General features: G+C 36.4%; 7 protein-coding genes across 12 annotated transcripts; 5 read left to right on the top strand and 2 right to left on the bottom strand.

Moving 5' to 3' along the window:
- Window positions 1-28,956: 28,956 nt before the first annotated feature.
- Window positions 28,957-30,779, bottom strand: LOC110779290 (uncharacterized). 2 transcript variants are annotated; one of them, XM_021983820.2, is made up of 2 exons: window positions 30,244-30,779; window positions 28,957-29,441 (listed from the first exon to the last, which is right to left on the bottom strand). In XM_021983820.2, the coding sequence occupies exons 1-2, from the start codon at window positions 30,589-30,591 to the stop codon at window positions 29,109-29,111; spliced, it is 681 nt and encodes a 226-aa protein (XP_021839512.1). In that variant the 5' UTR covers window positions 30,592-30,779; the 3' UTR covers window positions 28,957-29,108. The 2 variants fall into 2 exon arrangements, with proteins under 2 accessions (XP_021839512.1, XP_021839511.1); XM_021983819.2 differs by having other exon boundaries at window positions 28,957-29,573; window positions 30,244-30,776.
- A 37,830-nt stretch (window positions 30,780-68,609) lies between these two features.
- On the top strand, window positions 68,610-71,602 carry LOC110778810 (protein FAR1-RELATED SEQUENCE 5-like). The gene is made up of 4 exons (XM_056829602.1): window positions 68,610-68,682; window positions 68,762-68,857; window positions 70,100-71,136; window positions 71,441-71,602. The coding sequence occupies exons 1-4, from the start codon at window positions 68,610-68,612 to the stop codon at window positions 71,600-71,602; spliced, it is 1,368 nt and encodes a 455-aa protein (XP_056685580.1).
- LOC130461485 (protein FAR1-RELATED SEQUENCE 9-like) lies at window positions 71,599-72,898 on the top strand. Its single transcript, XM_056829601.1, has 4 exons — window positions 71,599-72,037; window positions 72,257-72,383; window positions 72,470-72,729; window positions 72,885-72,898. The coding sequence occupies exons 1-4, from the start codon at window positions 71,599-71,601 to the stop codon at window positions 72,896-72,898; spliced, it is 840 nt and encodes a 279-aa protein (XP_056685579.1).
- Window positions 72,899-87,292: 14,394 nt separating this feature from the next.
- On the top strand, window positions 87,293-91,578 carry LOC130461484 (uncharacterized). Its single transcript, XM_056829600.1, has 5 exons — window positions 87,293-87,410; window positions 87,998-89,398; window positions 89,491-90,397; window positions 90,505-90,796; window positions 91,057-91,578. Exons 1-5 carry the CDS (start codon window positions 87,293-87,295, stop codon window positions 91,576-91,578), a joined length of 3,240 nt encoding a protein of 1,079 aa, XP_056685578.1.
- A 10,206-nt stretch (window positions 91,579-101,784) lies between these two features.
- LOC130461483 (uncharacterized) lies at window positions 101,785-102,993 on the top strand. Its single transcript, XM_056829599.1, has one exon. It carries the CDS (start codon window positions 101,785-101,787, stop codon window positions 102,991-102,993), a length of 1,209 nt encoding a protein of 402 aa, XP_056685577.1.
- Window positions 102,994-103,159: 166 nt separating this feature from the next.
- Window positions 103,160-117,605, top strand: LOC110778613 (pentatricopeptide repeat-containing protein At3g29290). Of its 5 annotated transcripts, none has more exons than XM_056827970.1 (6): window positions 103,160-104,978; window positions 105,334-105,518; window positions 105,797-105,971; window positions 106,444-106,657; window positions 107,859-107,972; window positions 117,245-117,605. In XM_056827970.1, exons 1-3 carry the CDS (start codon window positions 103,386-103,388, stop codon window positions 105,840-105,842), a joined length of 1,824 nt encoding a protein of 607 aa, XP_056683948.1. In that variant the 5' UTR covers window positions 103,160-103,385; the 3' UTR covers window positions 105,843-105,971; window positions 106,444-106,657; window positions 107,859-107,972; window positions 117,245-117,605. The 5 variants fall into 5 exon arrangements, with proteins under 5 accessions (XP_056683948.1, XP_056683949.1, XP_056683947.1 ...); XM_056827971.1 differs by having other exon boundaries at window positions 103,161-104,978; window positions 105,331-105,518; window positions 105,748-105,971; XM_056827969.1 differs by having other exon boundaries at window positions 103,169-104,978; window positions 105,331-105,518.
- Window positions 117,606-121,759: 4,154 nt separating this feature from the next.
- Window positions 121,760-131,051, bottom strand: LOC110778615 (chaperone protein ClpB3, chloroplastic). Its single transcript, XM_021983162.2, has 10 exons — window positions 130,540-131,051; window positions 128,199-128,417; window positions 127,522-127,759; window positions 126,912-127,107; window positions 126,380-126,434; window positions 126,006-126,156; window positions 125,408-125,716; window positions 123,426-123,691; window positions 122,319-123,251; window positions 121,760-122,223 (listed from the first exon to the last, which is right to left on the bottom strand). The coding sequence occupies exons 1-10, from the start codon at window positions 130,789-130,791 to the stop codon at window positions 121,897-121,899; spliced, it is 2,946 nt and encodes a 981-aa protein (XP_021838854.1). The 5' UTR covers window positions 130,792-131,051; the 3' UTR covers window positions 121,760-121,896.
- Between the last annotated feature and the right edge of the window lie 13,128 nt (window positions 131,052-144,179).

Genomic DNA, 144,179 nt, shown 5'->3' with positions numbered 1-144,179 from the left:
GGATCGAGGAGGTGAATATCATAGCCACGAGTTTGATGACCATCTAAAAGAATGCGGTATTCTTTCTGAATTGACTGCTCCGGGGACACCTCAATGGAATGGAGTGTCAGAACGGAGAAACAGGACCTTACTCGATATGGTCAGGTCAATGATGAGTCAAGCCGAACTTCCTTTACAATTCTGGGGACATGCGTTGCAAACTGCAGCACTCACACTGAATCGTGCTCCGTCAAAAGCTGTTGAAAAGACTCCATACGAATTATGGACTGGGAAACTTCCAAAGTTGTCTTTTCTGAAGATTTGGGGTTGCGAAGCATATGTCAAGCGATTAATTTCGGAAAAGCTACAACCTAAATCTGAAAAATGTTTCTTCGTTGGATATCCAAAAGAAACTAAGGGGTATTACTTCTACAACAAGTCAGACAACAAGGTATTCGTTGCTCGTGACGGTGTCTTTTTGGAAAGAAATCATATTTCCAAATTGACAAGTGGGAGAATAATAGACCTCGAAGAGATTCGAGACGAACAACGAACTCAGAACTCTTTAGAAGCAGTTCAAGTTGATGAACCTCCAAGGTCTTTAGAAGAGCCAGTGGGAGTAGTTCCTCAAAACGTTGTTGCCCCTCGTAGGTCAAATAGAACTATTTTTCAGCCGGACAGATGGACAGGCGTCCTCTTGACTGAAAACTTAGACGTTCTCATATTGGATAGTGATGAACCTTTGACTTACAAGCAAGCTATGACGAGCCCAAGCTCCATTAAATGGTTAGAGGCCATGCAATCTGAAATAGACTCCATGTCTGAAAATCAAGTCTGGGATTTGGTTGATTTGCCGGATGGGTTCACACCTATCGGATGCAAATGGGTCTTCAAATTGAAGAAAGACAAAGATGGAATTGTATACATATACAAGGCTAGATTGGTAGCAAAAGGTTACAGGCAAGTTCACGGCGTTGACTACGATGAAACCTTTTCTCCAGTCGCGATGCTTAAGTCTATTCGGATAATCCTTGCGATTGCCGCTTTTCATGACTATGAAATATGGCAAATGAATGTCAAAACTGCCTTCTTGAACGGTGTTATTGAAGAGACTGTGTTCATGACACAGCCGGAGGGTTTTGTCGATCAAAAGAACCAAGGAAAGGTATGCAAGCTTAAGAAGTCCATCTACGGACTAAAGCAGGCATCAAGGAGTTGGAATAAACGATTTGATGAAGCAGTCAATAAGTTTGGCTTCATCAAGAATCAGGACGAATCTTGTGTATACAAGAAGGTCAGTGGGAGTAAAATTGCATTCCTAGTCTTGTATGTTGACGACATACTGCTTATTGGAAACGACATTCCTATGATGGAGTCTGTAAAGACTTGGCTCGGGAAGTGTTTCTCAATGAAGGACTTAGGTGTTAGGTTATGATACATATGACAATTCATAAATCATGCGGAAAAACCATAAAGCCAGGAAAGCATATTATTTACACATAATCATTTAGCATAGAATAGATGCATACATGTTGTAGCGTGCCTTCCCTAGCTGCGCCCGAACCGAACAAGAACAAGTCTTTAGGACTCCAAATATTGTCCCTTCGTAGACACTAGTAGAAAAAACCCCTGTTGCAGCCCCCTTGTTGCAGCGTACAGGTATTAATACGCTTCAACAACCAGTCGGTCAACGCGGGTCAAACCCTTTAAAGGGTTATTGCAGCGTACAATTTAATTGTTCCTTGCAAAAACGTTTGTTGCAGCGTACATTTTAAAAGCCCCCTGCAATAGCCTGTTCTTATTGCAGCGTACAATTTAAAAGCCCCCTGCAATAGCCCGGGTAAAAAAAATTCGCTGCAGTATTAGTTGAATAATTCAAAACAAATCAAAGCATCTCAAAATTTGGGTTCTCGCACTTAACTCTCTTCTTCTTCCCTTAGATTCCCTGCGATACCATTCCCTACATCGCCCAAAAAGCTTCCTCGTCGATCGTACTAGCCTCCTTGCCAGTCGCTGGTGGGTCTCTTTTTCGCCTCCTCTCCAGTCACAACCTGTTAGCTTGCTCGGCCGGTGGTTTCAAGGAAAAACCTAGCTGGCTCGCGCCGGTGGTTCCAAGAAAGAAAGTTGCTCACGTCCTACTTTCCGTCAACCTCTTCCATGTCCCTTCTTTTAGGTTTGTTCAAGTCGCTTACCTGATTTTCGTTTTAAGAATTAGGGTTTGTTCATTTCATTTTTAGGGTTGTGTGAGTTTGTTCAATTCGTTTTTAGAGTTCAATTCGTTTTTAGGGTTTGGTCATACATAAAGATGTGGTGGTATTGGAATTAGAGAATGGTGGTGGGGTGGTGGTGGTGGGGTGGAGCAAGGGAGGTGGAGTTGACGGTTGTATTTTCACTACGCACTTGAATCATGTATGACAGTGTACCCGAAATCTCTGACAAAACCCACCAAACTCCATAATTCTATATTTATTTTATTGTATTTATGCTGTCTTAAGTTGAGTACATCTTGCCTCTTTTTAGCTTGTAATTTCTGCTACAGATCTCCAGTGGTGCTTGTTCTTGTTCTTAATCTTCTGTATTAATATTCAAACTTCTGTATGCAAGATGCTGATTGATTTTCTATTCATTACTTGTCAGGTTCCAGAGCAAGATTGATTCTGCTGAAGGATCATAGCTGCCAGGACATTCATACCCGTCATGTTGCACAAGGTTGTAGTTGCCTGCTTGGTGATGGTGGTGGTAACATTGCCTTGTAAGATTCCCTGTGTATTGGTAACTCCCTTAAGAACTATGTAGTAGATTTCATCATTCCATGTGTCTTATGCAGTTGATTTCTAACTTGAGAATTATTGCCTCTAAAGTGTGTGTATTTCTAGTAGTTATCCTTTCATTGATATGTATATGAACTAAAAATCGGTTAGGAGCGGGTCACATGAAAATGGTGTCGAACATTGGTAGAAAGGGATTCAATATGTTCTGGACTCCTAGGAGATTCAATATATTTTGCCAACCATCAATTGTTCAACCGAGCTTAAACTTCAGATTGGATTGTGTTGCAGATGAAGAAGAATGGAACCTGAAATTTGCTTTCAGTTATCTTCGCTTAATATTTACAGAACGTAAAATGATGTTGCTGAACTTATGTTATTTTTAGGAACTAAAATGTTGTTATGAGCTATAAGTATGTTTGAGGGAAATGCCAATTTATATTATAATATAAGTTCCATTTCAGTGTTATTGCTTTTGGGACTCTTTGCAGTCATCTAGTAAGTTAGTTTTTAGATTAATTCAAGACTAATTTTGCTGTTCTTGTCAGTAAACTAAGAGTTAATTAATTGATGATGATTGTTTTCAACAGGGAACAACTTTGCTTTGGTTGACATCCATGATCCCTTCACTGAAACCATCACCTTATGCTTAGTCTAGTGGTGAGAGTTGTGCCTCAGCTACTCCAATTCACTATTATTTCTGTTTGGTTCTTTTTGCCTAATCTCGATAAAGAGAATCCCAACAATAAAAGGGTTATAGATAGTTTCTTCAACTGGTATTATGCCTCAACAAGATTAGCAACTATAATTACTTTGACAGTTATTGTGTTCATTCAAGATAAAGGTTGGCCAATTGGGTACGGTGTGCCTGCATGTCTTATGGTACTTTCAATCGCAGCCTTTCTATTCGGTTCACCATTGTATGTTCATGTCAAGGTTAAGGATAACTTGTTTGTTGATATGTTTCAAGTTCCAATAGCCGCTTTTCGGAAAAGGAAAATTTAGTCGTCCTCCTATTGAGGATGAAGATCAGTACTTTCGCGGAAATGGCTCTGAGAAAACAACCCTCAGTGACATCTTAAGGTAATATTTTAATACTCTAACATTCTACAGCACTTTGAGGTTTTTGGTGTGCTTATTCTGTTGATCATGAATCATTCCACTACTCCAATATTATACTCTGGTCAATATGGACAAAATCACTACCATGATACTATGCTCAATAAGTTCTAAAGGTAGTATACATCATTCATCGTATGTTAGATGATGACATTTATTTATGGTTCGTTTTAGTGTTTTTTGTTTAATTATTATTTTTATGGTGTATGAAGGACATATCCCTGGAGAATGTGTCAAGCATGTATGAGCTTTTTGAGGCATTTCATGTTGTGCCATTGAGACAGGCTAGCATCCTTTTCATTTTAGTGAAGCATGATAAATTGAGTGCTAGACCAAGGTATGCAGTTTATCTAATATGTTTTGTTTACTAGCTTTTGTTTTAGCATTACGAACTGGGTGTTTCAGGAATTCGGGTTCATATCCAAAATGATTATTTAGGGAAATAGGGTGGAAATTGTAACTAGTTGTTTATGTTATTGTTTCATTTGAAGGTTTATGCTTTAGATGCAAACCGCAGCAAGTTCTGAAAATTAAAATAGCATTGATATTCTGCTTCTGACAGGTTCTAACATTGGTGTTACTGGATCTTCCTGGACTTCTGTTTTTCTCCACATATACTCTCCTTGTCCTCTTTTGGGCAGAGATCGATCATCAGGTAGAGTGTAATTAATCTGATGTTGCCTTGCTTACATTTGAAAATGACAACATTCATTTCATCTTAGCTCCTTTTCCGCCTAACAAGTGCCTACTTTTCCAGGCTAGATATCTACCAACTGATAAGCTGAGGCTTGTTTACATATTGCTAAACGCAGGAATTTACTTCATACAGGTTTATTACATCTCATGTTTACTTTATCTTTCATGTTAGTGATTTGTTACTAGTTTATTTTCAAAGGGTTTGAACCCATGATAGTTATATTTTATGCTTTAGGTTTGTATCTGGATTTTTCTCTGGTTGTATAACAATGAAGCATTGGAAACCGTAGGACGGATCTTTATTGCAGGTTTGTTTCTGTTATTGATGATGATTTTTTTTGTTATGGGACCACTATTTTCAGACTGTCTAAACTTCTTTATATTCTGTCAGCTGTCTCATTTGTTGCTGCGATCAGTTTCTTGTTGTACGGACGAAGGTCAGTTTTTGAATGTTTGAGTAGTTTGATCGTCTATAACCGAACAACAATGCAAATTTGGTATACCAGTATACTTCGTATCTGTATTTACTTGTCATGTTTTCTATGAACTACTCCAAATTGTTTGTAATGCTGAGACAGTTCCCAATTGAATCTAAAGGAAGAAGTAAGAAGTTATACGAGGTTTGTCTTCTTTCCTGAAACATTTTTAGTCCAGTTTCCCGCGTAATTTCTAAGTTCTAACCTGCTAACAAAGCAGCCTTCTCCTGGAAAAAACCAGTTAATAGACAACGCCTAAATGAGTTTAAAGCCAATAAAACCTAGGGTCATGTTAGCTCTCCTCAAAGCTGGTCTCATTTATCAGGCCATTATCCTGAGATAAACCAGTTTAAAGCTAGTAAAACCCTTTAAACAGGAGTCAAAGTGTACTGCCGTTATATACAACACCCATGAACAACCTAAATATGACCTATAGAAACAAATAAGAGCACGGGAGAAAACAACACTGTTATTTCAGAATAGAGTCTGGACTCAGTCGACGAGCTAATACCCCTCTTCTCTCTCTTTCTTCCCCTCAACCCTGCTTGTAATAGATTTCCTGTGTGACCTGGCTACTGCTCACAAATTCATCAGATAAGATCTGATAACTTCTCAATATTTGAAGATAGGTCTTTAAAATTTTAGTTTGGCCTAATAACTCTATATTTTACATCGTGTTTTATCCTATTTACAAGAGTTTTAGGGATATTTCTTTCTTAGTTGCTTGAATGTTAAAATGTGACATTTCATTTGCATTTAATCTAATGCTCCCTACAAATTTTTGTTTTTGTAAAGGTCTATACTCCGAGGAATGCGCCTTATGCTAATGAGGAAATTGATGTGGTTCGTGAGCAATGGTCTATACTCCGAGGAATGCGCCTTATTATTGGCCTGAGCGCGCTTGATCGAGTTGGTTTAGATGTTATAGAACAAACTTTTATATTAAAATGTATGCGTATGTTGAAATTGGGACGTACATATATTTAAATGTAGTACGTGTATTTTGGTTTTATGATATATACAGAACACCAGTTATTGTTTTTATATTTTTTATACAATTTGAGATATTATTATTGTTGTTACAGGTTTATATATTTGGTGCAAGGCACTCTAGCTATCCCTAAATAAAATTAAATTTTTTCCGCCAAAAGTGATTTGTTGCAGCGTACATATGTATATGTACGCTGCAACAAGGCTGTAAAATTTGGCAAAAATTATGACCTTTTGCAGCGTACAAATAGATGTTCGCTGCAACAGGATGGGTTTTTTGCAGCATACACCAATTTGTACGCTGAAACAAGTCATGATTTTGGCAAATTTTTCACACTTGTTGCAGCGTACAAATATATGTACGCTGCAAAAAAAACACTTTTTGCAGCGAACAATGTACGCTGCAACAAGTTTAGACTTGTTACAGGCCCCCCAGTTGCAGCATACGATGTACGCTGCAACAGGGGTCTAAAAGCCCGCTGCAATAAGGGTTTTTTCTACTAGTGAGATAGTCCACAGTACGTCCGGATCCGCCTCAAGTTAGACCAACTAGAATCGCCCTTAAGGTGCTTAGGATTTTCGGCTCTTATTGCAAGTGTATGGCTGATTTATATTTCAAAAACTTACCCTTTGAATACTTCAATCGTGTCCATAAATTGTGACCCTAGGCACTTATGTATAGGAGTATGGAAAAGGAATTGTAATCCTACTAGGATGTGGATTTGCTAATTAGAACTTTATTAGGATTCTAAATAACAACGCAAATCTAATAGGATTAGGATTTTAATCTTTGCACAAATCCTAATAGGATTAGGATTTCCCGCACACGCATCGTACAAGCCGTGCACCCGCGCAGGCCTTGCGGCCCACGACAGGCGCACAGCCCATGTGTAGTGTTGCGCGCGCGCGCGCCCTTGGCTGGGCCTGGCCTTGCGCTGGGCCTGGTCGAGGCGTGCGTTGCTGCGTGCGGCTCGTTGGGCGATGGCCTGGCTTCGTGCTGGGCCTTCGTCTAGCGGGACTCGTCCGATGCTAATTCGTACGATACGCTTCCGATTAAATTCCCGATTCCGGAATTCAATTCCGATACGAACAATATTTAATATTTCCGATTCCGGAATTAATTTCCGTTTCGAACAAATATTTAATATTTCCATTTCCGGAATTATTTTTCGATTCCGATAATATTTCCGATTCTGACAATATTTCCGTTTCCGGCAATATTTCCGATTCCGGCAATATTTCCATTTCCGATAATATTTTCCGATACGTACCATGTTTCCGTTTCCGGCAACATCTACGACTTGGATAATATTTATTTTTCCGATACGATCCATATTTCCGTTTCCGGCAATATCATCGTTTCTGGAGTATTCATTTCTTGCTTGTGACGATCTCAGCTCCCACTGAAACCAAGATCCGTCGATTCCAAATATCCATAGATAGAGTATTTAATGCCATTAAATACTTGATCCGTTTACGTACTATTTGTGTGACCCTACGGGTTCAGTCAAGAGTAAGCTATGGATTAATATCATTAATTCCACTTGAACTGAAGCGGCCTCTAGCTAGGCATTCAGCTCACTTGATCTCACTGAATTATTAACTTGTGAATTAATACTGAACCGCATTTATTAGACTTAACATAGAATGCATACTTGGACCAAGGGCATTATTTCCTTCAGTCTCACACTTGTCCTTAGGGACAAGTGTGCGTTTCCTAATTCCTTTGTCGCTCGATGCTTGCTCTTGAACATAAGGTAAGAGTTATCATCCTTATTATGTCCAGAGGTGTTTCTCGGTTTCAGAGTTCAACTGATCAAATAAACAGATAATCATAGCCTATGATTCATCCGAGCACGGCCATGCATTTCACAGTTTCTAGCTCTTCGAGTGGCCTTGTACAACTTTCAGCATCTCATCCCGATTTATGGGAGGACAATACCAATCTTGCAATCTTGAGATTAGACTTCGTTTGATAGGTGATTACATGAGCGTTGCCTTTATAGCCTCCTTTTACGGTGCGACGGTTGACAACGTCAAAGTAAGCAGTTTTCAAACAAGTAATCTCAAATCACTCAGGTATTGAGGATTAGTGTCTAATAATTTTAATAAAATTTACTTATGACAGATTTTTATCTATTACAGTAAAGTTTCATAGGTCTGTCCGATACTAGTATTTCCAAAGTAAGTATCTATGCAAATGATTGCGACATTTCCATGTCCACATAGTTCAAGAAACAGAACTACTAGTCATCTTGCATTCTAGTCGTCTAACGTTTTCTATGCGTCCATCTTTATAGAAAACTCCGACCAGGGACCATTTTCAACTTTTGACATTCAAGTTCACTTGATAGACATTTCTTAGTCACAGGACTGGTCCTGACAGTCTATCTTGAATATATCGTCAAATTGAAGGCACTCATCATTTAATAAACCACAAATTAAATGGAAAAATGAATTCTATTCATTAATGTGAATGGTTAACCAATAATGTTTTACAAAGTATTAAATTATAAAACTTTGAAACATTAAATAAGGACATCAAAGCCATTCTCCAACATGCTTAATTCCCATAGCTGCAGTGTGCGAGTTGTGCTTCGCCTGCGGCAGAGGTTTAGTCAATGGATCTGAGATGTTGTCATCAGTTCTAATCTTGCTTATCTCGACTTCTTTTCTTTCAGCGAACTCTCGTAGAAGGTGAAATCTACGAAGTACATGCTTGACTCTCTGGTGGTGTCTAGGCTCCTTTTCCTGTGCAATAGCTCCATTATTATCACAATACAGAGCTACTGGTCCTTTAATGGAGGGGACTACACCAAGTTCACCTATGAACTTCCTTAGCCATATAGCTTCCTTTGCTGCTTCATGTGCAGTAATGGTGCTTTGCTTAGCACTTTTCCAGCTTACTGCACCTCCGTTGAGGCAGAAGACAAACCCAGACTGTGATCTGAAATCATCTTTGTCGGTTTGAAAACTTGCGTCCGTATAGCCTTTAACAATTAATTCATCATCTCCACCATAGACCAGGAAATCATCTTTGTGCCTTTTCAGGTACTTCATAATATTCTTGGTAGCAGTCCAATGTGCCTCTCCTGGGTATGACTGGTATCTGCTTGTAGCACTGAGTGCATAGGCAACATCCGGGCGTGTACATATCATAGCATACATTATTGAACCAATCAATGATGAATATGGAATCCCATTCATTCGTCTACGCCCATGTAGTGTTTTTGGGCACTGAGTCTTGCTTAGAGTCATTCCATGAGACATGGGTAGGTAGCCTCGCTTGGAGTCTGCCATATTGAACCTTTCAAGCACCTTATTGATATAAGTTCTTTGACTAAGTCCAAACATCTTCTTAGATCTATCTCTGTAAATCTTGAAGCCCAGTATGTACTGTGCTTCTCCTAGATCCTTCATCGAAAAACATTTCCCAAGCCAAATCTTAACAGAGTTCAACATAGGAATGTCATTTCCGATAAGTAATATGTCGTCGACATATAATACTAGGAAAGCAATTTTGCTCCAACTAACCTTCTTGTATACACATGATTCGTATGCGTTCTTGATGAAACCAAAGTCACTGACTGCTCCATCAAAACGTATATTCCAGCTCCTTGATGCTTGCTTCAATCCGTAGATTGATTTCTTAAGCTTGCATACCTTTTTAGCATTCTTTGGATCCTCAAAGCCCTCAGGCTATGTCATAAACACAGTTTATGTTAAAACGCCGTTTAAGAAAGCGGTTTTGACATCCATCTGCCATATTTCGTAATCGTAATATGCAGTGATTGCTAACATTATCCGAATAGACTTTAACATTGCAACTGGTGAAAAGGTTTCATCGTAATCCACACCGTGGACTTTCCTGTAACCTTTTGTAACCAATCTAGCGTTGAAAACTTCAAGTTTCCCATCCTTGTCCTTTTTCAGTTTGAAAACCCATTTGCTTCCTATGGCTTGGTAGCCATCTGGCAAATCGACCAAATCCCAAACTTGGTTTTCAGACATGGAGTCTAATTCAGATTGCATGGCTTCTTGCCATTGCTTGGAGCTAGGGCTCGTCATAGCTTGTTTGTAAGTCGCAGGTTCATCACTTTCAAGTAATAGAACTTCATAGCTCCCGTTCGTCGAAATACCTAAGTACCTTTCCGGTTGAGATCTATATCTCTGCGATCTACGCGGGGTTACATTTCTAGATGGTCCTTGATTCTCACCAGATACATCTAAAGATCTCTGAGTTTCATCTTGAATGTCATCTTGAGCATTCTCTAGAGTTTGTTGTTCGACTCGAATTTCTTCGAGGTCTACTTTTCTCCCACTTGTCATTTTGGAAATGTGATCTTTCTCCAAAAAGACACCATCTCGAGCAACAAACACCTTGTTCTCAGATGTATTGTAGAAGTAATACCCCTTTGTTTCCTTTGGATAGCCCACAAGGATACATTTGTCAGATTTCGGATGAAGTTTGTCTGAAATTAATCGTTTGACGTATACTTCACATCCCCAAATCTTAAGAAAAGACACATTTAGAGGCTTTCCAAACCATAACTCATATGGAGTCTTTTCGACAGCTTTAGACGGAGCTCTATTTATAGTGAGTGCAGCTGTATTTAGTGCATGTCCCCAAAATTCTAATGGAAGTTTGGCCTGACCCATCATTGACCTGACCATGTCTAGCAAGGTTCTGTTCCTCCGTTCCGACACACCGTTCCATTGTGGTGTTCCAGGAGGAGTCAATTCTGATAGAATTCCACATTCTTTCAGATGGTCATCAAATTCATAGCTCAGATATTCACCGCCTCTATCAGACCGCAGTGCCTTAATCTTCTTGCCTAATTGATTCTCTACTTCACTCTGAAATTCCTTGAATTTGTCAAAGGATTCAGACTTATGCTTCATTAGGTAGACATAACCATATCTACTGAAGTCATCAGTGAAAGTGATAAAGTAGCTGAAACCACCTCTAGCATTTGTACTCATTGGTCCACATACATCTGTATGGATTAAACCCAATAGTTCATTTTCTCTTTCTCCAACTTTAGAGAAAGGTTGCTTTGTCATTTTGCCAAGTAAACATGATTCGCATTTACCATAATCCTCTAAGTCAAATGGTTCTAGAATTCCTTCCTTTTGAAGTCTTTCTAAGCGTTTCAAGTTTATATGGCCTAATTGACAATGCCACAGATAGGTGAGATCTGAATCATCCTTTTTGGCCTTTTTGGTATTTATGTTATAAACTTGTTTGTCGTGATCTAATAAATAAAGTCCATTGACTAATCTAGCAGATCCATAAAACATCTCTTTAAAATAAAACGAACAACTATTGTCTTTTATTAAAAAGGAAAATCCCTTAGCATCTAAGCAAGAAACTGAAATGATGTTTTTAGTAAGACTTGGAACATGGAAACATTCTTCTAGTTCCAAAACTAGCCCGGAGGGCAACGACAAATTATAAGTTCCTACAGCTAATGCAGCAATCCGTGCTCCATTTCCCACTCGTAGGTCGACTTCACCCTTGCTTAACTTTCTACTTCTTCTTAGTCCCTGTGGATTGGAACATAAGTGTGAGCCACAACCTGTATCTAATACCCAAGAAGTTGAATTAGCAAGTATACAGTCTATAACGAAAATACCTGAAGATGGAACGACTGTTCCGTTCTTCTGATCTTCCTTTAGCTTCAAGCAATCTCTCTTCCAATGCCCCTTCTTCTTGCAGTAGAAGCATTCTGATTCAGAAGTGGGTTGACTGACCTTCCTCTTTTTAGACTTGGCGCCAGTTTGCTTAGTTGAGCTGGCCTTGTTGCCACCTTTCTTAGCATTCCTCTTCTTTCCAGTTTCTTGAACTTGCCCCCACGCACCATAAGCACATCTTGCTTATCACTTTTGAGCGTCTTTTCAGCGGTTTTCAGCATACCGTGAAGCTCAGTGAGCGTTTTGTCCAGACTATTCATACTGTAGTTCAGTTTAAACTGATCATACCCGTTATGAAGAGAATGGAGGATGGTGTCTACAGCCATTTCTTGAGAGAATTGTTGATCCAGCCGACTCATATTCTCAATGAGTCCAATCATTTTGAGAACATGTGGACTTACGGGCTCGCCTTTCTTAAGCTTGGTCTCAAGAATTTGCCAATGAGTCTCGAATCTTTCGACTCGAGCCAGATCTTGGAACATGTTCTTCAACTCACTGATGATTGTGAAAGCATCTAAGTTGATGAACGTTTTCTCCAGATCTGCACTCATGGTGGCGAGCATTAGACATTTCACATCCTTGTTGGCATCAATCCAACGATTGAGGGCTGCCTGAGTGACCCTGTCGCCTGCGGCTTCGGGCATCGCCTCTTCCAGGACATACTCCTTTTCTTCCTGCATAAGAACTATTTGCAAGTTCCTTTGCCAGTCAAGGAAGTTTTTCCCGCTCAATTTCTCCTTTTCGAGAATTGATCGAATGTTGAATGAATTGTTGTTTGCCATAGTTAAAACTACAATTGAAAAGAATAAACAAATAAATAACCATTCACAGTTTCTCTTAATAAACTTTAAATTCTAGCATACATGCATAATTCAATGTTCATTAAGCATTTTATTCAAGTTATGTGTTCCGGCAGGTGTGAATAAAATGATTCCAAGATCCTAAAATCATTGAAGAATTAAGCACAGTTTGTCAACTTAATCCTAAAACATCTTAGGTAAGCAAAAGCCTTTTGCTAATAGTCTAGAAACTATTCTTGGTTGATAGGTACGTCTAAGAACTTATTAGGTAAACCTATCGATTTTGCCACGACATAAAAGGACTCCTTACTTATATCGTTGAGTTTCACCAAAACTAACATGTACTCACAATTATTTGTGTACCTTGCCCCTTTAGGACCAATAAGTAACACTTCGCTGAGCGAAAACTATTACTAGATTGATGTAAAGGATATCCAAGCAAGTGTATATTTTGGCATGGCACCTTTTAACTCAATTTTTAAGTTTGGAACTTAAGGCTCTTACTATGTTGGTTAGATTTTAAGTGAACTAAAATCCTTAATCATGCAACATAATCAAGCTTTGATCTCATGCATTTTAAGACATATTTAAAAGCAATAAATAACTTAAAACATGCATAAGATAAATGTGATCTAGTATGGCCCGACTTCATCTTGAGGCTTCAACTTCAAAGTCCGTCTTGAAAATCTCCGTGGGAGGCACCATTTTCTTCAAATAGGATAAGCTATAATTAAAACTAATTACAACTATTTGATGGTACGCAGACCATATTTGAATTAAAAAAAAAAACAACTTTGGTACTTTAGACCAATTACATTCAAATTAATGGTACGCAGACCATATTTTCTATCCTATTTGGGCCATACTAGTCACTTCATAACCTGCAAAACAGTACATATACAATATATACCATTCACCCATTCATTATCATGAATGGCCCACATAGCTGGTTAGTAAAACACATTATGCATCACATAAACATTTGCAGCAATTAATCAAGGGCACCAATAATCTACAAATTATTCAGTCCTTATTAATTCTAATCAAGTTGTTTTAACCTTAAGGATTTGTAGACTTAATCAAGAGTTTATGACTAAAAAGGGCTCCCACTTAAACCAATAAATTCATATGCTTTACTAATTTTAAACATAAAAATGTATTTCTAGTCTAACCGGAAACATACAAATTTAATTAAAATTTAAAGCTCATATAAATTTATAATTGAATCCAAAAATTTAATTTAATTTCATTCGTATTTAAATTAATTCATGATTTTAATTTTAGTAAAATAATTAGAATAAATAAAATTTATTATAATTACAATATTCAAAATTAAAATCCAAGAAAATAATTTAACTTTTTTTTAATTTTAAAATTAATTAAAATTACGTAAACTGAAAATTTCAAATTAAAATTTCAAAACGATCTAATCGCAACGCAACAACCCCACGCAACGCACGCCCATGGGCCACACGCACACAGCCATCGCTGGCCATGTGCGCGCAGCCCATGCGCTGCGTCGCATCGCTGCTGCTCCCCATCGCAAGGCGCGCGCCAGCGCTGGTCGCAACAAGCACGCTGCTCACCATCGCTGGGCGCAGCGCTCGTCGCATGTCGCAACAAGCACGCTTCTCGCCATCGCTGGGCGCAGCGCTCGTCGCACGTCGCAACAAGCACGATGCACGCCATCGCTGGGCGCAGCGCTCGTCGCACGCACACTTGCGCTCGCTGCGCGCGAGGCTCCGCACGCTTCCGCAAGGCAGTGCACGCTGTGACGCAGCTCGCTTGCTGCCCACACGCGACTGCTCGTGCCTTGCTCTCGCCCTTGCCCATGCGCCCATTGCACACAGCCCACGACACAAGGCAGGGCTGCTGCCTTGTGCTCGTGCACCATGGCCTTGCTCGCTGCATTCGTACCGCATGGGCGACGAGCTCCCTTGCTCGTCGTCGCATGCCCGCACTATACAACACCCCTTAAGGGTAACACGTAGCGTCCATTGCTTTGTGCGTGCAAGTTATATGAGCGAATCGCATAAAAAATTAAGAATTTATTTTCAAAATTAATGACAAATTAATAAATAATATTAATTTCATAATTTTAGGGCGAAAAATCGAAAATTTATTATTTAATTGATTTCCGATTAACATGGATTCAAGTCTAGGTCATAAAAATTTAAAATTTAACATAAATTTACAATTTTTATGGTGGTTTTTAATCATAGGTATCTAATTAAATTATAACTAATTATGAAAATCAAATTAATTCTAAATTATTCCAATTTTCAACAAATTAATCATAATTACAAATTAGATTGCATAATTAACAAGGCTAGGCATTCAAACTTGTTAAACATATACTGTAGGTCAATCAAAAATTCAAGATTTATCAACAAGAATCGCAAATATTTAATTTAACATCTTAAATTTACGAAATTTTGCATTCGAAAAACTAAAACCTCCGAAAAGTCATAGTTAGGCTTCGAATTTGAGAATTCTGGGTTCGGCCGAAAAATAACTATTTTTGTCAAAATTTTAGAATGCCTTTTACATGCGGAATTGGCACAAAAATCACTCGATTTGGATGAGTAACGAAGAAACTGCCGAAAAACTGCGTACGTATAATTAAATAAACGCAATTTGCAATTAATTAACAATTACGAAAATTAATCACCCCTTTTAATTCTTGCGAATTTGTAATATTTAACCATGTTCATGCAATTTAGATTATGAAAATAATAAGAGGCTCGTGATACCACTGTTAGGTTATGATACATATGACAATTCATAAATCATGCGGAAAAACCATAAAGCCAGGAAAGCATATTATTTACACACAATCATTTAGCATAGAATAGATGCATACATGTTGTAGCGTGCCTTCCCTAGCTGCGCCCGAACCGAACAAGAACAAGTCTTTAGAACTCCAAATGTCGTCCCTCCGTAGATAGTCCACAGTACGTCCGGATCCGCCTCAAGTTAGACCAACTAGAATCGCCCTTAAGGTGCTTAGGATTTTCGGCTCTTATTGCAAGTGTATGGCTGATTTATATTTCAAAAACTTACCCTTTGAATACTTCAATCGTGTCCATAAATTGTGACCGTAGGCACTTATTTATAGGAGTATGGAAAAGGAATTGTAATCCTACTAGGATGTGGATTTGCTAATTAGAACTTTATTAGGATTCTAAATAACAAAGCAAATCTAATAGGATTAGGATTTTAATCTTTGCACAAATCCTAATAGGATTAGGATTTCCCGCACACGCATCGTACAAGCCGTGCACCCGCGCAGGCCTTGCGGCCCACGACAGGCGCACAGCCCATGTGCAGTGCTGCGCGCGCGCGCGCCCTTGGCTGGGCCTGGCCTTACGATGGGCCTGGTCAAGGCGTGCCTTGCTGCGTGCGGCTCGCTGGGCGATGGCCTGGCTTCGTGCTGGGCCTTCGTCTAGCGGGCCTCGTCCGATGCTAATTCGTACGATACGCTTCCGATTAAATTCCCGATTCCGGAATTCATTTCCGATACGAACAATATTTAATATTTCCGATTCCGGAATTAATTTCCGTTTCGAACAAATATTTAATATTTCCATTTCCGGAATTATTTTCCGATTCCGATAATATTTCCGATTCTGACAATATTTCCGTTTCCGGCAATATTTCCGATTCCGGCAATATTTCCATTTCCGATAATATTTTCCGATACGTACCATGTTTCCGTTTCCGGCAACATCTACGACTTGGATAATATTTATTTTTCCGATACGATCCATATTTCCGTTTCCGGCAATATCATCGTTTCCGGAGTATTCATTTCTTGCTTGTGACGATCTCAGCTCCCACTGAAACCAAGATCCGTCGATTCTGAAATCCATAGATAGAGTATTTAATGCCATTAAATACTTGATCCGTTTACGTACTATTTGTGTGACCCTACGGGTTCAGTCAAGAGTAAGCTATGGATTAATATCATTAATTCCACTTGAACTGAAGCGGCCTCTAGCTAGGCATTCAGCTCACTTGATCTCACTGAATTATTAACTTGTTAATTAATACTGAACCGCATTTATTAGACTTAACATAGAATGCATACTTGGACCAGGGGCATTATTTCCTTCATTAGGAGAGGCACAGTACATATTGGGCATCAAGATCTATAGGGATAGATCTAAAAGGATGATTGGACTAAGCCAAAGCACTTACATTGACAAAGTGCTAGCTAGGTTCAATATGATGGAAGCCAAGAGAGGCCATCTACCCATGTCACATGGCGTATATCTAAGCAAGAATCAGTGTCCCAAAACATCTGATGAGCGTAGAAAGATGAGTGGAATTCCATACGCTTCGGCTATTGGATCCATCATGTATGCTATGATTTGTACAAGGCCGGATGTTTCGTTCGCACTCAGTGCCACGAGCAGGTACCAGTCGGAACCAGGTGAGGCGCATTGGACTGCTGCCAAGAACATCCTAAAGTACCTGAAAAGGACTAAGGATCAGTTTCTGGTTTATGGTGGTACAGATGAGTTGATTGTTAAGGGCTATACGGACGCAAGCTTTCAAACCGACAGAGATGATTTCAGATCACAGTCTGGGTTTGTGTTCTGCCTCAACGGCGGAGCAGTAAGCTGGAAAAGTGCTAAGCAAAGCACTATTGCGGATTCTACAACTGAAGCCGAGTACATTGCTACCTCAGAAGCAGCAAAGGAAGCTGTTTGGATTCGGAAGTTCATCGAAGAACTTGGTGTTGTCCCCTCCATTAAAGGACCAGTGGCTTTGTATTGTGACAATAGCGGAGCCATTGCCCAGGCAAAGGAGCCTAGGAGCCACCAGAAGTCCAAGCACGTACTGCGGCGATTTCATATACTTCGAGAGATCGTTGAAAGAAAGGAAATCGAGATTTGCAAGGTTGGAACTGACGACAACGTCGCGGATCCATTGACTAAACCGTTGCCACAAGTGAAACACAACGCACATGTAGCAACCATGGGAATCAAGCATGTTGGAGAATGGCTTTGATTTTCTAAGTATTGTTTTAGAACATCTGTTAGATCTATGTTTAAAACAAATTGGTTTAACCATTTCATATTTATGAAATTTATTATTTCATATTCATTTAATTGTGGTTTAGAATTAAATGATAAGTCCATGTGATTCAAATCATTCAAATGGGATGTCAAGATGGATTCTTTGGCAAAGAAACACCCATAAGTGAACTTGAATATTGAAGTCACAAAGGATCCCTAATCCGGGTCATTGAAAGGTGGACGACCAATGACTAATGAAGATTAGATTACAAGTAGATTACTTAGTTCTGTTTCTTGAACTAGAGTGACTGGATGTCAGAATCTTTTACATAGATACTTATTGGATCTTGTATCGGATTGACCATGAGAACGCTTTAAGAGATTAAAGTCATGTCATAGGTAGTTCTCATTAATGGTGATTAGAAACCGTTCCTCAGAACATGAGCGATTATGTCTGCTCGTTTGAGAATTAGTTCGCTTTGATACTAGCTAAACGTCGCACCGTAAAAGGAGGCTATAAAAGCAGTTATTGGGCGTACTATGAATCAAAGTGAGTGTTCATAGATTGCAAGAATGGATTGTCCTCCTATCTTTGATAGGATATGGTGTTGTTGTGTAACAAGGCCTCTCGGAGAGTTAGATACTGTAAAATGCATGGCCGTGCACAGAATGGTTAGGCTTAACCTTCTGCAAAAGTTTGACAGTTGAACTCTGTAATCCGAGAAACACTTCTGGACCTAATAAGGATGGCTTGGATCTTACCTTATGTTCAGTAAGTAACACTAAGCGACAAAGGAATGTGGATGCACACTTGTCTGAATGACAAGTGGGAGATTGAAGGAAATATGTCCTTCACCCAAGGTGCATTAAGTCTAATACCAAGGTTCAGATTAATTGCGAACAATTAATTCAGTGAGATCAAGTGATCGGAACAGCTAGCTAGAGCAATGCTTACGATCAGTGAGTTCTAATGGATATTGAACTCACAACTTACTCTTGACTGAACCTACAAGGTCACACCAATGACACGTAACAGATCACCGGATTAAATGAATCGGAAATTCATTTAATAGCTTTTCGGGATTTAAGTTGGAAACGCATTATGCGATACGACCTTGCATCGGAATCGTATATTGTATCGCGAATATTCGTAAGCTAGGCGAAACGAATAAATCGTATCGTACGACGGTGATTCGTCGTATACGAAACGATAAATAATATATCGGAAGTATATTAAACGCGGATACGAGGAGCGGCCCACGAGCCGAGTGCACGAAGCACTCAAGGCCCATGGGCGCGCGCGCTATGCAAGCAAGCAAGGCGACACAACAGCGCTGGCCCATGGCCGAGCAGCTATGTGCGCGCGCGGGTCAAGACCACGACACAGCAGCAGCAGCGCGGCCCACGGCCCAGCTCGTTGTGCGTGTCCGTGTGATGCTGCGCGGGCTTGCTAGCCGGCCTTGCCTTATGGCTTGGTCGGTTAGTAAGTTTATGTAAATAACCTTATGACCTAATTTCCAACTACTGCAATCACAATTCAGATTACACACAACCCTAGGAGAAAACAGAGAACCCTAATTCTCTCTGTGCCTCCATAGTGTGTTCATCCCAAAAAGCAAATCTCTTGATCGATTGTCTAAGCTACGATAATCAAGACGGATCTGATCGTGTCGGTGAACCAAGTAGAGGAACGACAATTGGAGTTCTTTGTTCGTGTTCGTTGACGGATTATTGTGGAAAACACGCTTCGAATGTAAGTTTGCTTAATCTGTGCTTTATACATGTTTCCTGGCTTTGGGGATTGTTCCGCACATGTTATTATGTTTAACTGTATTCCCTTACAACTCCAGAGGCAGGTTATCCTTACTAGCTCAGCATAAATAATTGAAGGGACATGCGTTAAACTATTAAACTATTCTGAATTGATTTTGGCAATATGCAACACATAATACTAAATCGATCGTTATTATCTTATTTAGATTGATTTAAGGTACCTAGCATGATAATTCAATTGTCCAAGGTATTATCTTATTAGGCGTGATAGATCAATCAAGTTAATAGTTTGACAATTTTATAAAAGGGTGATGAAAGAGATTAAATCATATGAGGGACACATTACAACGCACCCTTGAGAGGTGCGTTGTGGTTCTCAGAAAACTAACCACTTGGCTTTGCTATTTCTCCTTTTATTTAACGAATCTCGGGTTTCTAAGCAATGTTCCAGTATTTAGGCTTAATTCATCAAGCTACAAGGGGCAGGATGCGTTCTGTTCGACTTTTGGGTCAATTGCGACAGAACGCCGGATCAATTTCGCAGCGTGAGGCTTAGGCTTAAGGCTAGAGTCAATACTCAGGTTATGAATTGTGTGTTTTCACGTCGGTTTTGAGGCTGTATTTATAGGAAAAGGGAGTGTGGAAAGATAGATTTTAAGATACGAATCCAAAAAGAATTCGGACATAAAACGGCCCCAGGCATTTTCAGCGCCCAGATCCAGGCGTTGAAAATGGGATCTGGGCCGAGTTCTTTGTCAGATTTGGACTCTTAGAACACTGAGCTTTTGAGATTTATCCGAGTCTTTTATTGCGTATTAACTTTATGACGGAATGCGTCTGGGCCCGTTACGAACTCTAGGTTCGTTAGGAATTTAATTAATACGTAACTCTTATTTTCGAATTATACCAGGAATGCAAATTTTATCTCTTTTAGGATTTATGTTGGAGTGCAAAACCTAATTCTGACAGGTTTCTGTATTTTATGACTTTGCCACTTTTAACAACTACCTTTTATGGCAGTTACTATTCTTAGCAGGTTTCTATAAATAGTAGCTTTGGCTGAAAATGAAAGGGTGATTGAGATTCGTTATTTTATAGGAGATGCGTTGCCAAGTGGAGATTTATGTTCTCATCATCGAACCTTCCCTTTCGGGAATGGGGACAAAAGTAGGTGTCTACAACGCCCAGCTCCCTTGCTTCGCGCGCGCGCCTCTTGCTTGTTGCTCGTTGCATTCGTACCGCATGGGCGACGAGCTCCTTTGCTCGTCGTCGCATGCCCGCACTATACAACACCCCTTAAGGGTAACACGTAGCGTCCTTTGCTTTGTGCGTGCAACAATCACGAGCGAATTTCATAAAAATTAAAACTTTTTAATTCAAATTTATTGACAAATTAATAAAACATATTAATTTCATAAATTTAGGGCGAAAAATCGAAAATTTATTAATCAATTAATTTCCGATTATCATGGATTCAAATCTAGGTCATAAAAATTTAAAATTTATCATAAATTAACAATTTTTATGGTGGTTTTTAATCATGGATACCTAATTAAATCGTTAATTAATTATGAAAATCAAATAAATTATAAATTATTCGAATTTCAACAAATTAATTACAATTACAAATTAGGTTGTATAATTAACAAGTTTATGCATTCAAATTTGTTAAACATGTACAGTAGGTCAATAAAAAAATTCAAGATTTAACAACAAGAAGCGCAAATATTTATTTTAACATCTTAAAATTATAAACTTTTGCGTTCGAAAAACTAGAATCGCCTTAGGTTTGACTAACTAGAATCGCCCCAAAGGTACTATGTATTTTCGGTGTGGGGCAAATAGATGACTGAACTTTATGCCTAAAACTCTCTTGAATGCTTGGAAAACTCGTTATAAATTGTGAGCATTAATCACCTATTTATAGGGTATGGAAAAGGTATTGAAATCCTACTAGGAAACGAATTAATTAATTTGAATTTAATTTAAACTCTATTAATTAATTTATCTAGTAGATATAGGAATTTAATCTTAAACGAATCCTACATGGTTTAGGTTTTGTACGTAAGCACAAACACACACGAGCATGACCCGCATGCGCGCAAGCCATGCCCGCGCATCCGCAAAGCCCACGAAGCTGCCATTGTGCTCGTAGCCTAGGCGCGCGCTGGGCCTGGCCTTGCGCTGGGCCTGGCGTGGCCTTGGGTTGTTTGTGCGGTGCGCTATGCTTGCTGGACGTGGGCCTGACTTCGTGCTGGGCCTTCGTCTGGCAAGCTCGTCCGACGCTAATTCGTACGACGCGCTTCCGATTAATTTCCCGATTCCGGAATTCATTTCCGATATGAACAATATTTAACATTTTCGATTCCGGAATTAATTTCCGTTTCGGACGAATATTTAATATTTCCGTTTCCGGAATTATTTTCCGATTCCGGTAATATTTCCAATTCCGGCAATATTTCCGTTTCCGGCAATATTTCAGATTCCGGCAATATTTCCATTTCTGATAATGTTTTCCGATACGTACCATGTTTCCGTTTCCGGCAACATCTACGACTTGGATAATATTTATATTTCTGATACGATCCGTATTTCCGTTTCCGGCAATATCATCGTTTCCGGAGTATTCATTATTTGCCTTTGACGATCTCAGCTCCCACTGAAACCAAGATCCGTCGATTCCGAATATCCATAGATGGAGTATTTAATGCCATTAAATACTTGATCCGTTTACGTACTATTTGTGTGACCCTACGGGTTCAGTCAAGAGTAAGTTGTGGATTAATATCATTAATCCACTTGAACTGAAGCGGCCTCTAGCTAGGCATACAGTTCACTTGATCTCACTTAATTATTAACTTGTATAATTTATACTGAACCGCATTTATTAGACTTACCATTAAATGCATACTTGGACCAAGGGCATTATTTCCTTCAGGTAAGTCATTTTATTAAGTCAAATCATCTTACCTGGGATGCGGGACTTGTTAGAAACACCTTTGATCACATGGATGCTAAGGAAACCATGTCTCTGGAGTTACCAACAGGAACATTAATGGATCAGTTATATTGGAAAAAACATAAAACTAAATACTTTACAACGAAATCTGGTTATGCCTTCTTACGAGAAGCTGAAATCAGACAAGATTTTCACACTGGTCTGGGTCAAAACAAGTTTGTTCCTTTTTTCAAGTTACTTTGGGCTTTAAAAATCCTTCCAAAGTGGAAGTTGTTTATTTGGAAAATTATGGTAGATGGCCTTCCAGTTAAAAAAGGCTTGGGACGAAGAGGTATAAGGTTGAATACATCTTGTGATTTATGCATTGATGTCTGTGAGGATGCGCAACATATTTTTCGCCTTTGTAACTTGGCTCAGGATGTGTGGAGGAGTAGTATGCTAGGCATATTCTCAAATTTCAACGAGAACCTTTCAATTCAGGATTAGATTCTCAACTATATCCAGCTTTTTAATAGCATGGATGGAAAGGGTAGTGATCGAGTAGTTACCTTCATTGCGATTTTGTGGGGATTATGGATTACTCGAAACGCGAGAGTTTTTCGATCAGAGAATGGAGATATTCAGGCATGTCATATGCATGTTAAGTTAGCTAGGGAGCAACATCTGGCTTTTGCTGGGAAATCTAATGTAGACTTGGGTTTTCTTCATCCACCAAAACTGTTGCCAGTGTACCCACCAGGTTTTGATTTTGCAAATATAGGTTTGGAAATTCCGGCTACGTATGATTCGGTGATATATGTTGATGGATCATGGAACAAAATTACGTTGAGAGCGGGAATGGGTTGGATTCTTCAACATTTAGGGAATGCAGAATCAAGAACCATTGGGGGATGTGACTATGGTTTAGGGCAATCAGCATTACATGTGGAAGCAATGGCTTGCTTGCGTGCACTTCAGTGGGCAAAAGATTGTTCCCTGCCTCATATAGTATTGTATACTGACTCAGCTACCTTGGTCTCGTATTTGCAGAGGCATATCATTCCTGAGATCAGTGTCAGGTGAACTGTTCAAGCCATTTTTGAAATAGGTAAGAATTTTATGAGTTGTGTGATCAACAAGGTCCATCGATATCAATTTCATTTGGCATATGTTTTGGCAACAAGAGCAGCGAAAGATGGACTTCACTTCATTACGTCGTTGATGTTAGATTCATGATTAATTAGGTTTTATTTTCATGTACTTTTATCCAATGTAAAAAAAGGAAAAAAAAGAATACCATTACTCTATTTATTCCCCTCATAAGATAGTTCAAAGTAATAAAACATCGTCATTGTCGCCGTCACCACCTACGTCAACACATATATCCACCACCTTTTTTGTCAAGCCTAAACCAGAAAAGGGCACCAATATGAATACATATTCTTTATTTTCTGCTCCCTTGTTGTCGCATTAGAGTGAAGTATCAATGCTCTTTGGTTCTTTTACACTCATACAAACCCTTGTTTTTGGAAGTACTTATACAATTTAACTTCTATCTTTGAAAATAGATGCTAACGCCCACAGTTAGTTCCTATTTACTTAATATGCTTGCCACATCCAGAGGAGAAAAGTCGTGTGGGTCGTATACCCTCCTAAAGGCGCCCATCGTGTTTTTTCGACCCCCTCACAACCGTTGTGAAACACCACACTTCCCTTTTTTAAACAAGCTTACTTATAAGCAGTGGTGGAGCCAAGATTTTTGAATCGGGGTGTCGAAATATTTGAATCAGAGTGTCCACATGTTAATAAAATAATAATTATTATTTTACTTTATCTAATAAGTACAAGGTATAAACGTATTTTTTTTACAAAATGGGCGGACAACCCTTGTCTCACTATGGCTTCGCCACTGCAAATGAGTTTATACTCGAAATATTACTTGGTATTTATTTTAGGGTAGGACATCATTTGTTATGAGTTTATAACTGCTCCTACTTGCAGTGATTTAGCATTGACTCATACTTGGCTAGGACACCACAACTTTGTAACAGCCATATCCGGTCCAAAAAAGTTGTTCAAAGGACGACAGCCCGTAGAATCAAAACAACCTAGCTACCACCATTTCTCATCTTTATGTAGCTTTTGCAGTGAGCTACTGAGTTGTCGCTGGTCTATAAATGACTGACCTCGATGTTCACCCACTAATAAATGCATTTGAGAGATTTATTAAACCCTCTTCGTTGAAGGGAATCAACAAATAGTATGAGTAAGGAAAATTCTACGCGGTAACCTCGTGTTTTTTGTTTTTCTGTTTGGTGGAAAAAAAATTCTCAATTTTCTTAAATGGCCCTCTCTTATTGTAAAAACATTTCTTTTGACCTTATTTTGCAAAAATATAATCAAACAACCAATAATTAACTTAAAAACAAAAGCAGGAAACATTTTTTTCCAAAAATATAACTAAACCAACCCTCCTCCTCCTTCATAAAAAACACATCCAAACGATAGCGATAAAACTTGAAATTATCATAACCAAAGGCGGCCACATACTCTATAATCACTACTCGATCTCTCAAATGCGAAAACCCAAAAACAACACGTGGAGTATTATACTCCACATTGCTGGAGAAGGTAAAAAATTACTAAAGATTTTCTAACAGAAGGTTCCACATATTTACAATTATCTCATACGAAATACAAGAATTTAATCAGGGAAGTTCTTGTATGCTATAGAAAATAATTAGAGATAACAATGAACCATGTGAATGAGGTATTGAGGTTTGTGAGAATTGTTTTGGGAATTTTTGTATGCTATAGAATAAATCAGGGATCTCCCATAAATTCCTGTGGTAGATACTAGCTTGTTTTCCGTCAGCTTTGTTGGTTCCCCGGGGTTGGGCAGGGGCGGGTTTGGGGTGATGGGCCGGTTGTTTACTCCAAATTAAATTATTTTAACCTCATATTTTATTCATTTCTTTTTTTATTTCACCTTTTTTTTCCTACCAATTTATTTACAAAAATGTGTTTTTATTTATACTATTCACAAATAGTAGTTATTGATATATATTTTTCGGTTGTGTGATTACTTTTTTGGTTAGATAAGGTCACATCATATGTTTTACAATAAAAAATGGTCATTTTAGATAATCAAAATAAAAAGTGTTCACCAAATAGAAAACTCCAAAACAGGAGGTTACCATGGAAACACACATATATGTGTGGCAATACACATATAAGCTAAAAGACAAATAGCTAAAAGACAAAATAGGAAGTACCATTCTGTAAAAAAAAGTACCATTTTGTAAAAAAAAGTACCATTCTGTAAAAAAAGTACCATTTTTGTTATAAAAAGTACCATTTAATTTCTTTTTTGTCCTTTTTCCTATTTTGTCTTTTGCTATGATATGTATTTGCAAGCACATATCTGATATCCGAAAATACTGTTCACCAAATAAAAAGTGTTTTTTGGCATATCAGATACATTTACACTAATATAAACCTGGTCCATGCTTACTTAGCGTGGACCAGGGCTAAAGAGTAATTTGTATGGGCAATATGTGTAACTGTCACGTGACAGCTATTTTGTGATTTAAATAGTAACTATATGCGTATTATAGTAACTATGTGTTTTAAAGAGTTACTATGTGTTCTTTAGAGTTTCAATGCGATTTGTGTCTAGCCCACTTTATATACGTTTTAAACTTTTTTATTTTTCAAAATTTCAGATCTACATTCTGTTCATTTCTCTTTTATTTCTCTCTCTTCATTTTCTCTATATGCTTTTCAAATTTATCCCAAATTTCTAGGTTTTGTTCGATTTTCTTCGTAATTATCTTATAATTCTTATAATTGGATCTAGTAGATGAGGAAAAATTGGAGGAAGTAGTAGATCAAGAAGGAGGTTCGTCGTTGCCGAAACCGAATCGAAGAATTTGCGCTCGTCTACAAATCTTCGCAAGAATTTTTAGAGATCACATATCGGTTTGTTGTTTTTTAAAGAATTTTAAGTCTATTTTTATTTAAAATTGAAAATATTTGTTGTTTTGGAGAAATTAATGTTTGTGTTTTGCCGAAATATCGTTTTCACTTCGCGAATTCGATCAGTGACTTCATGATTTCAAATAGTAACTATATGAGTAATACAGTAACTATATCGTTTAAAGATGTATTATATAATTTTAATGGTTACTATATGTGTACAATAGTTACTATATTATTTCAATGGTTACTATATGTGTACAATAGTTATTATTTTGTTGAGTGATTTGAAATGCTTGTTGTTTTGTTGAAATTAGGGTTAGTGTTTCACATAGTTAGTGTATAAATGATATAGTTACCTTTAATTTATGTTGCGAAATAGTGTTTTTAATAGTCACTGGAATGTTCGTTGTGTTTATATTAGTAGTAGTTTTTAGAGTAACTATGTTTTTTAAAAAGTTACTATAACTTTAAAACAGTAATTATTATGTGTTTAAAATAGTTACTATATTTTTTAGAAAGTTATTATTAGTTTAAAACAGTAACAATGTGTTTAAGATAGTTATTATGTTATGAACAGTTTATAGTGACTTTTTGATAAATAATAGTTACTATACAATTACATTATGGGTACTATGTTATTTAGAGTATGTTTTTGTTTGCTTCTTAGATAGTGGCTATATGATTATAATGGTCACTATATGTGTACAATAGTTACTATATTGTAATAATAGTTCCTATGTTATATATAGTTACTATTTGTTTTATATAGTTACTATATTTTTGAAATAGTTACTATGTTTATTTTATCATGATTTGTTACCATATGTTTATTTTCTTCAATAGTTACTATAGTATTTATATATTTACTATATGTTTGAAATATGTAATATGTTTATTTTATCATGATTAGTTATCATATGTTTATTTTCCTCAATAGTATTTGTATGTTTTATATAGTTACTATATGTTTCAATAGTTACTATTTTAATTTATTATGTTATGTGCATGTTTTTTATGTTATTCTATATTTTTAGTGATAGAGTTACTATATTATTATCACACCAACTATGTCTGCAACTATGTGACTACATGACCATGAATAATATTTATAGATATTATATCTTTAATAGTAACTATATGTTTGATATAGTTATTATGTATATAATAATGTTCTTTTTATGTTCTTTGTTTTCCTCTATGTTATTATTAATAAGAGTAACTATGTTATGATCACATTAACTATATGATCATAACAATAACTATATATGCAACTCTGTTAATATATGACTATCATTAATATTAAAATATAATATACTATATCATGTATAATAGTAACTATATGTTTTTAATAGTTACTATGTTATCATTTTGTTCTTTTTATGTTCTTTTTTTTTCGTCTCTGTGTTATTAGTAATATAAGTGACTATATTATTATGACAGTAACTATATGACTATAACAATAACTATATCCGCTATTATGCGAATATCTTACCATCATTAATTCTAAGAGTTACTTTATGATGCATAATAGAAACTATATGTTTTACATAGTTACTATGTCATTTTTTCACACTTAAATGTTAAATTATTAACTTATAGTTTATATATTATTAATTCAGAAATACAAAGACGATTCATCTAGAATTGAAGTCGTGCGAAAAATAACTTCTGCAAGGAAAACAAAAGCAGAAGAAGAAGAAGAAGAAGAAGAAGAAGAAGAAGAAGAAGAAGAAGTTGACAACAATGAAAACCAAGGACGTGGTAGAGAAAAGAGAGGACCAGACGTCGAAGGAGAGGACGTGTTGGTGTAAAGAAGGGACGTGGACGTGGCGATTAGTACTTTTTAGTTTAAAAACATTTGAGTTTAATGTGTCTTATTGAATAGATGTAAATAATTAGAATGTCGTAGCTAAAAAAACTAATCATGTAATTAATGTTTTCTTAATTATTGTTCAAGAGTTATAATTACTCTTACTTTTGATATAGTTACTCTTTTTTTATTTCAGTAATTAAATGAAATAATAGTAACTATAATCGAAAATGTTACTATATGACCTCTAAAGCATCTATATTATATTGTTTATTTTAAAATATACTTCGTAGTAATTGTTCTACAGTTAAAATTCCTTTTCTATATGATTTAGTTACTCTTTAGATAGAATCCTTATTCTTATCGAAATGGCTATATTATTGTTTTTTCATAGTTACTATTATGAAGATATAGTTACTTTACAGAACATATAGTTACTTTTTGTATAAAATAGTTATTCTTATCGAAATGACTATATTTTTTCATAGTTACTATTATGCATATATAGTTAATTTACAAAAATACCCTGGTCCACGGTAATTATAGCGTGGACCGGGTCCATACAAGTGGGATTGTATCAGATATGTGTGGAAATCAACTAAAAGACAAATAGCTAAAAGACAAAATAGGAAGTACCATTCTGTAAAAAAAAATTACCATTCTGTAAAAAAAAAAGTACCATTCTGTAAAAAAAAATATCATTCTGTAAAAAAAAAAAGTACCATTTTTGTTTTAAAAGTACCATTTAATTTATTTTTTGTTATTTTTCCTATTTTGTCTTTTGCTATGATATGTATTTGCAAACACATATCTGATATCCGAAAATACTTCCTCGGTTACCATGTAGAATTTAGTTATGCATAACCCTTTCTTCACAGTGATTGTACTTTGTTGCAGTGTGCGTCATATTAAAACAAGACAGAGATTGTATTCCAAGCATCAATGAATACAATATAAACTTGATTCCTAGTTATGTTTACAACAACAATAGTTGGTGTAACTATTAGCTGAATGGCTACTTTGATTCATTCAATCTGTGTTATCTGAAATTCCAAAATGGTTACATCAACTTAGTCCATGATGCCAAAGGAGGGAAAACTGCGATCAATAATCTCAACAGCATTGGCAAATCTCTGTCCTTAACTGACCTACTCAGCCTCTGTTTCTCCATCAATGTCTCCAGTCTGCCAATTTCTCGAGAATCTCCAACCAAATCATCCCAGCCACCAAAGTTGTTCACATTGACTCTATTGTCAGAGTCACTGTAATCTCTTTTCTTGGTCCTTTTACCCTCCACACTTTGATCTTGATCATCCACCGTTTTTCGGGTATATTTTGACCTTCTTTTACGCCTTTGATGAGGTTTAGAGATGCGTACTAGCCATTCCTGAAGCTTTTGGAACACAAAGATGAGCAGTGACAGTCCACAGGGGAGTGAGAAAGCCATGAGGAAGGCTTTTGGTCCTGTTGCTATAACAAGTGACGAAAGGATGATAGGTGTAAACCAACCATAAGATTTGAATACCTAGCTAGTTCAAAACATTTGACACTTTAGTCGGTTTTTGTTCTCACAATTCTATCACATTTAATGCACTTTTCAACACCAAACTAACAAATTAATAAATAATAACCATTTTAAAACTCAAATTACAGACTTAATTCACCAATTGCTAAGTTGCCATAGCACTTGCCCTAGCTTTAAGGTCTTTTCTTAGCCCAACTAACATTTTCAATTACAGGTTCTTTTCCACCCACAATTGCTAAATTGCTAATGCAGATACAATTACCCAAACCCCAGATCATACTGGTTGATATTAACCCACAGCTGCATAATTCTTATAACCGGTAAGCCACCCATGAGTTTTTGGCCTAGTAGTCAACACGAGAGTATGTGTACGATAAGTCTCAATAGGTTCGAATTACCCTGCCCCTTTTTGTAATTTATATTGCTTTTGTCTGAACTTATTTATCACAATATTGCGAACTGTTTGAAATGACTAAATTAACCTGAATATAATTCAGGTTAAAAGGACCAATACTAAACTTTACGCAAATAAACACCAACCACCCAACTCAAATTTCAATTAATTAAAGCAGAAATCACACCCTAATTATTTTCATTGAAACATGTTAAACCTACTAGACTCTGGACTGATCCACAAAATCAGAACGATGTAAAACTCATGAATACATACCCGAAGAATCCAAAGACTATCAACAGCTTGCTCCAAAATCCCACCCCAAACTTCAGTATCAACACCTTCTTCTTCTTCTACTTCTAATTCATCATCATCAGACCACCATCGTTGCTGCTTCAATTGTCGATCACTTTTCCTTCGATAATTTCTGCCGCCATTATCGTCTTCGTCAAATTTTAGAGGCTTAACATCAATTTTAGGGCTCCGGATTGCGTGGGGAACGATGTACCCTGTACGCTGTCGTCCGAGGAGAGAGAAAAATCCGACTCGAAAGCATCGAGGTTTAGTGTGTGAATGATAATAAGAATGGAGAGGAAGGAAACTAGTGGTGGTGAGAGTCGCCATTCAACTCTGTATTTTTGAGCTTTTTTCCGCCATTTTCATGGTGTTAGAAAAACTTAGCAGTTGAAGGCTTGAAGCTGATGCTGCCACGTTTATGTGCGCGTTATCCTAGAGTGATACGAAATTACGAAGTACGCAATTCCTCTTAATGTATTATTTAAATTACTTATTTACCCCCAGTTTAGCTTTCTTCATTTTAAATATTCGTAGGTGGGTAACTGCACGTTTGGATTAGGCGCACAACAAATCTAATATAGAACAAATTGTTTTTAATCATTCAAAAAATCAAAATTTTATTTTTTACCACCTAAATAAATTAAACTTGTATTTTACCACATAAAAAATTAATAAAAGTAATTTTTTACCATCTGAAAATGGAGAAATTGAAGAAATCGTTATGTGGGGCAACTACTCATTGCATAATACGATCAATGTTAAGTTTAGTTTCATTTCTGCTTCTTCTAACACGTTCACTGGGAGAACCAAAAGATATTGGTAGCGAATTCATTGTATTTCTCTCATGAAACAAGTGAGATATCTCCTGAGGTGATTGTATCCCAATATTTTTAGGCATTTTACTGCTATGAACATGGGAAAAGCTAATAGGAGAAGGTATATCCCGAGTAGGTGATGCAGAAAAGATTCCATATGCGCCTCATGTGAGTTTTTTAGGTGGTAAAAAACAACTTTTGTCAAAGTTGGTTGATAAATAGTGCACAAATGAGAAACGATGCAAGTATTGCGAAGCGGATGTAGTATTATTTTTTTAGGTGGTAAAAAATACTCCCTCCGAATCTAAATGTTATTCCCGTTTCCTTTTTTAGTGTCCCAAAATAATCTTCCCATTTCTTTTATTTCCTTTTTAATCTCTTCCTTGTAATTTTAACTTTGTAATTCTATTGGTTTATCAATAAAAAAAACCTTGTAGTCTCATTGGTTGGTTTAAGTTTGGATGGATTAATGAGTTGGCATTTTTATTCCTTAAATTCTATTGGTTCAACTATTTTGTTTTCTTGTGAAAATGGAATCAAAAAGCAACAGTTCCCCATAAAACTACATTAATAATAGTTAATCTTATATATATATATATATATATATATATATATATATATATATATATATATATATATATATATATATATATATATATATATATATATGTGACAAAATAATTTTTTTAGGTGGTAAAAAATAATTTGTCTATATATATATAGGTAGTATTATGCTATATATATAGGTGACAACATCCCTTAAGATAAGAACCTCTCCTAAAATGAGAACTTCTAGGAATCGTAGGATTTAGATGTAATGGACGGTTGAGATTTAATCTCACAAAATCTGATTCACCCAAACACGTCTTTCTCTCTAGTCTCTACTTTCCAAAGTATCTCAGAGTTTCTCTATCTTCCTAAGAAAAGTGAAGCGCAATTTCTTGCTCTTCGAAAGCATTTGTTTTTCAAATTCTAGAAAATTACTTTGATTTGGAACTCAGGTATTACTCGATTCAATTTCACTCGATTTTGCGCAAAGTCTAATTTGACGACGCTAAATTTTTCACTTGGATCTGCATAATTGATATCAAACTCATGTATTACTTGTAGTTTCTTTAGTCTTTAGCTAAATCTTTTTAAATTATTCGAAAATTCGCTGCGAAGGATAGTTTTCTCTGATTTATTGAGTTATTTTAGCTGACTATTTTAGTGAATTTTCGATTTTGTGCTAATATTGAAAGATGATGCTGAACGATTTTTTAGTCATTTGATATTTTTCACGCTTGATTTTAGCTTGATTTTACTGAATTTTGGAGCAAATTCGGTCGAAATCAATTTCTAGGTATAAGGCTTGATCGAGTTTTATGTGTTTTATGATTCATTGAGTTTTAGGTAATTTTATTCATCTTTAAATTGATTATTCAAAACTGTTGCTTATAAATTCTGCTGAAATTGAACAATTACAGTTCTATCATTGTTTAAAGGTAGATAGAAATCTAGTAGAAGTTGTGAGGGGGTCGGAAAAAGACGGGTTTAGGGTCTCTTTGTTCTCTTCCCTCGCGAATGTGTGGCAAGCAATATTAAGTAAAACGTGACTAACTGTGGGTGTAGCCTTTTTTTTTACTAGACCTAGGAGTCGCCATTCATTTTTCAAGGACAATGAGGAAAAATGACAAAACCCGGTTATTGTGATACGAAATAGCAGCTTTCGGGCTCAAGCTCACGTATTTGACCACAATGGCCTTAGTATCCCTTGTGATTCCTGATGTAAAGATCGTTCAACATACATCTAGCGGAGTAGAGATTAAGGGTTCGGGGGACATTTACTAATACGGGGAGTGCCCATCATTAGCCAATTTGACGGTCCTTACTAATTCAATGTAACGATGACGGGACATGCGTTAAACTACATTACTAATTTGGATTACTTTTAATGACAAATATTAACAAGCAAATGTCAAGAATATGATTTAGAATAATTTAAGGGACCTAACAAGAATCCAGATTGTCTAAATAATATCTTTTTAGGCGTTATAAATAATAAAGTTAATGTTGGCAGATTTATAATAGTGATTAAAGAAATAAAATAGATTATGGCACGTTACAATATAATTTTAGGCTATATTGCGGTTCTCATAAAACCAACCACTTGTCTTTACTCGTTTTTTCTTTTACTCGACGTACTTTCCTTGACTTGACTAGACTCTTGGGCATGATCCAGGCTTAGTTTAAGTGTTTATACGGGCAGAGTTCCTCTTAACAAGAGTCAATGCGGCGGAACTACAAAGTATACTGAACGATTATAGGGCCGTATAAAGGCTTAGCCTTAGGCTTAACTTGGGTATAGTATAGAGATTCGTTTTTTTGTGCCCTTTACTCGGCTGGTTTAAGGCCTTGTTTATAGGAAAAGAGTGTGTGAAAGATAGAGATGTTCGCAGTTTTAAAACTGCTGAACACTTTTTTGTCGCAAGAAATTTCTCGCGCACAACACCTGGGCGTGAGAAACTTTTTATCCCCATTCCTGCCCCATCATCCTTGGCAGTAGGGATGGAAATGGGTGGGATTTGGATCGGGTGGAGCATCACCCGCATCCATCACCCGTTTTCATCTGCTCCACCAGGTCCATCCGTGTAATCCCCCGTAATTTTATACATTTTATTATTATATTTTAACGTATAGTTAATTATATTGAAATAGATACGAATTTTAGAAATAAATATGTAATTAACGAATATTTATTTTATTAAATTTCTAAATATTTTAACGATTTATGCAATCAAAATTAATTTTAGAATTTTATTTTGAAATGAATTTGAATTACGAAAACACGTTTGGATTTGGAAAACAATCATAATCAGTTTTGGATTCAAACTCTAAATCTCAGTTCTAATCCTAGCCCAAATTGGCAAAGCCCAAAACAAATAAACCCATAACCCCATACCCATGTTTCAACTTCACTTGAAATCTCAACCACCACCTTGCTCTTCACGTGAAACAGAAAAGGAAAAAAAAACTCTCAGAAACTCTCAAACCTGCTCATCCTCCCTTTCACGCGAAGCAGTAACTAAATCTCCTCCTTGCTGCGCCGCCACCTCCGTCGGCCAACCATCACCCGACCGCTGACGCTGGCCTCTTCAGCCGTCCGGTCAGTTCCTTCCGGCACTCCTCCTCCCTTTCGTTCTCCTTTCTCTGTAATCCCCCGTAATTTTATTATATTTTATTTATATATTTTAACGTATATTTAATATATTTAAATGTAATTTACGAATTTTAGAAATGAATATGTAATTAAAATATAATTATTTTATTACATTTTGAATATTTCAATGATTTATGAAATCAAAATTTATTTTTGAATTTTACGTTAAAACGAATTCGGATTTTGAAATCACGTTCGATTGAAATTAGAAAACAATCCCAACCATTTTGGAATCAACAACCCAAATCCTACTCCTAGCCCAATTGGATAAAGCCCAAACCAATAAAACCCAAAACAAATACTCCCTCCCCTTTTCCAAATCACGTAAAACCAAAGAAAGAGACCTAAGCTTTTCACTATTCACGTAACGTGAACCCTCTAACACAAAATCTGCACTCCTCCCTTTGCTCAACCGTCAGCCAGCCGCCACACTGGACCACCGTCGTCGCCGCCGACCTCCTTCCTCCGTCGTCGGTACTCGTCGTCCTCCCCCTTCTCCTCTTTCGTTTTTCTTTTTTTTTTTCTTTATTTAATTTGTTTTTCTCTCCTCCTTAATGTTTGTGTCTGTTTGCTCAACCAGACACCTCCGCCCACCTTCCTTCGCATCACCATCCCGCGCCGCACCACCGACCACCTGCGCGTCACCCATCGCTGCTGCCTCCGGCCAACGTTCTTCTTGCTTCCCCTCTTCTTTGCTTTCTTCTTTCGCACGCTAAACCACCAGTCGCGCCACCACCGTCGGCTGTAACCGCTACTCGTGCCTCCCAGCCCGCGACCACCTTTCCTGCCGCCGTGCCTTGCCTGCCGGCAGCCTTGCTCCGTCCCTCTTTTTGGTTAATTCTCGAACCCTAAACTAAATTATGTGCTAATTATGTTTTATTAATTATGTTCCAATTATGTTTTACTAATTTAATTCATGTTTCTTGAATTTAATTATGGTTTTATTATTAAGTTATGAATTTCAAATTATATACTTTGCATAATTAATAATTTAATTTTCAGATTTATATAATTGAATTAAAATAAGAGTTTTAAGTATTAAAACATGAATTTTTAAGGTTTTAAGTATTAAAACATGAATTTTTAAGGTTTTAATAGTTTTGAAATCATGGTAGGATGATTATAAATTATTAAAGCTATTGTTTTTATGATTTCAAACATGTTATTTATGTGTTGGAATAGATTGAAATGAGTTTGTATTGCTGAAAATTAAAGTATGACGATTGCGAAGAGTTTTCAACGAATTTCAAACATTGATTCAATAATTATGATGCTAGGAAATCAAATGTTTAAGTTTTGATATTGGGGAAAGTTCTAAATATGTTTAGGATGCATTTAGAATGCTTTGTTATGGTTGCCAATGATTAGAAATTGATTGGGATTACTTGTTGGTTGTTTTAGGCGGAGAATTCTCTTTAGGCGTCTTTTGAAAGTGTTAAAGTGACCTATCAGTTTGTTTACACAAGGTACGTACATACCTGTGTGCTTGGAATGTGTGCTAATTGTTGAAACTGAAGGAAATAATGCCCTTGGTCCAAGTATGCATTCTATGCTAAGTCTAATAAATGCGGTTCAGTATTAATTAACAAGTTAATAATTCAGTGAGATCAAGTGAGCTGAATGCCTAGCTAGAGGCCGCTTCAGTTCAAGTGGAATTAATGATATTAATCCACAGCTTACTCTTGACTGAACCCGTAGGGTCACACAAATAGTACGTAAACGGATCAAGTATTTAATGGCATTAAATACTCCATCTATGGATATTCGGAATCGACGGATCTTGGTTTCAGTGGGAGCTGAGATCGTCACAGGCAAGAAATGAATACTCCGGAAACGATGATATTGTCGGAAACGGAAATATGGATCGTATCGGAAATATAAATATTATCCAAGTCGTAGATGTTGCCGGAAACGGAAACATGGTACGTATCGGGAAATATTATCGGAAATGGAAATATTGCCGGAATCGGAAATATTGCCGGAAACGGAAATATTGTCAGAATCGGAAATATTATCGGAATCGGAAAATAATTCCGGAATCGGAAATATTAAATATTTGTTCGAAACGGAAATTAATTCCGGAATCGAAAATATTAAATATTGTTCGTATCGGAAATATATTCCGGAATCGGGAATTTAATCGGAAGCGTATCGTACGAATAAGCATCGGACGAGGCCTGCCGGACGAGGGCCCAGCACGAAGCCAGGCCATCGCCCAGCAAGCCAAGCGCGCCACACGAACAGCCAAGGCCACGCCAGGCCCAGCGCAAGGCCAGGCCCAGCAGGCCGTGGCAGCGCGCGCAGCTGCGAGCAGTGGGCTGCGAGCATTGCTGCAGCTCGCGTGGGCTTGTAGCTCGCGTGGGCCGTGCGGCCGTGTGGGCTGTGCGCGGGCATGGCCTGCACGCTTGCGGGTCATGCTCGCGTAAGTGTTTGTGTTCGCATACGAAACCTAAAACGTGCAGAATTCGGTTAATGATTAAATTCCTAATTCTATTTGATAAATTAATTAAATAAGAGTTTTATTATAATTCTAATTTAATTAATTCATATCCTAATAGGATTCCAATTCTCTTTCCATACCCCTATAGTACCTTAGGGGCGATTCTAGTTGGTCAATCTTAAGGCGGATCCGGACGTGCTGTGGACTATCTACGGAGGGACGACACTTGGAGTCCTAAAGACTTGTTCTTGTTCGGTTCGGGCGCAGCTAGGGAAGACACGCAACAAAGAGTATGCATCTAAATTATGCTATATGATTATGTGTAAATAATATGTATTCCTGGCTAAATGGTTTTTCCGCATGATTTATGAATTGTCATATGTATCATAACCTAACAGTGGTATCACGAGCCTCTTATTATTTTCATAATCTAAATTGCATGAACATGGTTAAATATTACAAATTTGCAAGAATTAAAAGGGGTGATTAATTTTCGTAATTGTTAATTAATTGCAAATTGCGTTTATTTAATTATACGTACGCAGTTTTTCGGCAGTTTCTTCGTTACTCATCCAAATCGAGTGATTTTTGTGTCAATTCCGCATATAAAAGGCATTCTAAAATTTTGACAAAAGTAGTATTTTTCTGCCGAACCCAGAATTCTCAAATTCGAAGCCTAACTATGACTTTTCGAAGGTTTTAGTTTTTCGAATGCAAAATTTCGTAAATTTAAGATGTTAAATTAAATATTTGCGATTCTTGTTGATAAATCTTGAATTTTTGATTGACCTACTGTATATGTTTAACAAGTTTGAATTCCTAGCCTTGTTAATTATGCAATCTAATTTGTAATTATGATTAATTAGTTGAAAATTAGAATAATTTAGAATTAATTTGATTTTCATAATTAATTATAATTTAATTAGAAACCTATGATTAAAAACCACCATAAAAAATTGTAAATTTATGATAAATTTTAAATTTTTATGACCTAGGCTTGAATCCATGACAATCGGAAATCAATTGAATAATAAATTTTCGATTTTTCGCCCTAAAATTATGAAATTAATATTAATTTATTAATTTGTCATTAATTTTAAATATAAATTTTAAATTTTTATGCGATTCGTTCATATAACTTGCACGCACAAAGCAATGGACGCTTCGTGTTACCCTTAAGGGGTGTTGTATAGTGCGGGCATGCGACGACGAGCAAGGGAGCTCGTCGCCTGTGCGGCACGAATGCAATGAGCAAGGGCATGGTGCACGAGCACAAGGCAGCACCCCTGCCTTGTGTCGTGGGCCACGAGCTATGGACGAATGGGCATGGGCGAAAGCAAGGCACGGCAGTCGCGTGTGGGTAGCAAGCGAGCTGCGCCACAACGCGCACTGCCTCGCGCAAGCGCGCGCAGCCTCGCGTGCCACGAGCGCTGTGCCAAGCGTCGATCGCGCGCAGCGAGCAATTGCTCGCGCACAGCGAGCGATGGCTCGCGTGCATCGAGCGCTGGAGCGCGCGCAGCAAGCGCTGGCGAGCGCGCACAGCGAGCGATGGCTCGCGTGCATAGAGCGCTGGCGCGCGCGCAGCGAGCACCACTTGTGCGATGGCTTGCGATGGGAAGATGCAGCAGCTATGCGACGAGCGCATGGGCTGCGCGCACATGGCCAGCAATGGCTGTGTGCGTGTGGCCCATGGGCGTGCGATGCGTAGGGTGTTTGCGTTGCGATTAGATCGTTTTGAATGTTTAATTTGAAATTTTCAGTTTACATAATTTTAATTAATTTTAAAATTAATAATTTAAATTATTTTCTTGGATTTTAATTTTGAATATTGTAATTATAATAAATTTTATTTATTCTAATTATTTTACTAAAATTAAAATCATGAATTAATTTAAATACGACTGAAATTAAATTAAACTTTTTGGATTCAATTATAAATTTATATGAGCTTTAAATTTTAATTAAATTTGTATGTTTCCGGTTAGACTTGAAATACATTTTTATGTTTAAAATTAGTAAAGCATATGAATTTATTGGTTTAAGTGGGAGCGCTTTTTAGTCATAAACTCTTGATTAGGTCTACGAATCCTTAAGGTTAAAACAACTTGATTAGAATTAATAAGGACTGAATAATTGGTAGATTATTGGTGCCCTTGATTAATTGCTGCAAATGTTTACGTGATGCATAATGTATTTTACTAACCAGCTATGTGGGCCATTCATGATAATGAATGGGTGAATGGTATATATTGTATATGTACTGTTTTGCAGGTTATGAAGTGACTAGTATGGCCCAAATAGGATAGAAAATATGGTCTGCGTACCATTAATTTGAATGTAATTGGTCTAAAGTACCAAAGTTGTTTTTCAATTCAAATATGGTCTGCGTACCATCAAATAGTTGTAATTAGTTTTAATTATAGCTTATCCTATTTGAAGAAAATGGTGCCTCCCACGGAGATTTTCAAGACGGACTTTGAAGTCAAAGCTTCAAGATGAAGTCGGGCCATACTAGATCACAATTATCTTATGCATGCTTTAAGTTATTTATTGCTTTAAATATGTCTTAATTATGCATAAGATTGTGGCTTGATTATGTTGCATGATTAAGGATTTTAGTTCACTTAAAATCTAACCAACATAGTAAGAGCCTTAAGTTCCAAACTTAAAAATTGAGTTAAAAGGTGCCATGCCAAAATATACACTTGCTTGGATATCCTTTACATCAATCTAGTAATAGTTTTCGCTCAGCGAGGTGTTACTTATTGGTCCTAAAGGGGCAAGGTACACAAATAATTTGAGTACATGTTAGTTTTGGTGAAACTCAACGATATAAGTAAGGAGTCCTTTTATGTCGTGGCAAAATCGATAGGTTTACCTAATAAGTTCTTAGACGTACCTATCAACCAAGAATAGTTTCTAGACTATTAGCAAAAGGCTTTTGCTTACCTAAGATATTTTAGGATTAAGTCGACAAACTGTGCTAAGTTCTTCAATGATTTTAGGATCTTGGAATCATTTTATTCACACCCGCCGGAACAATAAATTCGAATAAAATGCTAATAACTTGTTGAAATTGCATGATTGCTTTGATTTTCAAGTTATTATTCATGATAAATGTTTAGACTTTGCATGCTTCAATGTATGTTTTAATTATTGTTTATAATTAAATATCTTGCACTGCAATAAATCCTTTTAGAAAGGTAACCGTAAATTTCCTCGATTGGTAATGAATCCAAGAACGATTCACGGAAATGAGAGAAAGTGAGCAATTTAAAATGTACGTTTCTTATAGCGACTTTTATGGTTGTTTTCGAATATCAAAATCGAATGGCAAACCAATTGGTGCTTGTGAATTCAAAATACACTGTAGTTTTGAGATCATAAAGCATTGAGTTTAATACGCTCAGCTTTACCATTGGTTATCAACCTAATATCTTTGTCCATTTAATTCTCGAATGAGTCTAGTCCCTAGACATTCGAATAGATCGATGCTTAGAGAACTTTAGAAGCTTCTGGTAAAGATCATCTAGTTGAAACAGAATATTCAACATAAATGGTAAGAACTTTGATAAAATGACATTGGACATGTCTAACAAAGTATGAAAATCAACACTAGAGAATTCAATTCTTAAGACTATAAGAAAGGGTACAAGAAATAGGAAAACAAAGGAATTTACGATTCCGTTTCTACCTATAAGTTTATGTTTAAAGAGAAGTGACCTAGGAATCAAACTTACTTGGTATCATATACCGCTTGAGGTTATTACTTCGGTAATAACTCAAACAATGGAAGCTAGGATACACTAATGACCTACAAGTGGGAAATGAAGCATGGCAATGCTACATTAGTTGTAGGGTCATCTAGTTTGTTTTAAGTCCTTTCAAAGGCTCGAACTTAATGGCTATTTTGTTCCATAATCAACATACCTAAATTTGTGTTTTCAAACACAGAAAGACTCACATTCAAGAAAAACAAAAACAATGTTTGTTTGTTTATTTGAAAGAAATGGTCAATTACAGGTTGAGTCAATATGCTTGATTAAAACAAACAACTCTTTAAAGAACTTTACTAGGTTCAAATCAACCCCTTGATTTGAGTTCCACTAATCTTTGGCATTGTTGCTTAGACCATATCAATAAGTTAAACTTCAAAAGCTCTATTTTGATGGACTTTTGAAAGTTCATTGATTTCTAGATCAATTTAAGACGACTAGTCTTACTTGTTGAAAGTAACAAAAGATATGAACTATTGTTAGAACGCCTAGACAATAGAGTTCAAAGCTAAAGAAAGATTTTATGACTTTATTATTTCACATGGACATGAGTGAATATAGGTTTATTTACTCAAATGTGATATAAGTTGAATCTGTTTGGCTAGTTCAAAGATTCAGAAGTATAAAATCTACTTGGCAAGAAATCATAAAGATCTAGGTTAGATCATGTTGATGATTACTTGAGACCAAATATGATCATCAATGATTGTGTGTTGCAATTTCACAATCTAGGTCCATAAGATATGGCATATCTTAGTTGGAATAATCGAAGTCAATTAGTACTTGATTCGATCAATGATGGATCATAAAGACTTTTCCTATAATTTCTAAAACAAAATGCTCAACTACCACCAAACTAAACCAAATTCGTCAAAGCTATTGAAAAGTAATTTCAGAATATCTTTTCATAATATATCTAAAGAGTTCCTAAACTCAGTGGGAGCTTAGTGTTTGTTATTCAACAAACTAAGGCCCAAGTATAGATATATGTTTCATTGTGATTTATTCAAATGAGACATAAGGGTATTGTTTCTACCACGAATTTTTGAGAACATAATGTTTGTTTGCTCGAAATAATGTCCTTTTGGAGATTCGTTTCCAAAATGACAAGTGGGAGAAAATAGACCTCGAAAGTTTTCGAGGCGAACAACAAACATAAACGGACATTCCGGAGACTTTTCGAAGTGCTTCAGAAAATCCGAACTTATTCTTTAAGGACTTTAGAAGTGGCTTTAAAGAATAGACATCTCTTAGAAGACTTTACAAGTGCTTCAAGGAGAACAGAATATTCAAAGGACTTTCAAGTGGCTATTGATATTCTATTGTTTGATGTTCTATACCCAAGTAGGCATAGAATTCAAGTCACTGAAACTATGAGACTCTTCTATTAGATAGTGAAGAAACATAGAGATCAGGTCAATGAAACTATGAGATTCTTCTATTAAATAGTGAAGAAACCTACAACTTGCAGTCAAACTATTATCATGTAGATTAATGAGTTTGTGACTTGTAAGAAAGCTATGACGAAACCCAGATTCCCTAAAATGGTTAGAGGCCATATATAGACTCAAATGTTTTAAATGGTTAGAGGCCATAAAACATACTCAATGTTTTGATGACAAAATTGAAATTTTGTTGATTTGCAAGAATAGTTTCACACCTATTGGTTGCAAGTTTGTTTCAAGGATAAAAACCGTCAAACATGAGATTGTGTTCACACACAAAGCTAGATTAGTTGCTAAAGGTTACAAGCAAATTCATGACATGGATTGTGTTGAAACCTCATGCATAATCGTAATGCTCAAGTCTATATTCAAGCAATGATTGCATATTGGTACATATAGCAATTGGATGACAAAACGTATTGCTCAATCAAATGTTGGAAGAAAACTATGTACATGGCATGTCATATGATTTGTGGATCCAAATAAATGCTTGAAAAGAAATGCTAACTTATAAAATCTAAGTACAGATTTAAGCAAGCAATTGGGAATTGGAACTGTATTTTAAGTGAAGCTAATAAGCATTTTAGTTTCATAAAATATACATGATTCTTATAGATGTATAAGAAGTTTAGTGGGAGTACATAAAAACTTATTTGGTCCTATGTGTATCACACACATATCTCTCTATTGTGAAATAACATTCAAATGCTAATGACTTAGATTTGAAATTATTCATCAATAATGGACCATGGCGAAACTTAGTACATATTGGGTATTAAGATCTATTTACAAAGATCTTATAATATTGTTTTAGATTAAGTAATGGCATTTACTAAATCAAACACGAAAGTCTCCATTGGAGATATTCGACCCATGTGAATAAATCTAAGTAAAGGATGTTTGAACTATGTATAAGCATTTACTAAGTTAAACATCAAAGAATCTAAATGAGATTCTTAACCTATATTATATGTCAAAGAATTTAGCTGAATTTAGTATCTACTGAAACTAGATAAGCTAAAGTTACATGAATAGAATTCAATTGGGAAATATTCTGCAAAAGAATTTATCATGTATGATATAATATGAGGATCGCCAAAAACGTATCGTATGACTTTAGCCATGACGAACATATACCAATCTCTATTGATCTAAGTAAAGATCAACTAGATTGAGATCAAGAATACTTATGGTACTTGAAATGGTACATAGGAATAGTTCTTGATTCAAGGAAATAAAGATATGCTAAATATTGATGCTACACGCATAAACACTGGCAAAGGATCAAGCAAGACCCTTTGGAGTTAACCATTGATAAGGACGAGCTATAGAGCATCGTGTTTTGAAATGGCAACATGGATTGGAGACCATGAGTTGTTGCGTGGGAAATTAAAATATTAATTTCTATGTTCTAAGATACAGCTGGAAAGTATTCCACATATCTGTGAACTGCTTGGATAAGTAATTCCAAACAAAGCATCACTAGCAACCTATAAAGTTGAAGTAAAAGTAATTATTGCCTACAAAGCAATAAAACAGAGTTGTTTAAAGTTCTTCACTGAACTTGGGTAGATCACCTATCTGCTGGCTTGATGGTTCTTCATTGAAAAATGCGCAGAACCACTCTTGAAAGCAAGAAAAACGTCTGCTAACTTGATGGTCCTTCATTGCAAAATGCGTAGAACCACTAATGTAGCAAGAAAGACTAGATCACAAAATAAACATACTCAAAAGATCTTCTCATCATATCTCGAAGAACATTCGATGAAAAAGGATATTAAGATTGGCAAAGCATGATAACTAAACCTATGCAACAAGTGAGAAGCAACACTCACATTGTCGCACTGGAAATCAAGAATAGCTTTGAATTCCATGAATTGTTTTAGAAGATGGGTTTGAGGCCCATGGTTATAAAACATTGGGGTTGAACATTTATCATATATGAAATGTATTTTCATATTCCATTTAATCTTGGTTTAGTATTAAATGATGAGTCCCTTCAAATTTGACGATATATTCAAGATAGACTGTCAGGACCAGTCCTGTGACTAAGAAATGTCTATCAAGTGAACTTGAATGTCAAAGGTTGAAAATGGTCCCTAGTCGGAGTTTTCTATAAAATTGGACGCATAGAAAACGTTAGACGATTAGAATGCAAGATGACTAGTAGTTCTGTTTCTTGAACTATGTGGACATGGCAATGTCATAATCATTTGCATAGATACTTACTTTGGGAAGACTAGTATCGGACAAGACCTATGAAACTTTACTGTAAGAGATGAAAATCTGTCATAAGTAAATTTCATTAAAATTATTAGACACTAAATCCTCAATACCTGAGTGATTTGATATTACTTGTTTGAGAACTGGTTGCTTTGACGTTGACCAACCGTCGCACCGTAAAAGGAGGCTATAAAGGCAATGCTCAGGTAATCACCTATCAAACGAAGTCTAATCTCAAGATCGCAAGATTGGGATTGTCCTCCCATAAATCGGGATGAGATGCTTAAAAGTTGTACAAGGCCACTCGGAGAGCTAGAAACTGTGAAATGCATGGCCGTGCTCGGATGAATCATAGGCTTGCTGGGCGATGGCCCGACTTCGTGCTGGGCCTTCGTCCGGCAGGCCTCGTCCGATGCTAATTCGTACGATACGCTTCTGATTAAATTCCCGGTTCCGGAATTCATTTCCGATACGAACAATATTTAATATTTCCGATTCCGGAATCAATTTCCGTTTCGAACAAATATTTAATATTTCCGTTTCCGGAATTATTTTCCGATTCCGATAATATTTCCGATTCTGACAATATTTCCGTTTCCGGCAATATTTCCGATTCTGGCAATATTTCCATTTCCGATAATATTTTCCGATACGTACCATGTTTCCGTTTCCGGCAACATCTACGTCTTGGATAATATTTATATTTCCGATACGATCCATATTTCCGTTTCCGGCAATATCATCGTTTCCGGAGTATTCATTTCTTACCTGTGACGATCTCAGCTCCCACTGAAACCAAGATCCGTCGATTCCGAATATCCATAGATGGAGTATCTAATGCCATTAAATACTTGATCCGTTTACGTACTATTTGTGTGACCCTACGGGTTCAGTCAAGAGTAAGCTGTGGATTAATATTATTAATTCCACTTGAACTGAAGCGGCCTCTAGCTAGGCATTCAGCTCACTTGATCTCACTGAATTATTAACTTGTTAATTAATAATGTACCGCATTTATTAGACTTAACATAGAATGCATACTTGGACCAAGGGCATTATTTCCTTCAATTATTTGATCAGTTGAACTCTGAAACCGAGGAACACCTCTGGACATAATAAGGATGACAACTCTTACCTTATGTTCAAGAGCAAGCATCGAGCGACAAAGGAATTAGGAAATGCACACTTGTCCCTAAGGACAAGTGGGAGACTGAAGGAAATAATGCCCTTGGTCCAAGTATGCATTCTATGCTAAGTCTAATAAATGCGGTTCAGTATTAATTAACAAGTTAATAATTCAGTGAGATCAAGTGAGCTGAATGCCTAGCTAGAGGCCGCTTCAGTTCAAGTGGAATTAATGATATTAATCCACAGCTTACTCTTGACTGAACCCGTAGGGTCACACAAATAGTACGTAAACGGATCAAGTATTTAATGGCATTAAATACTCCATCTATGGATATTCGGAATCGACGGATCTTGGTTTCAGTGGGAGCTGAGATCGTCACAGGCAAGAAATGAATACTCCGGAAACGATGATATTGCCGGAAACGGAAATATGGATCGTATCGGAAATATAAATATTATCCAAGTCGTAAATGTTGTCGGAAACGGAAACATGGTACGTATCGGGAAATATTATCGGAAATGGAAATATTGCCGGAATCGGAAATATTGCCGGAAACGGAAATATTGTCAGAATCGGAAATATTATCGGAATCGGAAAATAATTCCGGAAACGGAAATATTAAATATTTGTTCGAAACGGAAATTAATTCCGGAATCGAAAATATTAAATATTGTTTGTATCGGAAATATATTCCGGAATCGGGAATTTAATCGGAAGCGTATCGTACGAATAAGCATCGGACGAGGCCTGCCGGACAAGGGCCCAGCACGAAGCCAGGCCATCGCCCAGCAAGCCAAGCGCGCCACACGAACAGCCAAGGCCACGCCAGGCCCAGCGCAAGGCCAGGCCCAGCAGGCCGTGGGAGCGCGCACAGCGCGCGCAGCGCGCGCAGCTGCGAGCATTGCTGCAGCTCGCGTGGGCTTGTAGCTCGCGTGGGCCGTGCGGCCGTGTGGGCTGTGCGCGGGCATGGCCTGCACGCTTGCGGGTCATGCTCGCGTAAGTGTTTGTGTTCGCATACGAAACCTAAAACGTGCAGAATTCGGTTAATGATTAAATTCCTAATTCTATTTGATTAATTAATTAAATAAGAGTTTTATTATAATTCTAATTTAATTAATTCATATCCTAATAGGATTCCAATTCTCTTTCCATACCCCTATAAATATGTGGCCTGGGTTCACAATTTATAACGAGTTTTCAAGTATTCAAAGTGAGTTTTTGAGAGAAAAATTCAGTCACACATCTTGCTCAAAAGTGCCGAAAATTTATAGTACCTTAGGGGCGATTCTAGTTGGTCAATCATAAGGCGGATTCGGACGTGCTGTGGACTATCTACGGAGGGACGACACTTGGAGTCCTAAAGACTTGTTCTTGTTCGGTTCGGGCGCAGCTAGGGAAGGCACGCAACAAAGAGTATGCATCTAAATTATGCTATATGATTATGTGTAAATAATATGTATTCCTGGCTAAATGGTTTTTCCGCATGATTTATGAATTGTCATATGTATCATAACCTAACAGAAACCATGTTGAATTTGTTGTTGAACTTGGCTATGTTGATAGTATTGTTGAACTTGGTGATGTTGATATTATTGACGAACTTAGTCAGGTTGAAATTGCATGTTTAATACTGTTGCATGGACATATTGAACCTATATTGCATTATGAGAATTATAACATGTTAGTATGGATGATTGATGCAAACATGTTTGATTGGGAACACTAGATTACTCTGTATATATTGATTCAGATCAGTTGATTGTTGTTCCCTTTTAGCTTTTCACTACTTTATGAGGGCCGAGGACCTTGTTTAGTAAGTTGAAACCTCATACCCATATAGAGGGGTTAATCAATATTAAAGGAAAGGTTGGATTTAATTGGAATGAGTCTTGTTTGATACCTTTATGATCACTTACTTAATTCCAAGATAAAAACAGTTGTGAATACATGTGGTTTGTATGCCTTACGTGATTGTCGAGTCATAACAGGGTTTCAATTTGTAAATCATGTAAAGTGAAACTGAGTAGCAATAGCTTTAGACTGTGCACGTCTAAAGTGACGGACAAACAGGAGTTGGGGTTCATGGTGGTAGCCCATGGCCTTTAATTCGGACCGGATTGATCACCGTGTCCTATTTTTATTCAAACGTTCCTCGATATCGTAGGTCACTGAGGTTACGGAGTCACGCCCGTAACCTCGTCTTCCTTAGTGAAGCCTCTAGCTAGAAAACTCGGTCCATTGTCTATTTAAACTAAAATAATATTATTGTTATAAGTCTAGCCTAGTCTAGTCAAGTATGGTCGTCAAATTATCATGTTTGTCTGCCCTTATCTATGTTCATTAATATCATGTTAGGATGATTCGTTTGGTAGTATCATGTTAGGATTATTATTGCTTTTAGTATGTAGTACTCAGCTTTGCTGATTACGTGCTTTGTTTGTGTGTGTTGATCATGGTTATGCCTTATTAATCCTGTGATGACCCAACTTTGGTGAGCAGTCTCTAAGGATCAATAAGCGTTGCCCATCTACAGGTTTGAAGATGATGCATCATTGGGATCGGGATTAGAGAGCTTGTAGTTATATTTGTTTTATTAAGTGATTTGGTTTGTTAACTTAGATTTGAAAGTTGTCGTACTATTCGTATTTCCTTATTTCCGTTAATTGGTTTTGGACTTAATATGTAATCGATTATTTATGAACCTAAAAGATAGTTTTATGTTTTCCGCTGCAAAATTCTGAATAAGCCGTACGTTTTCACACGGGCGATAATGCCTTGATAATTCTCTATAGTTATATTTATAAAAGGGTTGTTTTAGAAAAAGGGAATTGTCGGGGTGTTACATTCTCTCCTCTCTCTTTGCTTCGTCCTTTCTCCTTAAATTAAGCACTTCCATCTATTTGCAGCAACCACCGCCAGCTTGTCGCCGCCACCACCAGCCGGCACGTCACCGGTTTCTCGCACTCACCGCCGCCGGTAAATCCCTTCTCTTCCCTCGTGTCTCTCCCTTTTTCTGTTCGGTTTTCGATGCCCTTCTCCTCACTCTCTTGCTTTGATTGTCGCACAGCAGCCATCGCCCAACCGCCTCCCTCGTTGCCACCGCACACCCGCCGGCCTCCGCGACCACCGTGCTTGCTGCCGCGTATTCCGACGCCGGCCAGCCTCCCTTGTCTCCACTTTTGGTTATTTCCTTCCCTTCGATTTATTTAAATTACTATTTATGTTTTAATAAATTAATTAAGTTTTCATGATTTAAATTACTAGTTTTGAGTATATTTAGAATTCAGATTATATGCTGATATTATAAATTAGTTTATTTTCGGATTTGTTAATCATGTATGAGTTAAGGTTTTAATTATGTTTTATTAATTTAATTTATGTTTTCTTGAACTAAATTTATAGTTTTATGATTTAATTATGAATTTCATATTTATATGTTTTGCATAATTAAATTATTAATTTTCAGATTATATAATTTGATTGAAATAAAAGATTGAATTATTTAAAGTATGAATTTTAAGGTTTTTAATGATTTTAAATCATAGTAGGATGTTTATGAATTATTAAGGGCCTGTTCGGTATCATTATCAGTTTTTAGTTTTCTGTTTTTAGAAAAAAAAACTGATTTCAATCATTAATTCAATAATTATGATGCTAGGAAATCAAATATTCAAGTTTTGATGTTGGGGAATGTTCTAAACATGTTTAGGATACATTTAGAGTACTTTGTTATTGTTGTGAATCATTAGAAGTTGATTGGGAATCTTTGTGGGTTGTTTTAGGCGGAGAATTCTATGTAGACAACTTTTGAGATTGTTAAAGTGGCATATCAATTTGTTTACACAAGGTACGTACATACCTGTGTGTTTGTGGATGTGTGCTGTATTGAGATTATGTTGAATATATATTTATGAACTTGTTTATGTTGGAATTTCATGTTCAATGTCGTTGAATTAATGCGTTGAGCATAGAACTTTGTTTTAAGAATTATAACATGTTAGCATGGATAATTGTTGCATGCATGTCAGTTGGGAACTTTAGATTATTTTATATATATTGATTCAGATCGATTGATCGTTGTTCCCTTTTAGCTTTTCACTACTTTATAAGGGCCGAGGACCTTGTTTAGTAAGTTGAAACCTTATACCCATATAGAGGGGTTGATCAGTATTAAAGGAAAGATTGGATTAATTGGAATAAGTCTTGATTGACATCTCTGTGATCACTTACTTAATTCCAAGATAAAAACAATGGAGAATAATTGTTAATTGTATGACTTATGTGATTGTTGAGTTATAACAGAGTTTAATTTGTAAATCATGTAAAGTGAAACTGAGTAGCAATAGCTTTAGACTGTGCACGTCTAAAGTGACAGACAATCAAGAGTTGGGGTCTGAAGGAAATAATGCCCTTGGTCCAAGTATGCATTCTATGTTAAGTCTAATAAATGCGGTTCAGTATTAATTAACAAGTTAATAATTCAGTGAGATCAAGTGAGTTGAATGCCTAGCTAGAGGCCGCTTCAGTTCAAGTGGAATTAATGATATTAATCCACAGCTTACTCTTGACTGAACCCGTAGGGTCACACAAATAGTACGTAAACGGATCAAGTATTTAATGGCATTAAATACTCTATCTATGGATATTCGGAATCGACGGATCTTGGTTTCAGTGGGAGCTGAGATCGTCACAAGCAAGAAATGAATACTCCGGAAACGATGATATTGCCGGAAACGGAAATATGGATCGTATCGGAAATATAAATATTATCCAAGTCGTAGATATTGCCAGAAACGGAAACATGGTACGTATCGGAAAATATTATCGGAAATGGAAATATTGCCGGAATCGGAAATATTGCCGGAAACGGAAATATTGTCAGAATCGGAAATATTATCGGAATCGGAAAATAATTCCGGAAACGGAAATATTGAATATTTGTTCGAAACGGAAATTGATTCCGGAATCGGAAATATTAAATATTGTTCGTATCGGAAATGAATTCCGGAACCGGGAATTTAATCGGAAGCGTATCGTACGAATAAGCGTCGGACGAGGCCTGCCGGATGAGGGCCCAGCACGAAGCCAGGCCATCGCCCAGCAAGCCAAGCGCGCCACACGAACAGCCAAGGCCACGCCAGGCCCAGCGCAAGGCCAGGCCCAGCAGGCCATGGCAGCGCGCGCAGCGCGCGCGGCGATGGGCTGCGAGCTGTGTTGCTGCTCGCGTGGGCTTGCGGCTCGCGTGGGCCGAGCGGCCGTGTGGGCTGTGCGCGGGCATGGCCTGCACGCTCGTGGGTCATGCTCGTGTAGAGTTTGTGTTCACATACGAAACCTAAATTGTGTAGGATTTGTTTGATGATTAAATTCCTAATCCTAAAAGGATAAAATTAATTAATTAGAGTCCTACTAGGTTTCTAGTTTAACTAATTAGGATCCTAATAAGATTCCAGTTCCTTTTCCATACCTCTATAAATAAGGGCCTAGGGTCATTATTTGCAGGGACGATTGAAGTATTCAAAGGGTAAGTTTTTGAAATAAAATTAACCATACACTTGCAAACACTAGCCGAAATTCCTAGCAACCTTAAGGGCGATTCTAGTTGGTCTAACTTGAGGCGGATCCGGACGTACTGTGGACTATCTACGGAGGGACGACATTTGGAGTCCTAAAGACTTGTTCTTGTTCGGTTCGGGCGCAGTTAGGGAAGGCACGCTACAACATGTATGCATCAATTCTATGCTAAATGATTATGTGAATATAATATGCTTTCCTGGCTTTATGGTTTTTCCGCATGATTTATGAATTGTCATATGTATCATAACCTAACAGTGGTATCACGAGCCTCTTATTATTTTCATAATCTAAATTGCATGAACATGGTTAAATATTACAAATTTGCAAGAATTAAAAGGGGTGATTAATTTTCGTAATTGTTAATTAATTGCAAATTGCGTTTATTTAATTATACGTACGCAGTTTTTCGGCAGTTTCTTCGTTACTCATCCAAATCGAGTGATTTTTGTGTCAATTCCGCATGTAAAAGGCATTCTAAAATTTTGACAAAACTAGTATTTTTAGGCCGAACCCAGAATTCTCAAATTCGAAGCCTAACTATGACTTTTCGGAGGTTTTAGTTTTTCGAATGCAAAATTTCGTAAATTTAAGATGTTAAATTAAATATTTGCGATTCATGTTGATAAATCTTGAATTTTTGATTGACCTACTGTATATGTTTAACAAGTTTGAATGCCTAGCCTTGTTAATTATGCAATCTAATTTGTAATTATGATTAATTTGTTGAAAATTGGAATAATTTAGAATTAATTTGATTTTCATAATTAGTTATAATTTAATTAGATACCTATGATTAAAAACCACCATAAAAATTGTAAATTTATGTTAAATTTTAAATTTTTATGACCTATACTTGAATCCATGTTAATCGGAAATCAATTAAATACTAAATTTTCGATTTTTCGCCCTAAAATTATGAAATTAATATTATTTATTAATTTGTCATTAATTTTGAATATAAATTTTTAATTTTTATGCGACTCGCTCATATAACTTGCACGCACAAAGCAATGGACGCTACGTGTTACCCTTAAGGGGTGTTGTATAGTGCGGGCATGCGACTACGAGCAAGGGAGCTCATCGCCCATGCGGTACGAATGCAGCGAGCAAGGGCATGGTGCACGAGCACAAGGCAGCAGCCCTGCCTTGTGTCGTGGGCTGTGAGCAATGGGCGTGTGGGCAGGGGCGAGAGCAAGGCACGAGCAGTCGCGTGTGGGCAGCAAGCGTGCTGCGCCACAGCGCGCACTGCCTCGCGCAAGCATGCGGAGCCTCGCGCGCAGCGAGCGCAAGCTCGCGTGCCACGAGCGCAAGCTCGCGTGCCACGAGCGCTACGCACAGCGTGGATGGCTCGCGCGCAGTGAGCGCCAGCTCGCATACTGCTGCCTCGTGCGATGAGCGCAAGCTCGCGTGCGGGAAAGGCAGGCGCGCAGCGAGCGATGGCTCGCATGGATCGAGCGCTGGCAAGCGAGCGCAGCGAGCGATGGCTCGCGTGCATCGAGCGCTGGCGCGCGCAGCGAGCACCAGCTCGCGTGTTCGATTGATGCCTTGCGATGGTGAGCAGCAGCAATGCGACGCAACGCATGGGCTGCGCGCACATGGCCAGCGATGGCTGTGTGCGTGTGGCCCATGGGCGTGCGTTGCGTGGGATTGTTGCGTTGCGATTAGATCGTTTTGAAATTTTCAGTTTACGTAATTTTAATTAATTTTAAAATTAATAATTTAAATTATTTTCTTGGATTTTAATTTTGAATATTGTAATTATAATAAATTTTATTTATTCTAATTATTTTACTAAAATTAAAATCATGAATTAATTTAAATACGACTGAAATTAAATTAAATTTATGGATTCAATTATAAATTTATATGAGCTTTAAATTTTAATTAAATTTGTATATTTCCGGTTAGACTAGAAATACATTTTTATGTTTAAAATTAGTAAAGCATATGAATTTATTGGTTTAAGTGGGAGCCCTTTTTAGTCATAAACTCTTGATTAGGTCTACAAATCCTTAAGGTTAAAACAACTTGATTAGAATTAATAAGGACTGAATAATTTGTAGATTATTGGTGCCCTTGATTAATTGCTGCAAATGTTTATGTGATGCATAATGTGTTTTACTAACTAGCTATGTGGGCCATTCATGATAATGAATGGGTGAATGGTATATATTGTATATGTACTGTTTTGCAGGTTATGAAGTGACTAGTATGGCCCAAATAGGATAGAAAATATGGTCTGCGTACCATTAATTTGAATGTAATTGGTCTAAAGTACCAAATTTGTTTTTCAATTCAAATATGGTCTGCGTACCATCAAATAGTTGTAATTAGTTTTAATTATAGCTTATCCTATTTGAAGAAAATGGTGCCTCCCACGGAGATTTTCAAGACGGACTTTGAAGTTGAAGCTTCAAGATGAAGTCGGGCCATACTAGATCACATTTATCTTATGCATGTTTTAAGTTATTTATTGCTTTTAAATATGTCTTAAAATGCATGAGATCAAAGCTTGATTATGTTGCATGATTAAGGATTTTAGTTCACTTAAAATCTAACCAACATAGTAAGAGCCTTAAGTTCCAAACTTAAAAATTGAGTTAAAAGGTGCCATGCCAAAATATACACTTGCTTGGATATCCTTTACATCAATCTAGTAATAGTTTTCGCTCAGCGAGGTGTTACTTATTGGTCCTAAAGGGGCAAGGTACACAAATAATTGTGAGTACACGTTAGTTTTGGTGAAACTCAACGATATAAGTAAGGAGTCCTTTTATGTCGTGGCAAAATCGATAGGTTTACCTAATAAGTTCTTGGACGTACCTATCAACCAAGAGTAGTTTCTAGACTATTAGCAAAAGGCTTTTGCTTACCTAAAATGTTTTAGAATTGAGTCGAAAAACTGTGCTTAATTCTTCAATGGTTTTAGGGTCTTGGAATCATTTTATTCACACCTGCCGGAACACATAATTCGAATAAAATGCTAATGACTTGTTTAAATTGCATGATTGCTTTCATTTTCAAGTTATTATTCATGATAAATGTTTAGACTTTGCATGCTTCAATGAATGTTTTAATTATTGTTTATAATTAAATATCTTGCACTGCAATAAATCCTTTTAGAAAGGTAACAGTAAATTTCCTCGATTGGTAGTGAATCCAAGAACGATTCACGGAAATGAGAGAAAATGAGCAATTTAAAATGTACGTTTCTTTTAGTGACTTTTATGGTTGTTTTCGAGTATCAAAGTCGAATGGCGAACCGATTGGTGCTTGTGAATTCAAAATACAATGTAGTTTTGAGATCATAAAGCATTGAGTTTAAACGCTCAGCTTTACCAATGGTTAACAACCTAAAATCTTTTTTCCATTTAATTCTCGAATGAGTCTAGTCCCTAGACATTCGAATAGATCGATACTTAGAGAACTTTAGAAGCTTCTGGTAAGATCATCTAGTTGAAACAAAATATTCAACATAAATTAAAATGGTAAAGAACCTTGTTGGTGACATTGGACATGTCTAACAAAGTATAAAAGTCAACACTAAAGAATTCAATTCTTAAGACTATAAGAAATGGTACAGGAAATAGGAAAACAAGGAACAAATGAAAGGAGTTTACGATTCCGTTTCTACCTATAAGTTTATGTTTAAAGAAAAGTGACCTAGCAATCAAACTTCCTTGGTATCATATACCGCTTGAGGTTCTTACTTCGGTAATAACTCAAACAATGGAAGCTAGGCTACACTAATGACCTACAAGTGGGAAATGAAGCATGGCAATGATACATTAGTTGTAGGGTCATCTAGTTTGTTTTAAGTCCTTTCAAGGCTGGAACTAAATGGCTATTTTGTTCCATAATCAGCATACCTAAATTTCTGCTTCAAACACAGAAAGACTCACATTCAGAAGAACAAAAACAATGTTTGTTTGTTTGTTTGTTTGAATGAAATGGTCATTTACGGGATGAGTCAATATGCTTGATTAAAACAAACAACTCTTTAACAATAAAAACTTTACTAGGTTCAAATCAACCCCTTGATTTGAGTTCCACTAATCTTTGGCATTGTTGCTTAGACCATATCAATAAGTTAACATTCAAAAGCTCTATTTTGATAGACTTTTGAAAGTTCATTGATTTCTAAATCAATTTAAGACAACTAGTCTTACTTGTTGAAAGTAACAAAAGATATGAACTATTGTTAGAACGCCTAGACAATAGAGTTCAAAGCTAAAGAAAGATTTTATGACTTTATTATTTCACATGGATTTGAGTGAATATAGGTTTATTTACTCAAATGTGATATAAGTTGAATCTGTTTGGCTAGTTCAAAGATTCAGAAGTATAAAATCCACTTGGCAAGAAATCATAAAGATCTAGGTTAGATAATGTTGATGATTACTTGAGACCAAATATGATCATCAATGATTGTGTGTTGTAATTTCACAATCTAGGTCCATAAGATATGGCATATCTACGTTGGAATGATCGAAGTCAATTAGTACTTGATTCAATCAATGATGAATCATAAAGACTTTTCCTATAATTTCTAAAACAAAATGCTCAACTACCACCAAACTAAACCAAATTCGTCAAAGCTATTGAAAAGTAATTTCAGAATAACTTTTCATAAAATATATCTAGAAAGTTGCAAAACTCAGTGGGAGCTTAGTGTTTGTCATTCGACAAACTAAGGCCCAAGTATAGATATATGTTTCATTGTGATTTATTCAAATGAGACACAAGGGTATTGTTTCTACCACGAATTTTTGAGAACATAATGTTTGTTTGCTCGAAATAATGTCCTTTTGGAGATTCGTTTCCAAAATGACAAGTGGGAGAAAATAGACCTCGGAAGTCTTCGAGGCGAACAACAAACATATACGGACAATCCGGAGGCTTTTCGAAGATCTTTAGAAAATCCAAACACGTATTCTTTAAGGACTTTAGAAGTGGCTTTTAAAGAATAGACATCTCTTAGAAGACTTTACAAGTGCTTCAAGGAGAACAGAATATTCAAAGGACTTTCAAGTGGCTATTGATATTCTATTGTTTGATGTTCTATACCCAAGTAGGCATAGAGTTCAAGTCACTGAAACTATGAGATTCTTCTATTAGATAGTGAAGAAACATGGAGTTTAGGTCACTGAAGCTATGCAATTCTTCTATTAGATAGTAAAGAAACCTACAACTTGCAGTCAAACTATTAATGAGTTTGTGACCTGTAAGAAAGCTATGACGAAACCCAGATTCCCTAAAATGGTTAGAGGCCATATATAGACTCAAATGTTTTAAATGGTTAGAGGCCATAAAACATACTCAATGTTTTAATGACAAAATTGAAATTTTGTTGATTTGCAAGAATAGTTTCACACCTATTGGTTGCAAGTTTGTTTTAAAGGATAAAAACCATCAAACATTGAATTGTGTTCACACACAAAGCTAGATTAGTTGCTAAAAGTTACAAGCAAATTCACGGTGTGGATTGTGTTGAAACCTCATGCATAATCGTAATGCTCAAGTCTATATTCAAGCAATGATTGCATATTGGTGCATATAGCAATTGGATGACAAAACGTATTCCTCAATCAAATGTTGGAATATAATATGTACATGGTATGTCATAGAATTTGCGGATCCAAATAAATGCTTGAAAAGGAAAGCTAGCTTATAAAATCTAAGTACAGATTTAAGCAAGCAATTGGGAATTGGAACTGTATTTTAAGTGAAGCTAATAAGCATTTTAGTTTCATAAAATATACATGATTCTTATAGATGTATAAGAAGTTTAGTGGGAGTACATAAAAACTTATTTGGTCCTATGTGTATCACACACATATCTCTCTATTGTGAAATAACATTCAAATGCTAATGACTTAGATTTGAAATTATTCATCAATAATGGACCATGGCGAAACTTAGTACATATTGGGTATTAAGATCTATTTACAAAGATCTTATAATATTGTTTTAGATTAAGTAATGGCATTTACTAAATCAAACACGAAAAACTGATCCATTGGAGACATTCGACCCATATGAATAAATCTAAGTAATGAATGTTTGAACTATGTATAAGCATTTACTAAGTTAAACATCAAAGGATCTAAGTGAGATCCTTAACTTATATTATATGTCAAAGAATTTAGTTGGATTCAGTATCTACTGAAACTGAATGAGCTAAAGTTACATGAATAGAATTCAATTAGGAATTATTCTGCAAAAGAATTTATCATGTATGATATAATATGAGGATCGCCAAAAATGTATCGTGTGACTTTGGGCATGACGAACATACACCAATCTCTATTGATCTAAGTAAAGATCAACTAGATTGAGATCAAGAAAAACTTATGGTACTTGAAAAGGTACATAAGATTAGTTCTTGACTCAAGGAAATAAGGATATGCTAAACTTTAATGCTACACGCATAAACACTGGCAAAGGATCAAGCAAGATCCCTTTGGAGTTAACCATTGACAAGGACGAGCTATAGAGCATCGTGTTTTGAAATGGCAACATGAATTGGAGACCATGAGTTGTTGCGTGGGAAATTAAATATTAATTTCTATGTTCTAAGATACAACTGGAAAGTCTTCCACATATCTGTGAACTGCTTGGATAAGTAAATCCAAACAAAGCATCACTAGCAACCTAAACAGTTGAAGTAAAAGTACTTATTACCTAAGAAGCAATAAAACAGAGTTCTTCACTGAACTTGGGTAGATCATATGTCTTCTGACTTGATGGTTCTTCATTGCAAGATGCGTAGAACTACTCTTGTAGCTAGAAGGAATAGATCACAAAATAAACACACTCAAAAGATCTTATCATCATATCTCGAAGAACATTCGATGAAAAGATATTAAGATTGGCAAAGCATGATAACTAAACCTATGCAACAAGTGAGAAACAACACTCACGTCGTGGCACTGGAAATCAAGCATAGCTTTGAATTCCATGAACTGTTTTAAGGATGGGTTCGAGGCCCATGGCTGTAGAACATTAGGGTTGAACATTTATCATATATGAAATGTATTTTCATATTCCATTTAATCTTGGTTTAGTATTAAATGATGAGTCCCTTCAAATTTGACGATATATATTAAAGATAGACTGTCAGGACCAGTCCTGTGACTAAGAAATGTCTATCAAGTGAACTTGAATGTCAAAGGTTGAAAATGGTCCCTAGTCGGAGTTTTCTATAAAATTGGACGAATAGAAAACGTTAGAAGACTAGAATGCAAGATGACTAGTAGTTCTGTTTCTTGAACTATGTGGACATGGCAATGTCATAATCATTTGCATAGATACTTACTTTGGGAAGACTAGTATCGGACAGACCTATGAAACTTTACTGTAAGAGATGAAAATCTGTCATAAGTAAATTTCATTAAAATTATTAGACACTAAATTCTCAATACCTGAGTGATTTGAGATTACTTGTTTGAGAACTGGTTGCTTTGACGTTGACCAACCGTCGCACCGTAAAAGGAGGCTATAAAGGCAACGCTCAGGTAATCACCTATCAAACGAAGTCTAATCTCAAGATCGCAAGATTGGGATTGTCCTCCCACAAATCGGGATGAGATGTTTAAAGTTGTACAAGGCCACTCGGAGAGCTAGAAACTGTGAAATGCATGGCCGTGCTCGGATAAATCATAGGCTATGATTATCTGTTTATTTGATCAGTTGAACTCTGAAACCGAGAAACACCTCTGGACATAATAAGGATGACAACTCTTACCTTATGTTCAAGAGCAAGCATCGAGCGACAAAGGAATTAGGAAATGCACACTTGTCCCTAAGGACAAGTGGGAGACTGAAGGAAATAATGCCCTTGGTCCAAGTATGCATTCTATGTTAAGTCTAATAAATGCGGTTCAGTATTAATTAACAAGTTAATAATTCAGTGAGATCAAGTGAGCTGAATGCCTAGCTAGAGGCCGCTTCAGTTCAAGTGGAATTAATGATATTAATCCACAGCTTACTCTTGACTGAACCCGTAGGGTCACACAAATAGTACGTAAACGGATCAAGTATTTAATGGCATTAAATACTCTATCTATGGATATTCGGAATCGACGGATCTTGGTTTCAGTGGGAGCTGAGATCATCACAAGCAAGAAATGAATACTCCGGAAACGATGATATTGCCGGAAACGGAAATTTGGATCGTATCGGAAATATAAATATTATCCAAGTCGTAGATGTTGCCGGAAACTGAAACATGGTACGTATCGGAAAATATTATCGGAAATGGAAACATTGCCGGAATCGGAAATATTGCCGGAAACGGAAATATTGTCAGAATCGGAAATATTATCGGAATCGGAAAATAATTCCGGAAACGGAAATATTAAATATTTGTTCGAAACGGAAATTGATTCCGGAATCGGAAATATTAAATATTGTTCGTATCGGAAATGAATTCCGGAACCGGGAATTTAATCGGAAGCGTATCGTACGAATAAGCATCGGACGAGGCCTGCCGGATGAGGGCCCAGCACGAAGCCAGGCCATCGCCCAGCAAGCCAAGCGCGCCACACGAACAGCCAAGGCCACGCCAGGCCCAGCGCAAGGCCAGGCCCAGCAGGCCATGGCAGCGCGCGCAGCGATGGGCTGCGAGCTGTGCAGCTGCTCGCGTGGGCTTGCGGCTCGCGTGGGCCGAGCGGCCGTGTGGGCTGTGCGCGGGCATGGCCTGCACGCTCGTGGGTCATGCTCGTGTAGAGTTTGTGTTCACATACAAAACCTAAATTGTGTAGGATTTGTTTGATGATTAAATTCCTAATCCTAAAAGGATAAAATTAACTAATTAGAGTCCTACTAGGATTCTAGTTTAACTAATTAGTATCCTAATAAGATTCCAGTTCCTTTTCCATACCTCTATAAATAAGGGCCTAGGGTCATTATTTGCAGGGACGATTGAAGTATTCAAAGGGTAAGTTTTTGAAATAAAATTAACCATACACTAGCAAACACTAGCCGAAATTCCTAGTAACCTTAAGGGCGATTCTAGTTGGTCTAACTTGAGGCGGATCCGGATGTACTGTGGACTATCTACGGAGGGACGACATTTGGAGTCCTAAAGACTTGTTCTTGTTCGGTTCGGGCGCAGCTAGGGAAGGCACGCTACAACATGTATGCATCAATTCTATGCTAAATGATTATGTGAATATAATATGCTTTCCTGGCTTTATGGTTTTTCCGCATGATTTATGAATTGTCATATGTATCATAACCTAACAGGGTCATGGGTCGCCTATGGCTTTCTCTGGGCCGGATTGATCACCGGTTCTATTTTGTTCAAAAGTCCCTCGATATCGCAGGTCATTGGGGTTTACGGAGTCGCGCCCGTACCTCGTCTTCCTTAGTGAAGAAGAAGAAGTTTCTAGTAGACAACTCAGTCCATTGACTATTTCAATTAAAATAATGTTAATGATACAAAGGTCTAGTTCAGTCAAATATAGTCTTCAAGTCAATATGTTTTGGTTATCCTTGCTTATGTTTTAATAGAATCATGTTAGGATTGTTCCTTTAATAGAATCATGTTAGGATTATAATTGATTTAGTATGTAGTACTCGGCTTTGCTGATTACGTGCTTTTGCTTGTGCATGTTGATCATGGCTATGCCTTATTGATCCTGTAATGACCCAATCTTTGGTGAGCAGTCTCTGTGGATCCATAAGCATTGTCCATTGCAGGTTTGAAGATGATGCATCATTGGGGTTCGGGATCTAGAGAGATTTGTGTAGTCGTTATTTTATTTCATTTGAATTTGGTTTTGTTGAACTTGTTTTAATGGACTAGAATTTGATTTGAACTAATTATGTCGACTTCGGTTTGTTGGTTTTGGGTAGTTGACTTATTTAAATTATTAAAGTTATTTTTTATGTTTTCTGCTGCAAAATTCTGAATAAGCCGTTGCGTTTTCACACGGGTGATAATGCCTTGATAATTCTCTACGTTTTATATTAAAAAGTTATTTTAGAAAAGAGAGAATTGTCGCGGTGTTACAAAGTGGTATCTAGAAGCTAAGGTTTTACTTTAATAAATTTTAGGCGCCTAACTATCTATTATTTAAAATATATTTCTTAAAATCGAGCTCCTGCGTATTATAGTGTTAAAAAAAATTGGTACTTTTTTTGGGGGGCCGAATTCCTTTTATCTCTTTTGAAAGTATATAACATTAACTTATTTATTAGAATTAAAGTGATAGTTTCCAAATTTTTATTTTTCTTATTTATTTATTATTCAAAAAAATTGGTACAATTTTTTTTTAAAGAAGTTTGAAATTTTTAGTTTCTTTAAGAGGTTATAAGTCTTTGTTTTAGGAAATATAAATTCTTTTTTTCGAATTAATAACTTCATTTACGATTTTATTCGCTACGAATTTTCTGAATTTATTTTATTTTATTAGTTTTATATTTTTGTTTATTTATTATTTGATTTTCTTATTTTCTTATCATTATTCTCGTTTTATTGTATTATTTAAATTACTTCAATGTTTTAGTTTACGAGAGATGGGTAGTATAAGAAGGGCATATAAGATAGAATTACATGTGCATTAGTAGCTAGTTAATGCTAGCAGAAGAAATTAATTGTTATGTACGTGCATGTGTTTATTGTTTAAATGTTGCAATTATATGTGCATAAGAGAAACTGTTTGCTTCCACCAAACTTATTGTGTTATCGAATTTTGATTATGATTTGGTTGGGAAGTCATTAGTGAGACCTAAAATTGTTTATTTCAGGAATAAAATATTTCTTTCCAAGTACACCAACATAGGATCTCTCGAGAAAGATCGATCTAGAGACCACTGATATTTTTGTGAAGTGGTGTTTAGATGTGAATATCTTGCTAGGATTCAAGAGCAACCCAATTGTACTAAGTGATCACGAGAATGAAATGGATTATGAGTCCGACATTAATAGTTACACCTGCTTTGAACGCACTATGCGTCATATATTAAGAACATGAGAGCCTGATAGGGATGAGGAAGCCCTTCGTGAGTTTGACCGTGCTAGTTAAAGCATTAATTAATTCATTGGCGACTTATTCTTTTGCTTTGTCATCTTTTGTTAAGAGTCTGAATTTAGTAGATTTTGAGGTGATTGATTTACCTGTTATTATACCTACTGGTGTAGCCATAAGGTGTACCAAGTTGTTTAGAAACTTGTCTTTGAAGATAAAAGATTGTGATTTTTTTTCTTCTGATCTGATAGAATTTAGTTTGGGGACCTAGATGTAAGTCCGGGGATGGATTGCCTAAGTTTGTACAAGGCTAAGATAGACTGTGAAATTCAGAAAGTGAGTTTAAGGAACCTATTGAGAAGTTGACCTCATTAAAACGTTTTGAGAAGTCCAAGAACCTTTAGTTATTTCTGTAATGCAAGTGAGGAAATTGATTAATAAGGAGTGTGAACTATTTATCTGTAGTGTGCTAGATGTGAGTAAAGAAGTTGGAGTGAAAGTCGAGGATGTTTCCATTGTGGGTGAATTCATTGATGTGTTTCCGAGTGAAATTGCAAGTATGTTACCTATTAGAGCCTTTGAGTTCACTATAGACTTAGTTCCTGGAATGACACCTATATCTAAAGCACCATATAGAATGACACCTCTTGAAATGAGCGAATTAAGACACAGTTGCAAGAGTTGTTTCGTTAAAGGGTATATTAGGCCTTGTGCATCACCGTGGGGAGCTCATATGTTGTTGTTAAGGAGAAAGATAAGAATAGGGAATTGTGCATCAATTTTAGGGAGCTAAACAATGTTACCATCAAGTATCCTGTACCTAAGATATATAGATGACCTATTTGACCAATTGAATGGCGAAAGTGTGTTCTCGAAGATTGATTTGTGTTCGAAGTATCACCAATTGAGGATAGCTGATAAGGATATACCTAAGACCTCATTAAGACTCGTTATGGTCATTATGGTCTATAAGCCTTTTGGGTTAACCAATGAACCTGCCATAGTTATGGATTTGACGAATAGGACTTTCCACGAATTCCTAAAATAAGTGTGCTGTTGTATTCATTGATGATATCCTGATCTATTCGAAGAGTAAAAGAGAGCATGATGAACACTTGAGGGTTATTTTGGAGACGCTTAGAAAGAATTTAGTTTTATGTGAATGAAGTATACAAATCTTGAGGTCATGTGTGTTTAAGTGACACCGACGGAAAAGTGAAGGACTAAATTGATTGAAAACTACGTTACGTAAAGGAATAAATTTAAGAGAAGATTTGAGTGGTCCAGGATCGTTAGAAATCATTGTTGTCTTGAAAAGATGGGAGGAATTATATGAATTAGTGAAAAATCTAAGAGTTAAGCCCAAAATTTTTGCATCCATGAAAGGCGTAATGAGGTTCGATAAAAAGGAAAAGTTGAGCAGAAGGAGTTTCTGTAGATCCTGCTAAGATTCAAGTTGTGAGTGAGTGACCTACTCCAAAGAACGTGTCTGATATCTGAAGTTTCCTAGGCCTATTTGATTATCGTAGGAGATTTGTGAAAGATATTTTTTTTCGAAGAGAGCAAAACCAATGACCAACTTGATGAAAAAGAAATCGAAATTCGAGTGGAGTAAGAAATGTGAGGAAGCTTTCCAGATTTTAAAAGAGCGTTTGACCTCTGCACCTGTTGTCGTGTCAATTGAAACCTTATGAGGCTAATTACCCTACCCATGACCTAGAGATAGTTGTAATTGTGATTCGCTTTGAAGATTTGGAGATATTACCTTTACAGGAAAACATTTGAGATCCTTATCGACCATAAAAGTCTGAAATTTTGGCAAAAAGGTCCAGTGAATCTTGGGGACGACATTGAAAATGAGTACTACTTTCCACCTTGAAACCGATGGTCAAACTAAGAGGACTAACTAAACCATGGAAATATTTTGAGAGCCTGTACTATTGACTTTAAAGGACAGTTGGGAACACCATCTAGAGTTGATTTAATTTTCGTGCAACAATAGTTATCATGAGAGCATTAAGATATCACATTTGAGGCATTGTATGGAAAGAAGTGCAGAAACCCCACTTGCTAAAATGATTTTAGCGAGAATATAGTATTGGGAGCAAAATTAGTTGAAAGAGAAATATCCAAAGTTATTCCCTAAGATGAGTTACGAGGGCGTAACTCGTTTTCTTTAAGGGGGTAGAATGCGATAGAAATTCGCGCTTTTTACCTATTTTTATAGCAATTTTATTGCATTTTATGCTCATTTTTAGCAACTTATATATGTTGATGCAAGTAAATAGATTCTCCGCATAAGAAAAAGTTGTTCATGAGTAACACAAGCAACTTTAAGTTGGCAAAAAGTGCACATGAGATGCACAAGTCCTTCTCCAGTAAGAATAAGTTGAAAAATTTCGAAAAATGTGTGAATTTTCGTGTCAAGTTTCGGGACGAAACTTCTTTTAAGAGGGGTAGATTGTAATCCCCCGTAATTTTATACATTTTATTATTATATTTTAACGTATAGTTAATTATATTGAAATAGAATTTACGAATTTTAGAAATAAATATGTAATTAACGAATATTTATTTTATTACATTTCTAAATATTTTAACGATTTATGCAATCAAAATTAATTTTAGAATTTTATTTTGAAATGAATTTGAATTACGAAAACACGTTTGGATTTGGAAAACAATCATAATCAGTTTTGGATTCAAATTCTAAATCTCAATTCTAATCCTAGTCCAAATTGGCAAAGCCCAAAACAAATAAACCCATAACCCCATACCCATGTTTCAACTTCACTTGAAATCTCAACCACCACCTTGCTCTTCACGTGAAACAGAAAAGGAAAAAAAAACTCTCAGAAACTCTCAAACCTGCTCATCCTCCCTTTCATGTGAAGCAGTAACTAAATCTCCTCCTTGCTGCGCCGCCACCTCCGTCGGCCAACCATCACCCGACCGCTGACGCTGGCCTCTTCAGCCGTCCGGTCAGTTCCTTCCGGCACTCCTCCTCCCTTTCGTTCTCCTTTCTCTCCTCTCTCTTTGCTTCGTCCTTTCTCCTTAAATTAAGCACTGCCATCTATTTGCAGCAACCACCGCCAGCTTGTCGCCACCATCACCAGCCGACACGTCACCGGTTTCTCGCACTCACCGTCGCCGGTAACTCCCTTCTCTTCCCTCGTGTCTCTCCCTTTTTTTGTTCGGTTTTCGATGCCCTTCTCCTCACTCTCTTGCTTTGATTGTCGCACAGCAGCCATCGCCCAACCGCCTCCCTCGCTGCCACCGCACACCCACCGGCCTCCGCGACCACCGTGCTTGCTGCCGCGTATTCCGACGCCGGCTAGCCTCCCTTGTCTCCACTTTTGGTTATTTCCTTCCCTTCGATTTATTTCAATTACCATTTATGTTTTAATAAATTAATTAAGTTTTCATGATTTAAATTACTAGTTTTGAGTATATTTAGAATTCAGATTATATGCTGATATTATAAATTAGTTTATTTTCAGATTTGTTAATCATGTATGAGTTAAGGTTTTAATTATGTTTTATTAATTTAATTTATGTTTTCTTGAACTAAATTTATAGTTTTATGATTTAATTATGAATTTCATATTTATATGTTTTGCATAATTAAATTATTAATTTTCAGATTATATAATTTGATTGAAATAAGAGTTTGAATTATTTAAAGTATGAATTTTAAGGTTTTTAATGATTTTAAATCATAGTAGGATGTTTATGAATTATTAAAGTTATTGTTTTTATGATTTCAAACATGTTAATTATGTTTTGGAGTAGTTTGAAATTAGTTTATGTTGCTGAAAATTTAAAGTATGATGCTTTGAAGAGTTTTCAACGAATTTCAATCATTAATTCAATAATTATGATGCTAGGAAATCAAATATTCAAGTTTTGATGTTGGGGAATGTTCTAAACATGTTTAGGATACATTTAGAGTACTTTGTTATTGTTGTGAATCATTAGAAGTTGATTGGGAATCTTTGTGGGTTGTTTTAGGCGGAGAATTCTATGTAGACAACTTTTGAGATTGTTAAAGTGGCATATCAATTTGTTTATACAAGGTACGTACATACCTGTGTGTTTGTGGATGTGTGTTGTATTGAGATTATGTTGAATATATATTTATGAACTTGTTTATGTTGGAATTTCATGTTCAATGTCGTTGAATTAATGCGTTGAGCATAGAACTTTGTTTTAAGAATTATAACATGTTAGCATGGATAATTGTTGCAAGCATGTCAGTTGGGAACTTTAGATTATTTTATATATATTGATTCAGATCGATTGATCGTTGTCCCCTTTTAGCTTTTCACTACTTTATAAGGGCCGAGGACCTTGTTTAGTAAGTTGAAACCTTATACCCATATAGAGGGGTTGATCAGTATTAAAGGAAAGGTTGGATTAATTGGAATAAGTCTTAGCTGACATCTCTGTGATCACTTACTTAATTCCAAGATAAAAACAGTGGAGAATAATTGTTGATTGTATGACTTATGTGATTGTTGAGTTATAACAGAGTTTAATTTGTAAATCATGTAAAGTGAAACTGAGTAGCAATAGCTTTAGACTGTGACGTCTAAAGTGACGGACAATCAGGAGTTGGGGTCATGGGTCGCCTATGGCTTTCTCTGGGCCAGATTGATCACCGGTTCTATTTTGTTCAAAAGTCCCTCGATATCGCAGGTCATTGGGGTTTACGGAGTCGCGCCCGTACCTCGTCTTCCTTAGTGAAGAAGAAGAAGTTTCTAGTAGACAACTCAGTCCATTGACTATTTCAATTAAAATAATGTTAATGATACAAAGGTCTAGTTCAGTCAAATATAGTCTTCAAGTCAATATGTTTTGGTTATCCTTGCTTATGTTTAAATAGAATCATGTTAGGATTGTTCCTTTAATAGAATCATGTTAGGATTATTATTGATTTAGTATGTAGCACTCAGCTTTGCTGATTACGTGCTTTTGCTTGTGCATGTTGATCATGGCTATGCCTTATTGATCCTGTGATGACCCAATCTTTGGTGAGCAGTCTCTAGGGATCCATAAGCATTGTCCATTGCAGGTTTGAAGATGATGCATCATTGGGGTTCGGGATCTAGAGAGATTTGTGTAGTCGTTATTTTATTTCATTTGAATTTGGTTTTGTTGAACTTGTTTTAATGGACTAGAATTTGATTTGAACTAATTATGTCGACTTCGGTTTGTTGGTTTTGGGTAGTTGACTTATTTAAATTATTAAAGTTATTTTTTATGTTTTCCGCTGCAAAATTCTGAATAAGCCGTTACGTTTTCACACGGGCGATAATGCCTTGATAATTCTCTACGTTTTATATTAAAAAGTTATTTTAGAAAAGAGAGAATTGTCGGGGTGTTACAATCCGTCACCCGCTTTACTCATCACCCGCATTCCGTCCATCCATCACCCGTGGGTGAACCGGGTGGTATTCGGGTAAAAATTATTAACTATTAAAAATTCGTCATCTAATAATATGCATAGTAATTAACCAAAAGAAAAAGGTTATATACGTACATTTAATTCCGAAACGTATAATTACTTCTTATCACGCATAACTTATAACCAAAAAAAAAAAGTACTAACTTTAATAAATAATGGATTTATCAATACATTTTATATTTAAACATTAATATAAATAATATATTTAAAATAAATGGGTGATGGATCGGGTGATAAACGGGTGACGGATCGGGTGATGGATAAAAAAACATCACCCGCATCCGACCCGCATCCATCAACCGCTTAACCCATCACCCGCTTTTCATCCATTTAATTCGGGTTTTCACCCGTTTAATTATAGCGGGTGATCGTGTTAATGGATCATCCACTGGATATTTCCATCCCTACTTGGCGGGTACAAAATTTATCCCGATCGCGACCCCAACTGGTACAAACTAAAATTCATCCCCGCCCCACTACCGGCCTGAGTATCCATCTCCATTTCATCTCCACCCATACTGTAACACCCTAAAGTTTCTTGATTTTCTAAAACTATTTTCTTGAATAAATAAAATGAATTACTAAAGGATTATCTCTACCGTAATAACGATTAATGCTTTGTACTAGAATAACGCAGTGGATACCAGCCTAATATTTCTTTTTTGGAAAACACCTAACAACATATATAATGAAAAATTAACTTTAAAAAACACCTTACAATTAAAATAACATATATAATTGGAAAAAAAAATCTAAACACATTGAAAAATATAATATAATTTTAGATGTTCTTTAAAAGTTTTAATTCACGTAGGGAAGGATAATCAGATTGAATTGGTGAGTATGAAACACGGAGGGAGCGGAGATGGGACAGGGCGAGCGGGTATTGGATTGGTCTAACACAAAATCCACACCCGCTCCATCACCTATATATGACCGGTACACTTTTGATACCCATCTCCGCCAATCATCCGCCAATCTTACCCCCACCCCCTCCTACTTAGGGCGAATTTCCTATAAAACCTGCCACACTGACATCCTACCTGGGATGACCTACCCTATACGACTATAAGCCTATAACCAACGCAATTCCGCTTGCATGGACCCGGTCCACCATAAAGTTACCATGGACTAGGGTAATTAAGCAATTTTGCAGCGCTGAACCGTTTGAAATCACGTGTTCCAAAATAACAGAATGCGTGAAACCCTAAAATTGAAATCTCTCTCCTCCAGCAGCAGCTTCTCTCTCCTACAGCAGCTTCTCTCTCCTCCAACATCTTCTCTCTCTTCGAGCTTCAACAATGGAGGACGATTTAATCGATTTGAATATCGATTTAAATCGCGCAATAGAAGATAAATTGTATAATTATGACGGTAATATTCGAATCCTAATAACTAACTACGAAGAATTATAGTAACTTTCATACTCATTGAGTAATTATTATTATTTTAGAAAATTTAGAGAATCATAGAGAAGTATATGGCGTTGAAGATGAAGATGAAGGCACATCTCAGCAAGTTATGGTTGCAAATCAATGTATTGAAGAAGGTATGATATAGTATCTCTTAATATATATATATAATAACTGTTATGTTGATATAGTTAACATATTATAATTGCAGTAGTGTAACTAACATATAAAGAGGAATTATATTTAACGTAGAGTAACTATAACATACAAAGAGAAACTATGTTTAATGTAGAGTAACTATCTCATATAGACAGGACTTATATTAACTGTGAGTAACTATAAACTATAATTGCAGTAACTGTAGAGTAACTATAAACTATAGAGACTAACTATATAAAATGAAGTGTAACTATCACATATAAAGAGGAACTATATACTGTAGAGTAACTATCACATATAAACAGGAGTTATATTAACTGTGAGTAACTATAATATATAAACAGTAACTATATAAAATAAAGAGTAACTATCACATATAATGATAACTATATTTAAAATAAAGTAACTATAATTTATGAAAGGTAACTATATTAATTATAGAGTAACTTCACATAACGAAATAATCTATATAAGAAATAAACTACATTTAACTTATAGTAACTATAACATATAAAGAATAACTACATTAATTGTAGAGTAACTATAACAATCAATAGATCCTAAGTAAGTATGTTAAATATAAAGTAACTATAACATATAAAGAGTAACTATATGAACTGTAGAGTAACTATAACAATCAATAGATCTTAAGTAACAATGTTAAATATAGAGTAACTATAACATATAAAAAGTAACTATATAAAATGAAGAGTAACTATCACATATAAAGAGGAACTATATACTGTAGAGTAACTATCACATATAAACAGGAGTTATATTAACTGTGAGTAACTATAATATATAAACAGTAACTGTATAAAATGAAGAGTAACTATCACATATAATGGTAACTATATTTATAATAAAGTAACTATAATTTATGAAAGGTAACTATATTAATTATAGAGTAACTTCACATAACGAAATAATCTATATAAGAAATAAACTACATTTAACTTATAGTAACTATAACATATAAAGAATAACTATATTAACTGTAGAGTAACTATAACAATCAATAGATCCTAAGTAAGTATGTTAAATATAGAGTAACTATAACAAATAAAGAGTAACTATATGAATTATAGAGTAACTATAACAATCAATAGATCTTAAGTAACTATGTTAAATATATAGTAACTATAACATATAAAGAGTAACTATATAAAAATGAAGAGTAACTATCACATTTAATGATAACTATATTTGTATTTGTATAGGTTCAATAATACATTCAATTGATACAAACCACAGCATCTTTGAAAATCCAAATAATGAGCAGGAAGAAAACATTGATAAAGAATTAGATGGCAGTTTAATTGGAGAAGTAAGGAAAACAACCGATGAGATTTATGATCTATATTGCAAACATGCTGCTATTATTGGTTTTAGTGTACGAAAAGGGAAGAATAGATATAAAGAAGGAACCACAATTGTTAATGGAAAATACTTCTACTGCTCTGCTGCTGGAATAAGAGACCCTCTTAAAAACAAAGAACTCAAAAATGAAGATGATCAATCAGATGCAAAGAAGAAAGAAAGGAGAAAGAGGGTTATGATAACAAGAACAAAATGTGAAGATCAAATATTTGCAAAGAAGAATGAAAATGGAGATTTTGAAATAGAAAAGCATGTAGTGGTACATAATCACCCATTGACAAGAGAAATAAGTAATTATCTCCACCGATCGGAACGACAAATGACAAAACCTAAAAAAGAAGCTATTGAGGCAATGTCAGAATGTGGTCTAAGACCAATGGAGTCTTATAGGTATATGTCAACAGAAACTGGCGGAGACGACTGTGTAGGTCATACGATGATTGATCATCTAAACTACTGCTACAAGTTAAAAATGAAGCAAATTGATGGCAAGGATTCACAAACACTAGTGAACAAACTGTATGACATACAATCAATAGATCCCGAGTTCTTTTTCAGAGTAAGACTCAATGCTGAAGGAAAAGTTGAGTGCCTATTTTGGAGGGATTCTATGATGACAGAAGATTACAAAATATATGGAGATGTTCTAGTTTTTTATACTACATTCAGAACCAATAAGTACAATCTCATATGTGCTCCATTTGTTGGTATCAATAACCATTGGAAAAACACAATGTTTGCTTGTGCTTTCATTGGGGATGAAACCACAGAATCTTTTGTTTGGGTGTTTGAAACTTTTCTGAAGGCTATGGGAGGAAAGCACCCTATATCAATTTTCACTGATCAAGATGCAGCTATTGCTGCTGGAATAGAACAGGTACCTCTTCATATATTATAGTTACTATTTTGACAATATAGTAACTCTTTGTAAAAAAAGGTTACAATTTTGACAATATAGTAACTCTTTATAAAATATAGTTACTATTTTGACAATATAGTATCTCTTTATAAAATATAGTTACTATTTTGACAATATAGTAACTCTTAATACAATATAGTTACTATTCTGAAATTATAGTAACACTTTATAAAGTATAGTTACTATTTTGACAATATAGTAACTCTTTATAAAATATAGTTACTATTTTGTGGAACTATATATATTCATTATTGTTTTTCAGGTTTTTCCTTCTTCAAGACACAGGTTATGCTTGTGGCACTTGAGTAAAAATGCAAACAGTAGGTTTGCTTTATTGAAGTCTGATAAAAACTTCAAAAACGCATTCTACAAGTGTTTAAGTGGGTGTATAACACCGATTTTGAAGAAACTTGGAAATCTATGATCAACACTTTTAAGCTGGAAAAAGATGACTGGTTCAACAGATTGTATGGTCTTAAAGAAAAATGGTGTACAGCTTTAAGTAAAGATTTTTTTTCTGCCGGTATACTTTCTTCACAAAGAAGTGAAAGTACAAACCATGCTGTTGGATTTAAAGCAAATAAAAGTACAACATTAACAGAGTTCTATAGTATTTTTCAAGCTACAATAAATCGATGGAGAAAAACCAAAGAAAAAGACGACTTTGACTGTACAAGGGGAATACCTACTTCAGAGCTAAGTATGAGTGCTATATTAAAACAGGCAGCAAATGTATACACGATAACACTTTTCTGTGATTTTGAAGAAGAGTTCAAGCTTTCTGTGGCAAGTAGTACAATGTTCAAGGGAAGTGTTGGAAGAACAGTGTTTTTTGAAGTGTGGATAGAAGGAATAACAGGTAAAAAAACTATAAATCTTTATTTAATATTTGGAGTAGATGTTCTTTTGAATAATATTATATTATATGTAAATAATCTAACAGGATCAAGGCAAGAAGTTCAATACAAAATGGAAGATTCAACCGTCACTCGCACATGAAAAAACTTTGAAGAATCTGGATGGTTGTGCTTCCATTGTTTGAGAATATTGCATTTACATTCAATCAATACAATTCCAGATCGTTACATAACAACAAGATGGACTAGATATGCAAAGAAACAGATATGTGAAAGGGTTGATACAATAAAAAGGGAGAAAGGTGAAATCAACAATTTTACTGGTTGGAGATTACATATGATCAGAAGGTAATTTTTCAATATACATTAGTTCATTTTCATATAGTTACAATTACAGTTGATATTTGACTTTATGCTTAAACTTTATACCACAGATACTATAACTTAATTTTGAAAGGGCATAAGATAGCAAAGGCCAGAAAATTTATCGAGGAGAAGTTTAAAACGGATAATAAAGCAGTTGATGAAATAATAAAAAAGGAAGAAGAAAGGAAGGCAAAAGAAGAAGCTGCCAAGATAGCAGAACAAGAAAAGGCAAAAGCTGAAGCACAACGACAAACACAAGACGAAGAATCAACTAATTCTGAAATAACAATTGTGCTTGATCCTGATCGTGCTAATACTAAAGGAAAGAGTAAGAAGAGAATAAAGGGTCAATATGACAATTACAAGCAGCCATCAAAGAAAGGAAAAAAGAAACACAAAGAATTTGGATCCAAGACACCAAATATTCAATTATTTACACCTAAAGAACAACTATTTTAGTGATGTTCTTGTTTTATATTATAGTTTTGACAATATAGTAACTCTTTATAAAATATAGTTACTATTTTGACAATATAGTAACTCTTAATACAATATAGTTACTATTCTGAAAATATAGTAACTCTTTATAAAATATAGTTACTATTTTGACAATATAGTAACTCTTAATACAATATAGTTACTATTCTGAAAATATAGTAACTCTTTATAAATTACTATTTTGACAATATAGTAACACTTAATACAATATAGTTTACTATTTTGACAATATAGTAACTCTTAATACAATATAGTTACTATTTTGAATCATATAGTAACTATTACCAACATATAGTAACCTTTGGAATCATATAGTAACTCTTAATACAATATAGTTACTATTCTGAAAATGTAGTAACTCTTTATAAAATATAGTTACTATTTTGATAATATAGTAACTCTTAATACAATATAGTTACTATTTTGACAATATAGTAACTCTTTATATAATATAGTTACTATTTTGACAATATAGTAACTCTTAATACAATATAGTTACTATTCTAAAAAAATACTATGCAATCAAAATGACTTATAGTAACAATCTGTTTATCAAATAATAAAATACCATAAAAAAGAGAGTAATTTATCTTATTAAAGATAACTATATCTGTAAGATAGTAACTATTTGAATTTATACACAAAATTATTCACTATTTATATATACTAACTCTTCACATTTAGTGGTCACCCTTCTTTACATATAGTAACTCTATATAAAATATAGTTACTATTTTGACAATATAGTAACCTTCGTTATGCAATCATATGACTAACAAATTTATAAGAGTAACTATATTTTTAGAAAGGTAACTATATCATTCAAATTGAAACCATATTTATACTGAGTAAATTGAACAATATGACACAAATACTGCAAAAGTTATAATTACTCTCATACATCAAACAATTAAAAAACACTGAGAGTAACTATATCAAAATTAGAATTAATTGTACTTTCTAAACAGTAATTTGACTACATACTAACACAAAAAATTAAATTGTTTTTTCACCAATGATTATTAACCACGTGAAGAACCTCGTCCACGTCCCTTACTGCGTCTGCCTCCTCTGGCGCGTCTCCCGCCTTTGCCACGTCCTTTCTCTTCAACATTGACATCTGTCTCAGCTTCATCTTCTGTTTCAACATGTTTGGATTTCCTTGCTGAATTATTTCTTGCAACAATTTCAATTTTTGAAGCGTCATTCATGTATTTCTGCACCAACTCTTCCCTTTGTTTAATTAGGGCATCCAAAACATCTTGTTTCATGTTTTTCCTGAATGCAACCATTCGTTTCAGAAATTCATCTCTGCAACAATTCAAATCTGACAACACAATGGTGCCACACATACAAGCCCTGAGAAACTTCCTGAAATCCTCCTGCAAATATTTGAACAGTAACTATTATATATAATAAAAACAGTAACTATGATAACAAAACAATAACTATAAAGAATGAAAAGAAAATATGAATAACAATAATTATTTTTAACACAAAAACTTACATCTTCCAAGGGATCAAAGTCAAAAATTCAAACACCATCTTGTACCGTTTCAACACCATGAAAGACCATCATAAACATCATCAAATAGACACAACAGTCTTTGTCATAAGCACCTCGCTTCCAATTACCACCGACCAGGATAAATTTGAAGCTTCTAATATCTTCATGATGAATGTTATCCATATCTTTCAGTAGTTTTTCCAATGAAGAACACTGTACAAAACATATAGTAACTATTACCAACATTAGTAACCTTTGGAATCATATAGTAACTATTACCAACATATAGTAACCGTTAAAATCATATAGTAACTATTAAAATCATATAGTAACTATTACCAGTTGGTTAAAATCATGTAGTAACTATTAAAATCATATAGTAACCATTAAAATCATATAGTAACTATTAAAATCATATAGTGACTATTAGAATCATATAGGAACCATTAAAATCATATAGTAACCATTACCAACATATAGTAACCTTTGGAATCATATAGTAACTATTGTATAAAGAGTTACTATATTTTATAAAGAGTAACTCTTTGTACACATAATTATTTCTAAAACAGTATAGTAACTATTGCATAACATATAGTAACCTTTCAGATAATATAGTAACTATAGTACTAACCTATTAAATCACTCAGTAACTATTTATAAAACATAATTACTGCTTTAAAGTTAAATTACTTTCTAGAAAAGATAGTAACTATTTTAAAAACATAGTTACTGTTTTAAACAAATAGTAACCTTGTCAAAGAAAGACTAATATAAGGGTAACTATACATTTATAGAGTAACTACAAAAAAAAAAGGTAACTATAAAAAAAACTTACCAAGACAGAATAAGATTTCTTCCTTTGTTCCATCTCTTTTGGTTCCAGAAGCATATTATCAACGAAATAGACACTCTTGTCTTTCATACTAAGGACAAACAGGTAATAATGCTTCGTGTCTTCAATCAGAACAGGAGCAAAAATCTATATAAAAAAGAAAAACAACATATTACAACTACAAGAAAGGAGACAGAAAAAAAGAAGATAATATGGTTATATAAAGAAAATATAAATCATACCATATTACAATCTTTCAACGATTGAACTCCATTTATATCTTTCACACCATAATTAAGACAAACACACAATTCAGACAAGACTTTTTCATTGTCTGGTTTCTCAATCAAATCAGCAACATATTTCTGCAAATCAATATTAAAAGAAAAATTAAACAAAGGCCAAAAAAATTTAAAATAATTAACATTCTATATTATTAAAAATATAACTTACACAATATGTGCCACCTAAAAACAGCTTCTGAGGAGAACCGGCAGGATTCCTTTCATTTTCATTCAATAAGAAAGCCCAAGATTCAATATGAATCAAAAGAATATCAAATGTAGAAGGAAGTGTCCACATGTCATTTCTTGCTACCGCAATAAAATGATTGTATTCTACAACTTTATCACTGAAAAACATAAAAAAGAAACAATAAATATGTCAGAAGAATTATAAAGGTTACTATAATAAATAAAAATAACAATAGAATATAAAAGGTAAATATAGTAAACAAAAGGATACTATAGTATACAAATAGTAACTATATTATATGAAAGGTTACTATAAAGTTAAGGCAGCAACTTCACTTTTAAGAAAGGTAACTATATTATATGAAAGGTAACTATATTATATGAAGGGTTACTATAAATTATGAAAGGTAACTATATTATATGAAAGGTAACTATAATATATGAAAGGTAACTATAATATATGAAAGGTAACTATTTTATATGAAAGGTAACTATAATATATGAATGGTAACTATATTATATGAAAGGTAACTATAAATTATTAAATGAAAAAACTTCTACTTACTCATTCAAAATACCCTCTCCATCAGTCAAAGCAGCAAAGTCCACAACTTCTTGAACAAATGCTGGAAGATGCCTCATTAAATCTTCAAATGCTATCATAAATGGAGACATAAACATCACATTTTCCTCTATGCCATAGACACTGACATTCACTCTTGATATAGCATGGTTGTTAATGATGCATTTTTGAAATGCAGCCCACACGCGCTCATATTCTTCCATTTCTTCATCATCATCCTCCGTAGTTTCTTTAGCTTTGCTTTTCAAAGAATCAAGAACTTCATGTATTTGAGTGTCAGGATCAACTTCTCGAATAAATGCTTGGGTAGATGTTGTTGCATCAACAATAGCAGTAGTACACAAACTTGCAGGCTCAGTTGGAACAACGGCAGAAGGTCGAGGGGCAACGGTAACAACTAGATTGTTACTTGAACCAAAAATATCATCCCTACCATTTGGTAGATTCTTCACCAATTGATGAATCTCCACCAACTCATCAACCATCTTTTGATAAGTGGAATTTTCCAAAATATCATCGCCATGGTTCTGCGAAGGCATTGAAGCCTTTAATTTGAACAGCTCTTCAGCATGGATGGCTGAAACTACATCCAGATCTCTCTTCATCAACAACCACTGACCATGAAAATCCTAAAAAACAAAATACATAAATTTAAATATGGAACATAATATGAAAATTTAATTAAAACTACAAAAAATATTATAAGAAAAGGTATCTATAGTATATAAAGATAACTATATAAAAGTTACCTATAGTATATGAAAGGTAACTATAGAATATAAAAGATAACTATAGAAAATAAAAGATAACTATAGTAAATAAAAGGTAACTATAGTATATAAAAGATATCTATAGTATACACAAGATAACTATAGTAATATAAAACATATAGTAACTATTTATACCATATAGTAACTGTTTAAAACATATAGTTACTGTTTATTAAAACAAAGTAATGGTAACTTAGTGTATGAAAGATAACTATAGTACATAAAAGATAACTATAGAATATAAAAGATAACTATATATACCTACATTTACTAAACCAAAGATAATGATAACAATAGTGTATAAAAGATAACTATAGCATATAAAAAATAACTATACTATATATTGACAAATATATCAATAATAAAGTAAACTTACATCAGTGGCTTTAGAGAAAATTTCTTCATCAGTAGGATGAGATTCAAGGATTTCAAACTGAAGAATCCTAGGACGCCGACTTGGAATTCGACAGCCAACATAGGGCCGTTCAGCTCTTCCCCCACTGCTGCCAGCTTCATTTTCTTTCGAAATAGATTTGATTTGTGTCAAATCTATTTGACCATCAACAAAAACAAACTTTTTGGAAATTGGATACTTCTCCTTCTCCAAAATACCAGAACCATATAATGCACTCATATTGGCACTTTCAGCATGAATCCGATCGGTTACCATCTTCGATGTCCAATGCTGAATAAGAGGTAATTGATCAGGTATATCACTGGAATTCCTAAACTTAATCCTCTGAAAATACACAAGTTGCAAAAACACAACACATCCTCCAAATGTCTTTTAATCTTTGCCTTTCAATAAACAATTTTTAAATTTCACTGTTTCCTCACATAATACGTCAAGAACGTATTTACACCAATTGTATTTGGGAATCATTTTAGGATCTTCCAAAGCCTTAGCCAATCTCAAATCTACAGTCCTATTGGCTGTTGGAGTAAAAAATGTAGAGAAAGCAACAAAAATAAATAATTGTTTAAACAGATCACCGCCATCTGTCAACAATTTAATCCTGTCCTCAAGCAACCTTAGAGAAATTTGAGCATTGACCTCTTCAAAATCGAACTCTTTTCTCCACTTGATCTTCAAATCAAAATCAGGATTAGTGGAATTGCGCCCACGTTTAACCCTTTCAACCTCCAGCTCAGAAAGGTGGAGCATAAACAAATCGTACACATCATAATCAGTGATTTCAAATTGCTTGGAATCACTGATTGTAAACAGAGAACTCACACCATCAAAGCACTTGATGCACCAGTACATCATCTGAGTGTTTTTTCGACTTAATTAAAGGCCTAACAATCCTCCAAACCCTATCTCTTGAACAGCTGCCTTTTGATCAGGAGAGAAGTCTTTAATTAATTTACACAATGATCCTCCTGAACATTGTGTATCAAAATTAAACCTGAAAAAAATGAATAATGAAAGTAAGTCAGCTTTATATATCATATAGTAACTATTTAGAACACATAGTAACTGTTTAAAACATACAGTAACTATTAGAAACATATAGTAACTATTTAGAAGATATAGTAACTGTTTAAAACATATAGTAACCTTTCAAATAATATAGTAACTATAGTACACATAGTACACATAGAACCTATTTATAACATATAGTAACTATTTAGAACATATAGTAACTATTTAGAAGATATAGTAACTGTTTAGAACATATAGTAACCTTTCAAATAATATAGTAACTATAGTACACATAGAACATATTTATAACATATAGTAACTATTTAGAAACATATAGTAACTATTTAGAAGATATAGTAACTGTTTAAAACATATAGTAACCTTTCAAATAATATAGTTACTATAGTACACATAGTACACATAGAACCTATTTATAACATATAGTAACTATTTAGAACATATAGTAACTATTTAGAAGATATAGTAACTGTTTAGAACATATAGTGACTACTACAAAACATACCCTTTTTGGACGCTTGGTCTTGGACGCCAAAGGCATTGATTTTGCGGGGGGAAAAATCCCGTGTGGCCACGACGCTAATAACAGTCCACAACGTTGTCGACGCTTTAAAGCGTCGAAGAAACCGTACCTAATCCACGTGAGAAGCACGTGCTGCGAATAATACTCAGAATTTTATGAAAATCAAATCGCGCTAAAACAGAAATTTATTTTTGAAACCGCCTAACATTGCCTAACTCCACGACTCATCCTCCCAGCCCACGACTTTCAAACCCTAAAGCTAGTCATCTTCTTCTTCTCGATCTGATAATCTCCAATCCTCTCGCCATTAATCCTCTCGCCCTTTTCTTCAGGTTCGTCCACCTTTAATCAGAAGGACGCCATTAATCTGCTCTGTTTTTTATTTTTCGTTTTTGTCAATTTAGTGTAATATTTAATTTCTTGCTAATTTATTCATCTTCATCCTCTCACGAGTCACAGTGGTGGAAAATCGCGTTGTTAATAATCAGTTTTTGCGTGTTGTGGGCTTGAATTTCCAAGGTATGTACCCTGTTCTTCATCAAATTTTATCTTTCTTTCAAATTTCTTTGAAAATTTCAATATGATTGTTGTATAATTATGATTGTTGTATTATTTTTCAATTTTCTTTTCAATATGATTGTTGTATAATTATGATTGTTGTATTATTTTTCAATTTTCTTTCAATTTCCAATTTGCTGAGAGTTTCGCAGGGCTTGTTTATATTTAGGTATATTTCAATTTGAGATTGGTTGTTTGGCTTGGGCTGAAATTGTGTTAGTGTGTTATATTTGGTTAGATATGCTGAATTGCAGAGTATTTTTATTTTCTGTGTATAATCGATTTCAAAATGCGGGGAGTGGGAATTATAGCAGTAGCAACAGTTTACATTGCTAAAAGTTGTCCTCGATTTCTTGCCATTGGGATCCACTAATAACAAACACAGCCTAATGTATATTGATGCAAAGTTTGGGAGTTCAAGACTTCAAACTTCAAAGTATAGCCTGTTCGTTTCAATTTGGTTTTATGCAAGTTGGAACTTTTGTCTTGAAATCGCGTAAAATAGATGTTGGTTATCTTTTGAATGCGAAGCATGATTATTTTTTTAGTTGTTAAATGACAGTATATATACGTACACTATTAATCTGTTGTTGTTTTTTGTGCTTTGATTCATGAAAAGTGTGATTGATTTTATCCTTTGTGCTTGTTTATTGCTTAAATCGAGTTCTTATCACTCACCTTTGTATTCACTTTCGCACCCATAAAGAGGTGACTTCTCTTTGATTAAAGGTTAATGATTTACAATACATCTCAGAGTTTACATTTCGTCTTTGATTTGCTTTACCATTGATTGTTGTATTTATATTGGAGATTGTTAGGCCACAACTAAAACACAAACGTCTTCTAAACTTTATTTTAGGCCTGAGTATGCTATTAGTTTAGCTATATGTTTGCCTTCCCCAAAGTAATGATGGCATCTATCTATGCATATATGGTGTTTATAAGAAAATTCTGACATGGATTAACATGCGTCAAACAAATTCTCAAGGAGTATTCAATATCAGGCCTAATAGCTCCTGATTTTGCTGAAAACCTGAATAAGTATCTGTCAACACTAATTAATGTTAATCTTCTGGCTTTTTGATTTTTTTGGAGGTTTTTTAGGGTTTTCTTGCTTTACGATGTGAAATTGAGGTGGTAAATTGACAATTGTCCCTTTATTGGAGTAATATTGTGTCTCCTGATTAAAAGGGACTTGTATTCATAATAGTCTCTTTATTAGGGTGATTTTCTTACCAGAATAATGCGGATTTACTTGAGCGTGTTTGACATCTGATTTCACGAGTTCTCGAAACATTCAATGTTGTTGGTTCTGGATGGGATGCTGTTTATTTAAAGGGTGCATTTTCAAAACTGTTTACTTAGTGTGCTAGTGATATTTGATATGCTCAATTGTTCATGTTCTAGTTGTTACTTATCAGGGGAATGGTTTTGTTCTATACGAAGTATCTACTAATGTTGGTAATACATTTCTTGTCCTGGTTACAGACTTGTCCCTTGCTGCTCCGGGTTTTCACTAAGGTACTTTATCTATTTCTCACTCTTTTTGTTTGTTATGCTTTGCACTCCGGGAATTCCCTTTTTAGTGTTGTGTTTGTTGGCTGTTCTTTTATAGAACGCGTGAATTGGTGCCATTTTTATTTTTGCGAGACTAAAATCATTAGTGCGGCTTCCCTCTTAGCGTGTATTGCTTTACCCCAATGGTAGCCTTACGGTATGCCGATTTGGGTATTTTCATGGTTGGTCATGTTGCATTCATGGAAAATCTTTTAGTCCGTACTTAGATCACTACTACAAAACATACCCTTTTTGGACGCTTGGTCTTGGACGCCAAAGGCATTGATTTTGCGGGGGGAAAAATCTCGTGTGGCCACGACGCTAATAACAGTCCACAACGTTGTCGGCGCTTTAAAGCGTCGAAGAAACCGTACCTAATCCACGTGAGAAGCACGTGCTGCGAATAATACTCAGAATTTTGTGAAAATCAAATCGCGCTAAAACAGAAATTTATTTTTGAAACCGCCTAACATTGCCTAACTCCACGACTCATCCTCCCAGCCCACGACTTTCAAACCCTAAAGATAGTCATCTTCTTCTTCTCGATCTGATAATCTCCAATCCTCTCGCCATTAATCCTCTCGCCCTTTTCTTCAGGTTCGTCCACCTTTAATCAGAAGGACGCCATTAATCTGCTCTGTTTTTTATTTTTCGTTATTGTCAATTTAGTGTAATATTTAATTTCTTGCTAATTTATTCATCTTCATCCTCTCACGAGTCACAGTGGTGGAAAATCGCGTTGTTAATAATCAGTTTTTGCGTGTTGTGGGCTTGAATTTCCAAGGTATGTACCCTGTTCTTCATCAAAATTTATCTTTCTTTCAAATTTCTTTGAAAATTTCAATATGATTGTTGTATAATTATGATTGTTGTATTATTTTTCAATTTTCTTTTCAATATGATTGTTGTATAATTATGATTGTTGTATTATTTTTCAATTTTCTTTCAATTTCCAATTTGCTGAGAGTTTCGCAGGGCTTGTTTATATTTAGGTATATTTCAATTTGAGATTGGTTGTTTGGCTTGGGCTGAAATTGTGTTAGTGTGTTATATTTGGTTAGATATGCTGGATTGCAGAGTATTTTTATTTTCTGTGTATAATCGATTTCAAAATGCGGGGAGTGGGAATTATAGCAGTAGCAACAGTTTACATTGCCAAAAGTTGTCCTCGGTTTCTTGCCATTGGGATCCACTAATAACAAACACAGCCTAATGTATATTGATGCAAAGTTTGGGAGTTCAAGACTTCAAACTTCAAAGTATAGCCTGTTCGTTTCAATTTGGTTTTATGCAAGTTGGAGCTTTTGTCTTGAAATCGCGTAAAATAGATGTTGGTTATCTTTTGAATGCGAAGCATGATTATTTTTTTAGTTGTTAAATGACAGTATATATACGTACACTATTAATCTGTTGTTGTTTTTTGTGCTTTGATTCATGAAAAGTGTGATTGATTTTATCCTTTGTGCTTGTTTATTGCTTAAATCGAGTTCTTATCACTCACCTTTGTATTCACTTTCGCACCCATAAAGAGGTGACTTCTCTTTGATTAAAGGTTAATGATTTACAATACATCTCAGAGTTTACATTTCGTCTTTGATTTGCTTTACCATTGATTGTTGTATTTATATTGGAGATTGTTAGGCCACAACTAAAACACAAACGTCTTCTAAACTTTATTTTAGGCCTGAGTATGCTATTAGTTTAGCTATATGTTTGCCTTCCCCAAAGTAATGATGGCATCTATCTATGCATATATGGTGTTTATAAGAAAATTCTGACATGGATTAACATGCGTCAAACAAATTCTCAAGGAGTATTCAATATCAGGCCTAATAGCTCCTGATTTTGCTGAAAACCTGAATAAGTATCTGTCAACACTAATTAATGTTAATCTTCTGGCTTTTTGATTTTTTTGGAGGTTTTTTAGGGTTTTCTTGCTTTACGATGTGAAATTGAGGTGGTAAATTGACAATTGTCCCTTTATTGGAGTAATATTGTGTCTCCTGATTAAAAGGGACTTGTATTCATTATAGTCTCTTTATTAGGGTGATTTTCTTACCAGAATAATGCGGATTTACTTGAGCGTGTTTGACATCTGATTTCACGAGTTCTCGAAACATTCAATGTTGTTGGTTCTGGATGGGATGCTATTTATTTAAAGGGTGCATTTTCAAAACTGTTTACTTAGTGTGCTAGTGATATTTGATATGCTCAATTGTTCATGTTCTAGTTGTTACTTATCAGGGGAATGGTTTTGTTCTATACGAAGTATCTACTAATGTTGGTAATACATTTCTTGTCCTGGTTACAGACTTGTCCCTTGCTGCTCCGGGTTTTCACTAAGGTACTTTATCTATTTCTCACTCTTTTTGTTTGTTATGCTTTGCACTCCGGGAATTCCCTTTTTAGTGTTGTGTTTGTTGGCTGTTCTTTTATAGAACGCGTGAATTGGTGCCATTTTTATTTTTGCGAGACTAAAATCATTAGTGCGGCTTCCCTCTTAGCGTGTATTGCTTTACCCCAATGGTAGCCTTACGGTATGCCGATTTGGGTATTTTCATGGTTGGTCATGTTGCATTCATGGAAAATCTTTTAGTCCGTACTTAGATCACTACTACAAAACATACCCTTTTTGGACGCTTGGTCTTGGACGCCAAAGGCATTGATTTTGCGGGGGGGAAAATCCCGTGTGGCCACGACGCTAATAACAGTCCACAACGTTGTCGACGCTTTAAAGCGTCGAAGAAACCGTACCTAATCCACGTGAGAAGCACGTGCTGCGAATAATACTCAGAATTTTGTGAAAATCAAATCGCGCTAAAACAGAAATTTATTTTTGAAACCGCCTAACATTGCCTAACTCCACGACTCATCCTCCCAGCCCACGACTTTCAAACCCTAAAGCTAGTCATCTTCTTCTTCTCGATCTGATAATCTCCAATCCTCTCGCCATTAATCCTCTCGCCCTTTTCTTCAGGTTCGTCCACCTTTAATCAGAAGGACGCCATTAATCTGCTATGTTTTTTATTTTTCGTTTTTGTCAATTTAGTGTAATATTTAATTTCTTGCTAATTTATTCATCTTCATCCTCTCACGAGTCACAGTGGTGGAAAATCGCGTTGTTAATAATCAGTTTTTGCGTGTTGTGGGCTTGAATTTCCAAGGTATGTACCCTGTTCTTCATCAAATTTTATCTTTCTTTCAAATTTCTTTGAAAATTTCAATATGATTGTTGTATAATTATGATTGTTGTATTATTTTTCAATTTTCTTTTCAATATGATTGTTGTATAATTATGATTGTTGTATTATTTTTCAATTTTCTTTCAATTTCCAATTTGCTGAGAGTTTCGCAGGGCTTGTTTATATTTAGGTATATTCCAATTTGAGATTGGTTGTTTGGCTTGGGCTGAAATTGTGTTAGTGTGTTATATTTGGTTAGATATGCTGAATTGCAGAGTATTTTTATTTTCTGTGTATAATCGATTTCAAAATGCGGGGAGTGGGAATTATAGCAGTAGCAACAGTTTACATTGCCAAAAGTTGTCCTCGGTTTCTTGCCATTGGGATCCACTAATAACAAACACAGCCTAATGTATATTGATGCAAAGTTTGGGAGTTCAAGACTTCAAACTTCAAAGTATAGCCTGTTCGTTTCAATTTGGTTTTATGCAAGTTGGAGCTTTTGTCTTGAAATTGCGTAAAATAGATGTTGGTTATCTTTTGAATGCGAAGCATGATTATTTTTTTAGTTGTTAAATGACAGTATATATACGTACACTATTAATCTGTTGTTGTTTTTTGTGCTTTGATTCATGAAAAGTGTGATTGATTTTATCCTTTGTGCTTGTTTATTGCTTAAATCGAGTTCTTATCACTCACCTTTGTATTCACTTTCGCACCCATAAAGAGGTGACTTCTCTTTGATTAAAGGTTAATGATTTACAATACATCTCAGAGTTTACATTTCGTCTTTGGTTTGCTTTACCATTGATTGTTGTATTTCTATTGGAGATTGTTAGGCCACAACTAAAACACAAACGTCTTCTAAACTTTGTTTTAGGCCTGAGTATGCTATTAGTTTAGCTATATGTTTGCCTTCCCCAAAGTAATGATGGCATCTATCTATGCATATATGGTGTTTATAAGAAAATTCTGACATGGATTAACATGCGTCAAACAAATTCTCAAGGAGTATTCAATATCAGGCCTAATAGCTCCTGATTTTGCTGAAAACCTGAATAAGTATCTGTCAACACTAATTAATGTTAATCTTCTGGCTTTTTGATTTTTTTGGAGGTTTTTTAGGGTTTTCTTGCTTTACGATGTGAAATTGAGGTGGTAAATTGACAATTGTCCCTTTATTGGAGTAATATTGTGTCTCCTGATTAAAAGGGACTTGTCTTCATAATAGTCTCTTTATTAGGGTGATTTTCTTACCAGAATAATGCGGATTTACTTGAGCGTGTTTGACATCTGATTTCACGAGTTCTCGAAACATTCAATGTTGTTGGTTCTGGATGGGATGCTGTTTATTTAAAGGGTGCATTTTCAAAACTGTTTACTTAGTGTGCTAGTGATATTTGATATGCTCAATTGTTCATGTTCTAGTTGTTACTTATCAGGGGAATGGTTTTGTTCTATACGAAGTATCTACTAATGTTGGTAATACATTTCTTGTCCTGGTTGCAGACTTGTCCCTTGCTGCTTCGGGTTTTCACTAAGGTACTTTATCTATTTCTCACTCTTTTTGTTTGTTATGCTTTGCACTCCGGGAATTCCCTTTTTAGTGTTGTGTTTGTTGGCTGTTCTTTTATAGAACGCGTGGGTGCCATTTTTTTAACTATGTTTTCTGCAGCGTAGTTTTTTTGCATTTAGTGTGATTCTGTCTGCTATGGTGGACATAATGTTGCTTGGTGTTGCAATAATCTTTAAGTTTGTGTTGCTTAATTGTGAATTTTCTGATCTTTTAATTATTTTATTGACTAGAGGACCATTCATCCATCCTTGTGGAGGTAGGGTAAGGATAGACAGATAGTCATAGGAGGAACACAATTTTGATATTGAGAACCCTATTCACGTGGCTAGAGAAACGACCACTAATCTAATCACCCTCCTATGAGTCTTATGACTCCTATCCATGATGTTAGGTTCAATGAGAATTGAACTCCCAACCTCATGGATGGAAGGTGGGACTGTGAGCTGTACCAAACGTTCTTGCCTGATTCTCAGCATGCATTGCGTGAATGTACTTATATAATAGTTTAATACTTTAATATTTTAGTACTACATTCGTGTTTCCTGATTTTAATTTATTTTATTTTTTACTTATATGTTGGTTGTTTGTATCAATTTGTTGCTAGGTTCTTACTTTTCTTCCCTCCTCTTGTTTGGTGCTTGTTCCTTGAAAGTTGTTTTTGAGGCATACATTGTTGTGCTTGATCCTTGCCATTTGTAGTGATTTGAACAGTTGTGAAGTGTGAACAAGGGAATGATGGGTTTCAAACTGTTAAATATATTAAGTTAGGGTTTGTTTTGGTGTTATTTTAGGTCTAATTAGTCTCTGCTCTCTTCATAATTCTACTTGAAATTTGTAGATATGATTCGATTTTCTGACAAGCACCGTTAACCCCTGGTCTGATGTTTCCCATAGCTTTCAGGAGAATTGGATAATCAATTGGTCAGGTGTATGGTTACAATTGTAGGACGTGAGCAAGATTCATTGTATATTTGATACATACAAAGTATAGTTTTAGAGCTTTGGAGATTCTGTAGTAATAATTCTCGGTAGTTAGGCAACGAAAAAGAATAATAAAGATCCTAATAAACTCGGGCTTTAATCAATTCTGTTACTTTCATACTTTCTCTAGGAGGTAATTAGGGGAAGGGGGAGAAGCTGAATGGACTTCTGTGTTACACTTTGCATCTTTTAATTTTCGTCAGTTCAGACTTTACTCTCTTTGACCCCCTGTAATCTAAGTAAGATGGTAGAAATCTTTATCTCTGTTACCATAATTTGGTTGGATGTGGTATTATTAGCTGGCCTTTTTATTAGATAGCACGGGTATAGATATCCCTTGTCAAGTTCTTCGGTTTCCTGCAATCATATCCTAAAACAGCAGCAGGGTTTCTTTTTCATTGTATATGGACAGAGCTGATATGATGATCCTGAATTTGAAGTTACAAAAATATGGCCATGGAAGTGCAGGTGACTATATTGCGGAATCCATATGGGAGGTTCTTTTATGGTGGAATGTAGAATGTCAGTAATAAGGAAAAAAACAGAAAACTTGAATGAATTAGGAGGGACAGTTGGTGGTCCAATTGCAGTAACCTGGAATCCAGATTTCAGTACATGCCTGTAGTATGATTTTTATTTGGTAGCTGCTTCCTGCTTGCAATAATATTTTCTTTGTGAATTTATTTTTATTTGCTTGCAATATATCTTATGGATAATTTTGTGTCTTGATTTTCAGTTCGTTGCGTATTTAATTTATTTTTGTTTTGTTGATTCAATTGTGGTGTTTAACTAGTCGTTTTTGTTGGTTTTGTGAAAATTTGCTAAACAATTTATACTTAATGATCATGATATCAACTTGTTAACCCATCTCATGGGAAAAATACTTAAAAAAATGTAGAGATTATAGTTGCAAATTATAAACCATGGTCAATAACTTTTGTTTTGTATGTTCTTTATATGTTATGAGAAAATAAGAGAAATATTATGTACAGATCACCCAAAAAACTAAACGAGAATGCGATGTTAATTATTTGCAGATTAATGTGGTTTAATCGTTCTTTGTTTTCTATAAGTGTGTTTATTTATAATTATAATTTTTTTTTTCTTAGACATGGATACTAGTTGGATTGACTTACAAAAAGGGGATACCCGTTATTATAACGGTTGCATGGAATTTTTAGAGGTTGCAAAGGAGACTCTTCTAAAGGGAAAAACTCGATGCCCGTGTAATAAATGCAAGTTAAATAAATGGTTTGACTTAGGCGAGGTAGGAGGACACATTTTATTTAACGGTTTTTATAAGAACTATAGGCAATGGATTTTCCATCGTAGAGTTGAAGAGAGTAATACCTTAGAGATCCCTAATGATCAAGAAAATGTAGTTGGTCGAGATGATATGAATGGGTTACTAAGAGCAGCTTTTAAGGTTGACAATAGTCCACAACCCACCAACGAACCCCAAGACCCATCATTAAGTGAAGCTAATTTTGAAGATGAATATTCGTATGACATGCATGAAGAGTTAAATTTTGAATGTGAGGAAGATGATGAATTTCCATCAACCAACACCAATGAAGAAGAAGCGAAGTATAAACGACTTAGGGAAGCTTCTGATGAGGGTCTATATGAGGGGTGTACAACTTTCTCAAAGCTGTCGTTTCTATTGCACTTGTTTCACCTCAAGTGTATGTTCCATTGGTCTGCCGCATCATTTAATAAGTTGCTTGAGCTTCTATTAGACGCATTTCCTTATATTAAGGGGTTTCCATCGTCGTATTATGAAGGCATGAAGATAATGAATGATTTGGGATTGGGTTACGAGAAAATCCATGCATGTCCGAATGATTGCATGTTATATTGGGGCGAATTTGCAGGAAAAAGTGAGTGTCATATCTGCCACAGATCAAGGTGGAAGAATGTGAAAGAAAAGGAGGGTGAGAGTAGTGTGAAAGACAAAGGAACATGTAAGAAGGGTGTTCCAGCTAAAGTGATGCGGTACTTTCCTCTGATCCCTAGACTAAAGAGACTTTACATGTCATCTAAAACAGCAGAGGACATGAGATGGCATTTTGACCGCAAGGATGGAAATATCATAAGTCACCCGGCGGATGGTGAAGCTTGGAAAATGTTTGATAAAAGATATGAGGAATTCGCCAAAGATCCTCGTAATGTTAGATTGGGTCTAGCAAGTGATGGCTTTAATCCATATCGTTTGATGAATACTAGTTATAGTACATGGCCGGTGATCCTGATTCCTTATAATTTGCCACCGTGGCTTTGTATGAAGTCGACATCATTTATTTTGTCTGTGCTTATTCCGGGGAAACAGGGTCCTGGTATGGATATTGATGTGTACTTGCAACCATTAATCCATGAGTTAAAATTGTTGTGGGAAGGTGTAGATGCCTTTGATGCTTATAGCGGAAAAAATTTCAAGATGCGAGCAGCCTTACACTCCACTATAAATGACTTTCCAGCATATGCTATGTTGTCGGGTTGGAGTACAAGAGGTTATAAAGCTTGCCCTTCGTGTGTTGATTCTACTCATTCTTATAGTTTTGGTGGTAAAATTGTCTACCCTGGGTGTCGAAAATGGTTACAGTTGACCATCCTTATCGTTCTCAAACAAATGAATTTGATGGGACAGAGGAACATGGTCTTGCTCCGGTTCGTGTAAGCGGGACAGAAGTTTTGAAGCAACAAGAAAAAGTTAAGTATGTGTATGGAAAGTCAAAAGTTGTTCAGAAAAAAAGAGGGAGACTAGAAGATGATGAACTTGATGATGATGATGATGATAATGATGATAATGACCAGGATGAGTCTAATCGTGTTCTGTGGAAAAAGAAAAGTAAGCTTTTTGAATTAGAATATTGGGAACATAATCCTCTTAGACACAACTTAGATGTTATGCACATTGAGAAGAATGTATGTGACAATTTCTTAGGAACTCTTTTAGATATGAGCAAGAGTAGAGATGATAAGAATGCTAGATTGGCCCTTAAAAAACTGAACATAAAATCTCATCTTTGGCCTCAATCTCATCCAAGTCGTGTTAACGACTATTTGCCTCCGGCTGCGTACACTATGTCTAAAGAAGAGAAAGAAAGATTTCTTACAGTCCTACAAAATCTTAAAGTTCCTAATGGGTATGGATCTAATTTGCAAAGGTGTGTGAATTTGAAGCAACGAAAACTTATTAATCTGAAAAGCCACGACAATCATATGCTCATGCAAGATGTCCTTCCTGTTGCTTTAAGAGCATCTAATGCTACAAAAGTAATTGATTTGCTCGATGAATTGTCGTACTTTTTCAAGAAGATATGTTCAGCTGCTATTGAAAGAAGTGAATTAGATACCATTCAGTCGAAGCTTGTGTTGACTCTTTGTAAGATGGAGAAAGAGTTTATGCCAACTTTTTTCACAATCATGGTGCATCTACTAATTCATCTAGTGGAGGAGGTCAAACTCGGTGGACCTGTTCATTATAGGTGGATGTATCCCATTGAGAGGTCAATATCTTAAACTTCAATATTTTTTTAATCATTTTAAAATAAGAATACATCGCAATACTTGTCTTATTCTTTCACGTTCACAATCCTGTTCATTATATTTCAAGGTATTTGGCCTTTTTGAAATCTCATGTAAGCAATAAAGCGCAACCAGAAGGATCCATAGCTGAAGGGTACCTTTTATGGGAAACAATTGCTTTTTGTTCGAGATATTTAGAAAGTGTCGAGACCATATTCAACAGACCGAAAAGGAATGAAGATGGTGTTCCAGACATCAACAACTATTTATATGACTCTGCTGGTCGTGTAGTGGGGATGAAAAAGAATGTCCGTGTTGATGACAAAAGTTTAAAGCAAGCACATCGTTATGTTTTGCTTCATTCAGATGAGATGAAACCGGTGCTTGAGTAAGTAGTGTCATGGGTTATTTTAGAGCGTATCGGTCATTACTGTTAGTAATTCGAATTTTTTTATTTCTAAAGGGCCTTCCTACAAGAAAAACGGCAAGAGAATCAAGTTGAAGAAGTTCAAGAAAGTCGGTGGATAATCAATGAATTTTCCGATTGGTTGCTAAACAAGGTCATATGCTTTTAAATTTGGGATTTCCTTATTTATTTTTTATATTTACCAATCTAAAACTTATGTTTTTCGAATTATAGGCCAATGACCTAGATGATAGCACAAAAGAAGGAAAATTAAGAAAAGCCTTGGCCTATGGTTTAAGCAATCGCGGCAAAAGGATGAAAAGTGTTATTATCAATGGCTATAAGTTTGACACCGTGGACCGTGAGCGATCTCGAAAGACTCAAAATTCCGGAATTATGGTAGAAGCTGATGGCCAAGAGTATTACGGGAAACTTAATGAAATATTAGAACTGGATTATTATGGTTCTTTCAAGGTTCTAATGTTCCGATGTGACTGGGTTGATGTACGGAGGGGTGTCAAAACATACACGAACGATAGAGTTCGTGTCAATTTCTCAAAGTTGATGCACACTGGTCAAAATTTGGATGATGATCCATTTATTTTCTCTTCTCAAGCAAAACAAGTTTTTTACATTGAGGATGAGATACAAAAAGGATGGCTTCATGTTATTAAGACTAAGCCTAGGGACTTGTTTGATATTCCTGATGATGACGATGATGATGAGCTTCTAAATGATAGTGTTTTGGATTTATAGAATTCTTTGTCATAGTTTATAGAGTTCATTATTTTTCTTTTGGATTCGAGTTATGAACTTCTTTTTCACCGTGTAAAATGATATTTCATTTAGTTATACTAATTTCAGTTAAACGTTGTCATTATATTTATATTACTTATTGAATGGTGTTTTGCTTATTTGTTTTATGAGATTTCCTTTTCTATTTCGTATCCTGCTTAACTGCTACAACTCTTTATTTAACACAAAACTTGACTTATAGCTGACATGTTTTTTTTTGGCTTATGCAGAACACAAAGAAGTGCTTTTAGTTTTGGGGATGAACTTGTAGTACCTGATCAACTCTAAATCTAGAAGTAAGTCTTTCAACAGATTCTTGCTGCTGCCTTGCTGTGTTGCCAACTTTATAACACTTGCTTTGATCTGGATAATAGTTTCTGTATTTTACAAGTCAACGCCCTAGAAAAACTAGGGTTAAGCCTCCTCCATAATGGTTTTCTGATGCGCACAGTCTACTTTTGAGTAACCACTAGTGTCCTGTTGTGTGGGCTTTAGTGACTTCTATCAGTTGAGTGTATTTTTGATTGTTTTATCGCTGAGAAATCAAATTTGGATGAGAAATTGGATGCGTTGGAGTCATTTATAAAGCCAATCTCCATTGAGTAATAACTGGTGTTCTATAGTGTGGGCTTTAGTGAGCTGCTATCAGTTGAGTGTATTGGTTTTTTATCGCTGACATATCAAACTTTGATGAGAAACTGGATGTGTTGGAGTCATTTATAAGCCAATCTCCATTTCTGTTTGTTAACTTGAGTATAATATATGAGTTAGGACTTAGGAGTCCTGGGACTGGCAATTTTAAAGTGATTTGACATCAAATTTGATTGAAGTAATCAACTACTGTGATTGAAGTGATCAAAATATTATAGTGATGGGACTGGCAGTAAGCCTAGATTTTCTTATGATTTGGATGTATTTGCTGAAATACTGAAATCATATTCTGGACGATCAACAAGATTTGTTGCTAGTTTGTGTTTAGTAACTCTGTTTAAAGCTCCAGGTTTGAGTCGTGGAGTAAGTTTGTCAGAAAGTTACTTGCAAGCATCCAATTCAGTAAAGAAGCCATTCACTTGCTTTGATCTGGATAATAGTTTCTGTATTGAATGTGGATTATTATGATGTTTGCAGAAGCTTCCCGAGACTTTCTAGGGGCAGATTAATACATGTTCTTTATGTTTAAATCCGGAATCACAATAGAGGAATCTTATCTGCATTCTTGATTGTGGAATAACTAATAACTAATTCATTCATTTCTTTTTGGCAACGAGGTTGAAATTACATGTGCTTCTTGCATATTTCGTTCTTCTTTTCTCTTAAGCTCTTTTGCTTCTGTTGGATAGTGAAATGATCAATAGATTCTTACATGGCCAGTGTCATTGCATGGTGCATTGAGCTTGATTTTGCATATAGGTCATTGCTGTTTATTTCAACGTTAACTGTTTATATTGTGTGTTGAAGAGTTTATATGCTCAAATTAAATGTTGAACTTCATTATATGCCATACACAGCACTTCCTCCAAGGGTGCCCCCTTGTTTTCATTGATTCTTTTGCCCTGTTTTGCCCTGGTTGATGGTTCTGTTAGACCTGCTATATTTTATCTGATTAGAAGTAAACATTTGTTAAGTTTCTGCCTGTTGTTTATGTAATTGGTTTTAATTCCTGATAGTTATGCAGAATTTCATGAGTTCTAACTGTCAGTTTAGAGTTCTTGAACAAAGAGGTAGAATATTGTGGCTATGGTAGCCGTCATCATATCAGGCAAATTAGAATATAATACCAGCTATAGGCCTAAAAAAATGAAGTTGAACTGGGGTGGGATTGCATGTGTAAGAGCTGGTTCTCGACTAGCTGTGAGTAGTACAACCAATTATCTTGTCAATCATGCTAGCTATATACATATTCTCTTCTGAGCTCCTATACCTGCAGCAACCATATTAGAAAAATACCTCTCCTTTCTCTTTGCCGGTTTCATCATCCAGATAATGCAATTGATAATTTGATTACTTACAAAATACTCCTTCAAATCAATATAATGCAATATAATTTGATTACTTACAAAATACTCCTTCAAATCAATATAGAGTCATACTATAGATTGTTTCTAGAAATGCAATGTTGTATCTACAGTCTGCACTCCTGCTTCTTCTACTTTTCTTCACAGCTCTTTGCACTTCTACCAAATGCTTCTACTAACACCCAAACACTGCAAAACCAGACTCTAAACTTCCTGTGAGAACTGGCATGAGAAGAACAGGTGGGAAAGAGTTTCATCGGCCAACTGACATAAGCCACAGTTGCCAACAATACTCAAATTCCACTTCAGTAGTCTGTCCTTTGTTGCTAATCTATTCTGAACAGCTGGTCACTCAAAGGCTCACTTCCATATAATTTGTTTTCATTATTTCCGTTGTTCTGATTTGTTCATTTTAGTTGTTTCCATTAGTTCAGTTGTTCATTTGTCCATTTCAGTTGTTTTCATTAGTTCAGTTGCCTTGCTTGCTAATATTCTGTTTTTTTGTGACTTGTCTTGCAGTTGCTACATAGTAAGGATGACTTATCGCAAGAGGGTTAGAGTCAAAATTGAAACAGATGCTACTGGATTAGCATCAAATTCGCTACCATCACGTACCTCATCTTTGAGTGAAGATGCATCACAGCCAACCAAAAAGCATGCTACTCAATCACAACCATCTGAGGTTCCTAAGTCTGTTAGATTTGGACCATTCTCTCCACCAGGTACCACTGCATCGATGGTTGCACCTCCATGTCCGAGTACTGCTAAAAGTGCACAGCAAGCTATATGGAAAACACCACCTACTGGATCAACATCAAATTCACTCGAGGCATCAACTGGAAATAAAATTCCACCTAAGATTACTTCCAAGATTTCAATTCAACCTAGTATCCCTCCTTCAAAACCAATGAAATACCCTTCTCCTTCCTCCGGTCAGAACACACCTAATATTCAATCTAGTATCCCACCTTCAAAACCACCGAAATACCCTTCTCCTTCCTCCGGTCAGAACACACCTAATATTCAACCTAGTATCCCACCTTCAAAACCACCGAAATACCCTGCAGAAGGTGTTCAAGAACCAAAAGGGAACTCAAAAAAATCGAAGTCCTTACGGCAATATCCAGAATGGCGTGATAATGTAGATTTTGATGACAAGGAAGAGGTTATGACCATCGGTAAGTTCAATTTTTAACCATTAGATATAGTTTCCCTTGTCCTTATATCTTAAAGTTTAATAAAAGCATCTCATGATAATCGTAATGTTTTTAGAAGTTAATAATAGTCCATATTAAATGATTTCCTGATTTCCTGATTTCCTGATTTTTGTTTTAAGCTCAACCGATTTCAGAAAAACGACCTGTTGGTGAATAAGAAGAAATAAAATTACAGAAAACTAAGTTTAGTATTAGGTATCAAAACATTGCAACCGTTCTTCAAGTGTATCTTATATGCTAACTTAAATAAGACGACAGTTTACTTGTCAGATAGCAAACAAGCAAACTGATTATACCTCTCGCGTTAAATGCAAGCAGAGATTATCATTGAATACATAGACTATCATCAATTTATATGATTGCTTTAATCGTGGGCTGTTTAAAGATGTCTGAACTCTTTTTATGCAGATGCTAAGGGTAATTATGGAGTGGCCAGTGGTCCTATTCAGACAATCGATGTCTGGAGTAACAATGGCATCAAGTACTTTGTTGAATTCAATGACTTGTGTCAACCGCTTAGGAAAGGTGGACAGATCTTGGTCAGATTCATTGGGAGCCTTGCAAAGATGGAGGCATACTGTCCAGTTGGATACAAGAACTGGAAAAAGGTCGATGCGGCTCTAAAATCTAAATTGTTACAAGAGATAGATGTAAGTATAATCTTAGGAAATCATCTGCTTCAATTTACTTAAAAGAGACCTATAAACTGAAATAAACTTGCAAGAACCACCTGCAGAAACAGAATGAAAAGGACACAGCAACTAGGAAAGAGAGCTTGATTGATTTAATTGATAAAGGTTCATACATAAATCAGTAGCTTGAGGCCACTATTCTCCAAGTTAGTAACTTTAGGTTACAAGTCTCTTAATTGTACTGCAAACTCCTTAACTACTGCTCTCTTCTTTCTTCCTCTATTTCCTGTGCCTCTTGCTGCCCTTTGTTATGGCTGTTGTTCTGCAGGTCTGCTGTTATATGTTGTCCCCTCTTGTTTCTTCTGTGATAGACTATGTGAGTAGGTGGCTTGGTGGTACGGCCTGTACGGTCCATCACATAAACTGTATTGATACTCCCATGAAATGCATCTGTTTCGTTTTACTTAATTAGACCTATAAACGTCAATAAATCATCAGATTATTCAATGTTGAAATGCATCATTCACCCACAAAAAGTAAATACCAAGTATTATTGGAAATCAGTAGCACCTGAAATATGGTTGGAAATCTGAAATATGATTGAAAACCAGCAGTCTGACTTGATTCCTATGCTGATTGTGGCAAATCATTTTTTGCAGGATCGCTTTGTTATTCCTGATGGTCCAATATACGTCACACAAATTCTCAAGCGTGCCAATAAAAGCTGGAAGCAGTATAAATACTCTCTCAAGAAAGATTACTACAAACCAGAGGAGAAAACAGAAACAGAGATGACCACAGAAGCAGTTCCGCAACATGGAATTAGCAGTAAGGAGTGGATAAAGTTGGTTAGATTTTGGTATTCAGATGAAGGGCAAGTAAGTACCATGTTTTTAATTGAAGTTTGATTAATCTTTGTTTATTGTTTTCTTAATAAATCTCTTTGAATGTGAGTGCAGAAATTGTCAGACTGTGGAAAAGAAGCACGAGCCTCCCAAACTCAATTTCATAGATCTGGTTCTAATAGCTATGCGAACCAACAAGCTGATTATGTACAAATCATTAATTCTTTTATTTATTTCATGATGGTGTCATCTTTCTAGATTTTCTTTAATACTTCTTACATTGCTACTCATGTATAGGAAGACGAGCATGGAGTAAAAATGAGCTTATTAGCCCTTTGGATAAAGACTCATACGGGCAAGGACGGGACCTTTCTTCCAAACACACTCACTGAAGATTTTGTTGTATGAGTCCATATTATTAAGCTATTTGATTTAAATACTTGCAGTCCACACTACACTAAATGTGTCCAAAACAGTTTCTGAAATTAATCTTGCATTGTTATCCTATTTTTTTTGTGCAGGATGATGCAAAGGCCATGGTTGAATCGCTGAAGAATGTAGACCCTTCTAAGTCTCAACAAGAACTCGAGAATATTGCCTTTGAGGACACTATGCATGGTGGAAAGGTACCAGAACGTCCAGTTGGTTACGGACTTGGAGTTCGAACGAGCGACGTTTATGGAGTGCAGGGTGTGCTAAGGAAGAATGGGTATGGAAAAGTTCGACATAGGACCGTGGTGATGGAAAATGTAAAAGAAGAAGTGTCAGCTATCAACAAGAAAAACGAAACACTTGAGAAGGAAAATGGAAAGCTGCAAGAGCAAGTGAAAGAGAATAATTGGCTGCTTAAAACTCTTATTGGACAATTTGCTCAACTAGTAGGTCAAGTTCGTACAGGAACTGCTTCAACAAAAGCTCTTGATTGTGCACAAGAAGTCTTGGGAATGGCACACAAAAGGGTAATTATTCTAATTTCATCTCATTTAACTCTTTTTGCATTTGGTTACTTCGAATATCTGAATTGTCTTGGAGCATCTTGTCTGCATCTACCTTCTGTACTTGATATCTGTATAAGCCATAACAATCCAGGTTGTTTCTAGGTTGTCATGATCATGTTCCCTGTTGTGTGTGTGTTCTGCTGTGTGTGTGTTCAAAACAGATAAACACAGCTGAAAACAAAAACAGATAAACATAGCTGAAAACAAAAACAGATGCTTGAAACTGATCAGAACTGATTTGTCTAAAACTGATCAGAACAAAGCTTGAAAACCAAGTTTTATTGATAGTTAATGCAGGGAACTGAAAAGGTAGTATATGAAGTGCGCTTTAGCATTCTAAAAGAAGTGCGCTTTAGACTGTAGACAAATACCAGCTCTAGACTTTCACATTATAAAATATCTATTCAAATTACCCAATTCAAGAGATAAAATATCTACAGCAACTCAACCCTAGTGTGATTGTAGTTGTAGAAAATTGAATGAACCATGTGAAAATCATGTGTAAATCTGGATATTAATTTCTACATCAATGCTCCTTGTGGAATGTGAATCTGGATATTAATTTCTACATCAATGCTCCTCTCTTGGGTGTAACTATATACTCATTTGATTTTCATGTTTGTGGTGGTTGATTAGATGGTACCAAGATTCCAAGAAGGACTATTTGTAACGTATGAGGGGAAACAATATATTTTGCACCCGTTTTCAGAATACCTGTCAATTCTCATATAGATTCATAGTATATAGCTCACACTCAAATATGTTAATAGCCTAATTAATAGAAACCAAATACTCATTCGATATTTGTTTATGTGTGTTGTTATTTTGTCAAGTAGTATTAACTGCACAATTCCACCATCATTTTGATTGACAGTTGACTTGAATGAAATGTCAAACCAACTGTTCATGCCAAACTTCCAATTAAAAATGTGATAGTTGGTTTGGACCATTGCTTAGGTCACATGGGAATATTAGGCAGTTGTTCATAATCTGCTAATTTGAATGCTCAATTTCGTTTATGAGTTTTATTTCTTGCTTTCTATAAGTTTTTTAAAATCAACTCAGCTTACTGACTAGCATGAGAAATTCATTAGCATATCACCGTCATCATGACAAAAGAAAAACAGAAATCTCAGAATCCAACATCTTGATGTTTAAATTGTGCACATGATGCCGCTTCCTGAATTTAGCCTAGGTTTCTTAATTGCTGCCCTAAACTCTTTCATATGATATCAGACTAGGTTTCTTAATTGCTGCACATTGTTCGAACCTGTTGGATCAAGTACAACTTGTTTAGCTTAATAATATCAGCCGTCTGACTGTAAAATTCCCCATTTTACTTGTTTAGCTTAATTGGGATCTGTTTGTTGAGGGTTATGGACTTATGGGTGCGATCATACCAGTTCTGCAGTATGATAACATCAGATCTGTTTGCTCAGAACTGTAGAACTGATGCAACTATGATAACATCTGAGCAGGAACAGTTTGCTCAGATACTGCAGAATTGTTGCCTCCAAGGGTTCTTCCAACATCTTGAAATGAAACAACGCGCTTCACGGGTTCCTGAAGTTAGTAGACAACCAAATATCAGAAAAGTGAAAGATAATATATATGCATGATGCTAGAAAAGATAGTATGAACATGATGTATCATCATCAGTTACAAAATGTGTGTTTTATACACCTGGTCATTGACATGATCACTCCCTGCATGTTGTGTGTGTGTTCTGCTGTGTGTGTGTTCAGCTGTAGTATTTATACCCCTGGGTCTTTGACATGTTCTTGGCTCTGCTATGCTTTTGCTCATTTATAATAGACATTCTGTGAATGATATAGAACAAACTAGAATTGAATGTTGTATTTAATTTCCTTCGTAGTTCAAGTTTCCGACTTATTATGTACTTATTACATTTTGTATTTTTCTTTGAAGGTCGTCCAACGTGATAATGTGCAAAAGCAAAATGAAGGCCAAGACACTTGAGCTTCATATGAGCTACTACCATCGATCATCTACATATAGTATATATATGTACGTAGTACATCTTAGCTAGTTAGTTTTTCTAAGTTTTAGTTTTTCTTGGCCTAGCTGGTTTGATTTATGATATCATGTTGTTTTGGACTATTTGGTTAGGATTTCGATTAGTGATATATATGCGTTTATGTTTGGATTCTGGTTAGTAACATACGTGTACGTACTATGAATTATAAGTTAATTTTATTGTTAATCGAAGGCCAAGTATTCACAATTCAGGTTAATTAATTGATCGATGTTGTGTTACGTTGCACTTTAATTTTAAATTTATAATTGTACGTGATGAATAATGTTATATATATATATATATATATATATATATGATATAGGAATTAATATATAGGTACGTGGAAAAAAAAGGTTAATCATACAAATAATTTGGACGTTTTTTTGGGGTCGTATTATCGTGCTCATTTTGAATTAAATATCCCGCCAAAATAAATTTCTGGACGCCTGTAGGTGTCGAGGACATTAAATAGGAAAATGTTAAAACAGGAAAAAATCTTGTGGCGTCTAAGCTGAAGAAAACATGACGCGAAAAAGCGTCGAGGACATTGATTAAGAAAAGATAGGCTGAAGAAAACATGGACGACAAAAAGCGTCTAGGACATTGATTAGGAAAAGACCTGTGGACGCATATAAGCGTCTAGGCTGATGAAATTATGGACGCCAAAAAGCGTCGAGGACAATGATTAGGAAAAGGGTGGGGCAAAGCGGGAAAATCTTGTGGACGGCGAAAAGCGTCGAGGTTGTCGACGCTGAAGGATGAAAGTGGACGCCAAAAAGCGTCCCCGTGCACGACGCCATAAAGCGTCGAGAATATTCTCGACGCTTCCTTAAAGCGTCGAGGGCTAATTTATCGACGCTATTTAGCGTCGAAAAACGGTCCAAAAAGCGTCTTCAAAAGGCGGGATTTGTAGTAGAGTAACAACATATAGTAACCTTTGGAATCATAATAGTAAATGTTTAAAACATATAGTAACTATTTAAAACATATAGTTACTATTTAGAACATATAGTACATGTTTAAACATACAGTAACTATTTAAAAACATATAGTAACTATTTAGAACATATAGTAACTGTTTACAAAATAAAGATAGTATGTACTTATTACAAAGATATAGTAACTACTTAAAACATATAGTAACTATATATAAATTAAATTAACACTTACACAATTGGCAAGCCATCAGCACCAACTTCTTTCAGAACTTGAGAATGAAGTTGATAAGATTCAGGATGTGCAACGTCAACCAAAGCAGAATTTTGTAAAGCTAGTTGATTAGATTCTGGTTCTTCAATTGGTTCGATTTCAGGTTGAAGCTCAATATCTTTTGTTTTGCGCTTGTCAACCTTTTTGTTCTTTTTTATGCCCACATAATCCTTAGCAACTGAAAACAAAACAATTATAAGACAAAATATTACTATATAGTAACCTTACAATCATATAGTAACAATTAAAATCATATAGCAACCATAATAGAATATAGTAACCATTTGAATGATATAGTAACTATTACAAACATATAGTAACCTTTGAAATCATAGAGTAACTATTTATAACACATAGTAACTATTTATTAGACATAGTAACTGTTTATTAGACATAGTAACTATTTGTAACGAAGTAACTATTTATTAGACATAGTAACTATTTATAACATATAGTAACTATTGTAGATATATAGTAACTGTTTAAATCATTGAGTACATAGTAACTATTTCTTAGACATAGTAACTGTTAATTAGACATAGTAACTATTTATAACAAAGTAACTATTTTAGACATAGTAACTATTGTAAACACATAGTAACAACTTTAAACACATAGTAACTATTTTAAACACATAGTTACTATTTTAAAATAATAGTAACTGTTGTTAAAAATATAATTAATGTAAAAACTACTACTAAAATAACCACAACGAACATTAAGGTAACTATAAAAACACTTCAAAAAATAAAATAAAGGTAACTATATCATTCATATACTAACTATATTAAACACAAACCCTAATTTCAACAAAACAACATGAAAATCAAATCGCTCAAAAAATAAACCACTGAAATCACTTCAAAAACATACCAGAAGGTTGATTACGAAAACAAAACCTAATTTTAGCAAAACAACATGCAAATCAAATCGCTCAAAAAAACCACTGAAATCACTTCAAAAACATACCAGAAGGTTGATTACGCCGCGGACGAGTTTGAACAACTTCATTCGCCAATATGGGAAGGACCCTATCTCACTTGGATACTCAGGGGAGCCCCCTAAGTTGTGTTCGTGGGCTGCAAGAAGCTTAATCAAGGCTTCTACTACCCTCAAGGAGGGTGTTATTTTCCAAATTCACAGTGGCCAACAAACCCGCATTGCTCTAGATACGTGGGTTGGTCAAGATAAGGTAGTCCCTAAGAGCTCTATTATGCCCGAGCAACCGCCTCTTCTTCTTGTGGCTGACCTTATGACAAGCCAAAGGCGGTGGAATGCTTCCCTTATATGGAGGAACTTTGATCAACATGTCGCGAAGAAGATTCTAGCTACTCATATTCCGGATGATGATGAACCTGATTTACTAAGATGGGGAGGAACACGAAGTGGGAAGTACTCTTTCAAATCCGGCTATTGGTACCAAAATAGGGGTGTTTTGACGTCCTCCTATGATAATGAGAAGTTCTGGAAAGCCTTATGGAAACTCAATATTTTCCCAAAATGGAAACATTTCTGCTGGAAAATCATCCACCGTATCCTCCCTACAAAGATAAACCTTCAAAAAAGAGGTGTCACCACTGATGTAGCATGCCCTTTCTGCAACCAAGCGCCGGAAACGGAGGCACATATCTTCAGGCTTTGCCCTCTAGCACGAATGGTTTGGAGGTCAAGTCAATTGGGTATCAACTCGGACTCCCAAGCTTCGGTGCCTATACAAGAATGGCTGGTCAATTTTCTACACTACTTCTACAACCAAGATGGGAAGAATGAGGAAAGAGTAGTTCAACTGATCTCCACTTTGTGGGGGATTTGGCTACACCGCAATGAAATTATCTTTAGAGGCATGAGTGCGAACCCGGAAAGAATTCTTGAGCTTGCACAGTCACATGCCCTTCGCTGGAAGCAAACGAAGGAGGTGAAGGCCAGGCAGGCCGCGAAGACCCCTACGAACGGCAAAAATACGCACCTACAAATCTCAATTTGGAGAGCAGGTGCCTGTACTACCACGGATTACTTCTCTATTGTGGTTGATGCAGCTTGGAAACGAAAGAAAAAAGTCAAGCAAAAAGAATGGGAAGCGGCCATAGGATGGGCGGAAGACTGTAATCAATCAACTTCTTGTTCAGGGTCAAAAAAGATTTTTGCTCATGACTCCCTTCAAGCTGAATGCTACGCCATATTGGAGGGAACAAAGATGGCTGCCAATATTTCGAAGAATGTTGTGGTGAAGACAGATTGCAAGGAAGCAGTTGTTGCCCTGAAAGACGAAACAACAGTCGCTGCAAACATTCTCACCATCATCCAGCAAATAAAACAGGAAGCAAGGAAATTAGATTACTATGTTTGTATTAAGGTAAGTAGGGATTCTGTGGCTAAAGCCCATAATCTTGCCCAGCAAGAGAGAAAGGGATTTAGCGTTTAGTTGGTGTGTTTGTTGTAGCTGTCACAAAAAAAAAAAAAAAAAAAAAAAAAAAAAAAAGAATTTGACACGACCCAACGTAGATCTATCCAGACTGCCAAATTGACTTGTTTCGACCCGACTAAAAACGACCCCGCCACAAACCGGACCAAAAATGATGCGGTACAAACCCGACCAGCGCATACGCACCCGATTTGACCGTTCCAATTCATTATTAACGACACATCCATCATCTCCTGCTCTATCTATCTCTCCGTTCCTCGCAATCGTGTGAATATAAGTATATAACCAAAAATCAGTTTGATTTTCTCTTTTTTGTATTCATGGTATTTACGGGTAATCACTGAAGGTTAGTGTTTCAATTTGCCTTTGTTTTTCTGTTGCAAAATAGTATCATGGCCGATATTATATCGAATTTTGCCGGAAAATTTGTAGTCTTGAATGGGTTATCTTGTCGTTCATGTATACAGAACCAGGATAATAGAGTTGAATGTTGTGTATTTATGAATTCAAGTAGTTGTAATTTTAAAAAGCGGAGTAAATTGCATGAAATTAATAGTAGAATTGCATATAGTAAGGCTAATTTTAAGGAGATAGGAGCAAGTTTGTGTGATACTAGTTTGCTTAATGGGTTCGTGAAACGGCGAAAATCCGTCAATTTTGAGGTTATGGTTGCTAGTATTGAACACGGGTTGGTTTCTCAACAAGGAGGGATTGAATTTAGTGAGGATGAAGGCAAAGGGCAAACGCAGTCTTGTCGAAATGTGGATTGTAGGAGTTCTGATGGTAATCCATTGGGTTCGGAAGGGGACGAAATGAAATTGTATTACCTAGAGGAAAGGGATAAAGGGGAATTGTCTAAACGGATTTTGGTTCTTTGCCGGACCAATAAACGAAAGGGTGCTTTGCAATTGTTTAGGTCGATGGAGTTTGCTGGACTACTTCCTGAAATACATGCGTGTAATTCTCTATTAGCTTGTTTTTCGAGGACTTATATGTTTGATGATATGCTGAGAGTGTTTGCAGTCATGAGGCGTGACAATATAATTTCGGGGCATTCTTGTAGCTTAGTTTTGAAAGCAGTTGCAAATTGTCATGGTACTGATAAAGCCTTGCAAATGTTTAAAGAATGGGAGTATGATAATCAGATGAACATATGTTTTGATTCAATTGTTTATAATACTATGATTTCTATTTGTGGCAAGGAGAATAAATGGGTTCAAATGGAAAGGATATGGAAAACTAGCAAGGAAAATGGGGATATTGGGACTGCAGTTACTTATCGTATACTTGTTTGCACCTTTGTTCGCTGTGGTCAGTATGAGATGGCTATGGAAGCCTATGCTGAAATGCTTCGGAATGGATTAAAACCTTGTTGTGATGTAATGCATGCCATCATAGGTGCTTACTCAAAAGAGGACAAGTGGGATTTAGCTTTCAGTGTTTTCCAAAGTATGTTCAAGTGTGGATTGAAGCCAAATTTAATTGCTTGTAATTCCTTGATAAACTCACTAGGGAAAGCTGGTAAGCTAACAGAAGCGTTCAACGTTTATAAGCATATAAAATCCTTGGGTCATACACCTGATTCCTACACATGGAATGCCATGCTTGCTGCTTTCTATAGAGCCAACCAATATGCAAATGCTCTTCGGTTCTTTGCTAGCATACAAAAGGATTTGAGTTTTGAACCAAATTTACAGTTATACAACACTGCTTTAATGTGTTGCCAGAGGCTTGGATTTTGGGATAAAGCTCTCCGGTTTCTTTGGAAAATGGAAAATTCCGGAATATTGGTTTCCACTTCATCGTACAATATAGTTATTGGTGCTTGTGAGGTTGCTAGAAAGCCAAAAATTGCGTTACAAGTTTATGAGCACATGGTTCATCAGAAGAGTGTGCTGTGTGCCCCAGACACCTTCACTCGTCTGTCACTAATCAGAAGCTGCATTTGGGGGGATCTGTGGGATGAGGTGGAGGACATTCTGGATGTAAGTTCAAAATTTTCTGAAGTTGGCTACACATTCATATTTTCAGTTCAAAGCCTTTGTTATATCTTTGGCATGGTTTTCAAGACTGTTTCCTTTTGCTTAAGATTCTGCATCTTTAATATTTTCATGTAATTTAATAAAGAATCTTAAATATCATGCAAAACCCAACCGAGTTAACTGTTAAACACGTTGTTTCTTTCAACTGAACTACGTAAACAATCTTTAGAGGTGGTTCATGTTAAATGCGTCGGAACCTTGACCTATTAAATCTCTCTCATCTTGTTTTATGTAAGTTTTTGCTTCCTTTTAATTTTTGTTGTTTGACTAAAATCCATGTTGTTTTCTTTGGCAGAAGGCATCTCCTAATGTGTCTCTTTATAATGCTGCAATTCATGGAATGTGTCTTAGAGGGAGGATTGATTCAGCCAAGAGGATATACATGAAAATGCGAGACACTGGCCTTGTACCTGATGGAAAGACAAGGGCATTGATGCTTCAATATATGCAACGTGTCAACTCGAGACTGTTAGAAAAGAGCAGGTAGCAAACCTTGTTATTTAATAATCTGCCCTCTCGTTCCAGAAATAACATTCATATATATCATCTTGGGATATCCCAAAACAATATCTTTAAAATATTACTGAATTCTAGCTATATAGTACCAAAAATGTCCCCCATTGTACACCTCTCTTGATTCCATTGCCATCAGATGGGTCCTGCCGCTGCTCCTTTGGGAATATGTGGTTGATAGAAATACTTGTGCTTTCAGATTGCAAATTTCAATGCTTTCAATTTATTAATAAATCGCTGCTTTAAAGGCCTGCGGTACTCACAAAAAGACAACGAAGGGGAAGGAGAAACTAGAAGAAACAGCCAATGAGTGAAACTGATCGAAGTAGTTAATGAAGGGTGTCTTCAAATGAAGGTTGTATGGTATGAAGTGGTAGCTTGTGAGCTGCAGGTTTCTTCAGAAAAGAATGCAGAAGTCTATAGGTATGAGATTGTTGGTCCAAGTGCTTATCTGCATATTCTTTTGCGTATTGCTTGATCCCTCCCTTCTATATTTGTTTCCTTATGCCTCTCTTTTATCCTATCATGCATAGTATGCTGACAAAGGTAGTACTTTTTACTATTCCTTCGACTCACCTTAATCTTTTTACTTATGACAACTTCCTATTTCTGTCATTCATGTTTCCTGGATCCTTATAAAAGTGAAGGATAGTTCAGTTCAATAAATACGTGCCCTTGTTGCTAGCAAGAAGTGGCCTTATAGATGGACGGCCCTCCCTTTGTACCCCAAGTGAGACTATCCCTACCTATCCCTAGCAAAGGGGTAGCTAATGGTGTCCTCCTTATGCACTTAAGATAATGATTCTTGGCAGGAAGTAGTAATCCAAAATTGCTGCACAAGTTTGAATCAAGAATTAATTTCTATTTTCTTAAATTAATGAACTTGTTTTTTCAGAAAGTTGATGGTGATGTTCTAGTAGGTGAAGACCTGGATTATTCTTTGTTGTCAAAATTCACAAAGCTATTTACTTGACTCGAGCACCAGAAAGTGGTGAATACTCTGAAGTCTGAATCTCTGACTGATATGATCTTGGCCTTGAGTTTGGACCAAACCTACTCTAACCCACATCATTGACGAGTGAGTCAGCTGCTCTTAGTATGGCAACGAGGTACTCACCTTTCTCACTCACTCTAATTTTTTTTAGAGTTAGCAAACTAATGAAAATTTCCACTGTTATTAAATTGTGGTTGGCTGTGTGAGAAAAGATGTTTTGCTTTTCACTTCGGTTGGCAGTTGGAAGTGCCAATTTTATGTTCTCCAAATTCTAGGTGGGATGTGTTTTAATTGTCATCTTTCACTTCTCTGGTTTGAATCTTCAATTCAAAAGGAAAAGTGGTAGGCTTTTTCAGTATATACTTCATATGTTGCTTTTTTTTGGCTAACATAATTCTCCAATTTTCAAACATTGATTACTTGGATGTTCTTTATGAACTACTAGCAGTCAACTCACCTTTTTGGTCAATGTTTAAATACTAGTTGAACATATTGTACCGTGCCTTATACCTTATACCTTATAGCTGAAGTTGAACTTTGACAACCCGTTTGGTAGCCGGTCATAAATGGTGTCAATGAGAATGAATTTGTATGTAAATTTGTAAGGAAAATCAATATTTATTCCTGAGGTAATGCTAGTTCAATCAAAATTATATATTTTTTTCTTCATAATATTTCATTACCATCCATAACCATTTGGGGAGTGGTGTTGGTTGGGACTGCAAATTTATGAAGAAAAACACCAAGTTTGAGATAAAGTTTCATTACCATGGACACTATGATGCTATTTTCTTGCCAAATAACACTTAAATTTATTTCCATTCCTACCATTTATTAACGGCTACCAGCCTACCAGACGGCCCGTGAGGGTTTTACAAAGGGGCATTAGTTAGTAGGTTCTGCAGAGATCACGGTTTAACTTAAGAAAAGGGTTAAACTTTGTGTGTGATTTTAAATGTTTGGTGCTTTTACTCAGTTTTTTGGTGGTACCTTACTAAAGTCTAATATATATTTTGATCTTTCATGTTCGTACATTGTTCATCATTTCTTCTGCTTATAAAGTTTAATATTGACACGTATTTTCACGTGTTTGCTCAAATTATATACTCTTCTTGCACATGAATCTGTTACAAGTTTAAAGTTCCAATTATTCTTGTTTGGGCACATCTAACACCTGGATGGATATTTGATCCAAAATCCAAAATTATATTTGATGTTTTTACCACATTATTTGAGGTTCCAAAACTTATTTTTTTATTTTTCCCTATAAAAATGACGTTACTGTCAGATTTTCCATTACAAGTGCATGTATGTAGGTCAAATAACACACGCCAGAGGTGAAAACGATAAGATTTTAAGATCGAGGTTTGGAGCTTTGTTGTAGAGTATACTGGTCTTGTCATTGGTGTTAAAAATCTCGCGAATAACAGGTATCAAGTGATTTCACATTTCTGGAGTTTTAATTTAATTTCCAGCTTGTTTAATAAGTCATATATAGTTTTGTGTTCGGTAGTTTATTTCGGTTTTCCTCACCATTTTTATTGGAATGTGATTGTTGGTTGCATGATATTTTGCTTTATTGATTTAAAATTTAATGGTTTTCCAAGGTTATTAGGCTTGAATAAGGAGTCAATCTTGAAGTCTCATTTTCAGACTACTTTACTAATTAATATTGTGACTTTTGAGTAGAGGAACAATATTGCATCAAACTGTACTATTATTGTGAATTTATACATGATATTAAGTTTTTGATTTCTATTTACTAATTGTTCTTGTTATATAGTAGACATATATACATATAACTTCACTTTAAAAGTATCACTATCTATCCAGAAAAGAAATTGGGTATGTTGACTCCTTTAGAGAAAGGATTGAAATTAAATGAATATAAGAGAAATGATATGCCGATTTGCCTGAGGAAAGAAAAATGGACATTAGGAAAAGACGACGAGAAGTTTATCATAAGAAAAATTCTAAAATCCAAGTTATAATAAATGATGAGAACATAAATGATTCTCAAATAACCGGTGTTAAAAAAAAGCGTCTACAACATAGGTCGGTCTAAAACATTAAGACCTGAAGATATTGTTGAAACTGAAAAAACTAACGGGAAGACCCAAGTGACATATTTCAGCATCTTTGAGACAGGTTAGTTTAATTAGCGTACTAATATAAGTCCTTTTTCTTATATTATTTCACAGAAAAATAATAATTAAATTTCTACATTTAATTTGACAGGTAATCTTGTGAATACCTTTTAGTATATTTTCCAATTATAAAAAGAAAAAACAGAGCAAATTGAAATTAATAATGGAAATGTTGACGATGTTGCTTAAACATGCATTCGCATATATGAGAGGGCTGGGTCACCTAACGAAATTAATAATGGAAATGTATACGATGTTGCTTAAACATGCATTTAATTAGAATTTTACGAATGTTTAAATATTATCATTGTTTAGGACTTGTTTGGGCTCCCAATTGATTCTCAATTGGGCCACTAAGTCCAAAGCCCAATGGCTCTAAACAAACAGCATCAAACCTGCCAATGGCTAGTCAGCCATCCATTAAGGCCCAAAAGCAATAAATGACCTATGGGCATTTATTATGCAAACACTATAAATAGGCCGCCAAGGCTCACACCTCAAGGTACGTCCAATTTATCGCCTTAAGACTACTCTTCTAGAGAACTTCTCTCTAGAATCCGAGCATCGTTCTTACTTAGGCATCGGAGGGGCTTTCCTCGGAAACACCCCCGAGGCTAGTGACTTTGCTCTTGTGCAGGTGAATTCGGACTCTACTCATTCAAACAAGCAAGATCTTCAACACATACAAAAGGGCCTTCATTCGAAGCCCATTGTTTCCATATTTACAACACCGGAACAATTTGGCGCCGTCTGTGGGGAAGAACACTTCAAAGCCTTTGAAAGACATCAATCACCTCTTTCCGCGAAAAGGGTAAATGATGTTATTAACAACAATGATGACGATATGATGGTGCGGTCAGATTCAGAATCTGACCAAGAGGAACCCTCAATCGATGGCGAGGTCACAGCCAAGCAGAGCTACGACCGCCACAAATGCAGGACCTCCGATTCCAACTAGGGAAGAGCTCACTGCGGCCATGACCATCATGCAAAACTTCCTCTTCAATGAGAAGCAGCAAGGACTGGCAAATGACCGCAGAGAAGAGAGGAGGACCAGGCGAAGGCTGAACGAGCCACCCAGTGCAGAAGTGTCCAGACCCGAACGAGAACTCCTTCCCTTGACAGGTACACACTTGACGTCGAGGTGGATGGAAAGCACGTGGGACACCCAAAAAAGGGCACAACAGCAACCAGATTGGTTTGCGAGACCATCGCCTACTCCAACAGCTCTCCAAAGCGAATCGACTACTCGTAACACTCGGGTCCGAAGCTCGGTGCTCAGCAGGTTGAGGCCCTCGGTCCACTCAAGGTTAAGACCCTCGATCCATACGAGACTCGGGGTGGGCGAGCCAAGCAGATCTGGCGAACGACCCGAGGTCAGTAGCCGAGAGAGAAGAAGAGACAGGAGGCATGATCGAACCCCTAGCCCCCATCGTACGCCCGAACGTTCTAATCATAGAACCTCGGCAAACGAAGGCATCAGGGCTAGACTCGGGAAAAGAATCATGACTCCCACGTCATCCCCTTTCTCGGACGAGCTGATCATGGAAGAAATACCGAAGGTAAGACTGCCAGCGCATCTAACCTACAGCGGAATCACAGATCCGAGGGATCATGTCATCTCCTACGAGCAGCAAATGTTCTTGAGTCCCTACTCCGAAGCATGTTGGTGTAAATATTTCCCAACCACGCTAACCGGAGTGGCGGGAGAGTGGTTTAGATCGCTGCCGAAGGGATCGATCAAGGGCTGGAAAAAGCTGAAAAAGAGATTCTGCACACAGTTCGTGAGCAACAATCGCCCCGAGCGAACCACAGCAGAACTGACCTCAATCCAACAAGAAAGAGACGAAAGTCTGAGAGAATTCATGGCCAGATTCATGAAGGAATCAACAAACATACCAAACTTGCAGCCAGACGTGGCCATCTTCGCCTTGAAGCACGCGCTCCAGGAAGGGAAGTTCCGTGACGAACTCTCAATGAAGAACCCCTCCAGAATAGCTGACGTGCTCCAAATGGCTGATGCGTTCATCAGAACCGAAGAGTTCAACAAAGCCGCTGCAAGATTGAAGGGATCATCGGATCCGAGAGACACAAAGAATACCCAGAGCAAGCCCGAGGGCGACTCAAGGAAAGGGAAGGAGAAAGTAGGAGCTAGAGAGATGAGCCCGAAGAAAGACGGGAGAAGGGGTGAACTTCAACCCAAATACACTAACTACACTCCACTAGCTCTGCCCCAAAAAGAGATCTTTAGCCTCAACAGAAATGATGAAAAGTGGAAACTACCGGGGAAGCTCAAGTCCAACCCAGCTCGGAGAAACAAGAACAAGTGGTGCGAGTTTCATGATGACTTCGGTCACCACACCGAAGAATGCAACTCGCTGAAAGACAACATTGAGGACCTCGTTCGCCGAGGCTACCTGAAACAGTACTTGTTAGACCGAAGGGAGGAAAAAGAAAAGGCCGCCAGTGGCAAACAACATGAGCAACCCCAGAAGAGGGTCTACGAAGCAACGGAACACAAGAAAAACGACATCCTGGTGGTGTTCGGGGGGCAGAAGTCTGGCCAGGCCAGCAAGAAACACCTAAGAGCCCTCTCCCATCGGGTCAACTTCAGCGCGGTGGGAGACAACCAGCCACACCCCCCGAACATGACCTTCACTGCTGATGATTGTTTCGGAGTCCAGTACAAACATGACGATCCTCTAGTCATTTCCATGGACCTCAATAACCACAACGTACATCGAGTGCTAGTCGACGGAGGAAGTGCCGTCAATATCATCTTCAGGAACTGCTTCGAGCAGCTGATCCTCGAAGAACCAGAGGAAGCACTGACGAAAGTCAGTTATCCTCTGATCGGATTCAACGGATCCGCAGCTATCCCTCGAGGAAAGATCACCCTGCCAGTCACAGTGGGAGAAGGCCAGGCAGCAAAAACCCTTCGGGACAAATTTCTGGTGATGGACTGCGACTCCGTATACAACGTAATCATGGGAAGAACCATGATTCACAAGATGCAAGCAGTCCCCTCCACATACCATCAGCTGATGATATACGTCTCGGATGCAGGATTCGCCGAACGAATCAGAAGTGATCAAGAAGTGGCGAGAAGAACCTGCCACACTGCTGTCCGAAAGCCCAAACTAGGGGACGGCCCCGAGGAAGAAAAAGGAGCTACGGGAGAGGAAAGCGAGGCAAAAAGGAGAAGAGCAAGCACGAGCAGCTTGTCTCCCGCAGAAGTTGATGCCCGCCCCGAAACCCTATCTCCCGAACCAGATCAAGAAATGGAGGATATCTTCCTCGAAGAGGATTCAGACAGGAGCGTCCGAATAGGCAAGGGCCTAAGCTCGGGGCTCCGAATCGATTTGATCCGATTACTCAGGGATCACAAAGACATCTTTGCATGGTCAGCAACAGATATGCCAGGGATAAATCCGAAGCTGATTTGTCACAAGCTGGACGTCAACGCTGAAGCTCGGCCAGTCAAGCAAAAGAAGTGGAACTACTCCTCGGAGAAAAACAAAGCCATCGCCGAGGAGGTGAAAAAGTTGCAGGAGGCCGGATTCATTGAACCATGCATGTATCCGAAATGGCTGGCCAACGTGGTGATGGTCAAAAAAGCGAACAGCTCCTGGCGAATGTGCGTGGATTTCACAGATCTGAACCGAGCCTGCCCCAAAGACTGCTATCCCCTGCCAAGGATAGATCAATTGGTTGACTCCACCAGCGGCCATGCACTGCTCAGCTTCATGGATGCCTTTTCAGGCTACCACCAAGTATTCATGCACCCCGATGACAGAGCAAAGACAGCGTTCATCACAAGCGCAGGAGTGTTCAACTACAAAATGAAACAGTTAAAATCGGCAGCCATCAACAGACAATACCGGCCTACCGAAGTACTAAGAAAGCAAAAAGAAATGAGTACAACGCAGCGCCGAGGCAAAAGGGGGAAAAGCAAGCACATATTCGGAAGTCCTCAACTGGAACCGACCGACTCTGAAGAAGACGACTGTCCGAATCCCTAACTCTTGGGAGTCTCAGGAGCGGCCCCTAGGGGAGCATCCTTCGAAGAACCCCCAGCAGTAGTATCACCCTCGGAAGTTGCCTTCTGAGCCCGAGCCTCTGCAAGAGCAGCTTGGCGTTCAGCTTCAGCTTCATCTCGATCAGCTTGGCATTCCACCAAGTGGTCCTCGGCCTGCATCCATAGGGGAACTTTCTCGTTCCAAGGGAAGTGAGGCATGTGCTTCGCAAACATGCGCCGAGCACCCAGGATGCCGTTCCAGTACTGCTCTCTACACTGATCAGCAGTGTAGAGGTCGACTCGCTCCTGCTCCAACTTCCGAATATAGTCATCCTTTTCCCGAAGCTTCAGCCGAAGGACAGGCACCTTATCAGCTTGCTGCTGGATCAGCTCCCGATGCTGGACAAAATGGCAAAGCCTCAACTCTGCCTCTTTATGCTCCTTATCGGCCGCTTCAAATTTAGACTTCATCTCCTGGAAGAGTCTATCTTTTTCCTCAAGTTCGCTAGCGAACTTAGCGGCCATATCCTTCTTTTCCTCAGCAAAGGAAGCGATCTTCTCAGCATCCTCTTCAACTCGGAAGATGAGCTGGCCAACCTCGGCCCCAATCTTCTCAGCAGACTCTCTAGCCTCGCGACTATACTGAAGGTATAGCTGCTTGACTTCCGTAAGCTCGGAGAGGAGTTGCCCAGCCTTCTGGTCCAAAATGGGAATATCACGAGCATAAGCCTCACGATATTTCCTCAATTGTTTCTCCTCAACCGAGCTACACTCGGAAGCGAACGAGGACCAGAAAACAGCCTGGGAACGAAAGAAAGATGAGCAAAAATAGGAAAAGCATAAAACAAAAACACAACTCAAAGAGAAAAATCTAGCAATTACCTCGTTCAGATAGTACTGGGCCATCATCGCCGGATTTCTCTCTTCAGCCCCAGGAACCCTCCACTGCGGGTTAGCACGAAGCAGATTCTCCCTAGCAGCTTCGGGACCCACCAAGGATCCCACGTGAGCCAAGGGGTCCTCTCCCAAAATCGGAGCCCTGGCATACCGAGCCATCGCCTCCCTTACTTCTTCGGGGATCCGTTTTAGCGGAACATCCGAACAGGGATCAGCATGGATCAGCCTATCCAGGGCCGAGGTAGAAGTAGAACCCAAAGTTGAGTGGCGCCTCTTCCTCGTCAGACCTTGCTCGGGCTGCTCCTCCTCTCTAGCAGAGGGAACCTCCTTCTGAACCTCGGGAACCGCAGCTTCGGGGCCCGAGAGATCTACCATCTCCTTGTCTGGACTCTTCTCTCTCTCGAAGGGAAGATCAGCAGACTCCTTTTTCTCCTCAGCTACCTCAGGGACAGCCGAACCAGGAACAAAATCGGCTTCAATCGCCTCCATCACCTCGGTGATATCCTGGATTTCGATCCCCAAAGCAGCAGATGGCTTCAGTGGAGAGGGGATGATATCTTCCTCGATCAGCGGCTGGTCCACGGGCGGCGGTTCAGCAACCACCACGCTCTTTAACTTCTGCCCTGGCAAGGGCATGAAGTGAAGAAGATTCTTAGGAGGAGGCATGACTTCCGAAACCGCTTCCTACATAGCAAGTGTTCAAAGATCAGTTTCGGAAAAAGGGAGAACGGACTACAAAAAACTCCAAGTCAGAACAAATACCTTCTCCGAGGGCTGAGAAGCCTTTGCTTTCTTCGGATGCGTGGAAGGCCTCAAAAGAGTGCTACCCTTCCTTTTGCGCTGATCCTAAAAAGAGGAGACCAAGGGTCAACAAATGCAAAAGAAGAAAAAGTAAGAAATAGAGAAAAAAAAAAAAAAAAAAAAAAAAAAGCGTGAAGTACCCGGTTCCTAGATAAAGAGATATCTATCCGAGCCGGAGATGAAACCGAAGGAACGGCACGCGGCACAGCGTCAGTCCCAGGACCCTAAAAAGATGGTCCAGGACCAAGACGTCAGCCGACGGCCAACCGAAAAGAAGAAGACAAACAGAAAATCGAGCCTACAAATGAACACTCACCGGGTCCGAAGTTGTCTTCAACGCAGGAAGCACAACCTTCACAGGAACAGCTTCAACAGAGGAGGCAGAATCCCACGGATCAGCTCGAACTTCGGATATCCGAGCAACCCCCGAAGGAGACAACACGTAATCCTTCAGGCGAGGATTACGAGGGTTATCTTTTCCGAACTTGTACTCGGGAGCCGGGTCGTGAATAGTCTTCAAATCCAAAGAAATGCCCAACTTCTTAGGATCAATGCAGCTAAAGCCGTACTCTGCAAAAACAAAGCACAAAATATGTCAGCAAAACAAAGCAGGAAAGAGAAGGACAAACTCACTGAAAAAACGGTCTCAGCCGAAAGACACCTACCCCTGTCAAAAATCCTGCTGAGACCGGCAACAGCAAGAATGTCCTCCCGCAAAATGTAATTGAGATTCGGGAGCCAGCTAGACGGCAGTCGATAGTTATCCTCTTGAGCCAAGAACCACTGGAGGAGGTCCACATAGTGGCGATGATTCCGATCTGGAGCTGCCACACCCCACATATTAGGATCAGGAGCCACGAACCACTTCGGAGGACGATAAAAGTTGGGATGCTTCGGATCCGTCGGCACACGAACGAGCAACCACTCCGTCTTCCAATTGTGGTCAGAGCTAAGGTAAGGGTACGCCGTGATGTAGTTCGGCTCCCCCCTCTTTCGGGACTTCTTGTTGACAATGGTCCACCAACCATACCCATCACCCTTGGAAGCATGGTTGAGAACCAGATCGTGAAGATCCCGAAAAATAGCGACAGAGCAAGGGAAATTGACGAAGTCACACACCCATCTAAATCCGATTATGTGCCTCATAGATTTGGGTGTGAGCTGGGCCAAACTAATGTTGTACGACACCAAAAGCTCGGATACGAACGGATCCAAAGGAAAGCGGAGACCATTCTCCAAATGATGAGTGTACACGGAAATGAACCCCCTCGGTGGATGAGTCACCCGAGGACGCTCTTGTTCAGGAAGCTCGCACCAGTACCCCAAGGCATGCTGAATTCCGTATAGCTCCTCGGCCTTCCGATGATAATTCCCCAACTTCGCTTCCACCAACCAGTCACCGCTGACCGATTTCTCCAACGGACCGTCGATCTTAGTGGTCTCGTGCAAAATTGAGGCATACCTGCCCTTCGGATCAGCTTCCGTCCAATGAACTGGAAACTCGGGGTAACGACGACGAGCACCCGAAAAGCCAGCTCTCTCACCAGAGGTTGCGCGTTCAGACACGCCAGACCCACCAACTACATCATCTTCGGAAGCATCCCAACCAATCGAACGCTTCTCCAACGGCCTCGCCGAAGGCCGACCCCTCGAAGTTTTCGGCAACCTCCCCGAAGGCACGTTCTCCCTCTCACTAGAGGAGCCAACGACGAACTTGCTTTTGCCCCTATTCTTTGCCATGGTCGCGAAATCTCGATCTAGGGTTTAGATTGAGGGGTAGAAGGAAGAACGAAGAAAAAAGGAGAACTCAGAAACAAATTACCTTTGTCCGAAGCGGAATTCGCCGATAAAACGAACAACACAAGTTCCCGAAGTCTAAAGTTGGCCGAATTTCGTAGATCTGAAGAAGCAAATTGCACTGCGATCGCCGGAATTTAGAGAGAGAATGGGTTTGAAAGAAGGAGTAAAAAGTTCGAAAAGAGCAAAGCACCCAGTATTTATAGAAAAGAAAAGGGGCGCATCAACTTCCTCAACCCACGATCTCCACGACACAATACAACTCCCAACACTTGTCATCAATGCAAATCATCCCTTTTCAAAAAAGAGAGGGAACTTTCGGACTTCTGACAGCTGGAAACCCACCCATTTAATTCTAAATGGACCGGGTCTGGGGGGCATGTTGTTTGGGCTCCCAATTGATTCTCAATTGGGCCACTAAGTCCAAAGCCCAATGGCTCTAAACAAACAGCATCAAACCTGCCAATGGCTAGTCAGCCATCCATTAAGGCCCAAAAGCAATAAATGACCTATGGGCATTTATTATGCAAACACTATAAATAGGCCGCCAAGGCTCACACCTCAAGGTACGTCCAATTTATCGCCTTAAGACTACTCTTCTAGAGAACTTCTCTCTAGAATCCGAGCATCGTTCTTACTTAGGCATCGGAGGGGCTTTCCTCGAAAACACCCCCGAGGCTAGTGACTTTGCTCTTGTGCAGGTGAATTCGGACTCTACTCATTCAAACAAGCAAGATCTTCAACACATACAAAAGGGCCTTCATTCGAAGCCCATTGTTTCCATATTTACAACACCGGAACAGGACTAATATCAGTCTTGCTATTATGTACTCCCTCCATTCCATACATCCGTAGACGCATTTTAGGTCTGAGAGTCAATTGTACCCCTTAGGAAATGATTTTTGGATCACAGCTCAATAAAAATGACATAAGGGTTGTTTCATCTCCTTGAGAGACAGGGGACAAAATTATTGATTTACTTTTTACATTTTACTATTCCGAGGATCTTCTTATTTACTTTTTAAATTTTACTATTTTGTAGGATGATTGAAGGGAACTAAAACAATGAATGCTTGAAGGAGGACTCAACAGGATTTTATGGACTTTGTTCGACCTACCACTTCAATGCTAAGTAGACGTAAGCCATTTTTTGACAGCGTACAACTTAAACAAGCTTCACTCAGCTGCTTTTGACTATGTACAGGTTCACCAAGTTTCATTTGACTATGTACAAATTCAACTAACTTCTTTTTGAATATGTAGCTATTTGCTAAGGCATGAGTTCAACTTTTTGATGTATATAAAACCAATCTCTCTTTAATTAGACATGCAACTACTTTTGTTGAATGTAACAATAACGAAATGTATGTAAATATCCTAATAATATTTTGCATATATACAAATTCCAGTATCTTACTCAATGTACAACGCACATGCTCTTAACTAGTTTATTAGAAAATGAATAAAAGGCACAAAATGTCCTCAAATGTCATTTTACATAGCTACATCCAACAGCCAACAATTGATTTACCAAATATATTTATAAATAATTAATAGTCAAACAGGCAAAAAAAGCAGCCAACTTAAAAAGCCAGTCAAACCAGCCAAGTAAACTAGCCGACAACCAACATCCAATTTCCAAACAGCGCCTATATCTTAATTTACTGTAGGGACCACCACTACAATAAACTCCCTCTTTACTTTGATTAAAATACCTTTCCCATCATCTTTTTTCTATTTGATTATTACTTTCTCCGCCACTTGCTTTATTAATTTTATAAGATTCAACTCTCTTTCCTTAATACGTGTGCCGGTCAACATGTGACTCCTAATAAAATAGGGGAAAGTACCAATTAGGGTTAACCACATACTTGAAAATTCAAATCTCCAATTTTCTTCCTTCAATCATAAAAATTTCAGTATATCCTAACACTTATAAAGCTTCATACTCTGATTACTATTCACCCAATAGTGCATTTACGTGCATGCCCCTCATTTCCTTCTTTGTTTTATGTTGTCTTATTCTTAACAATAGAGCATTTACGGTTTCACCCTTCCATTGTTATACAAAATGCATTGTTTTCTTTGGGCATAATTTCCTATATATTGTACCTTCGAACTATCAATTAAAACGCATATGGTTTCTATTTCCTGTTACATGTAAATCCAACATCTAACTTTAACATATCATTTCTAGCATTTACCATAAATTGTAAGTTCCTAGCTTTTAAGTAACATTTTTACAAAAATAATTTTGTATACCTTGGGGGATCGTGCGCGCTAGCGCACGATCCAACAACTAGTTATATCAAAAATATAAAATTCAGACCCTGGGGACTTAAACCAGCGACTATCTCTACTCTTCCTACTATGTTGACCAACTTGGCTTTTGTTTTTTTAATAATTTTTTTTGCCTGTATAAGTAAAAATGTCAAAAACAACCCAATAAAATTGTCTCTTTGCATATGACAACATTAAATTTCATATTTGCATATTACAACCTTAAACTTTATACCTCGCTTTAAATTACAAACCCCAATCATTTTCCTACAAAAATCATCGGAATATGATTTCATTAATATAATAATCCAGACAAGAAAGTTTTAAAAAAAAGCTCCAGAGAGAAATTAAGTAATTTAAAAAAAAAACAAAAAAAAATTATAATATTATTCGGTTTTTTTATTATTTTCTTAGTAATTGTGTTTTAATAGGATTACTGACATCATATTACGACTGATTTCACGGGAAAATGACCTAGGGTTGAAAGTTAAAGAGGAGATGTAAGTTTTTGGTTATCATTACGAATTTGAAAGAGGTTGTATTTGACAAATAAGCTACTTTCTTCGATTCTTTTTAGTTGCAACACTTTGCCTTTCACGCTTGCCAATGCACATCTTGAACAATTAATATATTTAATTACCGATAAGTAAAAATTATAAAAAATTAATTTTCACAAATATACATCAACACAAAACTAAAAAGATCCCGCATGAATATGTTTTTCCTAAATTATATATCATAAAAAATAAACAAAGTAGATTATGTGAATAGTGCAAAAAATAAAGTGTTGCAACTATTTTGAATCAGAGGAAGTACTTTATTAGATTGTATTTTTCCTTACATAATGTATTAATATTTTGGCTGACAGGGGAGGCCATGAGGCCATTGACAATTTGACACCCCCTAGCCCCCAGTCTAATTCCATTCCACCGGAAAGACAGCGGAAATATGTTCACCGCAAATTTATATTTACATATTACATGTGGTATATAATAAATATTGTATACCAGAGTAAAGTTAACTTAACATGTTTAAAAATTATTATTATATATGTAAAAGTTATCTATCTTTTACTGATTTGTTTTCATTTTAATAAACATTATTTTTTCAAAATCACAATAATGTATAAAATTAATCATTTAACCCTTTAAAATTTGTATATATCAACTTTTTTTTATATAATATAAAAACAATCAAAATATATTTAAAATTACAATAAAAAACTAGGTAAAAATTATCTTAATGTACAACAAATTTAATGTACAACTTATACGTGCAAGATTTTTTGTATTTTCACTTGGACGTCTTCCCTTTTGTGTTGGAATGTGACATCCACTTGAGGCTTTTGGTAGAAGTCCTCCTTTGCAAATGTGTTTGCAAGTGTACTTGGCGTGAGGAAATTGAAAGCCTCAAAGCACACACATGCCCGCATAATGAATGTACTAGTAATACTTCCCTCCATCATCCTATATATTTCCCTCTGTTCTTAAATGTTAGTCTCTTTTGGAATTTAAGACAATTTAAAAAAAGAGCAATTGTCACATAAATTTCAATAGAATATAACTCATGTGGGCGGGAGAGAAATAATTAAGGGGTTTAATGTGAATGAGATTTTACTTGAGAGTAAACAAGTAACAATTTGGACATTATAGGGTATAAATGAGATAAATGTTGGACAAATAAGAAAAATTTCCAAAAACAGCTCAATAAGGAAAGATGACTAACATTCAAGAACAGAAGGAACACGGTGATAGAGTGTTTGGTGACAAGAATTTCAGACTCTGATCATGCTGGAGATGTTGACATTAGAAGATCTATGACTGGTTATGCTTACACTCTTTGTGCTTCAGTTGTCAGTTGAAAAGCTACTTTGCAGCCGTGACTTTGTCTACTACGGAAGCAGGGTACATAGCATTGACATAAGCAACCAAAGAGAGAATCTAGTTGAAAGGATTGGTCAGTCTAAACCATGGTTGTTAAACTCCCGATTCGGGTCTTACGATCCTACGATTCTACGATCCAAAAACACGCCACCGATCCGGATCTTAGGTAGGATCTTAATGTGTGAAGGATCTTACGATCCTACCTCGATAAGAAATTTGAGTGGTGGGATTTTAATACAATCCTACGATTCTACGATCCGATCCAACATACAATATTTCAAGATACTCCGTAACAAAAATTTATTACTAAATAGTTCATAATCACATATCATTAGAAATATCATACTTTTCTATCAATAAATTGGTTATAAAAAAGTATCTAACTCACTTAAAAGTACAGAAATTCATATAATTTCAATAACCTTGCGCATATCTTATTAATTGCTCTTGTATCTACACAAGTATTAATCTTATGTGAGCAAAAATTGATATTTAAGTATTAAGATTACATGAATACATGATTGTACATTTCATTTTAATAATATAACCATTATTTTTACTATTTAGTAGGATCTTACGATCCTACGATCCGATTCTACCGATCCGATTCTAACCCCTTTCATCGATCCAAAGTAGGATCCCGATCCTGACAACCTTGGTCTAAACATCATGACCAGGTTATAGTGTAATATTGTAATGTGACAATCTCAGTGCAATCTGTTTAACTAAGGATCAAGTCGATCATTACAGGACTAAGCACATTGATGTAAGGTATCATTTTCTAAGAAGTAATAAATTAATTAAGGTGAACAAAGTGGATAGTCCTGGCAACCCAACTGATATGTTCACCAACTCGGTTCCACATAGCAAGTTCCAACATCTAAATGTTTGTAATTTGTGTTCCTCAAGATTAATAAAACTTTCCTCTATTTGCACGTGGACGTAGTTAACACATTGTTAGTGAAACACGTTAAATTTTTATGTTTTTTATTTACATTCTTTATTGTCTTTCTTGCTTCCATTATAATACTATGTGTATATATAGATGTATTAGTATAGGGGGATCCTTTGAAGGTTTTTGTTCGTTTATGATGTACATAATCGAGAGTACAGGAAGTTCGAAATCTCAAGTTTACGCAAAGATTGGGAACGCTGATACAGAATATTGCCATGGGTTCGCTCCTTTGTTTCCCAAATTCCCCCTCACGCTCAAGTTCTTCGTATACTTGAACATCACTTCTTTTGTTCAATTCATCTACACACATGCTTTTCGTTACAGAGTCTTGGTTTGTGTTTATGCTAAATTTACATCGGAAAAGCATGGGACCGTTTTTTTTTTTTACAACTTCAGGGATCTCCATGTAAAGTTTGATATCAAACGGGAGAAAATATGATTGACTTGTGGGAAGTAAAGAAATAATATTGTGCAAGTGTGTACAAAATCTTTCAAGTGTAAAAAGACACTGCTATGATTATATACCGTCATCTAAACAACGTTGGGCAGAAATCTATATGCAATGTGTTTGGCAACCTAGAAAGGAGAAACAGCTTCCTTGGGTTCTTGTGAGGAAGAGCCAGATTGAAGGTCAAGTTTGCGAAACATGAGCTTCTGTTGAGGTAGTTGGCCATTTGAAAATGCTGTGAGCTCAGTATCAACAAGAATGCAATCATCTTCTTTGAAATCCCCTCTTAGTATGCCTTTAGCAATCTCATTCTCAACATGCTGTTGTATGACACGCTTAACTGGCCTAGCACCGTAGTTAGGATCATATCCAAGGCTCCCAAGAAGCTCAACTGCAGCGTCCGTCACTTTTATTGTCATCTTACGATCTGCAATCCTCGTCTGTACTCTTTGCAGCTATAAACAAATAAATAAATAAATAAATAAATAAATTAGTAAACAAAACAAGAGATTAAGCATACTACTAAAGTAACAGATATAATGAGACAAACCTGTAATCGAACAATACTATTAATCTGATCACGATCAAGAGGCTGGAAAACTATGTATTCATCTACTCTGTTCATGAACTCAGGACGGAAGATTGATCTTGCTGCATCCATCACTCTCTGCTTTATTATTTCGTATGTTGCCTCTTTTGATGATGTCTCATCATCATCAGCAGCATTAAGGATCAACTGTGATCCAACATTTGAAGTCATAATGATGACAGTATTGGTGAAGCTCACTGTTCGTCCTTGTGAGTCTGTCACCCTTCCATCATCCAAAATTTGAAGAAAAACGTTGAAAACATCAGCATGAGCTTTTTCTATCTCGTCAAATAGGATCACTGCATAAGGCCTCCTTCTAACTACCTCTGTTAATTGGCCTCCTTCCTCATAACCCACATAACCAGGCGGGGCACCTGTCAGTCTTGACACGGCAAATTTTTCCATATATTCACTCATATCTATTCTGACAAGGGCATCTTCAGTGTTGAACAGGTAAGAGGCAAGGGCCTTTGCCAGCTCTGTCTTCCCCACACCTGTGGGACCCATGAACATAAAGCTAGCAATGGGACGATGTGGATCTGAAAGCCCAGCTCTAGATCGCTGAATAGCCTCAGCTATAGCCGTCACCGCAGGATCTTGGCCCACAACACGTTTGTGTAGCTCTTCTTCCAAATTCAATAATTTCTCTCTCTCTGACTGTTGTAGCTTTGAAACAGGAATTCCAGTCCACTTGCTAACTATTTCAGCAATATCGTTCCCAGTTACTTCTTCACGTAGCATTGACTTCCCTGATTTCATATACTCATCCAACTCTTTTTCCGCACTTTCTAATTGTCGTTGCAGAGAGTTAAGGCTACCATACTTCAGTTCAGCAGCACGATTAAGATCATACTCTCGCTCCGCCTGCTGGATCTCAATATTCACCCTGTCTATCTGAAATAGACCAACAAAGTCGACTCAGATTTTTAGTACCAACAAAGTTCTACAATTTAGCCGAGTCATACACAGGTACCCTTGTCCGGCACTAGTACCCAAGTCCGAGTAACATAGTAACAAAGCCAGATCTAATACAATAACAAAAACAAAAACAATAAAAAAAACATGTACCTCCTCTTTGATTGACTGTATGCGTGTCATAACAGATTTTTCATGCTCCCATTGTTCAGTCAATTCAGCTTGCTTTTCCTTTAGTAGGGAAAGTTCTGTATCAAGCCGGCTAAGCCTCTCTTTTGATGCTTTGTCAGTATCATTTGTAAGTGAGAGTCTTTCCATCTCAAACTTCAATACAGAACGGTTGATCTCATCTAGAGCAGTAGGTTTCGATGTAATCTCCATCTTTAGTTTAGCAGCGGCTTCATCAACTAAGTCAATAGCTGCAGTAAAAGAATCAACTCAGTAAAAGCAGTGATTACGATGACGCATCCAAACGACTACTTTCGTAGTGGACATCTGTTTAGGTTAAAAGTTATTTCAAGATCCTCACTATAGAAAGGAGAAAGATGTGATCATATTTATTTTGGCCGATATTCTCAGTTTGAAATTACTCCAACTTCAAGGAACACCAAGTAGCATGACAAGGACAACCTACTCCATAGCACCATATTATGTCATGCTCTTGCAACTATAATATCCTCATTTGTTGCTCTTCTTGGTTTGTATTAATAGTATGGGAAAGACCCTTTTTTTCTATGGACGACAGTATTTCTATTGATATGGCCTTTTGACATCTATACCCCTTTTCTTCAATTTCATTACATAAATGAGCTTCAACAAAGGGATGTCTATCAAAGGAATACATGAATCTACTCTCCTTAAGATCTTAATCACCTTATATTTAAAAGAAATGAAGCTATAGGCTTTTTTCACAGTTTTTAATTGATTAAGTAAAGATAAAATGTGAAGAACTCTGTGACTTAAATGGCTATACTCCCTCTTCACCTTAGTTAGCGTCATTGATAGTCATCTCTCCATGCTCTCTCTTAAGAAGCAATACAAGAAAACAGCAACTGCTTCAGAGGCTCAAGCAGATACATGATATTTTTATAGAATTATACTTCCTCCGTCTTTTAATACTCGCAACGTTTGAACTTTTGCCACTATTCATATAATCTACTTTGACTATTCGTAGTGTTTTTTGTATAAGATAAAACATAGTCATGTGGGATCTTGTTAGATTCGTCTCAATATGTATTTTCAAAATATCAACTTTTTATAATTTTTTCATAAAGAGAATTTAAGATATAAATGATCAAAGTTGTGCATTGGCATGCGTGAAACTAACAAACGTTGCGAGTATTAAAAGACGGAGGAAGTAATATTTTTCTCCTATGTTATGCTAACTGTAAGTTACCAACTGATCAGCAATGTCAAAGATTTTTAAAGAACTAGTGTTTCATTTAACAAACCTATGTTGGATCAGCCAATCCAAAACTTCAGCACCACCAAAGACAAAAGAACCCAGGCTCTCGAGAAGCGCACAGGTTCTTGCAGATCATCTTTAGCCCAAATTTAATTATGCTAACACTAAAGGTGAGCAAATAGATAGCTTATAATACGGTATTTCCTCATTAACTAGACTTGGGAGCACAATATCACAACAGAGCCAAGGTTATATAATACTCCACCCGTCCACCACTAATAAATTTCTCATTTCTAATTTTGGATTAGGTCCACATAATACAATACTGTTTTAAATCCTCTTACAGAACAACTTTTCTCACCTCGCATAAAAACATTAGACTATACCGACTACCTTTTGTTTATTCACCATTTAATCAACAAAACCCCACTACAATTTCTCACCTACTTGTACCCAGTTATGACCAATCGACATAAGAAGTTTAATGGCCAACAAAGAAAGTAGTAACTTCCCTTAGAGGAACTTGAAAATTTCAATGATGGAGAAAGAGAATTTCCATCGGGGAATCAATAAACTCAGTACTATATATAACTTCAAACTACTTCAAGGGCCTATGTAATCACATAACAAAATGAAAATTTGCTAGAGGCCTAGTGTATTAAGCATTATAATCTCTTTAACAAATCTGCAATAAGAATATAATATGATATGCATTTAAAATATGAGTTACCTTTGTCAGGTAAAAACCGTCCACTAATGTAGCGATCTGAAAGCATAGCGGCCTCTACAAGAGCACCATCAGAAATCCTAACTCCGTGATGCAACTCATATCTCTCACGCAGCCCACGAAGTATTGAGATAGTATCTTCAACACTTGGTTGGTCAACATAAACCTGTTGAAAACGTCGCTCCAATGCTGGATCTTTCTCTATGTATTTACGATATTCATCAAGGGTAGTAGCACCAATGCAACGCAACTCCCCACGACCAAGCATAGGCTTTAACAGATTGCCAGCATCCATAGCACCATTTGTGGCACCTGCAGAAAAAATTCACCAAATTTTGCTTCAATTCTTCAGATAAAATATCAGTAATTGACGTAAACAGATAATACCACAAGTAGATAGCCTTAGGACAACTCCTCTGGTTACCAGCAATTCTTTGAAATTGCACAGTATATAAAACACTTCGGCACAGGAATCTTGTAACAAATCGGCCATTATATGGATGGCATAAAAAAAACATTTGAACAACAAGGGTAAACGTGCTCAAGCCGATTGCCTTGAAGAGAAAAATCCTCAGAAAGTAAGAGAACATAAACAACTCACCTGCTCCAACTACTGTATGAATCTCATCAATGAAAAGAATAGTTTGACCATCAGCATCTGTCACCTCCTTGAGTACAGCCTTCAGCCGATCCTCAAATTCGCCACGATATTTAGCTCCAGCAATGAGAGCTCCCATGTCCAGGGAAATTAGCTGTAACCAATATTAAAATTCATCAATTTACAGCATTTTTCACTGCACGTTGAATTCTAGAACGAGGTATCCTTGCATCTTATACAAGCCTGAACGCTCAAAGGTATTATAGGAAGAGTTGGGGGGGGGGGGGGGGGGGGGAGGTCCAGAGGAACAGCATGGAAAACGGAACAAAAGAAATGGATAAGGAAGAATGTGAGGAAAATAAAACATAGTATTTTACCTTACGGTTCATCAAAGCTTGAGGAACATCCCCCTCAACAATTCTTTGAGCAAGCCTATAAAGAATATGAAAACACAATTTGTCAGTAAAACACAATGTAATGGACAAAAATCAGTATTATGCATCTCTTACGCACAAAAATGGAAGGTTATCACACATTTTTAAACCATACATTTGTACTGTTTTTACCTCCCTTTAACCCCCCCCCCCCCAACCACCAACACCCACGTGGTAATACAACGAAGGTGAACAAAACAACTATTAATGAACACTTATGCTAAACCCTTTAGGAAAAGGTTGGTCCACAAGGGTGAGGGAAGTCCAGGGAATGCAATGAATGCACATTCAGCGCATCAAATTCTGTCAAGCATTGTTTGTAGATAAATGACAGATTAAATAACAAGACAGAAGATTTGAAACATTTAATAGAAATTCCGACGAATAGGAAAATTAGAAAGAATGCAATACACAAAGAACCCCTTAGTAGTTTCCATTGCATCTCACACAATAAAATGCAGTACTATTCACTTACCCCTCAGCAATCGCAGTTTTTCCTACACCAGGTTCACCGATAAGAACTGGGTTATTTTTGGTTCTCCTTGACAAAATCTGGATGCATCTACGAATCTCATCATCTCTTCCGATTACAGGGTCAAGTTTTCCTTCCCTTGCCATAGCAGTCAAATCTTTTCCATACTTTTCCAGAGCTTCATATTTACCCTCTGGGTCTTCGGAAAAGCAAAATAAAAAAGAATATCATCATCTCTTTTACAAAAGTATTCAAGCACAACAAGCAAGATAAAGAAACATGTCAGAAATACACCAACTGTTACAATGGTTAGCAAAGGCAGAAATAAGGCATTGTCATATGGGTCTTACTAGTTGATGGTATATTTATTAAAGCAAAGGAAAATAATGTCAGAGATCCTATATTAGAACAATACGCAAACAGTTACTCCCTATCAATTAAGGGCACTTGATGACGGCATGGAAGACTCATATACTTCATCTTTCATCTCTCTCTGCCACAACCTCCCCTTACTAATAAAAACTCAAGATATTGCTGTCATGTGAATTCCTAAATAAGCCATTACTTCCACATTAATTCGGCAAACATTCTATTAATTAGGCATAACTACTACCTTGGTCAATGACTGATTGCCGTCCCCTTACAGCTTGAATAGCAGATCGTAATGATTTTTCAGAAAGCCGAAAATCACCGAACAACTGTTTCCCAAATCTTTTGTCTTGTGCAAAAGCAAGAACCAAATGCTCCACAGAGACAAATGAGTCTCCATACTCTTTCCTAAAATCCCTGCCTCTTTGAATTAGGGCTTCAAGATCTCGTCCCAACATAGAACCAGCAGATTCACCCAAAACCTGACAAAAATATAAACCAACTTATCTATTTGTAACACATTCAGTCTGTCAAATGGCTATCAGCAAGAATCAATGCCTAATACCACAAAGAAAGGGAATGCATAACCAATTTAATTCTTGAGAAAAAGGATGCATATATGGTTTCTATTGGTAAATAATAGCACTTCATATTACCATAAATGTTACCATACATGTAAATTAGTCATCAGGCTCTATTGGTGAAATTCTTTCACTGAGATATCACGGTTTAAATAGAGGGAATAAGCAGGGGGAGAGAGAATAAAGCAACATACAGAAATAAGTGTATTACCACTAAAATTCCACCCAATTATAGTATTAAAACATTTTGTGCTACCTGATTTACATTGTTATTCAATTCACTATAATGTATATGAACGGTAAATAAACACATCATGAGTTACATAGGATTACATCAAACCTTTGGTTGACGTTGTATAAATTTGTCAGTTGCTTCAAGCAAACGCGTATTGTCAACTCCAGCTTTAGAGAAAATGCGGCGAGCAAGTCCATTCTTTTGCTCTAAAAGAGCCTTCAGTAAATGCTCTGTCTCCACTATCTGGTGTTTGTTCTCTTTTGCCACTTCTGGGCAAGAAACAATTGCTTGCCATGCCATTTCAGTGAAGTCTTGTTGAGTAATCTGCAACAATAAAATAATCACTAGATAAGATAACCTCCTTTAATAACGAAATATGACATAGTGATCCAAGAAAAAGATTAGAACTGCCCCAGCTCCCTTGACCTAAAGACTAAAGAAGGGGGGGGGGGGGGGGGGGGGGTGGGTGGGGATATAGGACAATAAAATTATAATTTTATTATTCGAACTGGGATACAATACTGTCCTATTTTTGACAATTATATATGGTACACCAAAAAAGTTTTGAATTTTATATGGGGCCTCTTTTAATGTACAGCAATTATGGCCGTTTCAGTTAGTTATACTTCAAACACTATCTAAATATAATAAAATAAGAGTGCGAGTTCACATCATGACTTTTCAAAATTTTATAACATGATGTTTCCATCTAACACAGTATGGCAGACACCCTTTCCCGTCTATCCCTCATGTATGATCAAGTTTGGGATTTCTTTGAATAGTTTAAAATGGTTGAGGGTCATATGATTCTTTTAATATAGGATTCAAAGAGACGCTGAATGCGCTACAAGGACACAGATAAAATAGGGGTACGAATAGCTTCGTGATGCATGGGGTGATTAACATGACAAGTTAGGTGGAAGAATAGAAGAGAGAAATCAATGAAAAGTTTAAGCAGAGGTCACCCCATAAATTTGTCAAAGTACACGGGTACTAAATTCCAAGGTCTTTCTTCAAAATTGTCACAAGTAGGAGGGCACAACAGAAATTTCCATAAAATGTGTTTGCTTCTTCGTACTGAAAGTTAAATAAATTGTCCAGGAACTTTAATCTTCACATATTATTGTACTGTGGAAACCAGAAATACTGAACAACACACTCATTCTGGAGAGTAATACTTGTTTTGGTTGGGTTCGGGGAGGAAGGATACTATCAATATTTCAAAAACAGATCACACTCACACTTATTCCAAGAGGTGTAGGTGGGAGTCTTCTCCCGGTCATAATTGATTATGCGAACATTCAAACATTGATAGGTGGCATTTCTGAAGCAGTTATCTTCATAGTTTAAAACAAAGTAATATTAACACATTGTTCGGATAAGAGGAAATGAGAGAAAGGCAGCGAAGGGAAAGGGAGATGTCCTTTATTTGGATAAAAGGTTGGGAGAAGGTAAGGAGGGAAAGGGGAAGATCCATTTTCCCTCCCACTTTAATAAACATTCTCTAAATTGGAGGAGAAACGGAGCTCACCTTCCCCTTCCTTTCCCTTCTATATTTGCTACCCAATCACACCATAAATGTTCTAAGTTTCATAAATTCCTCGTGTTAATGTAACAAAGAAAAACATTAAAATAGGCAACCTCAGAAGGTTATATCAGGGATTGGAGGAGCAATTCATCAACAGTGATATATCAAAATTAAGGTGGACAAAGATAGAGAAATCAGCTTCACCACTAAGGTGATGAATTAAGCTTTACGGAGAGGCAAGGATCTCAAACCATGCTGGCAAAGGGTTCATTTCCTTGCTGCGAACCACAAGACAAAAACTCTTGGTTTGTCTTCCTCAAAAAAAAAAAAAAAGCTCTTGGTTTGTCCCATGCTCTCTTTCCCTATCTTCTCTCCCATAACTTGTATCCACATTTCACAAATTCACCGCTCTCAATAAGGCCCAAATGATATCATTAGGTACTACTATCTCAGTAGCCACTCCGAATTTCCCATAAAAGTCGAATATACTTATAATCAATCTCCTATATTTCACCCTAACATTTCTTACTTGTAAAGAAGACATTGATCATGATTCATGAACTTATTTCAATAAACAAACAACTCTTAACTTGAAGATTGAACTAAACCCATTATCTCAACAAAAATAAAAATAAAAAATAGAATACCCACAATTTGAATTCAGTAAACAGACAACTCCAAACTACAGAAAAACAAGTTCATAAGACCCATTCGTTATCATTTTTTGTTTTATGTTTAGTTTTAATTTGTAAGTTTTCACAACAAACATGATTATTACTTTGTACTTGGTATAATATATATATAACTATATCTGCTTTGCTTCATTACACAATCCAATTCATTATACAATTCATATATCACAAGGTTGTTATAATCTTAAAACTAAAATGATAACAATTGAATTGTGAAAAACCTTACCCTGCTACCACCTGCAGCATCACATCGTACAACAAATGACCCAGATTTCAAGCCTTTCTCAAATGGCCTAGAACACTTGAACAACAAAATTTTACTGGAATCCCCAGTAAATTTCAATGAATTTAGCGACTTGGTTCTCTTCGACTTGATCCGAAGAGAGAGAAAGGGTTGAGAAAACAACGCATTCCGAACGCCATTGTTGGGTGGAACACGAAGATAGGCTCCAAGAAACGACGTCGTTGCGGTAGCCATTACTGAAGGGATGGTTGGATTATTGAGCTCAAAAGAGTGGATTAAATTGAAGATTTATGAGAAAAGGTGATGATTTTCGTAGGAATTGATCAAAGGAAGATTGGGAAAATGTGATGTGGGTATTTGCGCTTTTTATTGAAATGTGAGATGAATTGGAATTTTTGCAGTGTTTTACAGAAGGTTCTAGGGAGGCTGAGGTGGGATGAGGAAGGAGAGGAGAGAGAGAGAGTGTTCAAGAAAGTAGGATGTGTACAAGAATTATGGAGTACACTACGTCGCTACGACTCTACGAATAGAGTCTTACCCGACCCGTATTATCCGATCCGCTGATCCGACACAAATAAAGCGGGTAATTTTCTGTTTTTTGTAAAATAAATGGATCGGGTACCTAACCCGGAAGATTTACCGGGTATAGGGTCGAAGCATGGGCCTCTCTTTTGATTAAACGGGTACCTGAATATCCGTTAAAAACAACAAAAATAATATAAAAAAAAAAAAAATTATGTGTGTTTGTGTGTGCAGTAGGTAGAGCTGTCAAAAATTGACCCGACCCGAAAACCGACCCGAACCCGACCCGAAAATACTGGGTCATGAACAAGATTTTGTGACCCGTAACCCGATTTTATCCGAACCCGAGCAACCCGAAAAGGAATGGGTCAAAACCCGACCGAACCCGTTTTGGACCCGACCGATTGAAAATCATTGTATTTATAGTAATAAATGAGATTATGAGAAAATTTAAGCATAATAGACACGTTGTTTTTACTATTGTTGTGTGTAATATGATTTTAATTTGAATTATACGCCATTTTATGGTTGAATTTGACTAAATATAAACTTTCGTAGGAAAATTTGTTAATTTGTGCCAATATTTTGTATATTTAACCTAAATTAATGAAAATATAATGCGCGTTTTAAAATCTCTCAACCCGTTGGACCAACCCGAACCCGAAAGTTCTGGGTCCCGAACAAGCATTTGCAAACCCGAACCCGAAAGTGACCGACCCGATTCAACCCGAACCCGAAAGTAATTTTTTACAACCCGACCCGACCGACCCGTTTGACAGGTCTAGCAGTAGGGGTGGCAATGGATCGGGTGAAGCTCAATCCGCATCCATCCTGACATGTCATCCGTCATCCAACCCATCCATCATCCGTAAAATTCTTCATCCACATCCGACCCATCCATCATTCACGGGTGATTCGGGTGAGTCGGGTGAGAATCGGGTGAAATAAATTTGAAGATATATAAAAACAAATTAAAGTGACACATATTATAATTAGGAATAATTAGTCCACATATAGTCCACATGACTATTTTTCTTTTTGAAAAACCATTGCGTAACTTTTACAAATCTTTAGATTTATCTTTGTGTTATCCTGGTAAGGGAACGCAATATTTTATGTTACACTTATGTCTAGTATAGCTTTATTTACAATAATAAATATATTATGAAAGTAAATTATGATAAATTAAAGCATACAACTAATGTAATAGGTTGATGGACCGGGTGGTGGGTTGGATACACCTTCATCCATATCCGACCCACCCGTCATCCGATCCATCCATCATCCGTCAACCATCCGCTTATTTTCGAGTTTTCGTCCGTATAATCTGGATCGGATGGATGGATATTCATCGGATTCGGTTAAAATTACCGGCTCTAGTGTGCAGCAGTGTGTGTGACTGAAAGAGGGAGAGTTTCGATTAATTAGCCATCAAGATTCAAGGTTTTGGGGCATGTGAAATTAATTAGTTTGTTAACTTTGATTTACTTTTGTATTGCGGCAGTCGGCAGATGCTCTTGTTATCAAACTAATTAGGCACAAAGCATGAAACTATATGTTATAACTTTGATTTACATATATTGCTGTATTGGGAACGATTACGTCGACAAGAGTGGGGGAAGCTAGTTGACAGGCTTAAGTCGTATCACCTTATCAAAAATAAACCTAAGTCCACTAGCTGGGTAGCAAGGGAAGTCAAGGTCGAATCCACAGGGAAACAGTGTTCTTTCTATTATTAATTAACTAATCTAGACTACCGGTAACAAAAGGTTGGATTGGTTTGTATACTAAACTAGGGCAATAATCAAATTGGAATATAACAATATTAAGGGAATCTAGGGCAGCGGTTCACCATAGATGCAGACCGGGATTGGACAACGGACAATAACAATCAATTAACAATCATAACTAGGAAAACATGCATCTCTCGAATCTTATGAATTCCTTAGGATAAAACAACTAGCAGGCTCTCGCTATGTACTAGAAATAATTCCTATCTAATAGCCACAGACCAAAAACATCAGATTTATACCTCTCGGCGCATAATCTAAGGTTAATCAAACTCAAATCAAAATAGTCCGGCCGAACAGAATTGACGAGCAATAATAATAAGCTATAGAAATTATAATCAATCAATCAAATATCATGTCCACATATAATCCCAATCATGCATTCATGGATCCCCTAAACCCTAGAAATTAAACTACTCACTCATGGTAATAAATAACAACGCTATTAACATAATGGAAAACATGATTAAAGCAATAAAATGAACTAAAGTAAGAAACAATACCGAATTGAAGAACAACGAAATAATAAAGCTTGAATTTTTACTTGGAATTAAAAACTAAGTGTTTGAACAAATTAGAGAGAAACTAGAAATAAACTAAGTATTGAAAACTAGAATAAAAGATGTCACTAAAAATAAAAAGGCTAAGTATATATAGTTTGCCCAAAATAACACTAAAAAACGGAAATAAATCACGCGAAAAGCTGCTGGAGGTTGGCGTCGCCCGATCGGGCGATGTGCTCGATAGTCGGCCCGATCGGGCCGAATTCCGCCCGATCGGGCGGTTTGCGAAAGGTCCATAGCTGCACTCTGATGGGCGCCCGATCGGGCGCGAACATAAAGCTTCAAATCTCTTTTATTTCGCCCGATCTTCGCGTTTCGCCCTCATCTCATAGGGCGATTTGCAATCATCATCATCTTTCGCCCATATCACCAAGTCTAACTCCCGGGGCTCAACCATAAGCATCTAAGGCTCCCGGAAGTCGACGATAATGGTCCCGAACTTCCTCGGGCTCGTGTAGTGGCCTAAATCATCATGAAACGGGTCTAAAAAGACCAATTTCTCACTAATCAAACCTGAAACTCAAGGCACACTCAATAACACATATTAGTACTAAAAATGGCCCCTAAGACCTCATTCGACGCATAAAAGTACTAAGGGACATGGGAAAAACACTATATAAAACACACATATCACTAGTATGTGAGTTATTAATATATAAGAAATCGGGTACCCTGTGACCCATGGGCCGACAAAACGACTTCCCGCATTTTCGGGTACCCGTTTAGCTGGGTACCCGGTAATGAATACCCCTACTTCCAAATCCCAAAACGCTAGGAACGCTAAGATTTTCAATTGTTTGAAATTGCATGCTCGGTTAACTAGAAGAAGTAAAAATCGCGGTCTGTTATGTTTTTGTAAAAACATAACAGTAAAAAAATCCAATGAAATGGTATATGTTTTAATCGAAATGGTACATGTTTTAATCGAAATGGTACTTTGTTTTTAATGAAATGGTACTCTTTTTAATGAAATGGTACATGTTTTTTATCGAAATAGTACTCTGTTTAACTAAATGGTACTCTTTTTTTAATGAATGGTACTCTTTTGAAAAGAAATGGTGCATGTTTGGCGTAGTGATGTGTTTGCTCACACATCACAGCATGCCGCCTCTCCAACCTCCGGTTAACTATGTTCGCCTTATTTTCGTCTATTTCTTCTCCTTCACTCTCAACCACAAATTCAATCCATTAATGATGATGTTGTACCTCCGAGTCATCTTCAACACATGAGATTCATCTCTCTCTTACGCACAAAAGGGTATTTTAGAAAGATGACAATGACAAGCAATGGTCCAAAAGATAAAGGAAAGGGGATAATGACAGTGCAACGACAAGGAAGAGCCCAACTCAGGTATTAAGTTGTTAAAACTATGCGCTTTAAGTAGTATAATATTAGATTATTGGTTAATTAATTGTTTAATTATAAATCCCTAATTTTAATGTCACTTTGAAATTCTCAATTAAAAACCCTAATTTTTATTGTCATTGAAATCCACGAATTCATTGTTTAATGTGGTTGAAAACCCTAATATGATTGTTTAATGTGAAAAAATGATTAATTAATTGATTGTTTAATTGAAAAACCCCTAATTTTTTAATGTCTAGGTTTCTGGTTTAGTGTTTGACAGGCTAAAGTCGTATCCCCTTATCAAAAATAAACCTAAGTCCACTAGCTAGGTAGCAAGGGAAGTCAGGATCGAATCCACAGGGAAACAATGTTCTTTCTACTATTAATCAACTAATCTAGACTATTGGAAAACAAGAGTTGGTTGGTTTGTATGCTAAGACTACGACGATAATTAAACAATTAAGAATTCAGATATTAAAGAATCTAGGGCTTAGGTTCACCATCAAATAACAATCCAGGATGATAGACAATCGACAATAATAAATAAAGTAATTAATTAGACTTGCATGCTCTCTCGAATCGATACTAATCATAGACTTAGAATTAACGGGCTCTCGCTACTATTAATCCTAATTCCACCTATTGACACAAGCCTAAACATCAAATTACATCTCTCGAATCTTAACTTGATATTGCTAGACTATCACAATTAAACCTGCGCAAATCTAATTGTATAGTAAAATAAACCAATCAATAGGAATCAATTACAATACCAACAATCACAATTATTCAATCATCCCCAAACCCTAGAAATTAGACTACTCAAGCATATTAGCAATAAACAAGGCAATTAACATAATTGAAAGCATTATTAAAGCAAGACAACGAATTAAAATAAGAAGAAATACCTAATTGAAGAGCAATGGAAATTGAAAGCTTGAATTTTTATAGAAATTGAAACTAAGTTTTTGCATAAGTTTTGAGAGAAAATTAAACTAAGAGAGATAAACTAAGGGGCTAATACTCAAAATTAAGATGTCCAACTAAAATAATAGGGCTTAGTATTTATAGTTTGCCCAAAATAACATTAAAGAACCGAAAACAAATCCGCGAAAAAGGGCCTAGGGTTGTCGTCGCCCGGTCGGGCAGACATCCGCCCGCCGGGCGAGCAGCTCGTAACCCGCCCGCCGGGCGCAGGACTGCCCGCCGGGCAAATTTACAAACTTCCAATTTCATCGACATTCGTCCGCCGGGCAGCCATTCGCCCGCCGGGCATCCATCGCCCGCCGGGCAGCCATCGCCCGCCGGGCAGCCATATCTTTAAAACGCCATTCGCCCGTCGGGCGCGCGTACAAACTGCACGATCCTCTATCTTTAAAACACCATATCTCCTTCGTTATTCGTTGGAATTAGGCGAGTGACCACTCGTTGGAAATCTCTTGAAGTCTAGAATCCAACCCAATTAAAATCACTTCATTTCGAGTTGTATAACTTAATTTATGATCAAAAGAGTAGACGGGCGTCGGTTTTCTACTTCTTCCACTATTCGCTTTGCTCGAAAACTCTTCCAACTCAATGTTTGTGCTCTCGAAAGTACATAATCTCTTGTATTGATTCAAATGGATAGGAAATACACAAAAATATGCTATTTCCTACAATGATGAACCTGAAACTACAAATACATTACAAGGAGCACATTAGTACTAAAAATCGCTCCGAAGAGCTCATTTGAGATCAAAAAGTACTAAGGGACGGGGGCAAAAACACTATAAAATATGAACATATCAGTGTTGTGAAATTATTTTTTATTAATGGAAAAAGTAGATTAGTATACTTGACTGATAAGTTTATTAGTTTACAGTGATTCCACGTGGTTCCTTTTTGTTCGTGTTATGTAACCAAGTTGGACACTTGGACACGTACCCGAGTCGGAACTTGGACACATACCCGATTCACATTGGTGAACCTATGCCCTAGATCTTTTAATATTTGATTTATTCCGTTTTTATTATCGTTTTAGTTCTAATCTACAAATCAACCCATATTTTTGTTTCCCAGTAGTCTAGACCTTATATTTAGTAGTAGAAGGAACGATGTTTTCCTGTAGATTCGATCCTGACTTCCCTTGCTATGTAGCTAGTGATTTAGGTTTATCTTTGACTAGGTGATACGACTTTAGCGTGTCAATTTCTATTGACCAAGTTTGTGTTATTGGCATGTTCTAATTGAGACATTGACATGTCCCAAAACTTGCATTTACAAAATCCGAAATTCAAGTATGCAAAATACGAATGAAACAAATCCAAAACACTCAAATAGCCCTACAAATATGTACCCGAGTCTGGACTTAGAAACGTACCCAAGTCGGTGCTTAGACACGTACCCGGGTCGGGACTTGGACATGTACCCAAATCAGATTAACATAGGTTATTTCATTGCAATTTGTTATTGTTTGTTGATGTCATACTTGTTTTTGTTTGTTAAATGTGTATAGCATTGTCATGATTCTTACATGGCTAAAATCAAAGAGCTAAATGAGGATGTGTACTACATAAATGGCATACCTTATGTGCATTACACTACTACAAAATAGGCTTATAGCAACGACAACAAAATGTTACTATAGATCAATTAACTGTTGCAATAGGCCTATAGCAACAGTTTAAAAACCGTTACCAATAGGGGGCGTTGCTATACGTTTATGGCAACAGTTTGTCGGATTTAGGCAACAGTTATGATAAACTGTTGCCATAAATAACTATGGCAACACTTTTTATAGGCAACACTTTTAACCTATGGCAACAGTTATTCAACAACTTAAACCAACATTTACACACTTAAGGCAACATTTTTCGCCAACATAAGGCAACACTTATTAGGTTGTTGTTGGTTGAAGTTTAAAGCTAATGCAACACTTTCTTACACTTATGGTAACACATCCAATTGTATCTATGACAACACTTTCTATCGAGTTTATGGCAACACTTACAATTGAGTTTATGGCAACACTTTTATTTGACTTTATGGCAACGATTTCAATTGAGCTTAAGGCAACACTTTCAATTGAGCTTAAGGCAACGCTTTCAATTTGTCTTAAGTTTTGTTCCCAGACGGATTTAGTTATCCATATACCTATAGTAATTACAAATTCATATAATAAGATTTTTATAACAAATAAGTTCAATAAAGATTTACATTTCAAATAACTTAAATTCATATATAATTACATTTATCTCATTAAAAAAAGTATTGGTTGTAAAAGTACATCCACTAAAATAAAATATCATGCAATAACGGTCCAATAGCTCTTTTTTGTAAAACCTATCTATTAATTATGTGTCAAAAACCCTATAAATCTTCACATGTTTAAAGCAGCTTGTAATTCTTGAATATATGCACCATCCTGCACAACAAACAAATCAAGCGTAAAATTTAATAAGAAGCATATTACCGATATCGATCGATGAATAAAATCGAAATATGAAAGAAAAAAAAGCTCCGCATAAATGACAAAAGATAAACTTTAAGAATAATGGGTAAAGAAATACCATGAATCCCAATGTAGACCCTTATCTATTGCAAATGTCTATAACATAAAATGATAGTGAAAGTGGAAAATTCGGCAAAGTATAATTTAAACTTGAACTATCCACAAAAATGGACCTAATTAAAACCTGTTCCAAATCCATAAGACAAAATAATTTTATCCAACACCAACAATTTTGAAACCACAAACAATATCTTTCCTGTTTAACCAATTTAACATTCTAGCAACATGTCTTCATCCAAAATAAGAAAGAGAGATCTTTAACACTCTAACATACTACATATCATATTTTCCAACAAATGATATATGTCTAAAACAAATAGTGAGGAAATAAAACCTAATACAGAACTGAAACACAATCATAAGTTCTTTTAATTTGATAAGAATGACTGTATCCATTTGCTATAAAAAAAAGTCAAAATAAAAAGACTATCAAAAATAAAACTAATCATCTTCTCCCTCCTTCATTTTAATTTTAACCACTACTAGATTTTGCATCCCCTTCCATTTCCCAATTGCTTATCCTTTGAATAAAAAAACCAACCAAAAAAACAAGCTAGGAAAGTAAACAGATGTGAACGTTGGACTACTACTACCTATATACAAAAATTAGACGTGCATATAAAGCATAGGCATGCTTCCTCAAACGAACTTTACTGCCCCTACTAGCCTTCATAAGCAATCACTTAGGAAAATAACCCAAAACCCAACAAAAACAACACAAACAAAACTAGTGCATATCAGATTTTTCCCATAAAAAATAAATTACTCGCATTACATAACAGTAGCAACAGACAGAAGAAGTTATATCTTCTTATAAGAGTGAAGGATCGCAACACAGTACTCGAAAGACTACTTTTTGAGGTATATTATTCACACTACGTTAGGAAAATTGATGGCTTGAGGTTTAAGTCAATCTTAATGCAGAACACTTTGTAATTAACAAATGAAATAAAACTCGTGAAAGAGTCTTGGAGCCGAAAAAATCAGAAAAACAGTAGATCAGTACACAAAGTCAATCTTAGTAATTAACATATGTAAAAAAACTCGTGAAACACCGAGCCCTTGAGCCGAAAAACTCAGAAAAACAACAGATCAGAACACATACAACAGAAAGAGGCAGACCTTATCAACAGCAAAGAGCCATACAACTCAGAAAAATGGATTCTTCAGAAGCAAAGTAATCTTAAAGCCGCTTCAAGCCTACAATGAAAACAAACAGTTTAAAAACCCTGAGATATTCAACTTAGGCAGAGCGCCGAAGCATGAGAATTAATACAAAAATACTATTTAGCATGTTAGAAACATCAGACATGTTGAAATTTAAATATGAATGTTATCCATATGAAAATAAATAAGTACATAAAATTCACTACTACTAACTTGTTTACACCCTATGAATGATGCACTCTACAGCTTTGGTTTTGTCGCAGGTGCGCGTCTCATAAAGTATATGACAAACCTAATAACATGGATACTAGCTAGATTAAACATATGGGAATTTTGAATTCCCTGAATTTAAACCAATTCATCAAATATTTGATGACTGCGTCAAAAGCTTCAAAGAAAAAGGCTTTCTTAGATGCTCTTTGGCTTCCAAGAGAAGGAAATAACTCTTAATCCACCTCCACAACTACATATAAGCTTTAATGATGGCCAACAAAAATCAAGAAGCACAACAAAAATCAGCCTCTGTTTCAGAACCACCCCAAAGAAACCCCCCCAGAAGTCGAGACCCTCTATAGAAAGATAATGAGAAGTTGAGATTTATAGTTGGCAACACCAATCTTCGTTAACTCATAAAAGACTGTTTGAAAAACATAGGAAAAGCCATGTTACTTCCCCACACACTGGTGAACTTAGTCCTAGTATATGATCTTAATCCCAAGAGAGAGAAATGTCTACAACTATCAATTTTAGTACAAATGGAAACAATGCTATCCACTTCCATTCAAATTCTTTTTCACATATACACTTGCACAACCCTAATTCCTATGGAAACTTGCAGAACATCATAAATAATCAAACTTGTGACATTTACCCACCTCAAAAGAGGATGGGAGGGTAGATAAATCAAATGAAGGTTAAAGCAAAGCACGATTCTCTGTTATAGGAAACATGAACCCTATTTTCTTGATATATTAAACAAGAGTATCTACGATAGAAGAAGTATCATATGATACTGGATATGCATATCAAAAGGAGACAAATAGCAATCTCTTTTACCTGGAGAAGATCAAAGGCAACACAAATCTTTAATATTGAAGACGGGTTACGCATCATTGCTACAAATCACACTGATTACCTGAGAGTTGAGAGTAATAGTCGTGCTTCAAACTTGATTACCTGAATTATAGTGAGACTGATGAAACAATCACACTGATGTTAAGCTCACCAGTTGAGCCAGGAGGACCAAAAGCTATGACTGGTTCATTCACATTCCTTTTGCGACGTTTACCAGAATCAAGTGGAAGTGGATCGAGCGATCTCTCTTGCTCTGCTCGTTCTGCTGCCCGGTAAAGTAATGTTTGGTCGGCGACCCATGTAGCTGGATATATGAACTCTGTTTTTTTTTCAGAAAAACATGCTACATTCAGATAGTGATTGATTGCTTTTCAGATTCATTTTTTAATAATGTTGAGATGCAATTTAAGTTCTATGTATAAGATATGAAGTTGCTAACCAAATCCTTCGGCTGGTTGAATGCAGCGATTGATATACGGTAACGATCTAGTTATTTATTCTGTTTTGTATGTTTTCATATGCGTCCCTTGTTTGTGTATATATAGTACGTTGAAATCAGTTGGCAATTCTCTATTTGTTAGTGATCTAGTTGTTTTTTAGGCCTGGTTGAATCTGAAACATAACCATCAGAGGACTTTCCTTGAAGGCTACTCAGGAATTATTTTATAAATATGAACAACTCGCTATTCAACAAACACTTCTTTTAATTTCCTATGCAATATGGCTATCCCCTCCTCCTTTTGTAGTAAATCAAAAGTTTGAGTTCATTGCCTTATCGTAGAAGTACTTGTACTAATTCTAAACAATCTTGTAGGACTTTTCACTTTCTGCACTATTTTTCGATACTCTTTTGCTAAGGTCCTCCAGTTTACGGGGTTTTAACGTGTGATTTGGTCGAAGAAGAGGAAGTTTAAAGGAACCAAAAAGGAAACATAGAGCTAACGAACCTGAAGTTGTACTTACAAAAAAAGTATTTTGGAAGAGAATTAAAAGCTAAGGCAAATGGTTATTCGCCTTTGACAAGAAAACCTAGCTCTCTTCTCTGAGTTTCAGAAGAAATTCAAATCAGCTAAGCTGCGAATGCCACCAAATTGATTGAGGGAATAAAATGAAGCTCGTCATCTAATTTTCATGAGCTGCATAATATAGTATTATATGCTAGACTGCTTGTATTCCCAAGCCCTACTGTATTAGTAGTATTATTTTTCATATAGGTTGATAAGGGATGGATTAAGAAATAATCAGAGAATTTTTTTCATTGGCCACTTATCTCTCCTTGTAACATGAACTGAGGATCCTGATAAGTTTTTATGTATTAAGTGTAAAGTCTTGAGTTTGTAAGAAGTTTATGTAATATACAAAAGTATTATTGTTTTAGCATAATATAAGTAGCATTGAAGCAGGTGCATTGTTAGTCTCCTACAAGAATATCCAGAATTGAATGCAAATGCATTTCCATTTTTCAATCTATCCATTAACAACTAACAAAACTACCTAAATCGACATAAAAAGACACCTTATTATTGGTTTAACTTTTAAATGATTTTCTAAAACCTATGTTGGATACATAGTGAGAGGAACATCATCAATTACTGGAATGATCTATCTGGTGAGAAAGGAACACACTAGACCTGCAGCAGAACCGCAACAACTACACAAAACGAAGCAATTACCTACTTTCAATGAGACCATATACACCAACAACAACTGATTAAAACAGGGCCAACACCCAACACTTGGACAGAACGAAACCAGCAGCCAAGAATCACCAACACCCGAACACCCAAAAAAAACTAGCAGCACATAAATTGCAACGGAAAGTACCAATATTTAGAATTAAAATCATCTAAAATAACCCATCAATCGATCACAAAATTGATTGATATTGTGGAATAAACCAAAAGAATCTGTAACTAAAGCATACGGTGCTTCATCCCTAATTAACTGAATCATACGATATCCTTAAGTAAAAAATACACACATGAATAAAATCAACACAATTTGTAACTTAGAAAACCCTAATTTAGGCCTCAAAACCACACAAAAAATTCAATTCGTAACTAGTTAATTAAACAACATAATTGTGAAATTTAAGACCTAATTCAAAGATATACATACCAACTAACCTGTTTCTTCTCGCCAATTAAGAAACGCAATTGGCCAATGTCTCTTTATCTCCAATTCTTAGACCCAATTTCCAATTCATAAAAGCCAATCTCCAATTCACCTTTGCTTCAGAAACGATGATGGAGAGGATCGAAAAGAAGGAAGTAGATGAAAGAGAAGAAGAAAAAAAACAGATGAAAGAAAAAAAACTAGGGTTCGGGACTTCGGGGGTGAAACTGAAGGGTTGGGATTTGGGAAGGAGGGAAACCAGATCTATGAAAACTTTCGATACTTACGTAGGTTTTTATTTTTTTTCTTATTTTTTTAAGATACTAATTACTAACCCATTGCAATTTTTCGTCAAAATATTTTTTTTTAAAAAAAAGTGTTGCAATAAAACAACCTTAATATACAATTGTTGCCATAGTTTTTCTATAGCAACATTTTTTCAAAGTCGAACTCTCCTGGAATTAATAATTATTTAACTGTTGCAATAACTATGATATAGTAACGCCAGTGAAACTGTTGCATAAAAGGGCGTTGCTATAGGCCTGTTTTGTAGTAGTGATTGGTGTAGACATGCATTTGGATCACATTCTAGGTCTAACATGTTGCTTAACAACCTATGTGAGACATGTAATGTTTGAAGGAAATAATGCCCTTGGTCCAAGTATGCATTCAATGTTAAGTCTAATAAATGCGGTTCAGTATTAATTAACAAGTTAATAATTCAGTGAGATCAAGTGAGCTGAATGCCTAGCTAGAGGCCGCTTCAGTTCAAGTGGAATTAATGATATTAATCCACAGCTTACTCTTGACTGAACCCGTAGGGTCACACAAATAGTACGTAAACGGATCAAGTATTTAATGGCATTAAATACTCCATCTATGGATATTCGGAATCGACGGATCTTGGTTTCAGTGGGAGCTGAGATCGTCACAGGCAAGAAATGAATACTCCAGAAACGATGATATTGCCGGAAACGGAAATATGGATCGTATCGGAAATATAAATATTATCCAAGTCGTAGATGTTGCCGGAAAGGGAAACATGGTACGTATCGGAAAATATTATCGGAAATGGAAATATTGCCGGAATCGGAAATATTGCCGGAAACGGAAATATTGTCAGAATCGGAAATATTATCGGAATCGGAAAATAGTTCCGGAAACAGAAATATTAAAAATTTGTTCGAAACGGAAATTAATTCCGGAATCGGAAATATTAAATATTGTTCGTATCGGAAATGAATTCCGGAATCGAGAATTTAATCGGAAGCGCATCGTACGAATTAGCATCGGACGAGGCCTGCCAGACAAAGGCCCAGCACGAAGCCGGACCATCGCCCAGCAAGCCAAGCGCAACAAACACACGCCAAGCATACGACCAGGCCCAGCGCAAAAGCCAGGCCCAGCCGAAGCTTGGGCGCGCGCGCGGGGCTGCGACGAGTGGGCTGACGCTGTGCGTGGGCCGCAAGGCCTGCGTGCGGTGCTAGCGTATT

The sequence above is a fragment of the Spinacia oleracea genome, chromosome 5 (assembly GCF_020520425.1).
Source record: "Spinacia oleracea cultivar Varoflay chromosome 5, BTI_SOV_V1, whole genome shotgun sequence".
NCBI lineage: Eukaryota > Viridiplantae > Streptophyta > Magnoliopsida > Caryophyllales > Amaranthaceae > Spinacia > Spinacia oleracea.
Note: the sequence above shows the minus strand (reverse complement) of the source record. Positions and strands in the feature narration are given on the sequence as shown.

Bases quoted from the DNA above. Each gene is read 5' to 3' on its own strand.
- LOC110779290 (XM_021983819.2), bottom strand. From the start codon at position 30,591: ATGGCGACTCTCACCACCACTAGTTTCCTTCCTCTCCATTCTTATTAT. The intron at 29,574-30,243 runs GTATGTATTCAT...TGAACTAGCTAG, and splicing joins ATAGTCTTTGGATTCTTCGG to GTATTCAAATCTTATGGTTG.
- LOC110778810 (XM_056829602.1), top strand. From the start codon at position 68,610: ATGGAGGACGATTTAATCGATTTGAATATCGATTTAAATCGCGCAATA. The intron at 68,683-68,761 runs GTAATATTCGAA...TTATTATTTTAG, and splicing joins TAAATTGTATAATTATGACG to AAAATTTAGAGAATCATAGA. The intron at 71,137-71,440 runs GTACCTCTTCAT...ATTGTTTTTCAG, and splicing joins TTGCTGCTGGAATAGAACAG to GTTTTTCCTTCTTCAAGACA.
- LOC130461485 (XM_056829601.1), top strand. From the start codon at position 71,599: ATGATCAACACTTTTAAGCTGGAAAAAGATGACTGGTTCAACAGATTG. The intron at 72,038-72,256 runs GTAAAAAAACTA...ATACAATTCCAG, and splicing joins GTGGATAGAAGGAATAACAG to ATCGTTACATAACAACAAGA. The intron at 72,384-72,469 runs GTAATTTTTCAA...TTTATACCACAG, and splicing joins AGATTACATATGATCAGAAG to ATACTATAACTTAATTTTGA.
- LOC130461484 (XM_056829600.1), top strand. From the start codon at position 87,293: ATGGACAGAGCTGATATGATGATCCTGAATTTGAAGTTACAAAAATAT. The intron at 87,411-87,997 runs GTCAGTAATAAG...TTTTTTTCTTAG, and splicing joins TTTATGGTGGAATGTAGAAT to ACATGGATACTAGTTGGATT. The intron at 89,399-89,490 runs GTTATAAAGCTT...AAATGGTTACAG, and splicing joins GTCGGGTTGGAGTACAAGAG to TTGACCATCCTTATCGTTCT.
- LOC130461483 (XM_056829599.1), top strand. From the start codon at position 101,785: ATGCCCGAGCAACCGCCTCTTCTTCTTGTGGCTGACCTTATGACAAGC.
- LOC110778613 (XM_021983158.2), top strand. From the start codon at position 103,386: ATGGCCGATATTATATCGAATTTTGCCGGAAAATTTGTAGTCTTGAAT. The intron at 104,979-105,330 runs GTAAGTTCAAAA...TTTCTTTGGCAG, and splicing joins AGGTGGAGGACATTCTGGAT to AAGGCATCTCCTAATGTGTC. The intron at 105,519-105,796 runs GTAGCAAACCTT...GCTGCTTTAAAG, and splicing joins AGACTGTTAGAAAAGAGCAG to GCCTGCGGTACTCACAAAAA.
- LOC110778615 (XM_021983162.2), bottom strand. From the start codon at position 130,791: ATGGCTACCGCAACGACGTCGTTTCTTGGAGCCTATCTTCGTGTTCCA. The intron at 127,108-127,521 runs GTAGTAGTTATG...GCTTTTCCGAAG, and splicing joins GCAATCAGTCATTGACCAAG to ACCCAGAGGGTAAATATGAA. The intron at 126,435-126,911 runs GTAAGTGAATAG...TATTCTTTATAG, and splicing joins AAAACTGCGATTGCTGAGGG to GCTTGCTCAAAGAATTGTTG.